Here is a 144,179-nt window from a genome sequence, read left to right on the forward strand (position 1 = left end):
TGTTCACACTGTCAAACAACCACCCCACAAGTCCCTTTTCCTTCATCATCCACAATACAGAAAATGTTGTGTTGTTCCTGGGCTTTCTTCTGGAGCGAAACAGCTCTTTCTGAAACAAACCCCAGCTGCTGCTTTGGTAACTTGCTCAACAGACACTCCCAAAATGCAGCATGGACAAGGCTGAACCAGTTTTGGCTTCCTCCACTGTATACAAACATGCAAAACTATCCCAGCAGGCTCTGGCCCCTCAAATGTCACATATCCTTTTGTTTCATGCTGTTAATTCCAGTGGGCCAAGAAAAGAAAAAGAAAAAAAAAAAAAAGAAGAAAAAAAAAAGGCTTAGATTGCTTTAGACCTTTGAACTGAAAAACAAACAAAACCAAACTGAAAATAATAATTCTGCCTTGTGGCCATGGCAGCACCGTGTGAGGCTGGAGGAGATGCACAGCCAAACGCGGTGAGCATGGACCTGGCCAGGCTGCTCTGGAGGAGGCTGACGTTAAGCAGCGCGATGTCCCTGGGGCGAGGGGACTGCTCTCTGCAGGGGAGGCAGCGCTTGGCACCAAAGCGGTGGCCCTGGTCTGGGCATGTGGGCATGCCGGGCTGCTGAGACACAACCCGCAACCAGCTGCCTTGTGGAGAATAACGAAGGTCTCTAAAGTCTCTTGTTTCATTTTGGAGGCACTAAAAATTATCTGAGGGAGGAACACTGCACGCAGAGAAGTACAAACCCACTGGTTTGGTGGGGCGCCCAAAAGCTCGTGCCTCCCACAAGAGCTTCTCCATTGCTTTGCAAGTGCCCAAGTTGACAAGAAACAGAGCAATTTTTAGGCAAGAAAATCAGCATGTCCTGACCCTCCCTGGCTGCTGACGGCTGTCCAGAAAGTCACTGCAGGTTGAGGTTTAGCGCAAGACAGTGTAAACAGACAGGGTTTCCGCTCTTCAGCCTTTAGGAGGTGAATTTGAATTGCTTGCTGCTTCTGCTCCACAATGCCCTCTAACACTCAGTCCTCTAGCTCTGCCAGGCATCGCAGCGTCTGTTCTCCATCCCACATGCCTGCTCTCAGCGGGCTTCTGGCTCAGTACTTTTGTGATACATCCAAATCGACTGGTTGACCTGGTGGTTTTCCACATCACTTGCGACCTTGGACTCCTCCTTTCAAGCCAGCCCCGTGCTGATGCAATGTATACAACCTTATGACACAAATCCTTCTTGATTCAGCATGCTTCTAAGGGAGCGGGAATTGCTATTTCTTTCAAGCATTTGAAAAATGGATCAGAGGAGATCGTGTCAAGAATCCACGGAGCTGCAAACCAGCGGTTTTTATCCTTCCTCTGTCTCTAAGCTTGCTGTGTGATCTCCTGGGCACGTAACTCCTCTGCTGTGCTGCTCTCCCAGGAGGAACGAGTACCTAACGGGGATGACCTGTCAGTATGAAACCCTCCGAGACGTGGGCACGACAAGAGGACGGGGCATAATGCAGTCCCCCCTGGTGGTTACCCGTCTGTGAGCCGCCCCAGCAGGCAGGTGCAGGCAGAAAGGGCACGAAATGACTGTTTGGGGCTAAATCCATGCCCAAACCTCTGCTCTGAGCGGGGTGCATGCAGTGGGCACGGATGCTGGTACTGCGGTCAGCGGGTTCGCGGCCTGCAGCAGGAGAAGAGCATGGGCTCCCTCATCAAACACCTGCGTGTCGTGAACCAAGGGACCACACTTAGCGAGTGGTTTCTTGAACATGCAATTAAGTAAAAAGATAAAAATGATAACAATAAAAAATTACAAGTTTTTAAAAGACTACCTCTGTTTCTTTTGGCCGTTTTTGTAGCCCCATCTTGTCAGAGTCACGTCACAAGAAAGGAAAGGCCCGACTCGTCTTTCACTTTAAAATGCTTCTTTTTATTTCAGTGGTTGTACATTGGGTGAATGAATTTTAACGTCACAACAGAAATAGAATGGCTATTTAACAGACCACTAGTAGTTATATGCTGGAAAAGAGCAAATGGAGGGGTTTCTCCAACGGTTACCGAAGTATTCATTGTAAGCGTTGTCAATTATACTGTATGAGAGAGGCAAACAAAAAGGTATTTTGGTGAGGTGCTGTATCATTTGAAGAAAATAAACACTGAGGCATCTCAAGTAACTTGAAACTACGCCTCAGCTACAGTATTCACTGTCTCTGTGTTGGCCCATCTCACGGTTCTTTTAGGGGGGTTTATTTGTGTGTTTTTTGTGTGTTTTTTTATTTTTTTTTAATTAAACAAAGCATTTAAAATTTAACCATTTTCATTAGACTTTTTTAAAATATAAACAAAGTTTTGGCAAATAATATTTATACAGAAAAATAGTTTTAGATCTTCCCAAATTTTGAAATAGTCTATAAAATTACTTTATAAATAAATAAAATGCAGAATCTGTTGTACACGTATTTGCACATCTCTGTAATTGCCTCCTTACTGTTAGCATAGGTTTGTACTTGTACAGTTTTTAGGAATATTACAAAGTCATAAAGTCGGAAAGTGGATCTCTTATTAAAAATACATTTTCTCTTTTTGTCTGTCAGTTTATCTGGATGAAAGACCTGATGTATCTGAAGCTTCGTCATCCATGGGCAAAAAATAGTAGTATTGGATTAATTGTAAAAAACATAGAATAACAGTTATTTTGAAACATAAAAAGTTCACACAAAACAATGTCTTGAAGAGTTATCTACATAAAATATTTAAACAACATGGATAATTTACCATTTAGTATTGTACAATAAGCTACCCAAATGCCTAAATTAACTATTATAAAAAAATAAAAACAACTTTGACAGATATAGGCAAGTTGCAGTGTCAACTACCTAGTTATAATGACTGAGAAAGTCTACAAATATTAGTGTTTTAATAGTATATCATGGTGATACCTTAACTGCTAAAGTAACAAGTTAAGATACATTATTTTTCCACAAATTAAAACTAACGCAACGTTACAAGCACTATGTTAATTTTACAATCGAATTGTGATTATTTTTTTTCTGTCGGATGATCAAATCTCCAGCTTTATATATAAATAGATAGTAATTAGACATTGGACAAACAAGATTTAGCCTGGAAAATAATTTCCAAGACAAATAATTATATGGTTAGTGCCTTCAGTCGTTCAGAACAGGCAGTGCTGCCAAAGTTTAAAATAGTTTACAATCAATCTGAAGAGGTTAAGTTAAAATACTGCAATCACTAATAATGTCCACATAGAAAACTTATGCTGCAAACAATTATACATAATATCCACTTATAACAGCTGTCTTGTTTTTTAAACAATAATTTAAAAACTATGTAATTTCTGTGATACATGTGCAACATATAAAATGTGAAATATGAAATATTTGGTACAATAGTGCTTGAAACAAATCTCAAATCAAACAAATGAAATTTTAATTATACATATATAATTACCTTGTAAATCAACAAAGTATTTAAAAAAGTAAACAACATTAAAATCTGCTTCATCCATATATATGTATGTATGTATATATAATATGTATATAATTGTATTAAAGATATCTTCATACTTTTGTGACATAAAATATGTTTTTAAAGAAAAAACAATTAAAAGAACTATTTTTTCTCCATTCTAATCTGGTTACAATCTTATAATCCAATTAAAAAAAATGCAAATACAGTAATGATTTATTAAACTGAATCTCATTCTACATTCTTAGTGTTCAGTTAATAACCTAGATTAAAGTCACTTATGAAGTCTCAGTGACTAAACTGAATTTTAATTAAATTAGAGTATCATACAAATCTCTTCACCTACATCCTTCTTCTTCTCCTTTTCTTTTGTTAGTTTGGTCTTTTCCTTTGATTTTTACATTTATAGAAGTTACTTCTTAAGAGCTCGGATCTTTTTGGTAACGTGACTATGAGTTTGAGAAATTATTCGCTTCCGGTAAGATTGACTGTTGGCATCAGGCTCACTTTCATCAAGTCTGATGTGACAAAATTTAGGCACTTCTGCAAAGTTTCTTTTAAAAACATTATAAATATACTTGTAAAATAATATTTTCAAGACTTTGTTCTTTTGGGGACTGAAAGGGGTATGAAGTTCATACTGTGCAAAATTTTTAACTTTTTTTTTTCTGCTATTCTGCTATGACTCAAATGCAACTTCTCCATACAAGTCAAACACCAACTATGTGCATCTAAAGAATTTGTGCTTTACTTTGGATTTCTGGCTAAAAATTTTAGACTGGCAGGGTGATGTGCAGGATACCGGGCTTTGTTTCACTTCCTTTGTCTTGGAGTTAACTTGCTGCGGGAGCAAAACCAAGATTTTTTAACCAAGAAGAAAAACCCCAATCGTAATCTGGGTTAAAATCAAACCTGCAACTGGCATAAGTTTTTAGCCAATACAAATTAATTATTGCTGAGCTTGAAAGATTCATGAACACTGAATCTCCCAAGACTAACTTAATTGGACCATTTCCATTAGGTATAGTTATGGAGAAAAGACAATATTTGCAAGAATTAAACTATGTTTTTAAAAATCTTCAAAACTAAATGTTACCCTTTATGTCTTGAAACATCACAGCTGGTATCAGGTAGTTAACTATTTTAGGTCGGAGTATAGTAAGCATACCATATTTAATATTCATATATGACATAGCAGCACTAGCTTTTTAGAGTTTGTGATTTGTCCGTAAGAACAAATTCTTTACTTAGCATGCAGTTTGTGGCAATTCTAGAGAGGAGGAGACAGGATAGTATGTACAGTAGCCGTGCTTGGCCATCCGCAGGGAGGCTTCTTGACACTCCGTCCCATTCCTGCTGATTACTTCAGGATTATCTGTGGAGAGAAAGGAAAGTGTGATGGTGCTTCCAGGCGGCACTCCGGAGAGCAGGTCACCGGAACGGGTGGCACCGGCCTGACTAAATCCACCTCGTACGAGACGGCCTCCCGTATCCTTAACGCTGGGCGGGAGGCCTGTGCGTTTCACAAACCTGTTCGTCACATCCTCCAGTGTGTGAGGACACACGAAGGGGACGTTTTAGGTATCAAAATATCAGAAGGGGGGCACCACACCAGCTGGAGGACGGCCCTGTGAGGTGCCCCTGCCTCCCCGGCTCGGTGCCTCGTGAGGAGGCTGGGGAGGGCATCGGGGCCTGCTGCCCTTCGGCAGCCCCCATCCCCAGTCAGGGACAGCAAGGGGCAGAGGTGGAGGCAGGGCCACTCACCGCTATCAAGCCAAAAAAAAAATAAAAATACATATATATTTATGTGTGTACTGGGCTGGATGTTTTCAACAAGCTAAAGTGCCTTTTTAATGCGTTTTTAGCGACTGCTAATTTCCTAACAAATTATCTTCAGGTCAGCGAGCCGAGAGCTTCTTCATGCTTCCTTACAGCAGGAGGTCCAGGGGGATGGTCGTAATGGCACCTCTGGGCGCCCGGCTGGTCACTAACCTTGCTGGTTTGCCTCCGCCGTGTCTGAAACTAAGGGTGAGGCAACCATTTTGCAGCTGCAAGCTCTCTTGCTTCCAATGCTGCGATGGTTAAATGCAGGATGTGCCCAGCACTCTTCCAAAACGTGAAGGCAACTGACTCAACCAGCTGGCAGTTTTGGGAAATGACCTGCATTTCCATCATCTGCCATAAAAATGGCTATCAGTGGAAGGGATGTCAGAGACAAGGGGTGTGATCTTTTACCGTGCCATTGCTAATCTGTACTCCAGACCTAAGCACAAGTCAAGGAATTGGAGTGCATCGCTTGCTCTTCCTGTTTAATTTGGCACTTGACACATTTTTGAGCTGTATTTGCAGGTAGTATGCAAGGCAGGCATGACAGCACTTTGACCTACTTGTGTATTATGCAGACAGACCGCTGCTCAATGCAATATTTATTTTAAAAGGAGAAGAAAAAAAAAAAAAAGAGGTTTTGAAAATAACTTCAGCAACATACTACCTCTGACATACAGAAAAGAAACACGCTCAGCGCTGCGTGGAAGGCACTTGCTGTAGGCACCCCCGCGACCACATCGAACGCACCTCACAACCCCTGCACCAGCGAGGAGGGCTTCGCTTTCGGTACAGCACCTAAAGCCGTAGCCCTCTCCATCACTACGTGCTCTCTGTACTCAGCTCCCTGACCCCATATGACTTGCTGGCATGCCTAAAAGTAATCTTTGATTGCTGCTGATAATCCGGTGACACTCGAAGCCCCATTGTAATGATACTGTACAAACACCTGCCAGCTCCAAGGGGCTGAACGCCTAAATACGCCATTCATACGACAAGGACATAGATTTTTAATGACTTCCACTCATTGTGGGTTTGTTGGCTTATCGTCTATCTTCTGTTTCCTTTTGAAATAACAAAGAAATACCTTTGCTGAAATAATAAAGCCCTGCGTGTGATAATCCTGGTCCATCTACAGCACTGTGATTTGGCAGTGAGTACAAAGAACAGAGCCGTGCTGGAAACAAGAAGTGACCAACGTTATCAGCACTGGTATTTTTAGCATGTTACAGCCCAACCCGTCAATGTAATTAATAAAGCAGCTTTATCTATACTGGGTTAGCCATAATCACACAAATGTGTTCAAGGGATCCTAACATCGGTTTTAATGGAACTTAACCTGAACTCTACTCAGTTTAAAAAAAAATAGGATTTCAGATACTGCAGCTGCCTACCTCTCCTGACAATTTTTGAGGGGATAGGACTTGTATTTTTCTATAACTTTTTTCTCCTTGTTTCAGAAATACTCAGAGAAAAGATAGAGAGAGATCCTTGCGGTTTGTAGAGAGATGTCCTGAAAGGTCAAACAAGCCTGATGCTCCCAGCTCCTCCAAAATACGGGACAGATGAGGCAGAGGGCTGTAACCTGGGAGAAGGGCCGGGCTGTCCCTGGCACTGTGATTGACCTGGGTGCAATTCACGGGGGGCTCTCGGCAGTGCGAAAGAGCAGGGACCCCTTCCCTGCACCACTCGGGGAAGTAGCAGAGACCAGGCGAGGACTTCCACCACCGCCTCCCTACTCCTGCCATTTCTCCCCATCTCTCAACACTCAGGGAACAGCGAAGACAAGATGAACGCTTTCCTTTTGTGTCCTGCTTATGTGGTGGTGGGTGCAGGGGGAGCAGACAGCAGCTGGAGCCCTCCCCACCGCGCTCCTCTGCAGCCCGTTCCTACCACGTCTTCCTCGCCGCCCCACCACGCACGCAGGGGATGTAACTAGGGCATGTTGCACCTTGGCTATTTCTAGTGCACGTAGGAGTCCTCCTAGGAAAAAAACTCAAGTCTCTCCTTCAGAAGAAGCTTCTCCAGCACAGGGACGCAGAACAGAGGAGCTACGTTTCTTTTTTAACCTTAGCCACAAAGTGTAAAATGCATCCCATAGTCTTTAATTATATCTTCACACCCTATTTCTCTAAAGATATCACAACTCCACCACAGCTACATACACGTGTAGCAGCTTCTGCAACTGTTTTTTTATTCTTCCTTCTTTTTTTTTCCACCGTGTCTGACAGAGAAACATAAAATGCTAAGCTACTTTACATGGAAAATACACTGTGAACCTCTCCCGTTTAATCTACAAACGAAGTAATAAACTGTGATGGAACATGTAAGCTATCTAAGTCTGCATCACTGCTAATTGCTCCATGCTAATTGCACGCTGAAAAAGAAGAAATTGTACAGACCACACCAACCAAAGGACATCCCTGCAAACACTTATTACAGACTCTCTACTCATTACTCGCAAGGAGATCCAACAACCTTCATGCTCCCTGTTTGAAGGATTACGTCTCATGTGCACATCCACACGACTCACTACCTTTGCTGTGATACTATTAGATTCATTAAACTTCACAGCAACTTGATAGAGTGCATCTGACCATAGTAAATGTAAACAACAACAAAAAACCTGAAAAATAAGACTACACAATGAGTGCGTTTGTGTGTGTGCACGCCACACTCCATGTACAAAGGTCTACAAGCCAAGCGTGGGAAGCTCTTTGTCATGGATAAGACATATCAATGTCTGCAGGACTGGGTACAGACGTGCCAGAAAACAGACTTTCTGCGACTGCAGTAACAGAGCTAATAGGATCACTATTTCTAGCAAAAGCAGAATGGCCCGGCACTTACAATCTGGAATTGTAATGCACAGAAGATTTAATAACAGCAAAGGGCATTTTTTTTTGAGGCAATTGCAGACACAGAGTACTCTCTGCACTGCCTTCTCACTTGGTACCTGCTTGAAGTGCCAGAAAGATTGCCTCTCTGTAGACTAAAATCACTAACACAGCACCAGTGTTAGTTACTAGACCTCGCTGAAATGAGTATATACAGAGGGTGAACCTAAATTTCTGCTTTCTAACTGCCAGGAAGGGTTTGCTTTTCCAAAATTTCCAGCTGTAAAAAGTGTCTTTTTCACCTCCCAAACGTCAAGACTTTCTTTCTCTCTTTTCTATTATTATTATTCTTAATGTTTATAGACCTTCGGGAGCTCTGAATGGCCACAGCGGTCACTGAGCCCACTGTGCAGTACACAACACCCATAAATTCAGCCAGGGCAACCCTGGTTACTCCCAAGGGTGATACACTCCTGCCGTGTGCTCCATGGGAATGGCAACCAGGAGATAAGTTACTGCCAGTGGCCTCAGCTTCTCGCCAAAGCGCTGGCCCACAGCTCCACGTCAGCTGGCACTTCCCTCAGAACCCGGCAAAGAAGGCTGTGACCGGTTACTGTTTCAAGATTTACAGGGTAAAACTGAGAATTCGTTTTAAATTAAGGTGGCAATTCCACCTTTGTGAACTCTTTTCTGACCCCTAGGTTACTCTGTGCACTGTGCCACTTGGCACGGCTCACATAATTACCTGAATTCCCGAGAACCACGACTGGGTACTACTGATTTCATGCACACAACTCATGGAATTTCTCTCTGTGTTAAATTGTTTCCAGTTCCGGATTTATCATGAAATGATGAACACAGAAAATTTACCTTTCTGCATGATTTCGGAGTACAAGAATCTTGTTCAATTTAGAGACCTGTCACAGCGGATCAGCTGGAAAACAAGACTTTGCATCAGTCTCCGAGATTTTGCTCTTTAAGGAGTTTTGAGGCAACTTCTCCAAATTACACTTTGCTCTGTAAGCGTTAATACATTCTAAGGTGGGATTTAAGATCATACGTGACCTCCACATTGCAAAGTGTTTATCCCTCTAAAAATGAACTCGTAATGTAGTAACATTTTTAGACTACTCAGCCTTTCATTTTTAGAGCAATGTAGTATTAGGAGTTCTTTGTAGGCAAGACTCATCTCAGATGATTTCAGACATGGCAAGCCTCAGCTGGTCACCCTGTTTTACATCTTGCTAGCCTACCTCAGGCAACTTATCTTAGCATGAGACCAATTATAAACTCGTGATGCTTCTTGTCCTCCACCCAATGTTAAGAGTCTGTGGCAAGCAGTTCACACCGAGGTATTTAACTCGTAGACACCTGCGTCAGGGCAGATGACTCCTACCACAGTGACATTTTGTATTTTCATGTTTTTCACACTAGCAGCAGAATGGTCAGATATAAGTAGGGTATACATTAAAAACGACAGATATTTTCAGACAGCCTGCTCATATCAGGCTGTCTTATAACTTCTCTCACTTTCTAAAAATAAAACTAACACCTAGTATTTCTTCCCTTTGACGTGAAACCCAAGACTATTTATATTTCTCCGCGCCTTTGGGAAGTGCGGCCATCTCTTTATTTTTCATTTTCTCTTAGAATGCTCTTTTGTGGTATGTGCCTTGTTCTTTGTCTTCCAAATGAATGTCTCTTTTTTTCTCAACCAAAAGTGGAAACGGAAGAGTTTCAGCCTGACTGGCTGAAAAGATTCAGACATTTACTGAGAGTAATCCCCATCGTATCAGTTATGCTTGGTCATGTATAATTTTTATGTAACCTTGTAGATGGATTTTTTTTTTTTACCTCTTATTTCTCCATGGCTGCAGCAGCAGCACCTCCAGGGAGCACCAAATGGAGCCATTCAATGCCCCGCTCCAGGACTCCCACCAGTGCTCCCCATGGGCTGTAATCCCCCGTGGGAAGTCTCTTCCTGACTTACTGTCTGGATGTCATAGCTCTTGTCACTGTCACGAGAGCATCCGTTCCTTGTCTCGACCAAATACATCTATCTACATGCTGATGCATCCGTCTAACCTCAGGCTTGCCTCGCTGACCTGTCCATTTTCAAGCCTACACATTCTCTCCAATGGGAAATTTACCATCCAGCGCAGAGAAAACTGCACATTGTCACAGCCAGAATGAAAAAACACAGACCACACATCCCTGCAAGCCAGTTCTGTCCAGTTCCTTTGGGTAAGATAACATGGCAATGCTTTTTCAGCGTGAATTCAAAGGGTCAGATACGGCGACAAACATAAGCTTTGTTCTTACGGCTGCAGAAGGAGTAAGGAAAACATGTTATGAGCTTCTCAAATCTGCATACTTATTATATTTAGTTCCTTTTGTAAGGAAAAACAGGAGTCGACTCTTATAAATAGTAAAGATCAATTTCTCATTAAAACAAGATTACAGGTTTTCACTTTTTTATTCCTGATTTATGCATTTTGGGCAAAAAATATGAACTCTCTTATAGTTGCTATTCATGATGCTCTAAAGAAAAGATCAAGGCAACTATGGGATCCCCAAAGGGCTCAAGGGTTCAGCAGCATCATTCCTCTCATTTAATACTCAGTCCAAAAGGAGAGTCCAAACACACTGGTGCTGCCAACTTCTTAGCATGCTTATGAGCTTTGATAGGTATTTACTCAAATAATACTTTATAATATTTAAGTACAACAAAATAGGTATTTACTCACTTCAGTGAAATAGGACTAGTTGCTTTTAAAATGAAAGCAATCTGGTTTTATTTATTCTTCTTTAAAGTAATTAATAATGCAGTACTTGAAATTGATCCTAACACACTCTTAACACATTCTACCAAAATCTATTTTAACTAATCATGCAGGCAACAGACAGACTACCTAGAAAATGAGAAAATTACTGCTGTAATATTTTAGGAGCCCCCATAGAGTGACTGTTTTGAATGGCCACTCAATGCTACCTTTCAGCACACCTGAGCTACTGCAATCATTTGTGTTTTTCACTTCCTATTTTTAGGTCATTGTCCTTATCTTCTTGATCTTTAGAAACTGTCATAATGGGCTTGCACAGAGGAACTGAGAGCACAAAGGAGTGAAAGACCAAACGAAGCTGGGAAAAATGCGCACTATGAGATGTGCACGTTCCTCTTGTAGGGATATGGGCACCCTTCTTCAAACCTGTGTTTTCTTAGTTGTCCTCATCCAGCAATTCTTTTTTTTTTTTACTTTTTTTTTTTTTTTACAGAACCTGCTTTATATTTTCCTCCTACATGCCATGCATGCCCATATCACCCAAGATGAGCCTACCACTACAAGGCGAACACTGCCACAGCAGGCAGAGCTGGGCTAGCCCTTCTCCAGGCTCCTCAGCAGTAAAAGCTGGCGTTCGATTCAGATTCCCTTCAAAGCAAGAGATGCTCCCCTGCTACATCCAGAACTTCTCTTGAACACAGAAAGGCATCAAATTCACATTTTCTTCATCAAGGTTCCTGACGAGACATGACACTTATAATAGGATATATATATTTCAGTTACTGAACTTTTTGTTGGTTTTATAAAACTCGCTATAGTTATCTCTGAGGAGAACTTAATGTTCCTGACTTTTGCCTACTTAGAGCCTCCTTAATTCTTTTTCTTATCTGAATACTCTCATATTTCCCTGTCCACGGCAGGGAGGTTGGAACTAGATGATCTTTAGAGGTTCCTTCCAACACAAACCATTCTATGATTCTACACAAACATACCTACATATTCTTGTGTGGCACTGCACGTAATATTGTGCCAAAAGTGAAGGCTGTCAAAGTAAACCAACCTCTGCCTGTAGCCAAAAGACATGGCAGGTACAATAAATAAATAAGTAACTAAGTAAGTAAGTAAATAAATAAAGTCAAGCAATGTTTCCACTGCAGTTATGTGGGCAGCCTCCTGCACACTCAAAGCCAAAAAGTGGCATTTCTGGTGTGCAAAATGCTCATCCAATAAATCACATGCTAAGATAAAAATATGGTATTAGTTTATTTCAAGGGCAAATAGCTGCAGCAGCTGTAGATGTACAGGCACAATTATTTCAAAGAGCAGAATCCCAAGCAAGTAGTACATCTGGAGCTCTGCACTGCACTGTCTTGTTAAAATTTTATGATGGAAAAAAACAGACTCACAAGAGCTGTGCATACATGCTAAGAACAATGAGACTAACTCATTTTTTCCCCAAATGCCTACAAAATCACTTGACCTCAGAAAAAAAATTTCCTATGTTTAAATAATAAATAGATGCCCCAAAAGACTTTTACTCAACTTGTCAAAGTACCATTTGTTGAATTATTAAAAGAAAGAGCACAAAGGAAAGTTATATCAAATGTAACTCCATTGTATTAATTTCAATACTATGAAAGTTAAAACAGTCTATAACAGGAAAGGGAACTATGTCTAGATTTTTGTTATGTAAAAGAAATGTGTTCGCCTTTGCTTAATGCTCACGTTATGTGATACTGCCATCTAGCAGGCGACCAGGGGAAGCCAGGCTTCAGTCTCTACAGCGGTGGGAGGGAATTACTGAAAAAAACAAATCGATTTTTCATGTCTTCCCACTTGTTTCTTGTGTATGAGCATGTGATATAAAACTCTGCGAGTAAGACTGCCAGAAGTCTTCATTATCTACACAGAACAGCAGTCTATCCAAACTGAGGAGACAAAAAAAATATTAAAAGTAAAATGAAGACTTGGTTAAATTTTGCATGAGATTTAAAAAAGAGTTCCTTTAAATTTTCCAAGGTAAATTTTTGCGTTTGCTTCTTTGCTGACTTATGGTTTAAGAAAACATATTTTGCCACATATTTTGTAATGTCAGTTGTTTCAAGGCAATTCAAAGGGTCTTTTCTTGACGCTGCTTGAGATTTGTTGCGGGTTTTAAGATTGAAAACTCTCACTTCTTGAGTCTGAAAACTGTTCATTCTGGAAGTTACAGCTACTTATATGTAACTTGGTCTTCAGACATTAAAGCTTGATCGAATTGAGGCTTGTGATTCTTGGGTGTCTAGCATGAAATAGGCAGCAGCAGTTTCAATTTGCCTTTCATACTGTGACACAATATTGCTATTCCAATACCTTCCCTGGAGAAATTACTCTTCAATATCTTCATGTTCAATGATAGTTTAGGAAAAAACAAATCTCCCTGCAAACCACTAAATGCACCTGTTGCTGCTACACATCAGAAAGGAAAGAAATGGAAAATTTTAACCATTCCCCCCAAATGTGTTTGGGATCAGGACTTGTTCCTGTGCCACTCCAGACGCAGCCAACCCAGCCGAGTTAATTGGTCAGCCTTCAAGAGCGTGATTTCAGCAGATGCTCAGAGTGCAGCACGCTCGGTGTTGCCCACTTAAATTTCAAAGCTGGAGTGCTTGGAGCAGCATTTTGGAACCATCTTCACACTTTCTGGAGGCTCATTTTGCCAGCCAGGTGTGGGCACTCAGTGCCCTTTCACATGCAGCCTGAGGGCCAGGTGAGATGTCCATCCTGCATCCCAGATGCTAAAGCTCGCTGGTACCTCCACGTAGGCTCACCAGAAGCCCAGCGCTGTTCTGACCAGGGCTCACTCGCTGCAAGCATCTCCTCTGATAATGAGGCTGAGAAAAGAACCTGCTCTTGTGCCTCTGTGGTTTTTTTTTTGGACTTTTTCATGCCCAAATGACCCTTTATGCTGTTAGAGCAGAATTTTTTATGGGAACATTTAACTTGGGACTTTCTGGAATTTTTAGACCAAAACTTTCAGCCAAAAAATTTTTAGATACCACTACTTCATAGTGACTCTCAATTGCAATGTTATATCCTGGCACTAAAGATGTAAATAAAATCTGTTTCCCCTTCCCACCTTCCTTCTTAAAGTTTGCTTTTAACAATCAAAAAAAGGACGTTTCCAGATTTCCAACTCACTTTTCCCACCATATTGTTGCTCTTCTCCTTGTTTACACATTCAGCAGGTCTCCACAAGGAGCGATGGGAACAGGAGACAGAAAAAGACAGAAAAAGCCTTTTCACTCCTCAGCAGCTCTGACGACAGCCATCTGCCCCACCAGGCTGCTTCCTGGGGTGAAATGCGCAGCCTGGAGAAAACACCCTTTTTGGGGACACAGGGCTCTATTTGCAAGAGGAAGCAACTGCCACTCCGTGCTTTGCTCTACGCAGAGGAAGAAATTTGCTTGCATGGGGCTGAGTAGGTGCCACAGGATATTTTGGTCTAATGGCAATCTGCCTTTTCGGGCAGCCCCACACCGATCCTGGCCAAGAGAGGTGTTTTCATGCCGTACTTCCCTGCTCCCCTCGTGCCCAAGAGAGCTGCCGCTCAGGGCTCCTCAAATCCCCACAAAATATTTGGCACATTAGCACAGTGTTAATGACTTTTTGAATCTAGGCAAACATTTTAATTGTTCTCGTTTGCGGTACTTGAATGTAACATAACCATTTTTATTTTCGCTTCTTTGTATTTTTACAGATTTTCACAAAACTGAAGGCCACCAAACGATTTCATAATTAATATTTGCATAATTGCCACCTAATTTAGTGTGAACACTGATGCATAATTTAAAACAGCTGTGCTAGATAATCACAAGCCTTAGCATGAGACAGCCTGTTGATCTTGTAATTCTTTTCAGACATGGCTTATAAGTATTTAGTTTTTCTACTAGATCTACCTTTTAATTTCTCTTCCTTGGCTAAAGCTCACGTAACCAGCAGAATTGTGACTAAGTAATATCTCTAACCAGTATTCTCTGTAATTCTCTTTTTATATGGTCAGTCTTTGGCCCATTTTCATTGCTGTAGAAAATAAAGGCTTGTTCTGTTCTGTACCAAAGTGATGTGAGCAAAACTATCTTATTTAAAGCAATTTGGAAACTGGTGATCGCCTTGTAGTAACCAGCAACTAAATAAGCACTCACAGAGTTTGAGGACACAGATTAAAACATAAATGCTGGTGTCTAAACTCCCATCACAGTCAATGGTGTGCTACAATCTTGTCAGTCAGTCAGTGGAGCCTGGGGATCACTTCATGTGATCGTCTGCTACAGGCTCAGTTCATTTGCTCACCAGGCTTTGACTACTTTGGGCGAAGGTCTCCTCCCTGTGGTCCAGCTGCATATTCAGAAGCGGGCAGATTTGCCTGTAGGTCCTGTATGGTATCTGCCAAGCCCGTCTTGGATAACCTAGACATTCAAGGTTATCTTAGGACAATCTTAAATGTCAGTAGGCACATGTTTAGGCAAGCGAATCAAGGCCCGTGCACCTTCAGGAGTAGGGTGAGCCAGGCTGTTCTCCAGACTGGGCTGATAATCTTTGCTGCCTACTACAGGCGCTTAAACTTCCAGCTTGCATGTAGACACGTATACTCAGATATCAACTCTTAGGTGTCCTTATTTCAGACTCGATCCTAACCTTTAATCCTTGTAGGACTCAGAAATGTGTGTTTGTAATGTAAATGAAGCAGTAGTAAGGCTTTCTACTTGGAAACTAAAGCAAAACAGACAGAAAACAACAAACCAAACTGAAAGAAAACAAAACAACCAAACAACAACAGCAAAACCAGCTGTAAGTATGCTGGCATTATTCAAAACTGGGATTCAGTACCAGAATTTAGTATAGCACTTCTCTCAGGTAATAAATATCAGGACAGATTGTCCTCTTTGGGGTCTGATGGCCACCTGTGAGTGAAGCTGAGTGGGGAACAGTTGATCTGCTTGCTCAGGTACTATCTGGTCCACTGTCTGGTCCCACCATCTACATGAGTAATAATTAAAAGTTTTGTTAAAAATATCTGAAGTGTATATTTACACAGGATTACTGTATTAGTGTTTTAAATAAGGTGTTTACATTTCTCTGCCCACATGCATGCACTAGAGGGAGCTAGTACCAAACCGTCCATTTATGTCCCCTGATGTTATTGAGTTACTCCATAGTTTTTGGAACTTTTTTGGTTCCATCCTGCAAGACAATGCTGTCAACATCCCAAAACACCTAAGTTCATTAAGCCTGAAGTAAGGTGAAGCAGCTTCAGCTTCCAGCACCATTCTGGTGGGAATGGCTGGAGCAGTTGTGTACAGGGGAAGAGGAAAAGGGGAAGGAGTGAGTTACAGAGGGCTCTCCTCTCTAGCTGCTCATACTCCCAGACTCCTCACATAGCTCTCAAAGCCCACCTGCCTTTCTTTGGAAAACCCAAGTGGGGCAGAAGTCCCCGCTCACTCCCCTTTCATCAGTCCTGGCAGCTACAGTAAGTGGGGTGTTCCCTTCATGAGATTCCCACATGCAGTGAGTGGTGACACCAACAGATCTTGTATGAAACGAGTCTGTTTTTTATCAGGACTGAGCCAGAGATTCTCCTCTCCTCTGAAGTACACTAAAGGAAAATTATTTTGGGTTTAAAACATCATTTCTGTAATCAGGAAACATGAGAGACTCCCAATTTTTCTGTGTATTCTTAACTGGGTCTCCCTGCATGTATGCATTATGATATAGCTTTTAATTCTACACTGTCTTCTCTTGTGCCTCATCCACACTCATACTGATCACAAAACACAGAGAGCTGCTGGCTGAGAGTGAATGACTGTGAATGGCCCAACGCAGGCCCGTTTTGCACCCTGTTACTAATGTTATTTTCAGAGAGGAACAATCTATAGAAGACATGAGACACAGCTCATCTTCTTTCAGAGTACAAACTGACAGCATGTACTATATAATTTTCTGGACCCTACAGAGTTGTTAGTTTTTTTCAGCTGTCACCTGAGCAACTCCATGGCATTTGGGATGTTGATGTTTCCTCCCACTGGTGCTTCTAGGACACCTGGATCATCAAACTCAACACAAGGAAGTACAGCAATCTTTCCCCAGGCTCGAATATTAAGCCAAAAGGTATTAAGCGAAATGATTAATCACTGCTGTGACTCTCCTTTCATGCCTGGCGTTGTGAGGAGAAGCCATGGGAGCAGAAAAGGAATGGTGTGAAGGCTGCAGGTTGATTAAAAAAGTGCAGTAGATATACTGGAAGGAGGAAACTGTATCCCACAGAGAAGTAAAGAGGCTGCAGTGTGGCGCAGACCAGAAAAGGAAATTTTATCTAGATGGGAATAAAGATGTCCACTTCTGAAATACACAAGAGAATTTAAACCCACACAAGAGGACACAAACAAAGGACATGATGACCATGAACTAAGTCTTAACAGATGAACTCAAGTAAACTACCTGCTGCTTCTGTGTTTCTTGGGCTAGAGAAACACCAAGGGTTAGGAACACAGTTACTACATGGCCTCTCCCAGTGTAGTGTGTTCTTCAACTCTTAGGAAGGTGTAAATAAACAGCAAAGTTGGAGCCTTGCCTCTTATAAAGAAGTAACTACTCCTCCTTTCCCTGCTTTCACATATTTTAAAAGTAGCTTTTAAAGGTTTACAGCGGCTAAAACAAATACAGGAGTGAGAAGAAGAGAGTGATGGCACACTGCAGAAGCCAATAAGAAAACCTGCTGGGGTGGGACTCATCCCCTCTAACTGTGGTGGTGCAGAGCTTCAGTTGCTCATCTAACCTCCTTCCACAGCCAACAGAAAGAGGCAGGACCCTCCAGGGCAACTTATCTTGCTCCAACAAGGACTTTAGAAAAGCAGATGAACTGGATGCCGAGCTTCCAAATGGCTGAAGTCAAACAAGTGGAAACCCATCCCTGTGTTAAACCATCCTTTAATTTCAGCATGGAATTATATGTATACAGAGAGAGAGAGACATACATGCAACTAAATAAATACAAACAGACACTTTTACAACTACTGTTATATTTAAAATGCTCTAATCCACCAACGCAAACAAAATCTGCATTGGGAAAGGAGGGGCTCTGCCTGCTGTCCTGCTAGGTGAGAAAATGCACCGAGGCACACCTCAGTCTCCAGAGCAGCACAAGTTACTCGTGTGAAAGTAACCCCTGTAAAAAGGCCTCCGACTGCTTACTGCTCTTTCTGTAGGTGCCTATATCTTTGACTTCGGCCACAGCCAGCACCTCTGGTGCTCAGAGGGCGCAGGAGTCCGTGGCTGCCTTCCCACCGCCTTCCTTGGGCACCTCCTCCACAGCAGTGCATGGTGACTCCCTCCCCCAAAACAGCCCAATTTTCTCATTTTCCGTTCTCAAGTGCCGCTCTGGGATCATATCACTGCCCTGGGTACCACCAAGCAGACACAGTTCTGTGCTCCCTACCAAGAACCTGTGATCCAACGCACCCACAGGCTCTTTGGCCTACCCAGCCAGAGCGTCGGCCTGCTACGTTACCACACCGCCTGCTACATTACCATACTGCCTGCTACATTACCACACCCTGAAAAGCAGGAGGGAAGGATGGTTAAATGCATCATGTGCCCGATACGCCTTCCTCCTCGTCCTCATCGTGTGCCTTCTTCATTAAAACACGCCAGCTCTCAGAAAGGAGCGCACAAAATGACAACCCTCTCTTGATGAAAACGCTAGAAGCACAAACATCACAGTCTTGGTAAACAAGCCTTTCAAAAAAATGAAGAGGAGAAAATGGACTAGTTTGTGTTTCTTTCAGAAAGTAGGGTGTATTTCAGAGGTAGTATATTTTTCCTAGATTATTATAAATTCTTACAGCAAAATCTGTTTTTCTGCAAGATATTTAACCCGTTTTGGGACTTCAAAAAAAGAAAAAATAAATAAACCTGCTAGTATAACATTATTAAGCAAAACATTTTCATGAATTTGAGGGAAAACGGGGCATCCCAGCTCTTTCGTGGAAGTGCCCGAGTGTGGTCACAAAGCAAGGAAAAAGCCAGGGCTGAGCCTCTGTGGAGTGAAGGGAAGAATCAACGCTGCTCACGGGGAGCAGCAATAGATACACCTCCCTATGGAGCAGGTCCTGCTGGAGGAGGGGGAGACCCTTGCGGAATGAAAACTGCCATTAACATAACAAACCGCAGAAGAAAAGGAGAAAGTATCATCTTGCCTAGTCTGTCTCCGCCAATAATCCTGGGGAATTGCTGAAATAATGTCCTTCCTTAGGGAAATACTATTTCCAGGTCAAAGATATTCTTTCGAACATAAAGCAGACACAGTCATGAATACCTCGAGGACTATTTTGATCACTAGCATTTACAGAAAACATTCAGATTTTTTTCCTCTCATTTTTTTTTTAGCTGCCTTGTTCCGCTTGTTATTTCAGACAGCTTCCATGCTTACGAATTAGTGACTTCCACACACTGCATGGTGAAGGTTACATTAACACACCTGAATATTTGGAATCTGTGATGGTCTTCATTTGAACTTAAAGAGTTAATAACAGACTATTTTAAGCAGTCCAGTACTACTGTGATTCTAACTTCAGCTGGGTTAATTACACAATAATTAGGTACAAACATCGCAACACAAAACACAGCTACATCATTATTTGCAACAAATGTTAACTCTAAATAAGTGCAACCTGTCCCACAAACACTTGCTATAAACGACTTAAAAATAAAAGTAAAAATTTGATGGGGTAAACACAGAGAAAAAAAAAAATTCTCCGGGAGAATTTTTTTTGTTAAAAAAATAAAAGTAAATAAAAATCTCAGCACTCATTTAGAGTTCGGGATCTTGTGAAAGAAAGCTTTAAAAGGAGCAAACCTGATTTGCTGTGGCTGTTGCGGCGAAGGGAACACTTGTTGCAGGAGTTGTTGCTGCAGAGACAGTGGCGGCCGTAGCGTTGTGCATCATGGGTACTTTCAGGAGGGGAACCATGGAAGCAATGAACAGGAGGGTGCAGCATTATGGTAAGAGAAGTGGTATTTTTGGCATGGTGAATATCAAGAGCAGCAAGCCATCGTCATGGGTTAAACCAGCAGATGGCATGCAATCACAGTGCAAAGCGAGAAAGCGTGGCGGAGAAATAAAAAAAAAGGGAAAATAGCTTATTACAAGTACAATTAAAGGAAGGTTGTCAACACAATCGGCGATTCCCAGAAAAAAAAAAAGAGCAAGGAACATTGAAAATGCAGATGTTATCTCAAAGAATGGGATAACTTATGTAATAAGTAAGGCCTCTGCCAAAATAGCCTGGTACCTGAGAATTGTTACAGGGATGATTTTTTTTCTCCCCAGTGTTGCCATAAAGCACTCCAAAATAAAAGTCTACTAAAAAACGAGAGTGTTTGGAACTGGGAAGGAAAACGGTAACTGTTTATCTTAATTTTTAAACAGAATTAAAACCAAATTATTTTCATGCATCTTCATATTTAAGTAAGCCAGATACTCGCTGTCTTCCTTTATAATCCAATTTATGCATTTTTTTTCTACTAGCACTGCATAACTGCTAGACTTTATCAGAGTTAAATTGCCATCTGCTTTGAGGCAAAAATCAGAAGAAGGATAATAATCATTTTCCTGATTTTAATACTATTTTGATCTAAAAAAGCAAGGTCAATTTTGTGAAAGTTGCTGCTTTTGCTCATTTTAAGAATGAATTTTAATCAGCACCTTCATGAGAGAATACTAACTTCATGTTTTAAAGGCTTAATGCTTTAACTGCTTATCTGAGTAGTCCCACAGAAAAAATCACTGGGATGGGGCTACAGAATAGAAGGAAGATTACTCTTCCATCTTAAAGTCTGTTGCGCTGGACTTCAATTTTGCATGCCCCAAATGTTCATTCCAAATGTATTTCAAGGAAGAGTAAGATTCAGATCATGGGTTTCAACAGACCCTTTGTGGATCAAAGCACGCATTTCTGGGAAACGCTGATAAAACTTTCTAACACACAGCAAAAAGGAGAAATAGGCACACCACTATGAAACTTTAAAACACTGATGAAACTTGCTGGCTTTTCCAGTATTTTATGATTTTATAGTACTAGACAATATAAAATATAAAGAGAAATAAAACTTTGAAAACTGAAAAGCAGACTGGAATTCATGATATTATGCTTTTGCAGTGTAGTTGTTATAGCAGGTGGTATCACATCTAAACTGCAGCTTCTTCTACAAATCTAAATACTGCACAAAGTCAACCAGAAGGACAAGTGAACCTTTAATTCTAATCATTGTCTAAATCTCGCCTAGGATTTTTGAAACAAGTGAATATACATCATATACATTATAAAAGAGATCAATAAAGAAATTTGGAACCTACCAATACTGGTAGCGGGTGTCATGCACAAAACTGACCCTGCGTGTCATGCAATGATAGGTGAAAAAAGTGGATAAAGGGAAGAAACAGGTTAGCTGTTTAGAGTTAACATTCAAAGTGAGATTCAAGCATAACCACAGATAAGTACGTTAGTTAAATGAAAGTTTAAGGTCATTCATAGTTTTGCTTTAACACTAAAAATGTGATTATGTTCATATTAAATTCCTACTTGGGTATACTATATGATTTTTGGCATGTTTCTGTGTGCACACAAGATACTTCATAAGCTCTTTCATTCAGTACTTTTACCCTTTCATTTAGTACTACTGCAGCAACAGGTTTTTTGTTTACAGAAACATCTACGATTAAATATCACATTACTTGGCAATTTTAGAACTCACTGCATAATTCAGCGAGCTTAATGCTGCACAGATTCATCGACTTTTTGTGCAGCAGAGAAAAAAGTTAAAATGGAAGTACCCAACATCACTCTGCAGAAACTTTGTCAAATTTACGTTTAATGTTAACATACATGTTCTTAATGCAAGGCATGAAGCAGAGAGGAGTTTCTGACCAGCGAAAACACTACTGGGACAGTCCCCAAGCTAAACACATTTAAGTGTGTATGTACCCTTGCAGCAAAAGGTGGCATAGGCTTTGGTGCTGAGTCCACCTTTAGCCTTTCTAAAAAGACCAAATGAAAAGAAAAATAAAGAATCGATCAAACAAACAAACAAAAAACAACAATGTGTTTTCAGTACAGTGCATATAGCAAGCTGGTGAAGGTGAGGAGGCAAGGAGACTACCACCACGTACACACATATTTGATATAAAATCAAATATGCTTCCTGTATTCCTGTTTAATTATTACAGCAGCCTCTTCCCCGCCCATCACAGCAGCAGCAGCGTAACTATGAATGACCTTACCAAAGAACAACCCCCAGAGAACACACACAGTTCCTAGTCTAGCGGCCATAAAAACGCTAACGAACAGCGATGGGAGGAGAGAGAAGATCTGTTGTTTTTGAGATCATTCACCAGACAAGAAGGAGAGGCGATGAAGCAATCAAACTGATGTAAAACATGGGAAGTGCAAAAATTTGGAGGTAAGCCATGCTAAGTGAAGCCCCACACGTTTTATTAGGGGAGCAAGTGGTTAAGAAAGCAGAGAGGTTATATAAAACAATTACGTTTTATATATATTCCAGCAGCAAAACTTGTCTTAAAAGTTAACTTTTTTAACACACACGAACACACACACAAGGAACACATTTGAAAATTATACCAGTTCAGAAAATATCACATCATCATTTAAAACCCAACAGATAATGTCATGCATTGCTCCTTAGGGCCAGGTGACATGACAGGCCTCGCACCCACCAAATCCAACCTCCTCTTGGACTTCCCAGGAAACACGGGAATATTGGATAAAGCGTCTTTAACAAAAAGCACATTACCCCCACTCATACAGAGCGGGTTCCCTCTTTCTAGCCTCCTCCCACACCTCTCTCCTCTCTCTAATGCCCTGATGGTGTTCACAAAGAGCAGGAGGTTCAACACCTTGAGAAAGGCTTTCCACCCCGGGCCTGGGCTCCGTCTGCTTTGTTATCCCTCCCTCTCTATCTTTTTGAGCGCTTGTTTTGGGCTTGCCAACAATCCGGCCCTTAAGGTTTGGTTCCAAGATAGACCCTTTCTACCATCAGAAATTTATAAGGTACTACTGTAATTACAGCCATTAGCCAGAAAGAGGGATGGACAATAAATGGCACAAAGAATGAGCTACTTAAGGAAGCACGAGCACTCAAAAAATATGGAAAATATCCAAATGCTATTTCACTGAAAAAAAGTTTAAACTACTTTATTTTGCATAGTTAATTTAAATTCTATGGCAGTTCCTTACAATAGTGATAAGCTCTGAAAGGGAGTGCTTACGAGAAGGAGTAATGCATATCAGTACAAATTGTTAGGGTTATGATATACAATAAATTTCTACATCGTTAAGCACAGGGCAGTCTTCCATTCATGTCCAAATAGGCAGTCTCACAATTTTTTTCAAATACTCCCATAAATGTCTGTATGTTTTCTGCCACAGATATTCTGGTGCACGAGTGTGCTAAAAATACAGCATTCTATAACTTGCTATTATCAACACAGGGGCAGGCTCCAAGGTTGTTACTCAGGCCTTATAGCAAAATCTCATGAAGTCAATGCCATCTGTGTTTGTTTTCATCCTCTGAGACATACGGGGATGCTGATAGATCGGGCAATCCTCGCGTGTTGTGTCTCATTCTGTTATAACCAGCATTATTTCTATAAACTAAAATAACATTGCTGAAATGCTAAGTGCGTTTGCAAACACGTTTTAAAGGATTCTGACCGTTCTCCATGATCACGTTCTGATACCAGAACATGATATTTGTCAACCGCTGACCACATCACATTGTTCCTTAGAGAGGATGTTCAGCTGCAGAAAGTTTGGAGTAGGGGAGACCGACATAATTTAAGAGATTCTGGTGTCACTGTTTATGCAAATACCAAGTGCATTCCTTCTTTCATGGTGTTGAGGAGGAGCCCCAGCACCAGCACCGTGGTGCAGCTCAAGCCTCTGGATGGTCGGATCTCACAGACTTCTGCTCACTGACATGCAAAGCGCGTCCTCTCACCTTTGGCTTGCCCAGACGAAGAACTACAACCTCAGCTATTAGCTGCAAATGCTAGGAAAAGTACTGGTAGCGTGTCAAAAGGAAGGCTATGAAAACAAACCTGATGCCTCCAAGCCCCTTTAGTGCCGAGGCGGGGAGCAATTTGTTTTGAGGCTGCTCCTGTGCAGGTATGAGCAGAAGGCCCGTGCTGGTGCACCTGTTCTCACCCTGCTGCAGAGCAGCAACGGAGGGGCCATGAAGGGACACACGTGGCATCTCCGAAGCCCTACGCTTTTCCCAGCATTTTCCCAGCAGTGTTTTGCCCTCTCATTCCCTGAGAAAGCTCTAGCAGGTGAAGTCAAAATACAGCCAAATCGATGTAAGAAAAAAGGGCGAACTGTGGGCGATGATGAAGGAGGCTATGAAAATGGAAAGCAGCCTAACGGCGTGCCGGGATTTCAGCTTGAACCCTCACACTTTGCAGAAGGAATTAAACCAGCGTGGAAATAACTATGCAGGCCTCATCTCAAGCAGGGCAGGGAGCATAATAAAACCTTTCCTTAAGCGCAACTGGCTGACGTAGAGGCTACCCTACACAACCTGGGGTCAGTGCGGGTGCAACATACCTGTCGGGATAAACGCTGCATGTTGCTGCAACTGAGCATTGGCAAGAGCCTGTTGGTAGTGCAAGACACTGGGATTGAAAACGGCACTGGCACCATTGCTTTTTTCAAGTGCTTGTCTCTTTGGTAAAGGGTGAAGAACACCAGGAGGAAAGGCCTGTGAATAAGAAAGTTAGTTAAAATGGCGTAATTTCTAAGGCATTGTCTGCAACATACACAAAAGTACAAAAACTTATTATTTTTAAAGCGGCTAAAGATGCCTTGCCATGCATATTAACTCAAAGCACAGCAATGTAAAATGAGTGAAATTTTGTTATTGATAGCAAAAGCATGGTACTATTAACCTAAAACTGTAGCAGCACAACTACTGAAAAGAAAGGCCTTTAAAGCAACGAAAATGGCATTTCCTTTAAATAGGCTTTCAAATATTATAGGGAGAAAAAACCACTTGTGTTTCATTGCCAAGTATGTTCTTTTAATTTAAGTATTGTTTCCTATTATTATATAGATTAATGGATTATGTTAAGCGTTTTCAATTACAAAAGCAGTTTTATCTCAATTCGACTTTTTATGAGGAGGTATTTAAAAATGAAACCATGTTAGGAACCAAACTAAATCGTCTGCGTTTATTACGTATGAGAATGAGATGGATAAATACGGTACCGAGTTTCCGGTAAATTAAGAGTATGTGAAATCATTTCCGGTTGATGTTCAAAAGAAAGCGGTACAAATTTCATTAGTTGCTTCTCCGAAAAAAAAAAAAAAAAAAAAAAGAAAAAAAAAAAAGCTACATGCAAAGCAAAAGGTGAAAGGTCAAAGTACCAGGTCTACAGTTGCTTCGAGAGGTCGCTTCATTGCTTTGGCAGTCGACTGAGTCTTTTAATAACAGGCAGCGAGCACATGATGGCAGTGGGCCAATGGGAGTCAAGCGAATTAACATACAGGTAAACAGCAAGCAGAGGTGCGTCATGGGAACGGCATTGCATTGTGGATAGGTGAGAAGGAAAAAAATATTCTGAATGCAATATACAACATACAAAAAACACTAGGCATGCACAACAACAAAAATGTCTTCTAAAGAAATGAATATTACACTTTCGAATTAGTACTGAAGCAAAAACGCATCTACTATACCTTAGTTAAAAGCATATAAGAGAGTAAAATATAGATGTTTGAAATTCAGGAAAGTTGAGTAAAACAGCAGCTTGCAGACACTATTAAGCATTTATAAACACTTCACAGAGATGCAGAGAGTTTTAAGGATACTCCTACAAGAATTTCTGATAAGTTAGTTGAGTCAAATTTGCGAACAAAATCAATTTCGAACACTGAATTTTCAAATCAAAAGCACTAGGGAAAGTTGTAATGCATTACAAACGCTACCGATGCTTGAGCTTGCAAGGTGAGGGTCTTAGGTAATGAAACCACATAATTCAGTAAGTTTGGGATTCAAAACGAGAGGTTCTCCTCTTCCAATACAGAATATATAATACGTCTTACACTAACTTATCATTAATTCCTTATTTTTTCCCTACAAATGGGTCATTTTTGTAGATTTTTTTTTTCCTTGTGACTTACCACATTACATTGAGAGGAAAAAAACAGCCTTTCAGAATTTAAAACATATTTTCTAAATTTCACTACAACCTTCAGTACCAGCTTGGGGAGCAGGGAGTGAAAACACTGCTCCCGGCTTAAAAGTGAACATTAAAGTATGACTTACGATACTAGTTCAACGTTATTAAAAATTTTTAGAGAAAATATGTAGGCATTGTACATAGACATATAAATTTATGTATATTTTCATTGTAAGATTAAACCTATGGCTGATAGGATGACATTCTTTAAATTTTTTTCATATAAAATATTACTTTTGAGTTTTGTAGTGCAAATAATGTTTACAAACCTTCAGAAAGAATGGACAATTTACTTATAAATCAGATTTTTTCATTTTTTTACAAGCATATGCTGATATTTAGCTTTTTTTAGGATACGCCAATTATGTCCATCTTGATATCAGTATGTGGAAATGTGGAACAAAAGTATAAAAAAGAGGACAAGGCACAAAACACCTACAAATAGCTTATGGTCATGGTATTAGCTGGTGCAAAGAGAGTATTTTGCAGGATAGCCCTTGCTTTCCTCATTCACTGCTCTGTTGCAGCTATGTTGCACGAAACTTCCCTTGGTTCCCTCCTCAACTCTTCTGAAGCACATTTCTGGATTTTATATACCTAATCTACAGAATCTGCCCGTCTGTCTGGGTCAAGACCTGGATATAACAAGAAACACCTGATGCCAAGTGAGGATGTGGATAGCCTTCTTGCATCTAAGCATGGTGCTGTGCTGTGCCGCTGACGTGTGGTACCCACCACGGGGGACGTCGCTCCGCTAAACTAACACAGCCTCAGACCCACTCTGCATCCACTACCGATGGAAGTCTACATGGAGGTGAAGTATTACAACTGAATTTAGCTTTATGTGATGATGAAGCCCATAAATTCAAACCAACATCAATAAGAGTAGAGCATTTCAGTTAATTACCTTTATTATCCCAAACCAGGTATTATCCGATCTCACTTGTTTACTTATTATCTCTGTATTTCTGATTGTCTTTCTCTACCTCTTCTCCATGCCCTTTTGCCCTTATCTCCCTACCTTGAGGCTTTTTGCTGGCTTTCTTCTCATCTTCCATATCAAGTTCAACCCAAAAGCTTTAAATTGGTCTGTTTCTAGACCTTCAACCTTGTTTCCATGTAGTCTCCCCCTCTTTTCAAGCTTTTAGACTGCCTATCCACTCCTCTCTCCCACCTTTATGTTTCATCTTGTCCTGATGGTAAAAGCTTCTTTTGATTCTTTCTGTTCCGTCAGCTAAACTCCTCAACATTTAAGCTCCTAGATAACTAACAACCAAAAATAAACAGTTACAGACTGGATAGGAAAATGCTATGGAAAGCAAATAAAGATATTAATAAAAATTATCAAACACTCTGAGGCATAATATTTTTCTGTTGTATGTCACATCTGTATGCTATAATGCATTCTGGAATATGAGCAAGATACACACAACTACACGGATGAGCAAGGAGCTCCTAACTAAACTTAAACGTAAAGAAGAGAAGCACACAAGAAGTGAAGAGATGACCCATAGGGGCACTGCCTCAGCATGCAGGGATGGTTTAGGAGAGTCAAATCTCACCTGGAGTTGAATCTGGCAAGAGACATGAAAGGTGATAAGAAGGGCTTCTACAGGTACATCAGCAGCAAAAGGAAGACTGAGGAAAATGTAGACTGCTGCTGAATGGGGCAGGTGACCTGGTAGCACAAGACACAGAAAAGGCTGAGGTATGAACGTCTGCTTCACCTCAGTCTTTACTGGTAAGACTGGCCTATGGGAAACACGGGTCCTTGAGAACAGTGGGAAAGTCTGGAGTTAGGAGGATTTACCCTTGTTGGAAGAGGATCAGGTTAGGGAACATTTAAACAAACTGGATGTCCACAGGACCTGATAAGATGTACCTATGGGTGCTGAAGGAGCTGGCCAATGTCACTGAGAGGTCACTCTTAATTATCTTTGAAACGTCATTATGACTGGGGGAAGTTCTGAAAAGTGAAAGAAGCTAAAATGACACTCCTATCTGCAAAAAGGGAAAGAAGGGAATGACAGGTCAGTCAGCCTTACCTCAATGTCTGGGAGGGTGATGAAGCAAATCCTCCTGAAAACTATCTCCAAACACATGAAAGCCAAGAAATTGATGGGGACTAGCCAGCACAGATTTATGAAGTGGAAATTGTGCTTAACCAACCTGATAGCCTTCTACGAGACTGGCTTGGTAGATGAGGAGAGAGCAATGCATGTTGTTTATCTTGACTTCGGGAAGGTTTTCTACACTGTCTCCCATTTCAATTTCACAGACAAACTTGTTTAGTACAGGCTAAATAAGTGGAAAGAGTGAGGTGGATTGAAAATTGTCTAACTGCTAGGATCAAAGGGTTGTGATCAGCAACATAAAGTCCAGCTTGAGTCCAGTCAACAGTGGTATAAAACTGGGAGGAGTGATTGATATATTAGACAGTTGTGTTGCCATTCAGAGGGACCTGGACAGGTTGGAGAAATGGGCATGGAAGAAACTCATGTTCAGTAAAGGGAAATAACATATGAAGCACCTGGGGAAGAACAGCCACAGCCAGCAGTATGTGCTGGGGGCCACCCAGCTGGAAAGCAGCTTAGCAGAAAAGGTCCCTGGGGTCCTGGTGGACACCAAGCTGAACGTGAGTCTGCACTGTGTCCTCGCAGAAAAGGCAGCCAACAGTGTTTTGGGCTGCTGTGTCCTGGGCTGCAGCGGGAAGAGCATCACGATCAGGTTGAAGGAGGTTATCCTTCCCTTCTACCCAGCTCTGGTGAGGCCACAAATGCCTTGCTATGTCCAGGTCTGGGCTCCCAGTGCAAGAAAGAAATGGACATACTAGAAGTAGTCCGGTAGAGGGCCCCAAAGGTGATGGAGGGACTGAAGCATCTCTCATATGAGCAAACGTTGAGAGACCTTGGACTGTTCAAAAGAAAAGATGCAGGGGGATTTCAACAGTGTGTATAATAAAATACAGGAGTAAAGATGGAACCAGGCTCTTCAGTAGTGCCCAGTGACACGATAAGAGGCAATGAGAACAAACTGAAATACAGGAGATTTTGTTTTAATATAACTTAAAAAAAAAAATTACTGTAAGCATGATTTAATCATGGAGTGTGTTGCCAAAAGAAGTTATAGAGTCTCCATCCTTGGAGACATTCAAAAGCCAACTAGGCATGATCCTGGGCAGTCTGCTCTAGCTCATCCTATTAGAGCTGGGAAGGTGGACTAGACAGTCTCCACAGGTCCCTTCCAACCTCAGCTATCAATTCACATTTTAATTTAGGCTGTACATTATTCTGTGACTTTCCATGCTCTCTGATGCTCCACATGAATACCTGCAGCTCCCTGAGTACAATGATGGATGACTATCTTTTAATGAGCTTTGGATTTACGCTGTATGTGGTTTATAGCCTCTGTCACAGTGTCTTTCTCCTTTCTTTTTAGTTCATATTATGAGGGTCACCTAAGACATCCGAGCAAAATCTCCTAAACTTTAGTGTACAGAAATACAGGCAGGGTATTTTCTGGTACCAGACTGCAAGCTTCATTGACCTTCAATGGTCTTACAAGTTCTGCCTCCAGTGCTGTAACCCTATCCACAATGCTCACCTACAAGAATACCCTCTGGACCAGAGCAATGCAGACAATTCCCCCAGGAAGGAAAACCTCTTAGACACAGTTCATCCTGGGAGCAACCTCCAAGTGAGTCCTATAGCTAAGCATTCATATCTCTGCCTTATTTTTTCGCTCTAGATCCAATTAAGTATTCTTGTTCATTCTTGGGTAGCCTTGGAGGCATGTGTCTTTTCTACCACTTTTTTGTTGTTGTCATTCTGGTGGTTTTTCATTCACTTTATCTGATTGTTTCAAGTCTACATTAAATAAAAAAAAAATAGTTGGATTGAAAAGAATCTTTTCCATTTCATAGTCTAAATATTCCATGAAATTATTTTGTATATATTTTTCTGCAAAAAGTTACCCTGAATTACAGGTCCCAGCCTTCTTCCTCCATGACATTAGAATGCTAACATTTCAGTTCTGTCTTTCCAAAGATGCTTCATCTTGCTTTGAGGCTAATGCAACTCCAATTATGGCTTATTTAAAATCACAGGATATCTATCCAACCATTACTGAAGCGCAAAAAAAACGAATCCCCTCATCTCTCTCCTTTCTTCTTTAGTATTCTGTCTAGAAATATTACATCCTCTAAATGGTCAATAAATATTGCACAATAGAAGCTAATTAGAATAAAAATACAATCTCCTCTGCTTTAATTTCCAGATGGTACTCAATTTCCGCAAGCACAGGAAAGTTTAACTAAAAATCATCATGTGTGAAACAGTAACTGGGAAACTATACGAGAAAGAATTTACAACTTAAGAAATTTTCTTCTCTTTGGAGGTTTACTTTCTTGCATAACTTATCCTTCGTTCCTCAAAAAGTCTGGTCTTTGCTCATTTGCTAAATACAATAGCTTGGGGTAGTTATATACTGTACTGTATTGTGTTTCTGGTAGGCTCCTTACCCAGAGAATAACTGTATTGTCTGTTACTATTGTATGCACTGCCCACAAGTCCACAAACCACATCTGCTTAATTATTCCTCCAGTGCCAGCAATGAGGACAACGATTCTTTGATTTACTGCCAGCAATTTTGTCTCCCAAGACAAATCCTGCATGCTCGATTTATTTAACTTTATCAATACCACTTTACTTAAATTTAACAACTTTCCTGGTAGCAACCATAAGAGATAACCAATACTGGTAAATGGATGGGCTGACTTGTCTGAACAGCTTTCAGTAAGAGCTTAACATTTCTGAAAATAGAAAAGACCTCAATCTTTTTTTTTTTTCTGGCTATACTCTGCTTTTTCTTAACTATTCCCACTTTAGTTACCTGCTTTTTAACACCATTATTCTAATAGAAAATAAAAAGGTATCATAGAGAGATTCAAGTAACTTGCCTTGTCAATGGGAAGGTGAAAAAGGTCTCTTAGCATGAGACTCATCTCCCCTAACCAAAGTTCAAAAAAATACAGTCAACACTTCATAGGCAGTGGGGAAAGATCTACAGAGGACAATTCTTCCTCATCCTGTAGTGGTGGGTCAGAATGAACAGCACAGATGAATATGCAGGTTTTTCTCCACTGCCTCTGAGGTGGGACCAATGTGTCTGGGTTAGGCTCAGGTATCTAACTGAATGACATCTTAATATAGGTCCCTCTTCTACAACCAACCTCTGAAGCAAAAAGCGTCTCTTTGCTTTTCTTCCTTTTCTTCCAAATTTCCACAACTATATCTGTTTGTATATCTGTTTTCAGAGCTAAACCAGCATATCCGCCCCTGTTTTCCAATGGACACTGAACAATTTTATTTCTGTTTGGAAATACAAGGGGCAAATTTAACATATAATCAAGGCAGAGAACAGAAGTGGTATAGAGTGTCATTTGCTTCACTGTCTTGAATAGAAATACAGCATTCAAATACGGGAATGAAGAAAAAGAGCGCTTCCTCCCATCAAGCAATACTAGCAATTTTATCAATTCTTATATTTTTACCAAAAAAAAAAAAAAGCAAAAGGGAAAAAGAAAGTATAAGCAAACAGCATTATATTGAAGCAAAATAGGCATCAAAGAGCTTCTGTCAAGAAAAGCAGCCATATATGCCAGCACTTACCATCACAGTCGCAGCTGCCGCAGCTGCCTGGGCTGCCACTGCAGCCTGGTTGGCTTGGTGTTGCGCCGCTTTGATTTTGGCCTGCAAATGTGCAGGAGGGTGAAAATACTTGCATTTCTCCCTCATGCAACGACCTTTTATGTAATCCATACACACGGTTACGGTGTTGTCGTTTGTGTCAATCATTGTGCTGTCTGCCGGATGTGCAAAGCGGCAATCAGTCTCTCCACGCGCACAGTTGCCCCGCTGGAACTCCCTGCACACCTACGTGCAAAACAACACTGGTTGCAACCCGAAACGGCAGGGAGAGCCCATGCCCCCCCAGAAAGGACCATCCCCTTCCCCGGTGACATCAGTGAATCTGATTTAATAAACCCGTTATCTTCTTCTGGGAGAGGGAAATGCATCTATCTTACCCTTGCGCATTGGGCTCCTCAGGTAGCTTTGTGTTATGGTGGCTAAATGGACATGGAACAGAAACATTCCCAAATGTCTCTCCTTTTCCTGCTTAGAAAACAGCTGGGAAGGATTCTTACTGAAGAAACTGCCCCTGCTAAACTAGCTGAGGCTCACAAAATGTTCAGTCCCTTTCTAACTGTAGTTTATATTCTTGCAACTCCACTGCTAGGGAAGCAGTTCCTCTTGCTGATACTGGGGAAGAGAGTCTACAAACAAAGTGGAGAGCCTCCTTAAAAAAATAATTAAATGGACAGAATGGACAAGCTGATTTTTCTAAGGAGAAATGTCCTGTAGACTACTTGGGCCACAGATTCCACTGAGCTTGGCCATGCAGGGATCCACCAGCTCCAAGGAGGCTCTGCACATCACTGCGGGCTTGCCTGCTCAGTCTGCTCCAGGGTTTGTAACATTCAACACCTCCATCAGTAGCTCAAGGCTAAAAAATTGCCCTATTACTGATTAATAAAAATCAGGACCAAATTAATACTGCAGGACAGAGTTAATACTGCAATGAAAATGTGCTTGCTAGGTATTTCACCAAAACATACCTTTACGGGCATGCAAACCTGAGGTGTAGTTGAAGAGATGAAGTTTAAGAAAGATGAAACTTCATGTTGATTTCTGTGTATTAAATTTCAGGAAATGCACTACCTTATAAATGTATTTAGTTACCATTGGCTGCAAGTGTAGGAATTCTGTCTAGTTATGATGTCTACACTTTGAGCAACTATATTTAAGCATAGTTTCTAAAATAATGCTTTTTCTCCTCCAGGAGCTTCGCTACAGCCTGACAGAGAATTGCATTTCTAGTCATGGTGGTGCCCACAATACCTCCAGTTTATCAGTCCTGAGGAGTTTCTGAGTAGCAGTTGAACCAGGGACTGAAACCGGTGGACTTCCAGGAACAATGACAGGCGGCGTGGGTAGGATCTCGGTCGGTACTAAGCCAACTCCTGGTGTTACTGGCGTTAGGTAAGGAGCAAAGCTAATAGCCGTGTTCGTTCCTATTGTGGGACCCACTGGAAATGTGGGCTGCAAAATGAAAACACAGACCAAGATGAAAAAACCCTTAATCAAGAGCTTATTAGTTGTCTTTTGCATGTTCTCCCTGGCGCCGATTCATTTTCTTAATCAAAAAATTTCAAGCAGCTGGCAAAACACACAGCATATTCTCTTCTTTTAATCACGTAACACATTCCAGCTGCATACTAGGAACTGCACATTGTAGCTCTGCTGTTGGAAAAGAGGCTGCCATTGCAAAGCAAGTCCCACTGTGAACCTGAATCTCTACGGAGGTCCAGCTTATATTGCAGGCTTATTTACACATCAAAAAGTTGAAACAACATAACTTTATTGCTTTTTCTCAATACCTGCTTTCCTTTGAAAACGGGCTATTTTTTCAAAGTACCAAATTTCACAGGTGAAGCATTATTAACTATATTAAATCAATATTTCTAGTAAGACTATAAATAATGAACTCTTTGGCATGTAACTTCCATCTCTTTGCATACTGTATTCAGCCACCTCCTGCAATTGTAAGAGTTGCTACGGCTCACACATCAAAAAGTTTCACCTTTCCAAATGTTTGTGTGCTCAGCTGTCACCAGTGGCAAGCAGAATAAATATTATAATCTCAGCTGGACACAATATTTAGAAAGGGATTACTCAGCCTTAGCTTGAGTTCATCTTACAAAAAAAAAGGGTTGATTGGAAGGAATGATAAGGGTCTAAAAATCTGTTTCATGCCTCCCTAGAGCAAATCAGTGAAGTCAAAACCAAAAGAAAGAGCACTTGTGTAACGTTAAAACCCAGCCCTACCAAGGCAGAATAGTGGGTTTGTCACCACCAGCTCCAAGGGGGGTGGAAGCAGAACATCACCATGGTCAGACCACGGTCATGACTGGCAAGTGATTTAGTTCTGCAGAGATGATGTTTACTCCAAAGAGTGAAGCTATAATGATAAATAATTATAAATGCAAAACTCTGCAGGAATAGTACAAATCTGACATTAGCTTTGTCACAAATTACGTCCCTGAGTAAGCCAGCAGCTAGAAACGAACCATGGAATAGCTAGAGAAGAACTTATGAAGACTTAAAAACACTTAATGAAAGAGGAAAGTCTTTCTCATCAAGGTGGCCTGCATACCCTTGGCTGGAGAAGGGAAGCCAACAACACAAATTATGCAGAAAATATGCAAGAGAAAGCACACAAGCTAGGAGGTTTACTTCTAGTTTTTGTTTGTTTGTTGTTTTTTTACTAAATTATAACTGAGTTTCAGTTAGTACAAGAAGATGCTTAGAGCAGCACATTAGCCAAGATAGCCAACTGTATGGAAATGGCATCTATTTGCCCTAGAGAGTTAGAAGTGAATAATGCTCTGTTTTTACCAGAGATCAAAACTGCTCGATATCAAATAGCATGGTTTATATGCCAAGTGTGAGCTAAATTATTTCGAGCATAATAATGAAGATTTATATGAAACAATGGTTCAACTATTTTAGGGACAGTATGCGTTATGTAAAATATAAATACCATCTTTGTATCAGATACAATTTTAAGAATAAATCTACATGTCAAATGACTTCTATGGAATTTTCATCTACATTTTATCCATTTGGTCAAGGCTGAGTCATCTTAATCAGGCAATTTATGCATGACAGAGAAATAAAACTCTCCACGTTTATCACAGCCATCAGTACAGAAGGCATTACTTCAATGAGATTGTAAAGTTCAAATGATAAAATGAGTGAGTAGTAAAAAGCATGATTTTGCCATTTCCAATTTTTATTCATAATACCAAGAAGTGGAATTATTTTATTATTCCATGAAAACTTTTTTTGGTGAAAACTTAAGCAGTAGAAAATCAGGAAATATCAAAACACATTATGACGATATATCAAGATACATCTTCCATACATACTGAAAGCTGATAAACATGTACCTGAAACTCAGGGACTCCTGACACCCATTTTTGCTCATGCCTTCTACCTTATGGCAGATGTGTCAAGTGTAAAACCAGGCATCTGGGGTCAGTTAATGTGGCCAAATACAGATGTCCTAACCTGAGATGCTTATACTTATCTCCTTTGACAGTCCATGGAAAGACAAAGGCACTTAAAAGAAACCAGACCATATAATCTGAATGAAGATTTCAAACAATGCAGATTTCTGAAACAAGTAATTAGAAGTGCCTATTTCTTTTGATAAACTATCAAAGGATTTAGGAAGCCCAGCACAAAATTTGATAGCAATGCTCTAGACGCCTCAAGTTAGAGAAAGAAATCTCACTCCAGTGCCTTACAGTGGGCATTCAATTTGAGAAAATATCATTAGCCACCATATGTGAAAAGTCTTGTTCAGATTTCGTGTCTTTGGAACTCTGGTGCAACGAAGAGCTGGACTGCAAAGGCAGCCCACAGCAATTGATCATTTTCATGTATAGCCCAAAGTCGCTGCTTGTTCCTGCAGGACACTATTTTTATGTCACCTGCTGGATTTGAAGTGTTCCAGGTACCATATGAATTACCTTAAAATAAAACACTGAGTTTGTAGGTGGACGTATCATCAGTTCTTATTTTGGAACACTTCAGATTATAAGAGAGAAAGAAATCATTACCCAGAACGACATTACCCTTTTTTCCTGGTACTGGGATTAAATACTGTTTGAAGCCACTCAAATTCACAGGCTCCTGAGAGGGGAACTCTGCAGTCCTACTCAAATAACCTACTAACAAATTATTATTATACAACTTTACACCTCCAGAGATATTATAGGTAAAATCCTTGCAAGTCTAGACAAAACCTAACAAGAACTGAATGAAGGGAAAAAAAAAAAAAAAAAGAGGGAGAAAAAAAAGCAAGTGAGTCTAGGATAAAAAAAGGTATCAAATCTCCAGCAACACTCCTTCATCTCTTCAAATGCAAATATAAATGAAAATATTTCTAGCATCTCAGTAGTTCCCTAAATCAACAGATGGTGATTATTCTTATTGATACTACTTCAGAGAGCTTTTGTGGGTCAATATAGTCTTCTACCTTAACTTACTTACCAATAACACCACCAGAGAAATAAACTTACCACTGGCTGTAGTGGTGTTCCTGGAAACATAAACTGCATTTGCTGGGCAAGCATTGCTGCTGCAGTTTTTTGTTGGATTAAGTTGTTCCTGCCATTGATTTCCAGTTGAGTTTTTAAATGCGTTGGTGGATGAAGGTACTTGCAGTTCTCCCTTGTACAACGACCCTGGAAAAAGAAGTCACACTAATTGGTCTATTGCTTTTGATGATAGCTTAATGCCCTGCAGCACGATATTACACCACAAGCTAAGCGAGCAGTAATGAAATGCAGGGTGTTTCCTGGGAACCGTGTAGCAGGCTGGGAGGAGCTGATGGCCTTGAGCTCTGCCTCAGCCCACTGCCTCTGACTGATTGTTAAGGGTATTAGCCACGGACAAGGAGCAAGGCTTTGAAAGTTGTTGATGGCACTTTCATTGTTAAGTACAGATCACTGCTGGACAATTAATAGTACGAGTATTATCCAGGCTGCCTGAATTGCCTCTCATGGTATCTTGGCTTGGGTACCCAGTGTTAGCATACCATAAATGTTTTTATGAATTACATTACATTATGAATAATAAATTTAAACCTCCTTTAAGAGAAATACTTCTTGTAAGTACATTATATTAAAGAATAACCGTGTGGCAACTCTCTGCTTGTGTTCTCTTGTACGTTCATGCTTATTACAGTCCACTGCCTTCTGGCCTCCTGTTTTTATTACATCAAATATAACTTTGCCTCCTGTTTTTATTGCATCAAGTAAAACTTTGAACTATTTCCATTCAGGTATAAAATAACAGAAGTCGAGTCGGTATTTTTGGAGCCTAGATTTAGTAGCAGTGCATGGGGCTAAATCTGAAGGTGCACAGCAACAGGAGACAGCCTGAAGACAGGGGTTTTAGACAGCTATGGGATAGTACAGACAACAGAAGATGGATTATTTTGGAAAGTTGGTGGTGGTGGGCAGCCATCCTTGAGGTGATTCGTGTTGGAGGAGATGGGTGTGGAGCACACCTCCACAAGGACTGACTGCACGCTGGCCAAAGTGTAGGCTGAGCAGCGTTAAGAAGCAGATGCATTTTCCCCCGAAAGGGAACCGTAGGGTGCACTAGCAGGTTGTGTATCTGCCTCTGCAGCCGCAGGGCCGGACTTAGTGAGATCGGCTCTTTGACAACATGGCTCATAAATTGTCACGAAGTTTTGAGAGCTGTGACCGGAGGACCTAGAGCATTAGTCAAACTCGATGTGACACACTCAACTTGGAGAAACAAGTTTCCAAATTGAGACCTTTTTTAGAAGTGCTTCTTAAACTTTCCAGTCTCTGGTATGAGCACTTTGTAATGCGTTGCCAGACAGGAATACCCTCCTATAGCCTCGAAAACATTAAGATCCCTGTGAGAGAACATCACACAGTACACACGTACTCGGATGCCGCGTATGTGTACGCGCACACACACTTTTTCCTACAAAACCCTCAGTATGCTCTGGATGTCCCAGAACGGCAGTATTAATGTCACACTTTCTACTCACACATTGAAATGCTCCTGGTTCCACCTCTAATCTGCGATAAGGACTTAATAGCTACCCGTGCAGGAGAACATCAAACACATCTAGGAATGCTCTCCAGCACCGAGGCCAAGGGGAATGCAGACAGCTATTTCCACGCCATTAAACCACGGAGAACAGCCCTTACCTGGTGCTAACACCAGAACTACTCCTGGATATTGTCTGTGACTGTGCTGAATGGCAGAGGCCAAAAGGAGTTCGAGAAAGCTAAAAATTTCAGCATATAGACAGCCACGCCTCAGTGCCCAGGAACATTACTCGGTGCTGCTTAGACGTGCTGCTATAGGTGCAGCCATTTTCGGGACAGTGTGCTCTTCCTTCTCACTTCCACGAGTCACTAATTCCGGGGGTTTTAATTATGCACACAAAAGGAAAGTCACTTTGTCAGCTGGCATAAGGAGAACCAAAAGTCGTCACGATTCGCCTTGGACAAAGCAAGAGGCAGGCTCTTCCATTCATGGGGTAATAACGCTGTCGCCTCTACAATGTTAAATGGGAACATGCTTACCCGTGAGCGCGGCAACGAGCTTGTGCTTTTATGTTGCCTGATGAGGATTTCCTGATTAAGACATTTTTAACCGAGACCTATTTAACCTTAATCTAATTTGTATGTAACCTTAATCTAATTTGTATGTAAATGGTTCATAGAGCAAATGTGAAAACGAAAACAACAAAATAAAATCACGTAAATCTATCTGATGGAAATATCTACCGATGCAAATGAAAGTGATCCTCAATTAAGGAGTAAGAGTAACTCTCGTCTGCAGTGGCTTTTGAAGTACCTCAACTTTGAAGTAAGCCTGCAATGAGCACACCACTACCAGCTCCGAAAGCACATGGCTAGCATGTACCATCACTTCAAGCTCTGCAAAGCAACCCACAGAGCACAAAAGACTAGTTATTTCAGAAAACTTTCCAAAGTAATCCAAGCACATAAAAATTTACTCTGTTCCCTGAAGTTATTAATGTGTGTGCCCCATTTACTAGTTTTTTCGAGCTCTTGGTTAGCAATGAACTGGTGTAGCCCTGTCACGCTGCTATAGACGCACTGTAAACAGATCAAGCCTTGTTAGAATGAAATGACCCAAAATAAATGGCAATGGAATGAGCACTGAAAATAGTGAGCGGATGAATCCAGTCCTAGCTACCAAAACAAAATAAATTCTGAGACCCAGGTTGGGGGAAAATGCCTGGAAGTGACTTTTCATTTCTTTGGCGAGAAATGCTCCATGCCCCTATGAACTGCTGATGGGAACAGTTTCAGAGCAGAACTGGGCTGATTCCCAACAACTGATCAATGCAAGACTGAAAATTCAAACTTGTGGTATCACCTCAGTCAAATGTGACCCTGGGTTTTTTGTTTATTGAAATGCCAAAACCAAAGTCCAACCGAGATGATAGCAACACACCAACCCAACGGCAGAACAAAGCACTGTGCACGAAGTGCTGGAGTATTCAACTTGTTGGGTTTACAATAAAGGCCTACTTCAGATCCTTGCAGAAATATTACTGCAGTAGCAGGCCACCTCAAAACAAATAGAGAGGCAAAACTGAGTGCTTTGACTTCAGGGTGCATCAATACCAAGCCTCTGGAGCGAGGCTTGGTTCATCACAGTAGCTCAGGAGCTGCTCCACAGACTGCTTGGTGCACAGCAGCACTAACTGCGTTTGAAGGATGAGGCAGGCAGGCAGCAGGGAAAATCCTTGCTTCACACAACTTTTAACCCACTCCCACATGAGTCAGAGTTCTGAAACAGGGTGTGCAGACAGATTGATTTGAAACTTGGGCCCTAGAAACTGCTTTCACCCATGAAGTGAAGGTTATCAACACGCACATCACAAGCAGTTGCTCAATTCCCATACAATTTCTCTTGAAAAGCTCACTCGCAGTGAGCTGTCTCCCTACCTGTAATTGATAGTAACGATGAATGGATCTCAGATTAGGTTCCCAGTGCTCTGTTACTCCCTCCCCTCATCCGGGATGCATGGCACCTACCTCTGACCTCCCCTTTTTCTTGCTTGGCTCTCTACAGCTAGCCTAGCTGTACATGACACTTCAGGCAGGTAATGGAAAGTTTTAGCAGAAGCACTACTTTTCTACTGCTAATCACGCGGACCGAGGACATGCTGTGGCTCGCGCCTGGGGCGTGCCACAGGTTTGTTCCCGTAAGGAAGTGGGAGGCAGAAGGGATGCACGTGGGGAGCTGGGAACTCAACAGGGCTCAAAGGGCCCAGGTGCAGCAAGGAGAGACTCTGCTCCCATGGGGTCAATGGTCTTGAGAGCAGCTACCTGCCTGGCTTGGTACCAAACACACGTCCCTTAATGAGCTGTGGCACACCACTGACTTCTTCTGAAATCAATAGATTTCCCTAAAAAGACCAATAGGTAGTTTGCCTAAAACCAGTGGCACAAAATGGCCCAGAGACTGGAGTATATTAAAAAGCCAGGAATTATAATTTTAAAATAAGCAAAAAGAAGTAAGTGCAGAAGTAAACCACCTTAACTGTGCATATTAAAATACCAAGAACCCATTTCCTGTCTGCAGATTGTATAGCCACATCTCTTTATTTAATATTTTATAAATCCGCAGCTTTTTTCAGTATTTTACCCTTGCTTTAATAGTAACAAAAATAATAATAATTCATCCAGGCCCAGGCTGGGAATTGCCTATGCATAATAATGAGTTAGTTTTTACCTACTAAAATTACCTTTATCTCTCATAAAAATAAGATGCTTGAATTTTATTATATATATAAAAAAAGGCAAAATAATGTGTCTTTTACCTTTTAAGCTGAGAATCAACTAATACACCCACAAACATTTTGCTTGCCTACTGAAGGCTGCTTTTAAGGCAGGGGTCAGTACATATTCTTAGCATGCTTAGCATAAAAGCCCAGTAGTGAATGGAACAGCCCCAATCTGTACAGTCAATCCAAAACTCCTGTGAGGTACTTTTCTGCAGCATTTTTTTTCTTTTTTTTTTTTTTTTTTTCTAAAGTAGGCCCTAATTCAGGTTGGAACGGACTTTGAGAGGCCCCCAGTCCAAGCTGCTCAGAGCAGACAGGGTCAGCCCTGAGGTCAGACCAGTCAGGTCTTGAAAATCTCCATGGATGGAGACTGCACAACCCCTCTGAGCATCCCGCTCAACTGCTTGGCTGTCCTCAAGATGAGGAAGTTTCTCCCTACGTTCAGTCTGAACCTGCTGTGTTTTGGCTTACGTTGAGTGTCCTGTGTCCTGCCACCATGCACGGCTGTAAGGAGCTGGGCTGCACCTTCGTGGTGGTTTTACTCGGGTGGGTGGCCGAACTCCACCACAACCACTCTCTCACTCCCCCTCCTCAAAGAGGAACGGGGAGAAAATACGATGAAAAGGGCTCAAGGGTTGAGATAAGGATGAGGAGATCGCACAGTAATTATCGTGATGGGCAAAACAGACTCAGCATAGGGAGATAGTAAGATTTATTACCTATTACTAACAAGCTAGAGAAGTGAGAAACAAAGGAAAGAAACCAAAAGCACCTTCCCCCATCCACCCTCTTCCACCTCCTCCCCCCGAGCAGCGTAGGGGAACGGGGGAATGGGGGCTATGGTCAGTCTGTAGCGCTTCTCTGCCACTCCTTCTCAGTCACTCCCGTCCCCTGTGCTGCGGGGTCCCTCCCACAGGATGCAGGCCTTGCTGAACTGATCCGGCGTGGGCTGCCCATAGGCAGCAGCTCTTCAAGAACTGCTCCAGATATGGGTCCGTACCACAGGGTCCGTCCCTCAGGAGTGAACTGCTCCAACCTGGATCCCCCACGGGCAGCAGCTCCTGCCAGGTCACCTGCTCCTGCGTGGTCTCCTCTCCACAGGCTACAGGTCCGGCCCAGAATCTGCTCCGGCAGGGGTCTTCCACAGGCCGCAGCCTCCGTCGGTGCAGGTCCACCTGCTCCACCGTGGTCTCCTCCACGGGCTGCAGCGTGGAACCCTGCTCCACCGTGGTACTCCATGGGCTGCAGGGGGACAGCCTGTTTCGCCACGGTCCTCACCACAGGCTGCAGGGGGCTTCTGCTCCGGCACCTGGAGCACCTCTTCCCCTCCTTCTTCACTGACCTTGGCACCTGCAAGGCTGTTCCTCACCCCTCTCACTCTCCCAGCTGCTGTGTGGCACAGCGTTTTTTTTCCCTGTCTTAAATATGCTCTCATAGAGACGCAAAACAACATCACTTACTGGCTCAGCTCTGGTCAGCAGTGGGGCCCTTACCAAACATGGGGCAGCTTCTAGATCCTTCTCACAGAAGCCACCCCTATGGCCCCCGGTACCAAAACCTTGCCACGTAAACCCACTACAACCTTCCAGACACCCCCTTGTCAGTACTGAAGGCGCTCTACCAGGAGGAGCATCGTTACACATTCATTATGTTTAGAAGACAGGCTACCCGACGAGGAGCAGAAACGGGGAGGCCTGCTTTCTTGCAGATCCCTTTTTCCCATCCCTCTCCCCAAGATACGTCCAGTTGCCCCCATATATACCATATCTCCCTAAGCTCCCAGATCCCTTCTGTACCCCACGGCCGTCCCTCCCTTTTTCCCCCTTTCCCCCAGCACCCTCCCACCTCTCCTGACTATAGACTGGCACACAGGTCGCGCAATAAATATAACTTGCTCAAGCTGTGCATGTCCTAAACAGCCAGCCAAAATGTGCATGTGGCTGGCAGGCCACACTCGTGAGCGGCTCAATTTATACTGTAGCCTTTTCCTTAACGGGGCAGTAATTTGGATCCCTGTCTTCCACCCAGACACAGATTTTTGCCTAAGCAGCGAGAACTCTTTCATATCAAGTGATACGTGTTTGAGATGTCTGCTTCTAGCAAAGCGGCCTGAAATTGGCCAGGGTGTTCGAAAGTTATTAGGGTGCAAAGCTGACGCTGACAAAAATACAGAGAGTGCAATTATGCCAGATCTGCTTCCTTAAGAAAATGAGTTCAAACTAACAAATGCAGATGAAATTGTGTGATCTCTAAGGATTAAATATGCAATTTCAAGAAAAAAAATGTTTATGACATTCAAGATGAATGGGTTTAGAAGATATCTGAGCAACTTGTTCTACAAAGGTCAAAAAATTTTCTGGTTTCCAGCTGGACACTCATCGATCCCAACATTTCCTGGAGTTAGAAAAACCACACCAAAAAAAATCAACAAAATCAACCAAGCAAAAAAAAATCTCCTCATGCTACAATCACCTCTCCAACAGAAATAAATAAATAAATAAATATGTAATTCCGTATCGTAAAGCTTCAGCAAACTTTCCACACACTTGTGAAGATCAGATCAAACTCCAACTATATGCATTTGCAACTGTGGGCATGCCAGTCAACAAGACATCACCTGCTCTTGATATTGATATTAGATACCTGAAGATATTACATGCTGTTCAGAGCTTGGCTGAGTAAGAGCTATCACTGGCCCCTGTCTGGGATGGTGGCAGCACATGGCAAGAATAGCCACAGAGACAGCAATGTCAGCAGCTGTGGAGGTACCTAAGCCATAAATACTTCTCTGGAAGAGTTTCTGGTGACAGTAACTTCTTTTCCTTTGGGATTCTTCTTCAGCAGCCCCTTGGCAAATTCTGGTTGGGAATGAGTGTGTCCTCACCCAATCAATTTAACAATTTCACCATTGCATAAATAAGGAAGTTCTCATTTCCAATGATCTTGGGCTCTGTAGGGCCAAACAACAGACCCAGTAAATATGAAGACAGGGTATTTTTAGATGACCAAAATACAGGGGCTTATGCTCCTGTCCACAGACAGTGATATATTCAGTTCAAATGTTATTTTTCAAGTGCAGAAATACCATAAAGGAATAAAAATTAAAACAAAACAAAACAAAACAACAACAAACAAACAAACAAACAAGGTTTGTATATTCACTGAGGTATGCAGAGAAGGATGATTCCTCTTGTTCTCTAGGACTTGCATTTCCTTATTTCCCCCTATATACTTTACTACATGAGAGCTCAAATACCAACAGCCCATTCAACACTCAAGATCAAGGAAAAATACTAAACTTCAGTTTGGACTGAGTTAAAAAGTATTTTCCATCCAGCATCACAATGTTGGGATTCAATTCTCCTGTGCAGGTTTAGCTGCTTCCCAAGTTCTCAAAGAAAGTAAAAAAACAGACGCCTCATTAAAGTATTCCCTTTTTATCTGCTGTGAATACATACCACCTCACACAATCTATAGGACTTTACATGCCTGCAGAGTTAAGCCTATGTGCAAGGACTTAGGGGATTTAGTTAAGTCTTGGGAGTGAGTAGTCATTGATTTTTAAAGATATAACTTAGCATTTAATTTATTCTTTAATGTATATAAAAAAGCTTCAAATGATTTTTGAATTTTGCATTTCATATTGAAAGTATGTTGACTTGCAAATATGCATGCGTATGAAAACATGACTCCTATAGCCTAAGTAGAATTGTATCTAATTTTCTACAAAAAATGGAGATCAGCATAGAATCTTATATTTTGAAAATGAGACATAAGTGAACTATCTGAAAGAAAAAAATTAAAAAGACCAAACTGTGCTAGTAACAGAAATATGAAGCTTTTGATTGAGAGTTCAAACACCTGAAATTTCACTTGTTGCCAATACACCTTAGGACATGGACAAAATTTATTTCAAAAAAACTGAACTAAACAACAACAACAACAAAAAAGCATCTCATATATCACACCTAAAATATCAGAGCTGTTAGATCTGCCCCTCCCAAAAAAACTCAAAATTTTGTAGAGAAATTAATTCCTTATTTCTAAAGCTACCTTGCAAGTCCACCCACCAAAGTTAGTGAGTGTGCATACATATTTATACGCACCTACACATATCCACTTTAAGAAAAAGTAAAAGGCAAATTCAGCTTCTCACTTTAAAGTAGAAAAGGAAATGAATGTAAAAAAATCTCAGGTGACTTTAGCTTGATTCATTTTCCGAAAACTAAAGAAAACCCATTAGCTACTCTTCTAATTATTTCAATTATTTGTAAGAAACTAAAAGCTGGTAGAATAAAAACGATCATTTTATTCATAAAGAGCTAGAACTGCCTGTAACTGACATTAAAAAAAAAATTGAAGAAAAATTGAGGTCTTATAAAAAGATGGAATGTCTAAATGATGTAAGAGTCCTAACACTGAAGACTTAATAGGAGATATTTATTTAAATGGAAAAAGACAAAATGTTCTACTGGAGAGCACATTTGCAATGCACAAAGAGCTCTGAGTCTCTCAAGATGCTCTTTCAAACACATGTTGAGAAGGATGGCTACAGAGAATGGTTTAATAATTTGCCTTGCAATATCAAGGGAATTGTACTCAATATTAAATTGCTCAGACGCATATGAAATTTTAAGTCGTTTGACAAACATCCTTGAGATTAACAAATAAGACAAAGAAAATTCAGACAAAGAAACAACAGTTTACATTAATAACATTTTATTTCTGTGTTTACTGACTCAAACATGAATTGAGAATAATCAGGAAATAAAGATTATTTCTTCCCCAATTACATAGACTCTTCTTTTTTTTTTTTTTTTTCCTCCTTGATTTCCCCCGTTCATTGGCACTCAAAATCTAAATGAGTTATTTTTACCTCAGCTTCATGCTTGGCTACCAGCACTGATGAATATATCACAGGCAACTATGGACAAGCCTTGAAATTCATCTTTGCTCTAATGCACGTAGGCAATGTCCATGGAATACAGACAAGCCAATGTGCAGTACAGGGGAAAACTCCTATGGAACTAGCATCAAGGAAGCAGATGGAAGTGTAACCTTGTTTAGCTAAAATTTCCCAAATGTACTGCTTTTATTACATCAGTGGCAAGGCTCTTCACAGGATACGAAGCCACCTTGTGTGGGGCTCTTTTCAAAGGCCCTAAACCTTTACGGAGTCTTGGTATCTGCTGAGCAGAGAGCATTACACACACATAACTGATGACTGGGCAGTTCCAGTGCACCCACTCATTACAAAGATAGACTGTTTTTCAGACAGAAAAGAACTGTATAAATCCTGGGTGGGACCGCATGGCAATTTAGGGTGACGTGGATTTTTTTTGCTGGCAAACGACATGCTCCACTGTTAAGTTCAACTTGACTGAACTCAACCGAAAATCTCAGGAAGAGGCGATTTTCTTCAACTTTTCTCACTATCTCCAGAGCAGAAACAAATAGCTGTTGCAGAAGTAATGCCAGTAAAGAAAGACAAGTTGTTTGACTGCAGATCATCTGGCAAGAGAAAAGGCAATAGAGGCGTAGAAAGACTAGCATATATCATGTTCTGACCAAACAAGAAAATGAGCACGGCATGGCGCCGCTCCCTGACAGACCTCCTTCCTCACCTCCTTTACAATCCGCATAAAAGCTTTCAAATAGACGTATGCTTACTTTAACACAAGCCTGCTCATATGAACAGGAGTGAGTTTAAACTCCAAGCTGTGCTTTACCTTGGTGTGGAAACACCATTTGGCAGTGAAAATGTAGGCAAAGGTAACTGCAGTACTGACAGCCATCACCCTGAGACACCTTATTTTTCTCTCAGTGGCCTGTGGAGGAAAGACAAAATGTCTTCAACATTCATACAACGTGCCTTCTGCAATAACCAGGTTAGAAAAGAAAGAGCGAGCAGTCAGTAGCGAGAACAGGGCTTTGCCATCAGGATGGCTGCAACACGGAAAGCTTCTCTCCCCTTGGGGGTTTCATGCTTTCTTGGCTGATCACTCTACAAACAAAAGGAAAAACCTACAGCCTAGTTAAATATACTGATAGCCTAGCACACATTACATAATTGCAGAGGTGAAAAGTACACTATCTTGTCCCTGTGCAGAAGGAAGAGTGTTTACTAGCCCTTAATGACAGTGCAGGAGCCACAGCTGTGTTATTAATAAATCATAGGCTTCGCTCCTGGGACGCACCAGCGAGGCTGGAACCTGACACAAGTTCCCAGTGCATTGGAAAGCTGCTGAAAACACACTGAAATTTCTTGGTGTTTTAGAAACACCATGTATTTGTATTAAAAAGCACAGATTAAGGAGAAAAAAAAAAAAAGAAAAAAACTCCTAAAATTGAAATGGAAATATGCTTGCATTTCCAAAAAAGAATCACACACAAAATCCCTCATACTACCCATCACCACATGAAAAGCCACAAACAAATAATCAAGGTGAGATTAAAAGCCACTGTACTGCCGTAGGACCGCTTACAGAGAACAACTTCCACCAAGTGTGCCTGACCTGAAAAGCAGAAGGTAAGCAGGCACCTCTCCTAGCCTTTGCCGTACCTAGTCTGTGTTCCTTCTCTTCTTGGAACTGGCTTTCTTAACATCAGTGATAAATTTCCAGCTTTTCTTGAAGTTTGGCACACCTCAGATTTCCGTGTTTAGGGAATGGAGAAACCAGCACTACTAGCAGGAAGGGTAATAAGATCCCTTCCCCTGAAGCAGCAGGGTGCGAGCGTTATTAATGTGAATTACCCAGAGAATCAACGCTCCAGACCAGCTTAAAAATCAGGGGGAGGAGGGTGGCAGGAGGTCCAGAAACTCAAGCAAGAGGCAAGAATGAACCCCCGACATCCCAGTAAATGAAACAACAACAACAAATCTTTCATTTTTGTCGAAGGGATCCTTGTCCCCTCCACTCTGTATTAGGAAACTTCCAGAAGATCTAACAAAGCCTAGCAAGAAGTAGAAAGCCGTTGCATTTATCTCAAATGGTAGCTTACAGAATTAGGAGCTAAATCATGGTTATGAGAAAAGATAAGACATATTAGGATGTCTTATTACCTTATTTGAATGCTATATTCATCTAAGTACCAGAATATGTGATTGTGGTCTTGAAAGTGCTTATAACTTCTCAATGCTCTGTTGAAGGAGCAGATAATTACTCTTTTCCTTAAGACAGATTCAGTGACAACTAAATAAAATTTTAGGTTAATCTCAAATTAAAATATTGCCTCTAGGTTTTCCAAAGCATATAACCGTGGCTCTCAGAGGAACGTACACTCTACGTACCCATCATTATATTGCAACTACATTGTCAGTGTACACTGATGTCGATGGCATGTTACTTCATCAGTGTCATGAGCAGATGTGGTGATACCAACCTCAATTACATGATCACATCTACTTTTTCACACAGCCTTCTTTCCCATACACTGAATAGCCAGTCTAATAGTACATATATATATACACATATATATATGTACACTGTAAGTCACATTCGTCTCTCCCTTGTCCTGAATGCAATATATCCATTTCTATAGGGCTGGCCCTAGAGGATCACTTTATGAATGGCTCCGTTAAAATTATTAATGGGTTTCTCGGTCTCCTTGTGAGATTAGACAGCATTACTCCGAGATTAGACAGCATTACTCCCACTCTACACAGAACAAACTGAGACCAAATATGGCTAAAATGCTGAGAAATGTCTGCGGTTTTTGGCTGCGGATCTCTGTCCTCCTTTTGCTTTGCAGTTGTGCCCACTTGGCACGTACAGGTGGCTTCAGCAGACTCCTATGGCGCTTGATTTTCTGGAGTCCAACCCCAATTTTTGGAGTCCAAGCCCAGTTTTGGGCTGTCACTCTCCATCCTCCAGAGGAGCGGTGAACATCTGACCAGGAGGCCACGTCCTCCCACTCTGCCCCTGCCTGCCTCACTCGCTGAGCCGGTGTCCTCTGGATGGACACCTCAGGTTCTCCACACGCCGGCCCCTCTCCAGAAAGCCGTCTGTGATGTGCACGCACCAAGGCAGAGGACAACACACACTGTTGTTAGGTGAACAACACGTCTCCAACACGTTTTCCTCAATTCTTGGCTCCCACCCACCTCATGTGGGCAAACAGCCGCTGTGCCCCAGCTCTCCCCTTCCTCTGCCTTTCCTCACCGCCAGCCTCCTCTGGCCTCGCTTCTTCCCGGCTTCGTACGCTTGTGTTTTTAATGTCCATGCTTTTCCTTTGCTCTACACAAGGAGGGCAATCACGGGGAGCACCGAGAACAGAGGGGAACAGACGGAGCAAACACAGAGACAGTTGTGCTCAAAGCCCTGCTCTGAAGCAAGCTCAGAGTCTGTCTGATCTGGATGCCAACCCGTACAAAGCCTCTGCTAGGCATACATAAAAAGAGAGTTTTCACACTTGCAAAATGACCAAATTTGGGTGAAATTTCACTAAAATAGCATAAGGCAAATTACTGGTATCAGAACAACCCTTCTGCTGCGAGATCTCATGTTTCAGCTGTAAACAATGGGAAAATAATTTTATTATTGAACTAGTTTTAAGAAACACTTAAGAAGGAAAAACAAGGTATTTACCTCTCAGCTGTTTCTCAAAAATGGTTGAAGTGTTTCACCAAAACTGTAAATAAACACTGAGTCAGCTAATGTTTCAGCCCAGGTGAGTACATTCTGACTTACAAACCTCAGAAAAGGAGGATATTATATGGAAAGTGGTGGGCAAGATTAAATCCAGGTGATGACAACGGCACAGCGTTGGTAATAAAACACTCATACGTGCTTTATTAACACACCCAACCAAAGGCTAATGATTGCACGCGCTCCAAGCACTTCTGAGAAACAAAATTATTTAAACATGACTGTAAACAAAACATTTGGTAACATTTTAAAAGTTTAAAAGGACCATTTGTCCAGAAATGCTTTAATGCAAGTAGCCATTACACATCTCAGCTAATGCATTCCGTTGACAGAATAATGAGTTGCCAACCAGTGTTCTGAAGAATATAATGCCTTTAAGCATGTAAGCACCATTCCAGTGCAAACTCTCTGATATATTTTAAGTTCCATCTAAAGTTATCACGTACTGGTGTACAAAGTCTTTCCAATGTGAAAGCAAACGATCTATGCAGCAAGAAAGTCATGACCATTTGACTTAAGCAAGGACTTCTCTGAGTTTTCTTCAACATTTTGTAGATGGTATCTTCACACCCTACCTCTTAACACGTAAAAGCAGTTCAACAAGTATTGACAGGCTGTATTAGATCTGCCAGGAAATGTGCAAACCCACTTGGATAAATGAATCACCTTGGTGACTTGTCCTTCCTTCCCCTTAACGTTTCTACAGGAGACAAGCAGGTTCTCCGTGTGAAGCTGGCAAACTGACAGCTTTCAGTGTCTTCCTCCTGGAAGCCCTCGCAGTTTTGCACCACTCTCATCTGTTTCTTGGGAGAAACTACCACAAGGTCTCAAATACTGTTCTCCAAACAGGAAATCAGAGGACCACATAATTTATGACTTTTCTTTGTGAGTAAATTGTTTCCACTGTCTGCACTGTATCTGAGCAGCAGTCACAAGGCGAAGACTCCCATCAAACATCTTTTTGTCAAAATGTTCCCCTTTGGGTGCCAAGGAGGAAGAGACAGATGCAGTCAGAAATGGGGGGGCAGCCAAGGCTCCTGTCAGTGCTTTTTATGTCAAAGTGGCAATAACGACCGAATGAGAAACTCCAGGTGAAGATTACACCACCTGTGGTTGACCGGCCTTCTCCCCCTTCTGCTCTTGAGCAGGACTGAAGAGGTCAGAAGTACCAAGAACTTTCCCCTCTAGATCAGGCAGGAGAAGACAACAACCGAGGACCTGAAACTGCACACAGAATTTAACAAGTTCTTCTTCTCAGCACCTGGCCTCATGGCATGGCCAAACCATGTTTTTTGCATTTGCTGGAGAATCATTCATCACAGCTACATTGTGGTCAGAAAGGACTGCAGCTGAAATACTCTTTATAAATGTCGAAAGGCTGAAGAACACATTAAACTAAAACTCCACAAACCAAAACAAAGTTTTATGGTGGAAAAAATACATAGTGATCTCATGCTTTTCACAAGAGTCGTTCTTTCAAAGCCAGGAACCATGAAGTACTTGTTTCTGTTTTCTATTTTTATTTGTCTGATACTCACATCATAAAGTGATTAAAATTGCTATAGCACTTCAAATTAGATCTGAAGGGCACCCAAGTTAAAATGTAGTATGGTATGAAATGTTAATCATAATTGAAACAATCACGATTCAGATTTTTCCCGAAGCCTTTGTAATTGCAAACAGTCTGGAAAAGAAGTATTTAGATGGCTAAATCAGTGTTTTTTCCCACCCTGCTGCTTTCCGGTGAAGAAAAATTGTGATGGATGAGTACCATTCATCAGGAGAAATAGCCAAAATATGAGATCACTAACCAGCAGCTAGACAGGGTTTAACCAACTCCTTTGTTTAATCACTGGGGATTCAACGTCTGGATGGAGAGAAGGAGCGAGGGAGTTTGGACAACTCAATGAATTTAACACTAGCATATTAAAAAAATAAAAGGTTTTAAACAGCCTGTAGCACCCAGCAACATCTATTGTAGTTTCCCAGCACAGCATAGAGACAACTCTCTCAAAAAATAGTGACTCTGTGATGGTTGGCATAAGTAGCACTGAGAACTTTTTTGCCATGTTAGGAAGGCAAAGACTATAGTCAGGCTTTCTTTGGCAAATGTAAAACAAAACTATGCCCAAAAGATACAGCTCCTGATACAAGCAGTCATTTACCTCCTACCAGTGATTCACAAGGCAGACTACAAAATATCACTCTTCAGACTATTAAATCCCTACATTATACTGCTTAGGAAATAAATAAAACAATGAAAGCAAAAAGAAAAGTTGACTTTCACATGTATTTTTGCATCTTCAAGCCAGTTGTAATGGGACATATGGTGATTTATAGGGCTAAGTGCCAAGATATCCATAAATACAGTATGGAAACTTAAAACTCATTAGGAATTCTCTGGAAGACCTAAGACCCAGAAGGCAATCAAAGGCAAAGCTCCGTCTCCAACCAAAAGTCAGATAGATAACAAGCACACAGGGAAAAGGTGTGGGTGGTTGGAAGGACTGCACTCATCTTCCCTCATCTGTAGGCAGGCCATATACTACAGGATATGTGGATTATGTATAGGCAGAGCAACTACATACAGAAAGTGAGATTTTTATAAGGGGGCCTCCATACCTTTAAAGACATGGGCTTTGATGCAGAGATTGCTTTGGGGATGAGTTGAACATGAATGTCATCATTAGCTTTACAATCATTTAGTTCTATCTGTTTTTGTAGATTTTTAGACCCCTTATTGCAGATTGATTAGAAATATCTTGCTTTCCTACAGCAGGTCAAGTGGCATATAGTAAATAATCTCCATCTTCCTTGGCAAATAACGTCATTAGAAAGGAACAAACTGCCAATGCGGAAAATGTCTTTTAATGAATTTTAAATAGACACTAAGAATATGTTAATGCTGTTAGCATTTTTAAAGAAAATTGTCTCCTCCAGTAGACGTCACTAGGCTTTTTATGTATTTCACTTTACCATCCCACACTGAAACTCCAGTGTTCCATCAGTAAGTATTTATCTGAGTTCTCGGCAACGTTAGTCCCAGACTCAAAGTTTCAGTGAATAGAGAATTCCAAATGAGCTTTAAATGTCAGCTCTGGTTTGAGAAGAAGAAATGTAGTGAATTTTAAAGGTACTGAGACCTCAGTAGAAGGTTCATCATATGCACAGCCACTCACCATACTGTAGACCACACTTTATTAGTTTTCCCATGCTGTAATCCTGAGAACAATGAAGCAGAAACAGCAAAAAATAGGGATGCATGCCTCAAGGATTTCCTTGGCTGGTTGTATTTAACAAATAAGTGTTCAGTTTTAACTAGTTAAGGGACATTTGATTAGCATATCATAGCAAAACCAAAGAAAAGGTAAGAACTATGAAAAACCTTTTCAAGCATCAAACAGAAATAAAACAAACTTATAAATAGTGTTGCCTGCAAGCAAACAATTTCTGGAATGTACTGGGGAAAGCAAAGGAAAATCCCACAACAAAAGAGATTGCAAAAGCCAACCCAGTTTAACAAGTGGAATGACCAGTTTGGAGACTACAGGGGAACAATGCAAAAACGAAGGCCTGTTATACAAAGGATTTTTCTCAGCATTTACCAAACAAAACCCCAATATAAAGACCACTCACGAGGTAATTAAATATGGCGCTTTAGAAACACAAAGCCTTAGAGAGTTGTTAACTACTCATGAAATACTGGAATTAATGAGAAACTGAAGGTGTCTCAGAGTAAAGCTGAACGATTTCAGATAGATTTTAATATATTCAACTTGCTGTGAGCGAGTGAGTGAAATTAGACCAGAATCCTAAACAAACTACGCTGGATTGCAGTCGGGAAATGTTAAGCTACTTGAGTACCAGACAACATGTTATATATCATCAAACAGCTGTCTGCCAATTTATCATGTACCACTTGTAGACACACAAAAAGCTGATAACACTATGAAGGCCTCTAAAAACATGGCTCTAATGCTTTAAATCTACCTTTTATGACTGCTATTAAAAACAAACTCACACAAACACTACGAGACCCTAGATTTCTAATGAAGTGTTCTTCTGATCTCTGACTGCAGCTAAGAGGACAACTACAGCCTCGCTACGATGGAAACGTGACGGTTGTCACTGCTCTCCAACAGTCTAAAAATCCTTAACATTGCTAGGGAAGTAAGAGTAAATGAGCATTTGCCTGTCTGGGAATGGCCCAAACCAACACCATGGCTTGTTGATCCAAGCAGGGAGTTACCTACAGAGGCTGTGTGAGTGCCTGAGCTGATGGCTACCACACCACACTCGACAGCAATATTCAGTGCCCCCAGTTCCATTCCCTTTTCCCAATCGGACTGGGTTGGCTGTGAGTAGCTGTACCATGAGACGTGGGATTGCTGGTGCTGCCTACAAGCCAGTGCCCAGCACTGAGGTCCCAACAGAAAAGACAGCAAAGAACCCAATCCAACCCAATTTAAGGGTCTTCAGATAAATATCGTCTTCCTTTTGGAAAAGTAACGTATACAAAATAAACTGCATCTGATTTTTTTTTTTTTAATTTTTGTTCATGTTCACTAATAGATTAGGGGCTAACACAAGTATTCGTACGTTTCTTTAGCTGCCCTAAATAAATGCATATTCCAGAAGTTTAAATTTTCCTTTGTTTAAAGCTAAAACAAACATGCTGGCATTCCTTAAGATCAAAGTCCTTCAAGGAGAGTGGAGTCAGATAAAAATATATTGCTTGTTGGCTAGTTCACCATTGCTGGAGGAGGGAAAACTGGTGTTCCAAGTATTCCTAAATACTGCTAGGACATATTTAGGCCAGATATTCAGCCAACTTTAACTAACTCCTGAGCAACAAGTCAACAAAGCCCAGTAGCTGTAAATGCTCTGCCAATTTAAAATTTAAAAATATGGGTCAAGGTTCTCAAACTTTCTAGATCCCTTTAAAAACATAAAAAGAGTGTACAGTTAGAGGGTGAATGCATCAAATGGCAAAATTAAAAAAAAAAAAGTATGTGAAACAGTAACCTCAGGGAAAATAATTATATCAGATTATAGTGCATTTAATTATAAAACCAGTTCTGATGATCAATTTAGTAAGTGGGCAAAAGCACAGTAAAAGTAAATTAAAAGTCCACCTTTGATGTCCAAATGTAGAATTTGGTTGAAAATACTGTGAATTCAAATCCTAATACTAAGAAAACAGGAAAGCTTTCACCTTTACGTATGGCCACGTAAGCAGGTAGGATTAATTAATGCCCAGGAACCTTTGAAGACCTCAGTATGAGGTGAACCTTGTAAGCCTATCTTCATTAGTCCACTGTCATTAATAACAGTATTTCTATGATTCCCAGCCAAGCCTGGGCTCCCTGCAGCACGCCACAACACTGTTACTGACTTCGGTGGCATATGAAGTACTAAAGAAACAAGCACTGTGAGGCAATTGATTTAAAAACAAAAAACAAAAAACTAACTTTTTATTATGCTATGTATTCAAAGGAATAAAATATTCATGGATCAAAATGAATTACTGATAAAATATAGAGAAATTTATTTCTAAAATCTCTACAGTTTTGATACGATATTATGGAATTTGGAAAACCTTCCAGTTCTTCCCTATTTCCTTTCCAGAGCAGTGGCAACAACAGCTACCAAGTCTTGGGCAGACTTTGTTCCCATCTGGCACCCTTTTTTTCCCTCCACAGTGCAAGCTGGGACAGTTTCCCTCTTTGCCTGCTGTTGGAGTCCTCTGGCTATTCTCCTCCTCAAATACGCAGACTTTCTGCAAGTTGCAAACTTCACTGCAACACATGACAACTGACTCTGCGCTCTGCAGAAGGTTACAGTTAGGAACACTTCTGCAATTACTTAGATGAGCTGTTGTACACCTCTGAATTTGGCTTTATATTCTCAAGAGTAAACCACAGACTCCACTTCTTGAGAGCCACTGCAGCTGCATAGAAGTAAATAAATAAAAATCACTTTTTCTGACAAATGATTCAGCATTTAAGAAAATAAAAACAGCTGTACTGTGTTAAACCAAGGGCCATCCAGCCCAGTATCCTGTTTCCAAAAGCAGTCAGCAGCAGATGCCTAGGGAGTAGTATAAGAACAAGGAAACCATTTAATGATATATATTGAAAATATTTTTCACATATCCTTGATGGAAAACAGAGACGGAATTTTGACAGAAAGGGGGAAAAAAAGCAAAAGAAAACAAAGAGTCCAACACACATACCCTTTGCGAAAGCATGGAACATTCCTTTCAAAATAAAAAGAGAATTGAGGGGAAGATAAATCTTATGATTTCTCTTTTTTTTTTCTTTTATTCTTTTTTTTAGAAAAAAAGCCCACAGGAGCAAGGCAAAGCCAAAATCTCACTTGCTGTGCACCGAAACAGTGTAAGCACATACTGATGCACGTTGCTGACCAGATAATTTTTAAGAACCCTTGACTGTGAGTGTTAAAGTCTTTTCTCTTGCAAAATGGTCATCATGGAAACATACAGCCAGGTATTTATGTCACAATATCACAGCTGAGAGTTCCCAGAATATTTAAATCAATGGATTAAAAAAAAATAATGCTTCAAAAAGTACATGCATCAGATGGAGGGAAAGCCTGTTCCACTTAATTCCCCAGACAGTGGAACTGTCAGCATTAAATCAGCATACTGGAAACAGGCAAAATTTAGAAAGGTGCAGAAAATCTGGGGACAGTGAAATGCCCCATGAAATCAATTAGAGGTTTATTATAGGCTTAGTAGGACACAGTATCAGTTCCAGGAGAAGTCATCTGTGAGGGCATAGGCTGGAGGGGCTATGAAGTCACAGATGCAGAAACCAACCACTTTGATTACACTGTTAAGCTTCATATCTCCGGGACACCAGATCTGTGTTTTTCAGAAGCTCCAGATAAGCTAGCGAAATGTGCTGATGACTCAAACTCTGCTGGCAACGGGAAGATAGAAGAATCAGGGTATGGCAGAAGACGATGACCTTGAAATCTGGATAATAAGAACCAGTATGAAGGAACAAATTATTTCCAACCAGCAGCATGAACTCTGCACATCAGTTCAGACACAAATAGGTAGTTGTCCAGCTGTCACCTGGGGATGGAGCTGGCCGTGCCTGAGGAGAACATCATGGATGCTTTGATCAACCACTGACTGATGGTGGAGACATCAGTGTGACAAAACTGTGAAAAAGGCAAACACTGCCCCAAGGAAGTATCAAACAAGGACAGTCTAGGAGAGGCAGCAAGCTTCTGTGGTAAAAGCTTTTTCTCTCATGGTGAATGCCTACTTGCAATGCTGTGCATGCTTCTGGTCACCAGAGTTCAAGAAAGATGGATCTGGTCTGGAGCAGGCATGGGTAAGGGCTGCCAGTGTGATTCAAGGAAATAAAAGCCTGTCTTACAAGCAAAGAAATAGAGCATGGTGTTTTTTTGGCTTACTAAAACAAGGGCTGAGGAGGGATATGACTGTCTTCAGTGAATGTCCCCAGAGAGGTTGGGATGGCATGGGAGGGATAATGGGAAAAGGCAATGCAGTTGCTTAAGCTACAAATTAACAGTGGCATTCAACTAAACAGAGGTAAACTAGCAGTGAATAAATCCACACTGAAGATGAGAAGAATGCATATGAGGAGTGAGACTCTAGGAAAGTCTTGTGATGGAAGCAGAAAAAATTCCTCCCAAAAAACTCAACCCATTTTTAGGATGGAGATTAGTGATTTACCCACTGAAGAGGTGACATGGCTGCCTGTGATAAAAAATGGCACAGGAATGTCTGACTTACACAGCCCCCTCAGAACTATATTTCTAACCTGTCGCTAATACAGTAAGTATTAGCTAATGTACAGGAATGGTGTCAGGGATTCAGAAGCAGAAGCCCTTGTTCAATAGGGAACTCAAAGCACTGGTCATAAAACTGCAGCCTCACCTCGAGTTCTGTGTGCAGTTTTGGGTGCTACAATATACAGATGTAAAGCAGACAGTGTCCAAAGGAGGGCTACAAAGATGGTGAAGGGTCTGGAGGGCAAGATGTACGAGGAGTGGCTGAGGTCCCTTGGTTTGTCCAGCCCAGAGCAGAGCAGGCCGAGGGGAGGCCTCATGGCGGCCTGCAGCTCCCTCACGAGGGGAGCGGAGGGGCAGGCGCTGAGCTCTGCTCTCTGGGGACAGCGACAGGACCCGAGGGAACGGCATGGAGCTGGGACAGGGGAGGGTCAGGCTGGGGGTTAGGGAAAGGTTCTGCACCCAGAGGGTGGTCGGGCACTGGGACAGGCTCCCCAGGGCAGTGGTCATGGCACCGAGCCTGTCGGAGTTCAAGAAGCATTTGGAAAATGCTTTCAGACATACGGTTTGATTTTGGGGTGGTCCTGTGTGGAGCCAGGAGTGGGACTTGATGATCCTTGTAGATCACTTCCAACTCAGGATATTCTACTACTCTATGATACTTCATGCCTTTCAAATGACAGTTTTTATAGCTAGAGAAAGCCTCATCAAAGGAGTATACTTCTCCACTCAGAAGTTAAGAGAAGATCACATCAAGCTTCAGCAGATGACCTAATGTGAAAACAAAAATACTGTGTGCTTTACAGGTTTTGAGAATCTCTGGAGTGCTGTTCTTTTCAAAAAAAGCTGGAAACAAAGTCTCATTCCTTATGGGAGCAGGCATTAGTCTCTTCCAGTCTCTTGCCCACTCCTTGCAAAGCCCTTGGGCACAGCGCGTGGCTATCGGTGTGGCTGGAGGCTGCCGGGCAATGTCTCTTGCACAACCTGCCTCCATTTTGGGGAGCCCGAATTTAAACACCAGGACCAACAGGCCAAAAGGGAGAGATTTATCCTTAGGTACTAGGTCTAGAGAACCTAAATAAATGACGCATCTTCCCCCGAGAGTCTGTATCCTCATGTACACTTCAATCGCCAAGCTCCTGGAGGTAGACAAAGATCCCTCTGTAATTTTGAGTATAAATTTCTTCTCTGAGCTGCAGAAGAAATCAACAGAGCTCTTAATTCCTCTTAATTCTACCACTTCAAACTAATCTAACAGTTTTTTGGGTGTCAGGAACCCACAGGTAAATTGCTATTTGATTTGATAAATTGCCACTGCATTCTGGATCCACCAACACTAGTGCTAAATATTCTGCATGTGTGTGTGTGTGTGTATGTATATATATACCTATGTATATAGGTGATGTATGTATTCACAGATTCCTATGTGAACAGTAAGTTGTACTACAGACACAACCTCTCCCAGTTATTTTTAAATGTTATTTTTTTTGACCAGTGAGAATGACAGGTATGATCTGTATTTCCAAGACACTTTATAGTTTTTTATAAATATGACCCAATGTTTATAACACCTCTTGTGTGAACAGAAGTTTGTGTTTTTTTTTTCCAGCTACGTTAGTTATTATTATCTCTCTCTTCTAACCTTGAACAGCTTATTCATTTCTCCTACTTCTAAAAGACAAAAATATAAGTTTAAAAAAAAAACACAAACAAACAAACAAACAAAAAAAAAACGAAAAAGAAAACAGTTGCATTCCTTTCACAAAGGGGAAAACAAAGGCAAAAATGTGTTAAACAATTTGTGTTAAATAGCACATCAAGTCAGACGCCACCATTTAAATAAACATCTTCTAATATCCAAGGTTATCTATTTGTTATCCAGTAGAGATCTGCTATGAAGCAAGTGGTTACTGTGACTTGTAGCCCCAAGACTGTCATTATTTCAGCTCAGGACAGGCAGACACAAATATTTGGTACATGGTAGCGTGTCTAAATATACATATAAAGATTGCTATCTTGAAAAGATTCTGATTCACCACTCACTAATGTTAAGGTCATAGTAGATCTGTAACTATGAAAAGGTTTTCAAATATTGTAAATTGTACACAGATATTAACAGAGGTCTGCAATGCATTATCAGACAAATGCTGCCTTGTAAAGGTCATAGAAAAAAAAACAAATTGCTTTAGGAAATTATAACTAAATAAAATAATTAAGTTACTGCATTTATACTGGTAAGTTATGGATATCTATTTAAACCAGGGCCTTAACTGCATCCAGTATGCGCATAAAAAATGCAAAGTCAAAACCATATCAAACTAATCCATTCTTATAGTGATCCTACAGGTGCCATATCAGAAAGCTTCAGCCCTGCCTTCAAATCATTTAAGGTCTTTTATTATTTTTCTTTGTCTACAGCTGTACAGCAAATTTTTATGCTGCATGATAATGCTGTTCTCCCAGTCACTCTGAATTAAGCACCCGAGCCAGAGAACACATGATAGTGTCTGAACATCCTCTTAACAATTTTGGCATTCCTGTACTCTCTGTGCCTACTAGTTTTTACCCTCGTTCCAGAAAACAATCAGTTTGGGGGAAGATTCTTCCATGCTTTGCGCAACAACAGCACGCAGTTCTACCCACGTCTTTCCCCTTTCTACATGTTTACGTTATTCTTACAAACGCCACTGAAAAATCAGTAGTGTTTTCCACAAGGTGCTGTCCTCTCTGTGGTCTTGTGGTGTCCGCAGCAACGCAGCACACCAGGGTCAGGTGCTCAGCATATGTGCCACCTCGGACGTGCCATTCTCCTCCTTTGGGCTGCTCTGCTCAAATCTCATCTCAAGTCATAAAGCTGTCTACGACCACAAGCATGCTGGGATCAACAAAATCTGCCAGGTATATCAGTTAATTAACTTCTGTTGAACTGAGCTAAAAATCAATTTGCCATCATTTCTCTATGGCCTCTAAAGAAGCAACATATTTATTAACTTCTTGCACCACCTTTCCATTTGATATTTCCAAGTCTATATCAGTAAGTAAACACACTAAATAGAAGTTGGCCATGTATAGGAATATTTTATGAATTTACTGACCTTCACTTGCTGCCTAATTAGCCAGCAATACCGTTTCTCGTTTCACATAAGAAACTGGCTGGCTGTTTTTACACCTCCAATTTTTGTGTGCACCGCCGAGGTAAACAGATGCTTTATAGCAAATCAATGCACACCATGATACAATTGACAGAGATCACAGGAGATCTTTCCGCAACATCCAGGATTTAAAGGCAAATAACAAACTAGAAAGAACAGCCATATTCAAATACCTAATAATAAATTCCTGTGCTCATTAAACACATTACATACATCGTAACAGCTGGCATGCTGAAATATCCAATAAAGGAAAACCTGCCTACAGTATTGTTGATGCTTTAGGGAAAGCTGGCTACATGTATTTTTTATAATAGTGCTTGTTTAAAAGACCATCTATGCATGGAAGGACTTTTGCTGCACTGCAGAAATGTCAAGTTTGGGGGAAGAAAGTTGTTACACAAACATCTCTTAGGACAGTCCTGAGTAATGTCAAAGACCAGCTTACACATGCGCTGGGACGCAGAAAAAGCCTTTGGGACTGCAGCTCTTAAAACAAAGTAGGATGCTAAGAGCTCAGGACAAAATGGCATATGGTTCTTATATAAAAGTACTGCCACCCCTTCTCCCAGTGCTCCCAGGACACTTTCTTTCTTTCCCTCTCTCTTTTTTTTTTTTAATCAATTGTCTGCCTAAAGTAAAACTGCACAAAGAAACCTAGCAGTAGAGATAGTCACCACAAACTCCCTCCTTCCAAAGGAGCTTTAACCACTAAATCTATAGAGTTACACCTTCTCTTGCTTTCTCTTGCTGTCTTTTATAAATTCGTGCTTCCTACACAATAGCCAGCTTCAGAGAGGTGCGTTAATGCTGACCTTCCCCACCTACCATATGGGATCCTTTCGTTGCCTTGTACAACCATCTAAAATAAGACCTACGCCTGCCTTCCTAATGGAAATTTCCTTCTTGCAGAAGAAAAAGAAGTAACGGTAAGTACCAATGACTCAATAAGATATATCTGGTATTTGAAAAGGTCAAAAAAGGAAAATACCATGAAAACCACACTTTAAAAGTATGCGGAGGCTAAAGTTTAGAGGGAACAACTGCAAACAGTCCTCTACAACAGCTGCTTCTCAGTAAAAAGGCTACTAGCATCATTAAAAAGGTAGTTCTATGAGTGCCGGGACAAATGATGGCAGGAGTTTTACACCTTTGATTGCAAATCCCCAAACCTGACTCAGTTGTAGTTAACTGAGTTTCAAGGATCTCCTGTACTCTGGAACTTTAAGGAAGCTTCCACCAACCCCCTTTCTTTTGTTTGGGATGGTTTACTGGTCTCTCCTTCTTTGTCCCACCTTCTATTTGACTCCCTATTTTCACAGAACTTGTAGGAACTTAATTATTCTTGAGACTATGATCTCTTTGTCAAACTTGGCTGAATTTGGCCACTGGGTTCAAAAGTGAGTGGGGGAGGAGGGAAAGAGAGGCAGTCTGATTGCATAAGCCTCATTTCCTCAAAAATCCAGGCTACAAACAATTATAGCCAGAAGGTTCAATTAAAGAAAGAGAACCGTAGACTTTCCCCGCACTTCTAACACAGACTGGTTCATGCATACTAATCAGCCAACACTGCTCTCACTGAAGCAATGAGAGTTTTGCAGCAAATTAATATTCATACTGATTTATACTGAGGACTGTCAAAGGGAGGAACTTCAACAGCATAAACATGTTTAGCACACTGCACAAAATCACCTTTACACAAGCTCTGTAATTTACAGATGCACAAAGATGCCGTAACTCCGCATCCATATCCACGTACCTCCATCTGTGCACATGCAAATCCCATGTCTTCACTTTTAGTACCACTGACGTACATTGTATGACTAGCACTATGAAGCACATAGGTAGGGCAAGATGCCTGTAGGGAAGAATCTGCATTTTTCGTGACATTATGTAAAACCCCTACCTTAGGAAAATCATCATTAAGATGGTCTTTGAAAAGTAAATAGTTCTTCTTGTTTTGGATTAGAAGCCGGCTATGTGTTGCTACATCTGATGGTACTTGACACATGGCCACATCGATGACAAACATGAAGTGATGGAAAATTAAGCTTCCAGGGAGCAGGGCTTGTTTTTTTAAACTTTCTTGGTTTTTCAAATGCATAGACCATGTCCTGGTTAATTTCTAGTTTTAAGATCTTCATTAAGAAGAAGTCAATTTAAATTTGCAAAAGATTGCCCATCTTTTTATTTTTAAATAGACTCGAGTTCACTGTCATAAAATCCCTTTGCCTAGAAGGATTTTCCTTCTTGTCATAGATAGCAAACGAGCCTAGTTACATGGGTTACATTTATTTCAAGTTAATGACTTTACATTAGCTGATAGCATTACTAATAGCGAACTATAAAGTACATGCTGAAAACGTTCCTCCCCTGCTTGCTCTCCACGCCAGCATTCTTCTGCTAGAAAAGACGTTTTCTTCTGGGTTTAGCCTATACACTGATTTTCCTCTCAGCCAGGTCATCGCTGTGAAAAATACATTGTCCACCTTTTTACTCAAGGCAGTTGGCAACACAGTCCCCAGTTAGTACAGCAGCTCATGCTGCCTCCTGAGAAGGGCTTCAGTCAGTTGCCATAGAGAAGTCAGCAGGACCATTTGGAGCACCCTGGGACATCCTGGACTTATGCGCAGTGCCAGCAGATATGACACACTCCTCTGACATGTCACTGGAAAGCCACCAAGAACACTCTAGGGCATTGTAAATGGCACGAGATACCCCTGTTTGGGCAACTGAATCAAGCCCAAAGACTCGGGTCCTACCCACTGCAAACAAATATGCGTTAATTTTAAAGTAATGACCTAATCTAGAAAGTGTTCTTAGAAAAAAAACGGCATTAATATCTCTTGACTTTCACATCTAGCTAGGAAAGTCAGCTTTTGTGAAGTTGTTTACTTGGCTGGGGGTGGGTGCCAGGAGAACTGTTTGACAACAGGCACTGGGGCTTATTCTAGTGCCTGACGTGCTGGATTTTCTTTCTTGGCTTGCTGTGAACCAGCAGAGCACATCCCAGCAGCTCAGTTAGCTTCTCAGTCACAGCTGAACTGTTCTTCTCTCCATTAGGTATCGTCACAGATGCCACCAGACTGACACTCGGTAAGACAACACATAAAATGTGGTACATGAACCCATTCAGAGATGGATCTTCACTGGAGAGAGTTCAACTCAAGGTCCCAGTTGAATTTCAAACAAAATAAATAAATCTGTTTTTTACAAAATAAATCTGTAAATAAATCTGGTTTTTTACGAAGTTCAAAAGCTGTCTGACCTATGGCACACGGAGGTGAAGTAGAAGCAGCACACCTGATGGGCTGCTAGCCCAAGCCATCCAACCAGCTGCAATGACAGCGTACACATAGACTCCCTCTCATTTAAGCCACAGGAATCTGGGAGGAAGCAAGGGCTGAGAACTTGTAATGCCTCGTGAGAAAGGGTATGTTTACACTGTGGTGACTGCACTCAGCCATCTTTCAGTTAGCAGCATGGCACCACGCAGGGCAGCAGTGTGCTGCAATGTGTGAGCTTGCAGGTTCACAGCTGCCTACAGGAAGCAGGATGGCCCTGTTGGCACGTTGAGCCATCAGTGTTTCACGGATGCAGCTACCTCTGTCATGTGTGATGCTGTTTTCCACTGATCATCTGCTTTTTTTTTTTTCTATTCACAGCTCAATGATTTGTCTTTCCAAGCATTGGGGCCACCTGACTTTTGGGACATTGTTCACAACACCTTGCCCTGTGGCTCCTGGTCAAAGCAGATGAGAAGACTGCTTCTTTTCTCCATTATTATTTTTTTCCTTGTCTTGACCGGTCAAGACCTTGCAGGAATCTAATCCTGCATGGCACAGTATGCTGCCACCCACCAGAAACAACATATCAGTGTGGAAGAAAACAGACACTAACAGCTTCCTCTTGAATTTTAGTTTTGGGACTGGTACCTCACACCAGGCTTTCAGTACTGTGTTCCAACATCTCCAAAACCATAACAGCTTTCCTTTTCTTGCAGTGGGTTTCCAGTGCAATCCACCTCCTCAGAAACAAGGTGCCAGTCTTTGTGTGAGATGTGAGTTGGGAGAGCAGGATGGCTGTCAAATGGACTTGCAGATAAACTAATCAAGTCCTTTCTGAGCGTTTGCTATTAAAAATGTCTTTCCAGCCCTGTGGATGACTTTGACTAATAGGAACACGGGTCTTGACTCTGCTAGGTTTTTACATCATGAAGGTCCCTGCATCTGAACACAACCCTGCCTTTTGTATTCATGATGCAGTCTAAGTATAACAGCTTGGGAAGAACAGCTGATGCCTGAGCTGAGAGAAAGCTGCATACACAGGGCCAAGAGAATTAAAAAAGAGCCTGGAAAGAAAGCAGGACCACCTGCCAGAAAAATAAAGGAGTAGGTGGGAAGACCTGGAGAGAGCAAGCCTGTAGGAACAGTGACCTGAGTTAATAGGGAGCGTGGGGGAGGAGTGGGCAGCAAGCAATTGCTCTTGTGTTCAAAATCCTAGTGATGGGATGAGTCAGAGACTCTGATTGAATTTTGCCTTCACTACACCCACAGACTGGTTATTATAAAGCTTAGGGGAGCATGGGTTGGTGCAGCAACAAAAACTACAGAGAATCGGTGGGCATATGAAGGACCCTCGAGAGCACGAGAATCTGAAGAACATCTGCCAAATACTGTGCCCTTCCACACAATGTTTCCTGCAGCTCTAACCAGCCTGCCTAGCTGCTCTTCTTCATGCAGACTGAGACTGATAACTGAGTGGCAGCTGCATCTGAGGTAAAGGGATGCAGCACAACTACCTGGGAATGGTCTTTGTGGGTCTCTGCTGGGGCTTCTGGAAGCAGCAAGCTTCAGGAGTTAACTCCACCCAGCGTGGTCAGTGCCCAGGAACTACTAGAAGAGTAACACAGGTCCCTCAGGACAACACGATTCAAGAAGATATATTTGTATTACATCTTTCAGCTACTGAGCTACTCTTTAACTGTTTTCGCCTTCAACCATTACTGCTCTTATTGCTCATTCTCCTCCGCAGGCCAGGGGCCAGAGGACCTGCTCAGCAAGTTCTACCACACCGACCGCAGCAAAAAGCTGCTGGTAAACACCCACTCGCTCACTTTGGGCAGCCGTAACGGGCCAAAGGAGGCACGAACTGTTGTGACAGGTCTCCCAAATGCAAAAGGCTTCTGCTCTGATCACAACAGGGCCCTGCACTGAGCAGCTTGATGGGAAAGATGGGGCCCCACACCTTCAGAAGGAAGGAGGGTCTGGGTAGCTCAGTTACCAAACACCCAGCTTGGCTCTCCTTTGAGAACAGAATGGATTTCAAGTTGAAGCAAAGTGCCTGAACTTAAAAGTTTGACAGGTTTAGTGGCTACAGAGGGTAATAGTGATGGTCATGATAGCTTCATGCTCACAGCATTGCCACTAGGAGAGCAAACAAGCAAACAAAAGGCCTGAGGGAGACACCCCGTTTTTCTACAGGACAGAAATACTGTCTACACAGTGCACAGGTTCAACATCTCTCTGTTTCCCATAGCTCCAGTCTGGGGCAGCCATTTCATGGCAGAAGCAGTGGTGACAGGCTAGGACTTGCTGCTCCGAGTTGTCGTGCTACTGCTGCCCCTCTGCCCAGGCCTACACAACAGGCCGGGGCTTCTGCAGGCCGTGGGGCCAAGCTACACCTCTGGACTTTGCTCTGAAGCCAACGAGAAACGTTCCCCTTTCTCTCTCTCCAGGGAGAGAGAGGCAAAGTCTAGCAAAGGAGAGGGCCCCTTCCACAGAGAATGATTGTCCAAGGTGTTTTTTTTTTTGTTGTTAAAAAAAAAGAAATGCTAAACACTGTATCACTTCAGGTGAAGGCTTGTTTGAGTCTCTTCTCACCAATTCATGGTCAGCCAAGTTCATGGATCTTTAAGTGTGTCTGCAGAGTGCTTCAGCTCGCTGGGTTTTAACCGTGCCTTTAGTTAAGCCAGCACAGCTAGCACAAACACAGCTAGGTGAACACAGGGGAAGGAGGCAAAGAGAAAAAAAAAAGGAAGTGTTTAAGGAGCTTGTGTATGCTGGGAGGACTGCAGGAGAAAATAGGAATACAGAGGGTTTTGCAGAAAACAAACAAGAACAGATGATTGACAAGGCAGGAAATAACTGCAAGCCCCTGAACTCAGAGATAAAGGGCACCTCCAGAAAGAGATTTTCCTTTCTTAAACTCCATTGTACTTCAATGACACTAGATTTTGCTGCCTACATTCATAGTTTCACATTACATTTAATGCAGTTCTTCTCATTTCCTATGGACCAGCTCAAACAAGTTGCATGGCTGCATGACTACTTGAACAAAGATTAAGAAAATGGAGTTAGGTGTGATAGGATACAGGACTGGATGTAGCCATCTCTTTCTGTAGCAGCTCACAGTTGCATGGGTTGGGTATAACATGAAGCCATGCCCACAGCATCAGGAAAAAGGGCAACATAATTTCACACAACATTTCATCCCCTGCACTTTATTCCAAGCCATTAAATTCCCATGCCCCCAAAAAGCAGGGCCTTCATGAAGCATACCTGTCTCAGGAAGCAGATTTAAAATAATGTGTCTTCTCTCATTCTTTTGAGCTCACTGGGGAGAAACATGACCCTTCCAGAGGGAAGTCAGTGGGAAAAACTAAATTAGATTAATCCTAAGGATAATTCTCAGCAGGTTCTCTTCTGCTGTTCCAGTACAAGAACTGTGGGTTATCAAGTGAAACCAGGAGGTTTGAGATGAATGGCAGAAGACAGTTTCCACACTGTGTGTAAGGAAGTTATGGAAACCCTTGCTGCAGCATGTTGTGGGTGCTGAAGGTGTGCATGGTTCAAAAAAGAGAGGGAAAACCCAGGGGAAAGATGTTCCCTGAGAGCTATCAGGTACAGCCACATCGTGTCTGGCTGCCAAAGTCTCTGAGCAGCAGCCCACTGGCAGCTAGGACAGCACCCCAGGAAGCCTTGCATGCTTGCACACCTCCTCCTATATATGCACTACTGGCCCTTACTGGACACAGGGTGGTCACAGCTATTCCGACCACAGAGGGAGCCCACAGAATTAATTCTCAGGATGCTAAAACTGGCCATGATCAACACTTTCTCTTCATGCCCACACTTCTCTGCAATTCAGAGACAGGAAAGCTTCTGCCAGGTGTTCCCAGCTACCTGTAGCTTTTTGGGCTTTTAGGAGTGAAAACATTTGTGAACAAGAAGTGATATGACTGAACTCATTGCTCCGCCTTCTATATGGATAATGCATCCATCAGCAGGAATAAGAGACCTGGATTCTGAATCCTCCACCTGAATGGTTTTGGGCTGCAATTTCCACTTCCTCAGATCCTAAATCTACTCCATCCAACCAGAATTAGGTCACTATGCAGCAAAGCAGGCAAAATTCATGGGCCCGTAAGGAACAAGTGATGCTGTTGCCCAGGAGAAATGAGTTTGCCCATTTCAGTCACTCTTCCCCTGTTCCCACCAGCTATAGGCACAGCCCTTGAACTCACCTTGTCTTCAAAGAGAGTCACACCACATAACTGTGTGATAGGCAGAAATTCAGCCAGCTAAAACACTACGAACACTCATTTAAAAGTCTTCTGGTACAGACAAAATTAGACAGTCCCCTCTGCCTACGGTGCACACTTAGAATCTGTCCAGACTGCCTCAACTGCAAAGTGAGAGCAGGTATCATCGACCCCACAGTGTGATATGATCCTTATTCCTTGACATTTGTAAAACATTTAGAGATCCCCAAAAGAACCACAGAAATGCAAATGACTAGCTAGTGTATCCTAACCCTAAGATCACTCAGCCTGCTCAGTTTACAAGGGCTTTTTTCCCCCCCTTTTTCTAAATAAAACTGGAGTCCATCTTAAACAGATTCTTTTCAGTTCCAGATATTTCAACAAAGTGGATGTTCCTAAAATTTCTTTTTTTTCCTGGAACCCTTTTAACTTGGTAAACAGGTCTCTCTGTACAGCTTTCAATTACCTTTTATTCTGTACTGCCAAATGAGACCAGATAGGCATGTTCTTAAAAGGCTTTCATGAAAATGCAAATGAACAGTTCACACTAGTCTGCTGGCTCAATAAATAGAACAGTTCAATGTATTTATACACTAGTAAATAGATTAGAAAAATACAGAAAAATCCATCTTTAGCCATAGAGATGCTTTCATTCTCTTGTCATCACCATGAAATTTGCAATGACAGTATCTTTAAGATACCCCCTCTGTTGTCTATACTAGCTTAGACAATGCATCCTTCTAGTAGCTAACTAGCAGAAAGGATATAAATCTGAGTCAAGAGAAATCAGACCATAATTTAAAAGCTAGACTAGCCTGAGAATGTGAGAATCAGCTCTTGCTGAAATGCACATGAACATATTTTTTTATCTGCCAAGCTTCTCCCCTCTCCCCCTCACAGACATCACTATTCATTTTAATATATATGTTTTTTAAATACAGCAAAGTTCTGCATGTTCTTGGCCCTGAGATTAGATTATATATTAATATTCCTTTGAAAGGATTTTGTTCTTTACCACTAGCAGAACTAGAAAGTCCTGAAAACAGGTTTGCTTACAGTGTTGAACTTGGAGGACTCTGCATGTGATATATGAAGTGTTACACATCCAGGTTCTTCACTTTTAAAGAATTATGCTACTTGAACTGAGAGAGAAGTATGAAAACATAAACAGAGGAGTTCCTGAAATTGAAAATTCCCCTTAAACAGGCCTCTTCACAGACCTAAAACCACTGCAGCATCCAAATGGGAACTTGTAAGGGGAAGCAAACAGCCCCAGAAAGGCTTCAGGAAGGTTTAAGGCAGCAGATGAGGCTCTGGTTCTAGCAGTGCTTCCTCACCAGCTCCCTGCTTTCCATCCACCGGCAATGCTCTGGGCTTCGTCATGTAAGTATGCTTTAATCCGTGTCAGGCACAGGCAAATGGATTAGCTGGGAGCCACTTTCATCCTGACATTAAGTTAGCAGGAGCCACTCGCCTGGTTCATTTTCGGGTGTCGCATCGGCTGGCAGAGCTGTGGAGGGCTCCTGTCGGTGGGAGTCCAGGTGCTGGAGGCAACGCTGTGAGGGGTTAATGGGTGCTTATCTGCCAGCTGCTGTATCAGCACCAACAGGATTACCAGGAATGATCCCCTACACACTCCTAACCCCCCAAAGTGCCCTCTTTAAGCCAGGGCAGGCTCTGTCTCTCACCAAGCAGAGGAACAAACACCGAGCCCTATCTCAGAGGTCCATGTGGCAGGACCTGGCATCGGCAAGTTTCTGGCCTGAATTTGAACCAGACTCATTAGTTGTTAGCTATTTCTGTCTAGCCTGGAGCATTGTACAGATGAAGGATAGTCAGAGCCTAGACAGTCTTCAACAGTGAGCATTTTGGATCCTCGAAACTGTAATCGGTTTGAGGGGCTGTTGCAACTTCTGCTGGGTTTAAAGTCAAGTATTACAAGGACAGGTATTCAGAGCCAAAAATCCCTTTTGAGTTAAAAGCAAACACTCTTCATTAAATTTTGTTGACCTTTTACTTGGAACCAGTAGACCTACAAATATACTCCTTTAATACAGGAAAGCTTTGATTCTGATGCAATCACATTACTCTTGAAGCCAGGGACTAAGGCCACAGCACTATCAGTGACAGAAGTAATCCAGTGCTCTGCTGGTCCCCTGTAGCTGCTGCTGCCACACAGCCCTTCTCCCCTCTGTCAGCAGCAACTACAACACCAACAACTTAGTTTTAACCACAATCAATTTCCCAGCCTGGTGTACTGCACAGCCACAAGACGGTGGTGGTAGCACAAAGGAGGATGTGGTGTGGCACTGAGGCGAGTGGCCCCGACTGGGATTATTTCCTTTCTTAACACTAGCTTTTACTACCTTTGACCGACCATGAGGCTAAGGGCAAAGTCAGAGTAAAGGTGCTTCTGGCAGATAAGGACACCACAATTCCTCTTCTGTCCCAGGAACCTGGAAGGAAGAACACGGCAGAAGGGTGCACGTCCCTCCCCCAAACAGGGACCCTTACGGTATGTGGTTAAAGGAGAGCCAGTCTGAGTGCTCTGTCTTGTGTTTGACTGATTTCTTATGCAGCTGCAGTAACTACTAGGCACCACATAAATGTAATACATACCTCAACATTAGACTAAAAAAAATCTGCTCCTTCCCTAGGTAGGAAGATGTTTATTCAAGGACCCTTAACTTACTAATTTATTTTTACAGCAGGTACACTGAGCCAAGACAGTAAAAGTGCTAAATCTCCAAAGCTCTAAATATTATGTAAATAAACTCTAAATAATTGTCCACATTAAAGTGTGGTTCAGTGTTCAGCAAGGAAAACAGTTCTTGTTTTCTTTTAATTAAATTCTGATTTTATCTATAACTCCAGACTGTTTATTTTCATAACTGCTATCCCGCCTGTTGAATTCCAAAGCGTTATTCTGAAACTGTATGATTAACACCAGCACTGCAGAAAGCCACACATCAGACAGATTTATGTGACTAATGACACAAGTCTCTCAACCGGCAGCATAAACGAATTGCGCTACCCGGCCCCGTTCTTGCTGTATATGCACCAATTTCCAAACAGCCTTCGGAATAACGCAGATAATGGCTGCAAGGATGTGAGCTGACAGAGCCCTGCACTTGGAACGATTTCTGAAAGCTTTCCATGTACAGGAGGTCAGGCACCACACGCTGGTGCACAGCTCTGCCTGATGCTCTGGAGACCTTGTCAGCCTGCCCGCAGCAGTCGGTGGAAGGAAACCCGAGCCTCCAACTCTGTGCCTTCAGGCCACAGTTTGGCTTCTTGGTCTGATCTCATCTTTACCTGCAATTTCATCAAATGGACTTGAGAAGCACGGCACAGGAGGCATGGGTAGCTGCTCCCTTCTGCCAGCTGCTTGGGGGTGATGCCACGGAGCAGGGGGCAGGACAGGGCTGCTCGGCTTCGGCCACCAGCACCAGGTTTGAGAGCGCCAAGCCATCAGAGCTGGTGACCTACTGCACGAGAACAAAGCACACTCGCTTACTTTGACTGCATTTTTTAAATGGTTTTGGACTTCCTCCCGCTGAGCGATGAGGCTGGTTGTCAGTGAGTTACCCACAGAGATCCCTCAGGATCTCTCTTCGCTGCGTTATTAGCTTTGGCTACAACACAAGTTTCGATTCTTGGGTGGTGATCATCCCGGCACAAAAGCCTCCAGCCCGAATAACTGGCACCTCAGCCACAAACATCCTGTGCTGTCAGGGGAGGCAATGGGGACTGGGAGCGGCACTGGCACTGGGGTGAGTCAGGCAGCACTGGCATGCTTCGCCACCTCCACTTCGGCCAGGAAGATGCAGCAGCAGCTTCTTGCCCTACAAACCAGCCGCTTGGCCAACCCTACCACCCCAGGGTGGACTGAGCCCTTCACCCCGTGTCCAGCCTCCTGCCCAGCAGAGAAAGCAGCACAGCACAACGGGGCTTCTTGTTGCAGCAAAACCTGAAGTGAGCAGGGCAGCTTCATAAAACGGGCTCCCTTTCCCCCCCCCCCAATAGGAGGGGACATAGACTCAAAGGTTTTATGTTGGCTGGGTTTTTCTCCAGTTCTGTTTGTCTGCATGGCTACTAGGGTGGTTGTACTTCTAGACTTTGAAATTAAGAATTGCTTTGGCAGTGATTTGCCTCGCTGCCAAGTTCTATATTGTTTAAAAACTCTTTTGGTAGGGGAATCGGAAGTGCCTAAGACTGATTCTCCTCTCACATTAATCCCTTGCTTCCAGGGCTATAGGGACGAACCACAAATTCTTGTGCTGTGATTGAGGTTTGATGTCAGAAATGAAGGATTAAGCCACAGTCTGACCAATTCAAAATCTAACAGTTCTATCAACAAACAAACAAAGCCTTAGTTTAAATTAAATCTCTTTGGCAGCCCATAAAGTATTTCTCGAGTCTCTACAAAGGGTAAAAAATTGCATCTGAAAAAATTCTACTGACTTGCTTATTTTCTGTAAAAGCTACTTATTGCCCATTTGCTGCAGATGCTAGCCTGCCTGCTTAAGAAAAAAAAAAATATCCCATTGGCAAGCGACCAATATACTAGAACATCTACAAAGAAGCTGTTACAGTTTATCGTGCAGTAATCCATGGATTAAGGTCATTAATAGCACTCGATGACATACTGTGATGACTCCAAAGGTGCTGTTCTGGCTTGTAGGATATACAGAATGCAAACCCCTCACAAATATTTCCACTAAGTCACCTTCTTCTAAATCTTTAGAAGAAGAGAAAAAATGAGAAAACCCAGAAAAAAGGAGATGCCTAGTACAGTGTTTTGCACTGCACACACAAAAAAAGAATGTAAAATGAAACTAATGTTTTTAAGTAGCACAGTTTTCTTCTCATTCACACCGATGTTTGCATAATAGGAGTTCTTGGTGAGTAACTTAAATTTTGAATTACAGAGCCAAATTTGAAAAACAGGTCAAGACATTCTCCCGTGACCAAAACACAAAGCAATTAGTAAAACTTTTAAAATAAAAATCTCAAATGGTTAACTTTCCCTGTGCATTATTTACATGTAAAAAAAAGTATTTTCCTTCTGTTTACATGAGAATACAAACATTTCTTCACAGAAAACACTGTGTACTCCCCAAATCCCATGGGGTTATTAAAAGTCCTTTCTACAGCACAAAGTATTTTTGCAAAACTTTTTAAATAGTTCTCTAAAGCTTGCTTGATGTCATTAGCAAGTCAGAAGAAGTTGATTGCCTATGAATATAATTGCTAATTTTTCTCCAAGGGAGAGAAACCCCTCACTTTGTTCTGAACTTATGTGGCTACATGCATTATCAATATATATAATAAGAAATGCTATTCATTTATCTTAGAGTCCACAACACCATGGGTAAACCATCTGTTGTGTCTAAACTGATGGACAGGCTTTTCTTACTTCTGTTGATTTAAATGAAAATGTCCTTTTTTAATATCATTTGCCTCATTAGCACACTGATAATGGCCCAGTACTCTGCCACCATGTATCTTCGTTTGCAGTGAAACAATGGCAATTCATAAAATGTACTCGGGTGACTACAGTTGTCATACCAGCTGTAAGCAATCCTGTATCCCCCAGTTATAGGACATTTCTGTAAACAACATACTGACACTGGAAAAGAAAAATCCTTAGAAAGAAATCTTTTCAAAGCTTCAATAAATAAAAGTTAAGACAAATAACATTTGTATTAATACACATCTTACCAAGAACAAATTACTTTCTGATTAGCTGTAACTCAATTTCATTTTTTTGCTTTCAACACAATATATTAGTATTTTCACTACACATGCAATTTTCTTCCTTACCTTTAAGGAATCAAAGCAGGCAATAACTCTTCCATTTTCAACCTGGCAACTTTTAGGGGGATGTGCAAATTTGCATTCTTCATCAGAGCGTGAACAAGTTCCCCTCTGAAACTGCCTGCACACTTCTAACGTTAGCCATTTTGTATCTCTTACAGGAGCAACATTCAAAGCCATGATGAAAAGCTGAATTAGAACTTGTAAACTGCTGTCAAGTGAATTATGCCAAAGAAATTTCCAAAACTACTGACGAAAGGAGGGGGAGAAAAAAAAAAAACACCAAAAAATAATTCCGATTGAAAAGAAAGTTAAAAAAATAAAGTGGGGGACAATTAATGATGTCCAACTCACACAACACAGAATAAACAGAGAAAGTTTATCAGCAAGCAGTCACTCATCAATCATTAAGTCCCACTTGTAGACTTTTGGCTGCAAATGACCATGCTCAGTAGCATTTCTGTCCGTAAAACGTGTGGGTCTGCTGATTGTATCACTGATGCACCGGTTTCAAGCACAGGTCCTTCAATGCGATGGCACTCCTTGATGGAATACTAGCTTGCTGCAGGTCGCTTGCTGGTATTGATTACACAAGAAAAGCAATGCAGTCATTTGTTTGTGTCCCACTAATAATAATTCTTCTTCCTGTTTTTACGGTGAGTTCAGTTTCCCATCAATTAATTGGCAAATCAAGACAGTTGAGGTATCTTCTGCCACGGGTAAGGTCAAGGCAACGTCTAGCTGGCAAAGACAGTATTTTGAAAACACAGGCGTAGCAGTCCTCTCTCATAAAAGTGACTTCACAAAGGCACTTTTTAAATCACTGACCTGACAAAACAAATACAATATCAGTTCACATTCAGCTCATTCACATCAACATTATGAGATCTATCATCACTTCTTATCAGGTATTATAAATATACTGCCAATACTCGCTTCTATTTCTTTTTCCAGAGAAAATCAGCATCCTTCATGAAGTAGTGCATGACAAGGGAATAGCCAGTTGAAACACGTACTGCAGTAATATTCTAGGCAGCAATCCAAAAGTTGGGAATGATTTAAATAGATGAATGTGGCAGACACAATAATTAGGCATGCTGGTTGTGAAACAATTCAATCTAATGTGCTTAGTCTCCAAAACAATATACAAGAACCAGTTTCCATTAATTTATCATTTGGCCCTTCAGATTGTATTATTATATTAGAAACTGCTACTTTTTATTTGTTCTTCCTTAGAAATGAAGATGGTAATATTCTGTTCAGATTTCTCATCTCTCTCCCTCTGTTTCTCTACAACAAAGAAATCCCAAAGAACTGTCATCCCAAAATTACAGGAAAAAAAACACAAAAACTTACATCTCCAGAAAATAGCATGAGTTTCCCTGTTATGCTAAAAGTTGTTTCAGAAGGGCTTCATGAAAGGGCTCAGTACTCTAAGTCATCATCCTCTAATGAGTTATTTCTAGTATGAAGCAGCCTCTATCTGAAATTTTCTTTGATTAAATTGGCTTTCATTTACCTTTACAAATACATGGTTCAGCATCAAAATAAAAGGCTTTTAAATATGGAACTTAAGCTATTTTACGACTATAAAATACCCAGGATATTTTACAGCTAAACAGGTTTGAAAATCAAAGGGTTAGATGTTATAAACAATTTTTAATAAATGACTATATTATACGCAGACGGTGAAACCATGGCCATGATGTTTCCTCCTGTTCAGCTTCAAAGGAACACACAAACTTCCCTTTGCAGATACCAGCCAGAAACAGTTGATGGATTATTTTTATGCAAGAAGAATAAAGAAAGAAGGAAGACTGGAATAAGTGATGTTTTAAAATGCAGCAATAAAAATAGCTCTAAAAACACTGACAGCTTTCACATGCCAGAATAATTACCATCCTGTGCTTGGATTCATCCTATTTAATTGGAGTTGGGATTGCTAGTAATGCGAGTAAGAATTACTCACACACGGTTTCAGGATCAGATCCCAGTTCTGACTTCCAAGTCTTCATATCAAAAGGCTCTTCTATTGCTTAGTAATGCTACCAAAAAGGATTTCACTATGTGACTGATTCCTGCAACAGAATTTGCTACTACTATCATTAATACAGGTAAAGCAATGCTAATTGCCTGAAAATTCAGTTTCAAATCAAACATGTAATAAGATGTGTCTGGATGATACTTAGGTAGCCTTAGAATTAGTACATTTTAAATTAGTACGTTTAGAGTTAGTATATTTTAAAAGTTACCCAACTGTAGCACTGTATAGGATATGAATTAAATATTCATTTAATCAAATATTCTATTGATGTTGTCCCACAGCATCGATGAAGAGTGAGGTTAAGCTGAAAATGTACAAAATGGTGAGAAAATACTCCTAAATGATTAAAAGGAAAGAGGGGAGGAAAGAAAAGGAGAGCCTTTCCAAAAAACCCTGTTGAGCAGACGGCTTGCTGGGCCGATGATGTAGCTGGCTAAATGCAAAAGAGAAAATATTCCTTCTAGAGCCACCCATTCAAATTCAGAAATGCCAGCAATGGTTTTCAGTAACATATGTAGGAGACAGACTGAAATTTTAGGAAAAGGGTAAATGTTAAACTGCACACTGCTCACAATCACAAGTAGTAATACTCTGCTGCACTGCATACTACTAAAAATGACAAAGTCATTTCTCACGTAGTAGGTGTGAAGACTGAAGAAAAACAGACTTTACGCACGGTAGCAATGCAAACAGCCTACATTATATAAATGGCCGTAGCCATGGTTTTAAAAAAAATGTGCACAACAGAATCCCATACAAGATTCATGAGACTGCAGCAAGAACTAACACCACAAAGCGTATGGGGTGGGGGAGTAGAGAGGAGAAGAGGAGTGAAGCACAACCTCATCATACTTCCTATCTCCTTAATATATCAACATCCTAATGGAGAATTTCTAAAGAAAGGGGAGCTTGAAAAGTTTTTCTCAAAAATTCGTATCTTGTCAAAAATAACGATACTATCTGACATCTAAAGAAGCACTGAGGACGAACAAAGAAGTGCTGCTTGGAAAGCTGGAGTTTGAGAGGGAAGTAATACAAGAAGAAGGGAGAGAATATACAAACTGAAATAAAAACCACTATAGGAGGAAACAAGGAATGTAGGAGTTCCAGACGTGAGGCAAGAGCTCAAGAGGAGGAAAATATGGGAATAGAAAGAATGAAAATAAAATGGTTGGTTATGGAAAAGGGATAGAGAGGGAGGGAGAGGAAGAAAGGGAGGGGCTTTACGGGAAGTGACCAAAAAATGAGATGGGTGTGAATGAAAGATTGAGGGAGAAAAGAGGAGAAGGAATTTTAGAAGGAAGGCAAAAGAGAATATGGTTATGGGGGCAAATCCAGTGGTTTTGGTAAACAGATGGACGTAAATGAGGGTAAGAAACAGAGGATTTATGAAAGAAATTGCAATAAAATAATAATAGTAAAAAAGCCCCCATAAAATACCTCTCAGGCCACAAGCCATTACTAACCTCACAGCCCACTCTGACCATGTGTGTTGCAGAGCCCACCCATATGGAGAACACTGGGGCCCCCAGCAAGTGTGAACTCTGCTGTTCTTTCCACCCCTTCTAACTTTGATTTGCATCCCACAATACCAGCAAAGTCAGCTGTCCTGCTAAAGCAATGGGACCTCACCAGACTACAGACTCAGCAGTAACTGGGTCCCTTACCCAGGCAGAAAGGTTTGCTTTTTTGGTTTGCTCAGGGGTTTCATCTAGTTTTTGTTCGTTTGTTTGTCTGTTAATAAATAATTAAATAATAATAAATTATTAAATAGTTATTTAAGTAATTAAATAAATTCATGGACATTTATTTGGAAAAGCTACATGGCTTTAGATACCTCCTTTCAGATGCCTTTTGCAGAAAGCTATCAAGGTGTAGAGGAGTAGGAGGCTTCTGCCAATCTCATGTTCTGAGACAGCAGGAAAGAGTCTTTTAGACTTCTGTTTTAAATCTCAAAATCCTTTCTCCTTTTCCAAGTAGGCAAAGAAGGCTTCCCAGTAAAATAATAAAATAATACTAATAAAATCTCTTTAAGTATCAGCATGGCAAAGCACTCAGGAGCTAGGAGCCCCCAAAGAAGGTTTTAATTCTGAGCTTGCACACCAAGCAGCCAGCAGCTTTTGGAGTTTCAAGCAAGCACAAAACCCTGCCCTGTTATAAACCAGTGGATCGCTCAGCTGGAAAATAGGAGCTCTTGCTCGACACAAAATATGGGCTGCTCTGGTTTTACTTATCTGACAGATTATGTAGTGATGGATTATGTAGTATCTGTGTAATGGAGAAGCTGAGGCTTCCTGGACATGATATTTTCATGCTTCAGCTGATACTGTGTAGCAACGAGCTAAGACTTCATCTTCAAAGAGTTACCTCTGCAGGTAATTGTCATTTGTAGGCAGCTGCGAACAGGCTGTCGCGTAAAATTAGATGTTAACCATAACCATCACTAACTTCACGCTCCACAATGCAAGTTCGCAAACTAGCAACAATGTCTAAGCCGCGTATTGCTCTCAGATTCCCATGATGTTCAGTCAGTTCCAGATATTTGTCCGGGACGTAAACTAATCCATAAGAAATAATACCCTCAGCTTAGCCTCCACCTTCAGTTTGGACTTACTAGTTTCAAGCCAGCTATTTTACTTGGGACAGGCGTCCCAGGACATTCCATTAAATCCAAACACAAGCCAAGAGGTTTCTGCCTCCATGAAGCCATTGGCACTGCTGGCCAGCAGCACCTTGCTGCTATGGTCAGCTGCTCCTGCCAACATCAAAGTGCTGTTCTACCAGAAAAGCTTCAAATTCCATTTGAAGAGAGACAAAAAAATGAAATCTGGATGCACACGCACACCCATTCTTTCCCCCTCAAAAAGCCTATGAGTCAAAAAGACTCAAAACCTATGGAAAGATTCCATGTGTAAATCTAATATGTAAGGCAGTCTTCTATATAAAGCAGAACCAGATTGACTTGAATATCTTATATGTTCATAATGGAAATACAGATATTCAAAGTCTGGCAGCTACTGAACATGACCTCTCACCCTTAAAACCGAGAAAAGGTATCCAAACCCCATGAAGCCATACATCATACTTGCAGCTGCACTGTGGACTCCATTTTCAAAGCACTCAGGACACTGCCACACAGCCAGGGGACACTGGCAGGCACTTCAGTCCAAAGGATGGTGGGACTGCACTTCAGCTTTTCACCTACTCCTCACTGTTACATTCTTTTAAATGTCATTTTTTCCATTATTTGTGCTTTAAATAGCATTCAAGGCCTCCAAACCGAGTAGGAGCTGCATATCAAGTGACCGCCACAAACCCACGAGCACACGCCAGCATCATTTAAATGCCACCTACCTGCTGTTTCCTTGACCCACCCCGAACTGCCTTCTCTTGTTCTCCCTCAGGCTCTCTACCAAGAGGCTCAAGAAAGCAAGGCTGTGCTAAAACTGGACATAAAGCTCCACACAGCAGTGTGCTGGTCTGGTATACTCTCTCAATGAGTTCAAGTTTGTTAACAGCCTTTCAAAAGTTGACTTTGTTCCAGCAGATTTTCTGATAAGTCACCAACTGCCCATTCATACCACTTCACATTACGTGCTGGATCAGCTACGATCTGCCTCCCTAGACAAAGAACAGAGCTGAAAGAGCAGCAAAAAGCAGCCACAAGCCTTGCCTCACCCATGCTGACTAACTCCATAGAAACATGCCCATGCCTCATACCTGCTGGACAACTGGGACAGGGCCCGTGCTGATGGGCCTGGCACCATGGGCTGCATCCCTGCTCCCTTCCCCACACTCCAGCTGCCCTATCTGCTGCAGCAGGTCTGGCTCTTAGTTGCAAGGTCGTGTATTTATTTATAAAGCCCTATCAGAAAGAACAGGCTCTCCATCCCTGGAAAGCAAGGCCGATCGAGTCAGCCCACTGGTTTAAGCCTCACTGTGCAAAATCACCCGTTAACCAACAGAGGATCTTATTTCAAAAGATGCTACCGTGAATGGAAGATAGTTATCCTACAGACGAGCAATATGTCAGTCAGCATGCTTGTTAATCACATTTCAATAAATCACATTCTCAACGACAGAACATGTAAGAAATTTTTGTTTGGTAGATAAACTTTTCTCACTCCATCGGCCCACCAGATTAGGAAAGAGGACTAGAAAGTGATACTCAACACAGAGGTATCATTCATCAGTGAGCACAATGCCAGTTTTGTGTCCTTGCGAACCAATCTCTAACGCCTCATTCATATTTTTGATATGTAACCCAATATTAGAGTATCTAGTAAGACAGGACAATGTATCATAGAGTAATGTCTTAGCATAGGTCAGTAAAATTAAAGTATTAGAAACAGAAGCAGGCTACTGGCTCTTTTCTGAACTGTTGTGAAGTCACAGAAATAATATTCGCTACATTCAAGAAACAAGAGAAAAAAAAAGAAAAACTTTCATGACACATCATCTGTTCTTTGATGGAAAACATGAATGGAAAACCTTTCTGCCACCATAGCATTTTAAGAAAAAAACATTCAATTATAGCAGAAAGTGATTAAGACGTTTTCTTCAACAAATTTCATATGTTATTTTGAACATTTCTTTAATCATTTACAGTGTTCCCCCACACACTTTTTTTTTTTTTTTTTTAAGATATTGAGCAGCTTCCATTTTTCATTGAACAAGCCATTATTGCTCAAACGAGGAAGAAAACACAACTGTCCTATCAGGGAGGTAGCCCAGTGCCTTGAGCAGATAGGTGGCTGGGAGCCAAAACCACTAAAACTCTAATGCCAGTTCCTGTATTAATTTGACCTGAACTTTACTGAATCAAATGTGCCCTGACTTACAAAAGACCCATTATTTATGTTATTTGCTTGACTTGGAGATAACTGTTGCAACACCTCTCCTTGTCTGTTATACAACCAGAGATGAACACTCACCAACTGTAATTCAAATGGTAAACCTGCCAAGAGCCGATCCTAACTCTTTTACTTAAGCTGACAGAAGTCCAGGGACAGGTTAGAAAATGTCAGTCTGGTTTATTTGAACTGAGCATGACCTCTAAATATCAGTTTTGCTAAATGAGCCACAATCTCCTCGCCAAGATCACTAATGTGCCGTGTTGATCCTTCTGCTGCGCTGCGGTTCAGGTTTTCAGTGTGCTCCACGCTATTTACAGTATAGCTCTGAGCTTCTTATAAAAACCTGTCGGTGTGCTTTGAAGCTGGCTTTACGATATAACAACACTAATGTCCTTTGTCCTCTGGGAAACAGGTGAGGAAAGTGTGCTGCCAGCTGTGAAACAACAGCCACAGCTCAGGACCTTTTCAGCGGTCCCCTGCACTACTTTGGTAATGGACCATGAAATATTTCTGCTGAAGTTCAAGCCTGTAGGTGACTGGAACCCACGAGAGTATTTTCTAACATCAAAGTGCTTAGAAGTCATGCTGATAAAACTAAAGCTCATTATGCTTCAGTTAAAACGCAATTGCAGAAAACAGTTTTCCCTTCTTCCAGCAAACATTTTTTTGGTTTTTACAATTACTTTCATCCTGCTCCACTGAACCTTCACCTCCCTTCTTGGTCTGCATCTTCTCTCACAGTCCATAACTTAAACACTTCTTGTTTTCAAGTCCAATGAAAAGTTTTCATCCTCTAGCTGTATGAATTTCATACATAAAATCCTGCTCCCACCTTGACAAGAGGGTTAAAGCAATTTCTGTTTCTGTGCTTCTGTGAGCAGAATTAATCATCCCTGGCAGCAATGACGTTATCACTTGGCCTCTTGTGAACACCAATGTTTTGCTTTTGGCAGAGTGCACCATGTAACAGCTATTAATCAAACCTGATTCCCCAGGGAAGGGTACCCCAGTACATTAGGAGGTCCTGCACACACGGCCACAGACATGCATTACAGTTTTTCAGGACTGTAAAAATATTTATAGAAGAGTGTTTGCATATACTCCGAATTTTTTTTTTATAGTCCTGGACTGGCATGGAGGGAATCCATGATCAAGTGACTGTTCTCACCTGCCAAAGGACTAAACAACATGCTGTTACAAAGGAGCACAACTTAAAAGAGCTCAGGCTTCTGTGAGTTTTCTATTTTCTGTACTCCAGTTTCACACTAAGTCCAGAAAACAGAACTTAGGAAGGTATTTATTTATGTGACAAACAGTATCCCTTTCCAGTGAAAGACAGGGACAGTTCTGAATGAACCAATAACTCCATGTAAATTTAGAACCTGCAAGCTGAAAATACATATAAGACTGCCAATAGCATTATTAATAATATATTCCAACAAATTACCCAGCTCTGGAAAGCTGTACGGCACATCCAAACAAAGCTCTGGAGGAGAATGTAGCAAGAGCACTACCTAATGCTATTAACTACGACTGCCTCTTAAGCAGTAAATCCATTGTGATGTACAGATTCCTTCACAACCTCCAGGAAGCACCACTGTCCTGAGATACCTTCATCTCTGGGCCATTTTCTCCATTTCCATTTTAACTGGGAACAGGACACTGAAGTACATGAGGCTGACTTTTACAGGTCAGTTGAAATATCCATCTAGCGCAATATCTTGTCTCCTACCATGGCCAAATACCAGACATCTACTGAAGATTATGAAAACAGGGCAGGCAAGAGTGTGGTAATTGCCAGGAATATACTCCCACCTCCAGCATCCTAAGACTGATGCCTTTGTATTTCATAGGTCTTGCTTGATTTTTCTTCCATGGATTTGCCCACTCCCTTTTTGAATGCTGCTCTGTTAGCGGTGTCTTTCATCACGTGCATGAGAAGTGGGAGGGAATCTGACTGATTTGCAATTGTTGACAAAAGATTGGCATCTCTGGAGAGGAGAGTGGATATGGAAGGAAACACATCATCATGTTTGAAAGCAGCAAATGTAGCTGGGGAGTAAGGTGGCTAACGAAAAAAAAACACAACCAACCAACCAACCAACCAAACCCCCCCCACCACCACCAAAAAACCCTTTACTGTGTTATTACTGTCTTTTTACTACCCCTGAATGTATTAAACCAGAAGAGAAGACGTCCACTTTCCTTCCACCCAAAGTGGAGCTTTGAGAGAAGTGCTTTTAAAACCCATCAGCACAGGAAGAAACACCAAGATCCCTTCCTCTGCATCCCAAGCTCCATAACCTAAAAATAGGCCTAAAAGCAATGCTATGTTAACAATCCAACAGGGAATTGGAGAGAATAAGGAAAACCCAAGACCATGCCCAAAAGATCCAAAGTTTGGCTCGCTGATTGTGCCCTGCCCTAACCTAAACATTTCACAACAATCTCAAACACGTTTTCAAGGCAACTCATCACAACAGGGAAGTACTTACAGCAGGAAAAATAAATATCATCTAGAGTGTCTTTGCTTCTCGAAGGGTTGCCCAGGCAATCCTTTGTCAGCGCCCATTTTAACACAAGTATTCAATTCCCCTTTCTCTCTTCGTTACTGGCATGCATGTAACAAACAAAGCCAATTTTATTTACTTCCAAAAAATAAAAATTAAAAAATCACAAGGCTGAACAGATGCAAGATTTTTACTTCTTACATATTTCATGGGACAAACTGCATAGATGGATTAAATGTGTATGTCAAAATACTTTACATCTTATGGCAGTTAGAAACATGGAACAGTGACCTAACCTTGATGTCTATGGAGTATCAGACTGTTATCAAGTACCTTCAAAGGCAATTCTATTATATCTTCTTAAAACAATGAATGTTATGACAACATTCAGACAGTGAAGGTTTTGAACAATCTAAGCTGAAACCTTTCACTTAAAAGCCATTTTTCAAAGACCCCTCCTGGTCAAAAAGAAAAGATTTTTTTTCACATGGGCCCAAAGTATAGGGGGGGGAAAAAGTATTAAAATAAGTTCATTAGTCTCTTCTGAACGTAGCCTGCCTTTTTTTTTTTTTTTTTTTTTAGCATAAAGATTATCTTTGGTCCTCCAGGATGAATAAAGGAAATATCTAATCATGATCAATGTGAAAATGACAGTAAAAGACCTTTTCTTTTCAAAATTCGTGTCATTTATTTGTCCACATTAAAAAATAATCAGAGGCTACCTGTGTTGTATTTGACAATACATAATAGAAATTTACATTTAAATAAATTTGCATTTATGAATTACTACTCTGTTGTCAGTGTATAATGAGTTCAAAGAGAGAATGCTCTTCCTCAAAAATTGGTTTTGCAACTGATAGCAAAGAAACAAAGAAGAGCTTTTCTCAGGGTACTTGCAAGTTCTGGTGAATTTCTGTTTTCCAGGAAATCCTGAAAATCTCTATTTAATCCTGAAGCAAAAGGAAGGAGTTATAACCGGAACAACTGTGCATCAACTGTCTGCAGGTACCACCTCTGATAGTAAACATTTGTCTTTTTTTTTTCTCTGATCTCCAGGATGATGAATTTGGGGGTTGATATGCAGTACTGACCTTCGTTTTTGCCTGAGCTCTGATTAGGAAGTGCTGACCCAATAAAAATGGGTCATTTTGATCTTGGTCCAAAAATCTCATCACCTGTTGGCATTTGAAGACAGTTACTTTTTAACCCAGTTTCATTGTAGGAAAAAAAAAAAAGAAAGAAAAACAAACAAACAAACATATATATTTACATAAGTAATGGGAGATAAAGTACTTAAAACAATGGACAAGAAGGATACACAGGAGGAAGCTGAGGAAGTTCACTGGCCAGGAACAAAGCCATCAGGTAAATTTGTACTGTTTTCTGCCATGTGCATAGTTTAACTGTCTAAAACAGGAAAGGGGAACACTGTATGAGAAGATCGTGTTTGAGACTGCCTAAGGAACCTGAAGGTGCTGAAGTCCATAGGACTTGATGAGAAGATCCTGAGGGAACTGGCAGATTCAGTTGCTATGCCACTATCCATCATACTCGAGAAGCTGTGGCAGTCTGGTGAAATTGGCAGGGATGCCACCCACTAGATGAGGTTGCCCAGGGCCTCATCCAACCTGGTCTTGAACACCTCCAGGGATGGGGCATCCACAAACTCTCTGGGCAACCACAACCTCTCTGATCTATGTCAGTGACATGGATAGCGGGATCGAGTGCACCCTCAGCAAGTTTGCCAACAACAACCTGGACAGGCTTGAGAGGTGGTTCAGTGTGAACCTCATGAATTTCAACAAGGCCAAGTGCAAGGTCTTGCACCTGGGTTGGGGCAATCCCAGGCACAGATACAAGCTGGACAGAGAATGGACTGAAAGCAGCCCTGAGAACGACTCGGGGGTGTTGGTTGATCGGAAACTCAACACAAGCCAGCAACATGCACTTGCAGCCCAGGATATGGTTAGCTTTCTGGGGCGCATCAGAGGTGTGGCCAGCAGCTTTGTGGGAGGTGATTCTCCCCCTCTACTCTGCTCTTGTGAGACCCTACCTGGAGCCCTGTGTTCAGTTCTGGAGCCTCCAACACAAGAAGGACATGGACGTTTCTAGAAGGACATGGATTAGAACGAGTCCAGAGGAGGGCCACAAGGATGATCAAAGGGCTGTGGAGCACCTCTCCTACAAAGACAGGCTGAAGGAGCTGAGATTGTTTAGCCTGGAGAAGAAAAGGCTCTGGGATGACCTTATATTGGCCTTCCAGTACCTAAAGGGGTTCTACAGAAAAGACATGGAGGGACTCTTTGTCATGGAGTGTGGTGATGGGACAAGGGAGAATGGCTTTAAACTGAAAGAGGGTAGACTTAGATTAGATTTCAGAAGAAATTCTTCACTGTGAGGGTGGTGAGGCACTGAACAGGCTGCCCAGAGAAGCTGTGGATGCCCCATCCCTGGAGGTGCTCAAGGCCAGGCTGGATGGGGCTTTGGGCAGCCTGGTCTGGTGGGAGGTGTCCCTGCCCATGGCAGGGCGTTGGAACTGGGTGGTCTTTAAGGTGCCTCCCAAAACACACCGTTCTGTGATAAACAACATTAAGATTTCCAAAAGGAAACAAAGCTTGTTGTAAAAACGACTTTAAATGTATAGTCTTCCTTTTCATTTCTGCTGGCTTCCAAGTTGAAACGGGCATGGATACAGGTGGGAGCACTGACTGGATAGGCAGTGCCAATCCTAGGCTATTTAGTTTCTAAACCCTGCTTCAAAACAGACTGCAAATTTTTATCAATATTGAAATGAAAATCCATCTCTATTTTAACTCAGCTATTTTATATGGAAATAGAGCAATAGGAAAAAGTCCTTCCTACTCTTACTAGGATTTGTTGAAAACTTTCCTGAAGGAAGTCTCAGTATCTCAATGCTTCCTTAGACTGAAAGGGGAAAATATCAGGGGAAAAAGTAAAAGTATTTTTAGCAATATTGAAACAATTCCATCTGAACACTTTATTTTCATATGGCTGAACCATTTTATCGTAACTTAAATGTTATCATGGACAAGCACACAGTTACTCAGGAACACATCATAAATTTTGTTTTGATATGAAAGTTGAATAAGAGCTCTTTCATCCTATCAAAACAAGGAGCTGCAGTATGTTTTCAGTGAAAATTTCCACTGAACACATTTCCCAGAAATGTTTTGATGGAGCACTTTTCCAGACCTTTGCCTACTATCTCTGCTTACCTGTAACTGCAGAGATTTCTCTCTCCTGCTGGGAACTGCTAAGCGCAGCCTGGTGTTCCTGAGTATTTCCGAACAATGGATATGCTAGTGACACTAAGTACAAGCAACTGGCTTTTGGCAAGAGCGCGCTTTCTCCTCAAATTGCAGAAGAAGATTTGGACTGTTTAAAATAACTCTAAACAGTTTTGGCCTTTTCAAAGGTTTAATTCGTTTGTTGTACTTCAAACTTAGTCACAAACGGCTATTAAAATCAATATTTTGTTTTACACTCTGTTTTGTACTGCCTTGCATAACTTCTGTGTAAAACTGTCATGCAAAAAAAAAAAAATCCTTTAAACTTGTGTAACTCTCACCTTGATAGACAGCACTGTTTTTAAAAGGTACCATTTTTTCCTAGCATTTCTTTCCCTGAAGAATATTTTCTGTGTGACAAGGTCAACAAATAGCACAAAAAATATTCTGGATTTGGTCAATTAAACAACACCAAAAACATCACTCAGAGATAAAATCCTGTCCATTTATAAACATAAAAAATGGACTGCTGTGATTATGCTTACACATTTCTATCTCAGAAAACAACTTTGCAAAAATGACTTAACAGATTTCTCTCTTGAATGCGCTTTATTTTTATGCAATGTTTTCTTAGCTTGTAAGTAAGAGATTTTATCTCTTCTAACCTCCAGCCTGTATATACACAGGCCTGTGACACTTGATAGGAGTTCTTCTCATTTCATACATCATTTCCAGGACATAGCAAGTAGGACATAAAATCAAACCAGACCAGGAAAAAAAAAAAAAAAAAAGAACAAGTCAACCAGCTCCCTCTCAGTCAAAATTATGCCCTCAAGTAATCCTGTGCAACTTTGTGTGCTGCAAAGTATACATTACCAATATTTGGATTTTACAGAGATAGCTACTCTATTACAACACGTAGACTTTAGAAATCCTGAAAAACTATTTGAAGTGTCCTTCTCCAGGTTTATCCCTCTGTCCATCATCTGAAATAGCAGTAACCATGGAACCACTTTACAGGAACTGAACAGAATTGCCCGTCCACTACCAAAAAATAAGCACTATTGTACTTTGAAAAGTCAGAAAAGGGAGAGACTAAAGGTATAATGGTATTATAGTTTCATGTAGCTGGATTTTTTTTTTAGAAACAAAGCTCACTTAATTTATATCTTCAGTTATGTTTTTTTTTTTTAAATTTATTATAATTTTGTAATGTTAGGTGAAATCCACAATTTAAGGCCTCTCTTTTTTTTTTTTTTTCCTTCTCTGACTTTATTATTGCCACATGCTCATTTGATGAGCAAGGTCTCTATGAAAACTCTGAAGAATCTAAATTTCATAAGTGAAGCACTGAAGTCAATAAAGGCACACAAATACAAACGTTTAGTATTTTTAAATGAGAAGAGCAGAAACTTGTCTGCTGTTTCTGAAGTTCTACTTTCAGGCAATCGTTTTTACCTCCAGATGAAGTACTCTAAAGATGAAAACCATCACATTTACCTTCCCCTCCAGCGACAAGTATGTTAACTTTTTGGTGTCTGAAGGCCAAGAGGGCTGAGATACAGCTACGTATCTTTACGAAAGCAGACCACTGCTACTAAGGCAGATTTAATTTCATTTATCTTTAAGAAAATAACTTATATTGATTCCTCTCACAGGAATCCTCAAGTTCAAGGATCTACTATGCTATTCTACTGCAGCATAGCTAACTCTCACCCATTTCACTGGAAGCCTTAAAGCATCGAGTGCATTTCATAAAGCCTTATCACCTACAAACATGTTTACAAGAGCTGTTTTTAATAAAAAGTACAAATCTGACAGCTGTGGGTAAGAGTTAAAAAAACCACAATTCCTAAAAAGCTCAGAATTAAGCAAAATGAAAGCAAATGAGTCTGTCATCTTTGTAACCTGATGATTTTTGTGGGACCTAACTCTCATGATGATATGAATGTTATGGATGTCAAACAAAATTTAATTAAAAGAGGTAGCTAAAAATGCAAAGTACTTGCAGATGGCATGAAGACTGAAGTCAGCAGAAGTTCTGGGTCAATAAACTCTCTGAAAGGCCCCCAAACTCAGCAAGTTCACATGGTTAAATAGCACCCTTTTACTTATCTGCTACAAGTTTTGTAATGCAGGAGTTTACTAACAGTTGTCCTCCTCTGCTGTGCAATCTATCCATAAACATTGAAAGAGAGTTTGCTGTTAACATTATATACTGTGAAATCGTTCCTGGAGCTAACTGTGAGGAGTTATGAAAGTACCTCATGATAATGAGTACACTGGATGACAAAATGACATAAGAATTTAACATAAGAACAGACAAAATAATGTAGTGGAGGGAAAAAAAAAAAACACAACAAAAGTAATAAATAACACACATATAACACCAAGTTCAAACAAGACACTACTACAGAGGAAAGATATTGTGGGCTCCCTCATCTCAGAGGGGTGACAACTGAGATGGGAAAGAGAGGGACAAGATCAACAGCACCGTCAGCATTACGAAAAGGCTACTAAACACAATGGCTCAGATGGAAACTTCTCCTCAGAACGTCCCTAACCCCTGGTGACTAAAAGGTGAAGTCACATGCCTGTCAAGGTGTGCATTCCTGTCCTCAACTTACCCCTTTGCCTTCTCCGCTTTGGGACCGCAACTCCTTACACGCAGCCTAGTTCTGCAACTAGGGCTGGCAACAGATCCGTGGGGACACGCTGATCCTCAAGCCCTCCCATGAGAAAGTCAACACTCTCATCTCTTATTTCAAACACAGATTTCAGAGACCGTGGACTCGTGCCACCTATCTTCAGGCACATAAATGCGTCACCGGTGACTGAAAAACACAATATCCTTAGTCGCCCTCGGTGCCAAAGGAGAGGTGGGTACCTCCAAAGAATGATTCAGAGCGTAAAGGCATGGCTTTACCTCCTGGAGGTACCACAAAGCTACAGACCGTCCTTTGCAGAAAAATCCCCACAGGGAATGGCAGCGCGGGCCACATGCTCTGCTCTGCATGGGAAGCACGCAGCAGCTTGGGAAGGCAAAAAACTGGCAGAAGTGGGCATTTGTTCTCAGGCCATGCTCCTTCACCCTTCATCTGTTGGGCCCTGCTCCTCAAGAGACAGGGGAGAGAAGGGAGGACAGACAGAGAGTGGAAAAACAACGGGAGAGAGAGAAGGGGGGCTGGATCCCTCATGGTCTACTAGAGTGCAACCACTTCCAGCTCCATGGGTGAAGCCCAGGTCTGTGAGATGGATTTAATTCCAGGTATCGCTCTCCACCTTCCCCCCACGAGATGGATGCTGTGGCTTCTTACCACTTCGGACGTTTTATACCGAGGATTAAGCTGCTGGCGTGTCCCCTGCCGGTGTTTCCACTTCAAAGAGCTGCGGCTGTGGATTGCAAAGCCTTTGAAAGTGGCCTCACCGCACAAAGTCCTGAGCATTAAATGAGGTCTTAAAAAAAATAAAAGCACAACAAGGTAAAAAGAAAAAAATGCTGGCTTTCTAAATACTTCAGTGTAGCTATTTTCAAAGGCTTTCATGCCTTGCTCGCTGTGGCAAAGAAAATCTCCTTTTTTTTTTTTTTTGGCATTTCCCTATCCTTCAAAATGATGGAAATAAAGCAACCCAGACTGGAAGCATGCCCCAGGATTAGCAGAGGGGAACTGAAATACACAAGGGACCTGAAAAAATACCCGTGAAGCAAAAAAGTTTTTAAATGCATGTTCTACCGCTCCAGGACAGCGGCGCACCGTGCTGCCGGCGCATGTTTAGCATCTCAATAAGGACTGCAGCACTGCAAGCGGTAGCGCAAGCGGCCCACACACAAGTGTCCTCTGGCACGGAAACCTCACGACGGAGAAAGGTCTGCTCAAAACCACCGTCACCGCCAAGCTCCTGTTCGCCTCGCAGCTCCCCGCCTCGCTCCTCGGGCCGCAGAGAGCAATTCTTCGTCCCCGCTTTGCGATGGCGTTCGGCCAGCAGCCCACCTTCACCGGCTTGGGGACCTCCTGCCTTGGAGCCCCTTTTGGGCTGTGGGTGGAGGGAGGCAAGGTAGGAAAATCAATATTGCTCTTCGCAGAGCAGTAAGAGGCAGGCAAAATGCGCTACCAGTGAACGCAGCTGCCAGGGAAATCCCATAATTGTAATGGCAACCTTTTAAATAAATAAAATGCAAGGCTCTGCTGAAGTCCTGAATCATTAACTGGGCACCCTCGTACACATGTGCCAGCTACCGATGTGGGATGGGAAGGATAGCCATAGGTGTCTGTTTACAAACCAGCGCAGTTGTAGGAGTGAAATATTGATGTAGCTGCTGATAACAGCACCAAAAAAAAACACACCTAAAAAGGGAGAATGAGTAAGGAAACAAAAAATGGACTAAAACTCGGCTTTGGTATTCTACAGGGCAGTCACTTCCCCCACCTCAACGTCAAGCAGAGTCTCCTACTGATTGCTGCCAGCTGAATGCGTTAAAAGCAGAAAACCAACACACTTCAATTCATTTACTGAAAATCATATTCCAAGCTCCTGAAAGTAAGTGGAAATCTTATCTTGCCACTTTCCAATTTAAGGTTAGTTTTAGACTAAGTTCCAGACACTGCCCAAAATAAATGCCGTGTAAAATACTTGCTGTAAAATAAAAAATCACAACAGATTCAGAAAATGGGGGGAAGGGAGGTGCGATTTCAAGACTTTTGGTATACACACCTGAAGCTTGAAAACAGCATTTGAAAAAGGATAAAAATCCTCAGTTTCTGAAGAAAAAAAAAATCAGCCTGGATAGGAGAGAACCTTAGATGGAGGTGAAAAAAATATTTGCTAGACCTATCTCGTAAAAATGATCACACCCAATAAACATTGAAAATTTGCCTTCGGAATCCTCAAAAAGTGGGAAAAAAAAGCACTTGAGAGTCTGAGCTTCCTTACATAAAACTCTAGAGGGAAAACATGTCTGTATTTTTCCTTACCTGTATTCTCTAATTCTTCCTATTGTTCAAAGCGCTGTACTCTCTGCAGGAGGAAAGATTTCACCACCATATGAACCTTCCTACCACTCATGTCTCTGCTTACAAGTTCAAAAATGTGCACTACCCAGACATTCTTCAAATGGCATGCATCATCCACTCAGAAACGTCTAAAAATTATTGATCTAACGCAGATAAAAGAGTAATAGACTCTGATAAAAGCCATCTGTTCCTACTTGATTGATTTCTTCATCCAAGAACCGCAGCAGTAAAACCCTCCTGTCTCATTACGTATTTCTTTGTATTTCAAAAATCACAACAATGTAAGATGATAATTTTATGTGTATTACATGTTTGTTTGCATACATCTACATATGAAAATAGGAGGGAAGGAAAAAAACATGTGTGTCTTTTTCATTTACCAGAAGTACAGCTGAGCTCTGAATTGTCAGGTTCACGGTGTCACAAGCCCACCAGACCCTTTGCCAGACTTACACCTCCAGGAATCCTACAGGTGTTCCGTAACAGCAGCCAGCTGAACACTGGCATCTCTCAACAGCCTTAGTAACAAGCGCTAGCACAAAAAGCCCTCTGCGTACTTTGTATTTCTTTGCATTAGTGACAAGGATTTTTACATTTAATCTCCTGGCGGGTACGCTCTTGAATTTTCAGTCCCAAACTTTCCTTTTTTAGCGTGCCCAAAATACTGAACTAAAAATTTTATCTACCTTATTATAGATATAGATACACACACATACATGGGGAGATTAAGACATCGGCAAGTTCTAGGAAGATGATGCGTCATTTCTTTCTCCTCAAGCATCTTCTACCCCAAACAGAGCTGAAAAGTTTGTTTTTAAAAGGAGACTTTGGGCTCCATACATCAATAACCAACAACTGTCACTGCGTAATCTGTAAGATTAGTTTAATTAGTCAGGCAGATAATACTACTATTATTTGAACTAGTTTTCACCACTGACACCCTCTTAAAATGAGTTTTATTTTCCTCAGGCTATCGTTTCAGCCTTCACAGACAAGTTACATAGCACTAGTTCACACTAGTTAACCATAACACATTATGCTAAACACAACACATCAAATTAGCTTCGCAACCAAAGGCTGGAAACTGGTTTTAAAAAGCAAACATACTAATAAATTCTAAAGTAAGAGATTATATTCTCTTTTGCTAGGATTGTGTGAAGAGCTATGTGTTTTTACTCACGAAGAAAGTAGAAAGTCATTGAGCTTTAAAAAAAAGCATTTCTTCTCTGAAAGATAAAGAGTCCTTAAAGTCAAAGAAATTTCCAGTAACTCTGAGAGCAAGATATCATTAATAGCTGTTATTTGAAATTTAAACCTTAGCAATGTGTCTCACTAACAATTTAAGAAATAAAACCATATGTGGAATTACTAATGAGGAATTTAATTTGAACACTAAGTCTTTTTCTCATCTCTCAGTACTATAAAAAGTGAACATTTTACAGAGCTTTTTACAAATAAACACAGTGCAGCTTATTCCTGACATACTTGCGAGCAACAGAGAATAACATTCATCCACAGCTGAGATGACTTACCAGACCTGAGTGCCTGAAATCCTATATAATATTAGTAGCTATTTTTCTTGCTCAGAAAAAAATATTTTTAGCTTATGGTTATTTTAGAGTTTTGTAAAATACATGCTTACAAGTGAAGAACTTGATCTCCCTTTATAAACAATCTGTAATCACACCCTATACTCCAGGACTAGTAAGTCACTAATAAATACTATCTCAGGAAAATGAAAAAACTAATTTAATACTGAGTAATTTATACCCTGAAAAAAAGACAGACTGAACACAGTAAGATATTACTGCACAAATAGCTCTGATGAAATCCGCAGAGAAATTAAGCAGAAAAGATATTAAATGAAAAGAGGTACCAGAATCTGGCCCAAAATAATTTTATTACCAACTATTTACATAAGAACATAAATTCAGAGTATTTATTACCATCTCTGCCCTCCAAGATGAAAACCCACCATAAAAAAAGCGTACCTTGAACAGGCAAGATTTTTCTTTAAATCCCTTTGTTGACTGATTGTGTATTGCACCTGGTCTGTTGTTACAAGCTGTTTGACTGAGTGATAAATGCAAGTTTTCACTTTGGCAGTTAGACATAAGAATGATAATTCTATACAGTGCCATCTCAAAGACAAAAAAAAAAAAAACAGCCACTTAAATCATCTGAAAAATGCAGTCTAGAAAAATGAGGCTGAAATTTTTTCTGTGTAAAAGCTGTGCATGAAAATAGTTTTATTTGCAAAAGTAAAAAAAACCTCATACTTCATAACATGAATAAGATTATTTGACTTCTAATTATCAATCTTTGCTTCACATGCGTAGCATACTGTGTACACAAACACTACATTTGAACATTCACAGCAACAGCGAAATGTACATATTCATACTCCATTAATAATAATGTTCTACATCCTGACATATGTTTCTCTTGTTAGCAGCTTGAAATCCTCAGAAGACACACGAGGTTGCTATAACTTAGAAGAGCACGGTGTTTGTAAATTACTGATTCATAAACTGAAGATGTGCCAGCATCCCAGCTCCAGGTCTTCAGCAAGCATTTAGCCAGGTAACAAGGAACTCGAATCAACCTCCTCAGAACAAAGTCATTTGTGAGGAGCTGGGTGACGACATCAGAAGTTTTGAGCCCATGTCCTGTACCTCTCCTTGAAAAGGTGAGGGATGAATGGGGTGGGACAAGGTGGAAACTTGGTCTAGCTATTTAATGCAAGCCATTAAAAATTAGCTTAAATTGAAAGGTTTCTTTTTTTTTTTTTTTTTAAACACCATTTAAAGTTTTCTGCTCAGTAAAAGGTTCATTTACCTTATTTCTTCTTGGAGACATTGATCTTCAGTCCTCCTTAGCTCACACACTTGATTTTTTTTTACCCACATCTTATCTGAATACAAATATTTATATATAGTGTTCAAGGGTATTATTGTTTCACCAACTGTTAATCTTCATAAAGAAGCTTTTCTTTTATTTTTTTAAACTTTGTTATGTATTATGATGATACTGCTATCAACACAGCTGAAGACAGCATGGTAATTTGGGTAGCTAATTGGGTGGGATCCTGACTGGTACTGAGCGCCATCAGTGCATATGGCAGTCTAAGAAAGTTGAGGAGGTTTTAGCACGTCACAGGATGAGGCAATGTCCTCAGACCCTTCCAGCAATACAATGGTAAAGTTTGCTTCCAACACCTAACAAGTAATAACAATGAATAATAATTCTATCCTTCCAAAATTTTATGGACTTCTGTCTAAATAATCCTTTTCCTACTCTCCAGAGCACTTAACATAAATCTTCTCCGTTGCTCCCGAGGCTCCTCCTCAGCAAGAAAGTTGATGCGTCTCAGCAGTGAAATCATTGCTGCGAAAGCCAGCCTGCTCATTAAATTATTCTGCTAGCTGTGTGTTCTCTCATTAAAAATGCATAAAGATCAGATAATTGCAGTACGTACTATTAACCTTGTTTTCCTTGTTTTCACGTAAAGGTCCTGTTTTGTTGCCGAGACAAAGACCTGGAAATGGCAGGGGAAATGCTCGACTGAACTACAATACGAAAAACTCTAACAGCTTGCCTTCGGGAACACAAGGAATCACTGCGCAGTCTAAAATGCCTAGACTTTTGTAACAGAGTAAAATACTGTAATCTCACTGTGCAGCTCCTGCAAGCCCCAGGCAGACCGTCCTGGCTTTAGTTAAAGCCTCCGATAGGGAATTGTTTATAAGAGCCATTCTAATTCACATAAATCTTCAAACATATCTGCTATAAACTTCGCAGATTTCCAAGGTTGACTCATTCTCTTTATTAGAGCTGGCAAGCACTGCCAGGCGGCAGCCCAGCTAAAAATCCAATTAGGGTGCCGTACTTCTGAAACACACTGACCTATTTCTTTATTTTTGCTCGCGTTATTTTTAATATGCATATACTCACAGTCTATTTCTGAAAAGAGCTGCTTATGTTGTGACTGAACTCCCCTGGAAAACAAGTTAGCATAAAATCCGCATACTGCGCCCCGACAGCAGGTATTCGCCAGAGAAATCTTGTTTCCCCGACTCCCCCAGGCAACACATACGGTATGCAGCACACTGCAGCAAACTCTTTAAACATTCAATAAAAGACAATGATCCTCCTACCTTGTTCAGCTCTGTCTATTCGGCACATTTCCAACGGGAACAGAAACCTCTGCTACCAACAAACAGCCGCACCTTTCCCGTTCCATCATTGCGATGAATAATTTTCCCACAAAACGCTTAGCAGTGTCGCCCCCCCCCCCCCCCCCCGTTGTTTTTTTTTTTTTTTTGGCTCTCGGGAAGCCCTGTGCCTTATCGGGGGATTTTTCCCTCAGATGATGAAGCAAAGACACAGCCTAAACTCTGTTGCTGAAGGACTGCAGCCCTTCCTTCTCCCAGAGCCCTCCCAGCATATGGCAGCCAATCACACCCCGCATCGTCAGCCCTGCCGCTCTCGCACCGACTGTATCGGGGTGATTGACACAGCAACACAGCGCTTCCAACGTGTAAAAACAATGCGTCCATACTGATGAACCGGGAATCTCCCTCGCCCAGGAAAGGAGTTGTGCTGGCGAGGAGGTAAAGCGATCCCCTCCATGAAATACCACATGCGGCAAACGCAAGCGACTCCCTTCCCCTCCATCGCCGCGACAGCTCGGCGATGTTTTTGCACGAGGGTTTTAGGAGCTTTTGCTGGGCATAAACGCGTGCACAAACAGCACTGGTGAAATCGCAGAACTGCAGCGATGCTGTTTTGTTTGTAAAGGTTTGCCGTGCATCTCAAGGCAAATAATCCGCCCCTTATTTTAGCGTGCAGCCAACACGCACTCCGATTCAGGCTGTGATGTTCTCCTTTTAATTCTGCACAACCCTACTGTGCAGTGTCTGCATTTAACGGTGACATATACACAATCGCTTTCATAATATTTGAGACCAATTGTCATGGACCACAGGTATGGGATGCTCCTCGACAAAGACACGATCTATCTGATGACGTTTTAATAGCCTTGGCAGAAAAAACACATAAGCAGCCCCCAAACTGTGGTACATGCTCACAACTGATGTTCGTTAGCATCGAGGTTCAGGCGTAAGGACTATGAAACCAGTTGCCATTTTCAAGCCAAACTGTGGGCAGATCGATACACTCGTTACACAAGGTCTGGTGTCAGTCAATTTGCTCACAGTTTTTGCTGGAGTTTTAAATAAGAGAGCAAGGCAGCAAAGGATTATCGAACAAGAGTTGCAATTAAGAAAAAATACAAAAATGAGCTTAACCAGAAAGTCAATCTTTATCCAGAAGGGGATAAAGATTGCAGCGCAATACTACTTTAGACAGCAGTTTATGCAATTCAATCCATTATATAAAAATGCGTAAAATCTATTTAAATTCCACTAAAACTTTAAAAATATGAATAGACAAGAGGAAAACAAAGCCCTCATTCAACCGGCAGTTCCGTCCCAAGGTCCCATTGTTTCCTATCGCCTGTTTTGCATATTAGAAATGACGCTTTCCAAAATCCATTACCCTGCCATCCTGCAAGCAAATACTCTCCTTCGGGCTTCACCACCTCCCAACCAATTTATTAGGGTCTCCCCCTCCCTGGCACCACCACCACCCCCGGCTCAGCCCCCTGGCCCACTGCCACCGGTGTCCCCACCATCTGACCGTGACGCACTCCTCTCCTCTGTCCCTTCGCAGCTCCCCCTCCTTCAAGTTCAAGTTTCTGCTGGCTCCAGCCTAGGAGACTCCTACAAGGCAGCCCTCCCTCTCTGCTGAATCACCCCTTCCATTCTGTGCTTTTAACAACAACAAAAAACCCTAAATAATTGGTACCGAAGAGTCTCAGAAGAACCCCGGAGACGGGTCACACGGCTGGCCTGCTCCATCTATTATCGAGGTGGCCCGGTGCATCTCGTTGGTATTTTCCACATTCCCCTGATTCTGTCAAACTCAAACTGCCTGTGTTAAAATTTTCCATGCTGGACATCTGCTGCAGGATTTATTTATTTGTCTGCCAAAACGCAGTTTGCCCATTTCTGAGACAGGCTAGACAAAAACACGTTGCTCTGCCGTTCTCACAACCGACTGAACTGGGGAACTCTGCTCCCCCCACTCGCCCTTGACAGGGCTGTCTTGAAATTTGGCACAGTGCTGATCCCTCACTTTATTATTTACTTTGTTATTTATTTAATTTTTAAAGGCTATTCTTATGAAAATAAGAATAGCTATTTTGCTATTCTTATGAAAACATCTTTGTGTCAGACAAAGCTCTAGGACCTACCAGCTGATACACCTTCCTATTTTTCTTTTTGAGCTCTGCAACGTAAATCACAGAAAATGTTCTGCAGCAAGCATCCACCACCTCCTCCGTACGTGGCTGGAAAGGCACCAACCCCACAGCGCGACTGAGCATGTAATGGGCTCAAGTTACAGGAGATTAGCAGGATTTCCCCTGTAACTGCTGCTCCCATCTGCCAAAGACCAGACATTGGAAGTGACAGCAGGAAGACAACCTCGCCTGTTGCTTTCGTGACCCTTCGGCTGATGCCCCACGGATGTGCAGGAGACAGACTCTTCATACAGCACCACAGTAGGGTGTGAGAAAGGTCAAGGGGACCAAAACATGGCACAAAGCTGGGCAGGAGAGGAGAGGTCTCAATTAGAGGAAGGGGAGGAAGAGAAAAGCAAGAGCCAGAGCCTGGGAATCCTGGGTCTGGTTGAGCAAAAGGTTAAAACAAGGAAGCAAAGTGTCTCAGCAGGATGAGGAGCTGGAGAGAGCGGCCAGCACAGGGAACCAGCGGGTCCAGCATGGCCAGGAGCCGAGAGATGTTACCAAGGGAAGGACAAAAGACTGATGAAGCCCAATGGCCCCACAGCACCACACAGGGTCCAAGGATGAGGATGTGCAGCGCAGACACCACCATTCTGCCCACACAGGGGCTAGCCCTGCGCTGTGGAAAGGCAGGCCAGCCATGTTGCTCAGCTTGGTGCCAGCACCCTGTCCCCTGCCCTCTCCTGTCCAGCAGGACACACAGCCACGGTCCCCCTTTCTCAATGAACCAACGTGGCAACACACATCAAGAACTTTGGTGAGGGGTTAGTTTGCTTCTGAGAAGGAAACTTCCAAATTACTTCAAAAAAAATAAAAAATAAAAAATAAATAACTAAATCCAGACAAGTTACCAGCACAAAGCCCAGAAGCACTGGGCTTCACCACTGCCTGCACAGCTTTATTTCAGCGGCACTGCTCCACAGCACAGACACGTTGACCACGCCACCGTTTCCAGGTGTGGGACAGGCTGTGCTGTAGGAACAAACCAGGCCCACGCTGAGCAACAGCTCTGAGCAAGAGACAGGCTGAGGGAGCTGAGGTTGTTCAGCCGGGAGAAGAGGTCCGGGAAGACCTTACAGCGGCCTTCCAGTACCTAAAGGAAGCCTACAGGAAAGCTGGAGAGGGACTCTTTGTCAGGGAATCTGGCAATGGGTCAAGGGGGAATAGCTTTAAACTAAAAGAGGGTAGATTTAGATTAGATTTCAGAAGAAATTCTTCACTCAGAGGGTGTTGAAGCACTGACACAGGCTGTCCAGAGAAGCTGTGGATGCTCCATCCCTGGAGGTGTTCAAGGCCAGGCTGGATGGGGCTTTGGGCAACCTGGTCTGGTGGGAGGTGTCCCTGCCCATGGCAGGGGGTTGGGACTGGGTGGTCTTTAAGGTCCCTTCCAACCCAAACCATTCTATGGTGATCCTCTTAAATTATGTAAGCAAAACTAGCAGCTACATGCTCACCTGGTTCCTCGTATAGATGATTATATTTTAGTTCCTCCCTTGTCAAATTATCAGAATCCTCTCAAATCACTAAGGTGTGCTGAAAATAAATGGTCGTAGGTGTCAGCCCCTCAGCTAAGCCCCATCAAAAAGCTCAAGAGAAAATACATAATCTTTCTAAAAAAATGGTGTTTGAGTAGCATGCAGCACGTAAGGCATGAGTTCACAGACTGAAGGAAAAAAAATATACTTAAAAATACCTGCTCTGTACATTGAGCAAGGAGTTCCAGAGTGACTGATCTGAAGTGGAGATGTGCCCATCCAATCATGCATTTTCCACATTAGTTACAAAGAAAAAGGACAGGATTTCATTTTTCAGGCCTCCTTATACATTCTATTATATATTTAATTGCAATATGACAAAATCTTACAGAAGCAGAGAAACTCAGATGTCAAACTGAGAGAAGAAAAACAAATAAAGGTACATTCTGAACACAGAAATGCCATCTGCTCTGTTTGAGAGCTTCCTGTAATTAATGGTTCAAGGTAAAAACACTGCTGAAGGTGAGTCTTACACGCAATTTTCTGAAGGTTGTAGATATAACTTTTGCAGAAAATTGGACAACTTTGGAAGTAATAAAGTAGCAGTAAACTGGAATGAGCAAAATGTACATTTTTCTTTTTGCCTTCTTTACTCTTGAATGATAGCTATTAGATCTAATCCTTGAAACAACAAAAAATCTTGATTTAAACAGAGTTATGCAAGTATGGACTATAGATATCACTAGCATTTAAAGCACCAAGCAACTTACATGATATTGAGTACACCAGAAAGATGATTTTCAGCCCTGCATAAATGACCTATGGCAACAGTGACATTTCGGTAAGTTCAGCAATGGGGAAAAGAACTTCAAAACTATTTCTTGTGTCAGTAATAGACTCTTCCCCTAGTAACTTCCCACAACTGCTACTACCAGCAAAATTCAAGCTATGGTCTGAATGAACGCAGAAAGAAAATTCAAGGCAGCTGCCAAGAGTTTAAATCTAGACACCTAGACCGATTCATGCACAATGCTACTGATGCCAGCCTTTGCAAAATCCCTCACTATTTCTGAGATAGTGGGGCTGAAGCGATGGTAGAAATCCTTCTAAGTTACAAAAATAAGATCTCCAGCACTGCCAAAATTCAAGTTACTGACCACAATTAGGCATGATGTTCTGAAAGGATGCTGCTAAATTGAATTTGTTTTTTAAAAATATGCTTATAAGAACTCTAAGTCCAGGATTTCAAATGCTTTAACTTTCTAGTACCTAGACATCCCAACTTCCTCCTAACCTAGAAAATCTTGAAATTGATCATACACAGACAAGAAAACAGACTGTTCTAGTTTCACCATCTATGCCGAGAGAAATATGAAACAAAAAGACAGAAGCAAGCACTTTAATTCAAAGTCAGAAGTTAGGATTCACCTTACCAAACCTGAGGTGGCTCCTGAAGGCCTTCTAAATCTCCTCTCTCCACCCGCTGGTTGCACAGGGAATTTAAGCCATGTCTATATTATGAGATCCAACTGCATGGGTTCAGGCTCGCACCCTGCCTGCATCCTGACTTTATTTCGGGATGACACCACATCCCCATCAGGAAGAAAACTGAGTATGCATGCACCCTTCCTTCTCACGGTGGTTGCATTTGGGACGGGTAATGAACATGCCAGCCAGAAGAAGCTGCAGCACACTCCAACCAGGTTTTATAGCTGAACATTTGAGACATGTATCCTGGGTGCACCGCAGAGCCAAGCTGCCTCTGGATGTAGCCTTATGTGCTTAGCTTGAAATATATGTGGCCAAATATAAACAACCACATCTCAATGAGTCACCCTACTCCCCCTCTCTCTTTATAGTCACTTGAGAGAAATAGGCATTTGTAGGCTGTGATTCATCTTAACCCGAAGTAGATATTCTAAGAGATTCGTCCATATCCTAAAAATGGCTTTCTATTGATTACCTGAGATGGCCACCCTTCTATTAACTCCTTTGTTAAACATATAAAAGGTGAGATCTTACTATAGAAGAATCTTTATTAGGAACTTAAGAATTTAGACTCTTAAGATACATTGCTGGATAGTACTTTTCATTTTCAAATTAACTTAAAGTAACTAAAGACATAAGCATATAGTTTAAGAACACATATTTTCACAATGCACAGTTACAGCTTTGGTGTAAATCCTCAGCTTGCTATAAGCATGTTCCAGTTATGTTGCTATATAAGCTACATAAGCTTGTTCTCTAAGCTATGCCGAATATGTTCCAGTTTTTTTTTTTTCCCCTGACTGAACATCATCAGTCCTTGAACACCCTCACGCTTTCTTCCTCTGAACAACTGACTGACACCAAATTAACCTAAGAGGAGTCAGACTAGGTTCTTCTTTCTGATTTTCTCTTTGGTTTTCAGGGGAGGATTTTAGGAGAGGGAAGACTGGTAAAACAACTGACTTCTTGCTGGCTTTATCTGTATAAGCTAGGAAATACACACTGGCAAAATAATAAGGCAGGTAAAATAAACTGTCAAATGACCTTCATTAACTAGCTCTTAGAATGTAGTCTTACACAAAAGTTTCATCAGAAACATTCATGACAGCTATAAAAGCTGTTTGCAGTTATCTGAAACACCAAATCACAGAAGCATTAAAACAGTAACATCAAAACTGTAGTCACCCGAACTCTGATATCTAGTGCCTTCTTAGACTTCCTAGGGAGTTCCCGTCGGGCTACAGTGGCAACTGCTGAAAGACTGAGCCATTGGTATGGCCTGGGTTGTATCTGCCAGCCCTATGCAGATATCTCAGATGTAAAATGGTCCTGTGTCATTTCTGATGCCATACATTTAGGTATCTAAACCCATCCAAAAACGTACACAATATCCTCAATACACATCAGAACAGAACCTTCCAACTTTTTTTAGCAACATGTCCAGTTAAGAAGAAATAAAGTCTTCCATCTGGATACCGAAGACTTACAGAAACAATGCAAAGGTGTAAACCGCCGCTGTTCAGTACTACCTAAATTATCTTTAGTGAGACCACTGGGTATTGGGAAGTTCTTCCATTGCTGATAAAAACATGCTCCTTCCTCCTCAGATCCTTCCATGACTAATTTCCTCCATAGCTATTGTTCTGGCCTCAGATTTGGAGTAGCTCCCGTTCAAACCTACAACAGGAGGAAACCACTTGATAAATCACCTTGTCAGAGAACCTACTAACCTCATCCCAAAGTCACATGGACATAGGAAAAACCCCTTGTGCTTCAGGGAGCATAGGTGGAGGACGCATATACTAAACTTCTGCCTCTTATCCTGAGAAGCTAGGATTTGCTGGCTTCCTGTAACAGCCAACCTACCAGGCTGTTAAAACAGGAACAAGATTTGTCCTCTAAAAAGTTCCTAATTAACACAAATAATATTTCATATAATTACCTGAAAAAATTATTCTGATTACATTTTCTGCAGGTAAAACAAGTATTTTTTAATCTTCTATGAAGCTTCAGTTATCAGCCTCTAACATAACCCAGATCCTGCTTATAATTCAAGTAATGGCTGCAAATGATAAATTTTCTGACCAGTGATGTAATGAGAACTCTTTAATTATCCTTTAAATCCAAGAGCTCTACTTTATTACTCCATTATAAACCCAAGGGGAAAAAGATGCCACCGAAACTAAGCTGCATTTTGGTTATCCCCATCTTCAATTAGTACAAAAATAATTCAACTCACTCTAATTGGTTAAAATTATTCTATTGTTTTTGCACCCTACTGCGACGTAGGTGCAAAATATCCCATTGCTATTTAGCAGGTGACGCTAGCTGCCGTTTCCCTACAAGCTGCCACTTAACACCATGAGCCCGTAGGGTAGACGCTCAGGGGCATGCAGCAAAATCAGCAAGCAATCTCCACTGTAAGCAGAGAAAATAAGCTCCAGGAGACTTCAGAGAGAATGAGAAGCAATTGAATAATTTTTGTTTTATAAAATCGGTAAGAGCAGGATTGAGTCCCTCACCCTTTTACAGCAATTAATGACCCGCACACGTACAAGTAGAGGACTCCATGTAATTAACAAAGCATTACTTTGGCAAGGAGGATACGCCTGGAGTATGTAAGTACAGGGTTTTATTTCTTTCTGTGAAGTATGGATGACAGGTAGGAGAAAGCTATGCCAAGTGAACTGCTGGCAAGCAACTAGTCTTTTGGTTAGCAGGCAGCTCTGTTTTGTGAAGTCTATGAGTTTTTGTTCACATAGGCAAGCTTTTCTTTAAACATCAGAATTACATGCATTCAAACAGTAATGAGTTTTACACCAAATTTCAATTTTCACCTCAAAAAAGGTTGATTTGTTTCAGCTTGCTGTATGGTTACTGTGAAGCACCAAGAATGCTTTCATTTGTATAATGTTTTAAAACATTACATGTGGTTCTTTGCCTGGTTATTCTGCCACATAACACTATATAAATATACATGATCTTGGACCTTCATTTTTTCTGATGTCACATTAAGCTAACAGAAACCAAGAAAATAAATAGCTGTATACAGAGGAAGAAACAAGAATTGCTTTCACTCAGGAAAAATAAGCAAACAAGGAGTAATGAAGGGCAAGAAACAAGGTCCTCTAGCAGAAGCACTAGGTGTGGGATAAAATGGCATCCAAAAGCCTAATCTCTGATGACAGTATGGCTCCAGCAGCATACTTCCAGATTTAATCCCACCACCTCAAAAATGAAGTAAATTGCAGAAAGAATGCCTCAAAATCAAAATGCACACAGAGGTCAGACAAAAGGAGAGTTTATTTGTAGGGAAAACTCTGTAAGTGGATAGCATCCAGCTTTCTAACGCTGTGCACTTTACTGCTTCAGTATCTTACTCTGACTCTCTTCTCTTCCTCTCTCAGAAAAAATAAAATAAAAAATTGACAGAGCCATTCATTTGGCTATTCCCCCTAGTACCAACTCGAATAACGATTAAATATTAGCACTAATACATATTAGTAGAGGCAAAATGAGATTAGAAGGTATCCTGCCTGCTACTTTCGGCTTATAAGGAGTACTAGGTAAAGGGGACTGCAGAGGAAAAGTGCAGGATGAAGATTATGTAGATCCTTTGCTGCAGTCGGTATACAGTCTTATGAACTTAAGATCTTGAGGCCAGTTCCACCACAGTCCACCTGCCCTCTCTGTGATCGCTGTGGCACCTCATCCTGTGAAGCCAGCTTTGGCAGGCCCATAACTTGGGGTTTGTCTGTTCGGGCAGCATTAAGCACATAAGGATTTCTGCCCTCCTATCTGGGCTGGGTGAGAAAAAAGAAGCCTATTGAGAGGGGTTACCTACTCTAGCCTCCAACTGAAAACAAAACCAGCACCACCAGCAGACCAGTTCAGCTGTTACACTGTCTCGATGAGTCCTGAGAAGCTCTGGGGACAGGTATTGGCCTCTCTGGAGGACCTGCCACAGTGCTGCACTATCCTCCCAATGTCCAACCTGAAGCTACAAAGCAAAAACATGTTGCCATTGCCCTTCACTGTCATCAGGCTCTACTTAGGAGAGTTTGGCTTTAATATCTTCATAATCATATCCTTGAGTAGCTGTAAGCAGCTACTGAGTTGTCCTTTAGCCTTGTTATCCGACTCAAACCCCCCAGCTCCCTCAGCCCAGGCCGCTGTTCATAATGGTAGCTCCATACTGGATCTAGACACGGCAACAGCTCTTCGTCTGAGCTGGACGTAGCACCTTGGACAAAAGCGGTGAAGGTATGCTCAGTTCCCAGTGGGTGAACTACAGAAACGTTAGCTTTATCTCTTTCATAGGATCATTAAGGTTGGAAAAGACCTTCAAGATCATCTGGTCCTTTACTTTTGGCAGCATGTACAAGGGAATACCACTCAAGTGTTTTTTGCATTTGCTTCTTTTGATTCTTCTTTGAACTGCTGGCAGAAGGATAGGTTGAAAGCCCTGGCTCCTGCACAGAAAGGTCCACAGAATTTTGGGCCCTGCTATTTCTGTCCTCTCAGATATTGTATGTATTGAGCGCACTTCCATTTTACAAAGATATCTACCACCAAGCCACACTATCTCATCAAAACCCTTCCAGCTACTGAAAGACAACTGAACAACAAAGAAGTGAAGCTATTAGTGCTTGCTTTCTAGATGAATCCTTTATACATCCTTCAGAAACCAAGATTTGATGCAGACATTGCTAGTTATGGCCACGTCCAAACATTTCTTTCTGAGACAACATAACCTGAAGTGTATTGACAGCTCTAAAAAAATCCTTTAAGAATATCCCATTTTTTCAGTCTACTCCTTTTTTCAGTCTTTTATGCGGAAAGCAACAAATAATTACAACCCCTTGACAAATTTCTGCTGATGTAAACAAAGCAGAACTACAGCAGTTTTAATCATTCCTCCAGTTCAGAAAACTCATTGTCTCAACCCCCAAAGCCTTGTGCACAGCATCCCACAAACTGACATCATCCCCGTTCCCAGTTTGTTTCCAGACTTCCTCCACTAGGGACTTGGCAGCAGCAGGGACCAGCCCTAGCAGGATTGGCACCGCTGGTAGGGCTGCAAGAAAAAGGGCTTCAATCATCTCTGAAATTTTTAAAGAAGCATGAGGTAAACTCTCTAGAAAGCGAGGACAATGCCGTGCTAATCCTTCTGTCAGCCCTCAGGCCATCACCACAATTCAGACTACCAACCCACCCTGCTGCCTCACCAGGGAGGAGTACTGAGCTCCACCCAGCTCTGGCCTCCAGTTATTGCCACGCCATTAGTCAAGAGGCTGCTTTACAGCTCAGAAAGAGTATTGATTTTTCTTCCCCCTTCCTCTAATTCATGGCAGTAAGGACAGGTTACGTCAAGAAAATGTCGGACTGAAGCCACTCACAATACCTCGCTCTGCTGGATTGCGCCCTAATTATACCATCACAGATATTAAGCCCTCACCTTTCATGTCCACGCTCACCACTGCTCGCACAGGATGCATTGCCAGGTCTAACCATTCCCAAAATTCGTCAGTTTGTAGCTCCAGAAAGAATACCAGGGTAAGCACACTTCTCCTGTGGCATCTAGCAATCCATATGACAGAGTCCACTACCATGGACTAAAAAAGTATAAACTGGAATAGACGGTTCAAGAAATTTGGAAAAGAGCCAGAGAAATCAGATATCTTCTACAAGCTGTAAGTAGCATGAGAAATACAGTCCACCACAAACAGGAAGCAAAGAGCATAAAGCATTATGAAATTAAGTGAATGAATTGAGTAACATAAGACCTATCTCTAACTGCCAACAGGCAATACAGATTCTCAAGAGTGAAATACCTGATTGGAATTGCATCACCCAGAGCTGTCTACAGGAGATCTAAATCCTACGTCTTTTTTTCCCCCTCATGATGCTAAGTCAAAGACTCAAGGCACAAACAGATGGCAGGAAGCACTTTATTCACCTGTTCTGCAAATATGAAACCTAAGGTCTTTCTAGTAAGGCATTTTTATTATATTTCACTAATCTGGAAAGCTAAAGTTAACATTTATTCACTTAAAGGCTACAATAGATGAACAGATTTAGGAAGGCTAACGCTAATACCTTGTAATGGAAGGTAGCAAAACGTACCAGAATGGTAAATCTAGGGAATTTCAGCAAGTATATTGACAAGGCTAAACATGCTAAGTCTCCAGAATTCATCTTTTCATGTTTTGTATGAAAAGCCAATTTCCTCATGGTTCCCTTGACACCTTCACAGGTCACCTCTGGTCCAACCTGCAGAGCTGGCTGTATTGTGGACCTGACAGAGAAGTTAAAGATTAAGAATATCACAACATTTTGGAAAACGCACCTCCTCATTCAAGCAAGTGGAATAACTCCCAGTTAATTGGGAACTACAGAAAGCCATAGTAGAGCAAAGGCTGAAAAACTCCAAAATCTTGTACAGTTCACAAAATGCCAGCATGACAAGGGCTTGAGTGCTCAGGGAACTGTTAACTGGTGCCACTAGCACTGATCATAAAACACAGTCAAAACTCAATAACCACTGCTCCAGTAGCATAACCCAAAATCACCTTGATATTTTTTGACTATTTCTCATATACACACATAGGACAGAAGTTCCAGATTTTAGGAGAGCAAATAATGGCCAAGTAACCAATTCATCAAAGCTTATGCTAAGGCCATTGATGCTCAGAGCCTATAATGTCCATATAAACTTAGAGCACTGCAGGGAAATGTCCTACTTCATAAAAACCTTGTGCACGCTTTGAAACCCCTTTCAGCTAACAAGAACACACTTCACCCATACCCACTAACACCTCACTCACAAACCAAGCTGAGTACATTTTGACATCCCTGTTCTTCAAAACATGTTTTCTTCTAAGACCTGTGAATTCAACCCACACTCTTTCCAGACTTAAACCATTAACAAAATACTCACAAGTTCCCTTCCTCCTTGAAAATGTAAAAATCTTGCCACACTCCTGAGCTAGCGCCACATCTCCCTTTCCTGAGAAAGGTCAGTAACAAAGCCAGCTATCAGCTCGCCTAATTGAGCCTAAAGATATGTACCAGGGACACCAAACTAAAGAGAGGGCCCGGACCTTCCTGCACATCTAATGAGTTCCTATTGGAGGATATGCAGGTTCATACATACTCAGCCTCCCAGACCTCCTTCGGATTCCATCAGGCATGAAATATTTGTCACCAGAGGGTGGGGACACCTCACAAGAGTCCACAAAATATGATAAAGTCTGTGTCCTTTCTGAATAAGCTAGGAGCAATTGAAAAGAAGCAGCAATATAATTTGGTAGCAGTGGGAAACTGCTCCACCGGCCCTCGGCCTTCCCCGGTGGAGACCTACAAAGCTCAATGCTCTCCGTGCTGCTTTCCAACATCAGCATCAAACCAGCAAGTGAACACGTCAGAAACAGTCTCTAGTTCTTCCAATATGGTGACAACAAGACCTATTTATCTTTCAGCACAAACAGCTGCGGCACTGTCAAAACGACCTGCTGCTGAGGAGCGGCTGAAGTTAAATTGAATTGAAGTTAAATCTAAACCTGGAATTCACCAGCGAGCAAAGGAAAACACTTGAGAGTCTGCAGCCACCTACAGACTCTGGTTTTGTTGCTTTAAGATACATGATCCCAACTGGTCATAGGTCAGAAGTATTTCTGGACTTTACACTGACATTATACTTTCATACTGAAACATTACTCAATGACAGCATTGCTGTCTCAGCTCTATCTAGGCAAAGAGTGACCTGTGCCTGCAATACACTGTAGCAGGCCATGAAGCCTTCCACTCTAGGAAATTTTATTACTCCATAACATTCTGTGTCTTTCCCCAGTAATACAGCTGCAGACCACCACCACAACTCTCATCCTCCTGTCTCCCAGACTGCATCCTCCCAGTGCTCAAAAACTGCCCTGCAGTCTTAAAGCCCTCTGTGGCCTAGGCCCCGGACAGCAAAAGGGCTACCTCGGGCTCCACAGAAAAACAATCCCTGACAATAATTTCCTTCAGTCACCGAGCATGAGCCAAAAATGTTGGTCTGCAACTGCAAGACAGGGATAAACTACTGCATTATCCACCACTTCCAGCTCTTTGAGGATGCCTGCTCTTCCCTCATACCTGTATTTGTTTGAGCCATACCCGACTGCGTTTTTATTCCAAATTTAGTTGAGTGTTTCAGTATCACGTTTCTCTGAAGCTTTGAAGGTGTCAAACCCAGTTATCACAAATAATCCATCCATAATGATCAAGACTGTGCAAAAAGCACAGGGGAAATATCAGTAGTCTAAAAGGGAGATTATTTTTGTTTTTAAAGGTTTATTCACAAGAAATGAGTGACTAGAAAATGAGAAGTATTTTGATCAACACTTTTCCTGACTTTCACTTCAGTGACATTTTAATGAACACTTTCTAGCTACCTCTACTTACATAAAGTTGCAAATGAATGTGGGAGAGTACTGACGAAAGGTAATAGAGGGAAAAAAAAAAAGAAAAAAAAGAAAATTTCATCAGGCATTTCAATTTATTGGATGCCTATAAAAAATGAACAATAATTCATGTGGGGAAAAGTTATCCAGCAAAGATTTGATTAGTAAAAGACATCTGGAAAGGAGTAATGACTAGACAGAAAGAGTTTGAAATATGATAGAGGGGCATGAGGAAAAATATACTGAGATTTGGAATCCAGTTAGGTTACTTTATAACTCTTCAAAGATGAAGGTAGTGTGTTCACATGTGTCCTGAGTACTCACTCCAGCACCACAGAGCTACGAATAAATGGCCAGAACAAAAAAATGTAAAAGAGCAGTAACTGTGATTGTAGCACTGGATGGAGTCATCTGAAGTGAAGTTTCTACCCTGATAACAGACAGTATTAAGATACCTTATTCAATAACAAGTTTAATATGGTTCGTGGATCTTTGTTTCTGTTTTTATTGGCAGGTTAAACCAAATTCTGAAACCTTCTAGTAATACCACACTAAGACCTATGGGGCCTATTAAAAATGGAAAAAAAATAGAAGGTAGTATAAACAAGCAGACTGTTCATTCACCTAGCATAGCATCAGTTTCAGTAAGAACATGCCAAACCTAAATAAATTAGGCTCTATAATTTTACTCATCAGTGTAAGGAGTAAAAATAATCATAAAGCATTGCTGAGATTCCAAGAGCTACCCAGAGGATGCAAAAACATCCAACACCATCACGCAGCAAAAGGAATACCAATTTTGTATGCTTTTCCTTCTTCCTGCCATAAATTGTTAACAGAATTTTTTCCACTGCCTTGTAATTGAGCTTTCAAGCTAAGAAAAAAGCAAGACTAGGAAGGTTCCCAAAGCCGGAGCAGTCACACATCACTGGTCCACCTCACATACCACTTTTGCTATGGTACATGTACTATGGTTTGAGAATCCCTAGGCTAGAAGAAAAGGCAGTCTATTTGGTACTGCATGCTACAATTCTAGAGACTATGCAACTAACAGAGAAGCTACAGACCAGATGTAGTAGACAAGATGAAAATTTCACCCACCAAGTGTTAACAGCAAGTAGACTTTATTTTTAATCTTCTTATGACAACTGTTATTCTGCAAAAGCCAAATTTAAGAAAATGATGCTCAAATGAAGATTTCAGCATCACAATCCCAAACAGACCAATGCCAAAGATTTGGGATTTTGGCAGGTCTACCGAGGTCTAAAAATAGGCCGTTTCTTCAGAGAGGGCCATAAATGATAACGGAGATATGTTTCAGAGGGAAAGCAGGTTGGGGTGACACAAGCCATGTGGCCCACCCACGTATCTGCCCAGCACAGAGGGACGACTCCTCTGGTGACATAGGGAAACGTATTCCGAATTTCACCTGCACATAGATGAGCTATAGCACGAGCCAGCAACACGGGCAAGACCCAAAGACTGGCTTGCCCCACGTTGGAGCTCCAGCCAGCATCTGATGAGCAGCACCGGCTGGCGTCCCCAAAACCTCCACAGGATGGAAGGGAGAGGCTGCAGGGCTCTTCCTCAGCTTCACGTACCCTATAAGAGCCTACAAAGCTGACGTTACACAAAAGGGCCTTGTCCACAGCGGGAAGAACGGCATGCTTTCCAGCAGCAGTACCAGCTGTAGTGTGTGTATGCGAACAGCCTTAACACCCAGTGCATTGCAAGTTACAAACTGGCATCGCTGAAGCAATGTTAAAATGAAAACAAACACATAGTCAAAAGACTGTATCAAAGAAGCTTCCCAGCAGTCCTCCACAGTAACTTTAGGGTATTTCCCAGAAGAGTTTAAGCACGTATTTGGCCGTAAAGCCTACTACAGGCACATTTTTCACTTACGTGCACACACACTGGTATGTGCACGCAAGAAGGGAAAAGGCAGGACAGATGGCTAAATCTATGCATATTTACCAAGGTATGAACGCCACGTTAAAATGATAAGCACCGGGCCAAGTCACGTGCTTGAAATTAATCGCACTTCCGCTCCTGCCTGCAAATCCACACTGCTTAAAAAACCTACAAGCCCCAACAAGGTACACCGGCGCGACACGCTCGCTTCAGCGCGCAAATCCCACGTGGCCGTCCTCCGTGGGGGAATCAAAGGCGAGCGAGTTGCTCCTTGCTCCTGTTTCAAGCACGCATTCCTGCTGCCGGGCTCACCTCTGAGCAGAAATGCAAATAAGCCTGAGGGAAACAGAAAGGAAAGCGTCTCGAAACAGAAGCCCGTAGGCAACGCTGTCACGGCTCGAAAAATATACGTGTGCGCGTATAGGTGCCGTGTGCGCCCATACGTGCCCATTCCTTGCGTGTGCGGGCTTTCTGCACGCCGCCGGCTGCGGGGAGGACACCCAGCGTGCGTGGCAAGCCCCTGGGGGGGCGCGTCGGCCTCTCGCCCCATCGCCTTCACCGACACGGGTGGGTGCGTGGGTGGGCGGGCGGCCCGGGGCGCGTACCCCAGCACCCTGGAGGGGTTGTGTGTGTGCGGTGGGTGCCGCTCGGGGAAGGTGGCTCCGAGCACCCCCCTTTGCAAAGTCACCCAAACTTGCTGCCGCGCGCCGAGCCCACGGACCCGGGTCCCACGAGGAACACGCGGGGGGGGGGGAACTGCGGGCGTGGGAGGGAAGGGAGAGGAGAAGGAGAAGGAGAAGGAGGAGGAGGAGGAGGAGGAGGAGGAGAGGCCGGGCAGCGGCCGAGCCGAGCGCTCCCGGGGACATTGGCGACGTCCCCGGCAGAGGGGCTGCGGGGGGGGGGGGGGGGGGGAAGCCCGCGGGGTGCGGGGCCGCCTTACCTCGGAGCGGGGCCGGGGAGCGGCCGCTTCTCCCAGCCGGGCGGCGGCGCCTCCGCGCAGCGGCTCCTCGCCTCTCCCGCCGCGGCGGCGGCGGCGGCTGCTGCCGGAGGGGCGGCCCCGGCCCGCCCCGGCCCGCCCCCCGGCCCCAGCGCTTCCCCCACGGCCCGAGCGGGGCGGTGCGGGGCGGTGCGGGCTGGGAAGGGGCTCCCCGGCCGCCTGGTCAACCCCTTGCTCCGGCAGGGCTTCCAGGGCAGGCTGACCGGGGCTCTGTGTGGGCTCCGCGGCCGCCTGGTCAACCCTTGCTGCAGCAAGGCTGCCTAGGCCCGCGTCCAGGTGGTTTCTGCAGATCCCCAAGGAGGAGACCCCACAGCCTCCCGTGGCAGCCTGTGCCTGTGCTCCGTCACAGCACAGAAGTGCTGCCTGGTGTTCAGGTAGCCACACGCTACCACGCTATCTCAGCTGCCCCCTGCTCCAGATGGGAGCCTCATATGAGGAGACCCATGATCTGTTCCCACACGGCCCCTAAGGAGGCTCTCTGCAAAGTCAGACAAGAAGGGGATAGTCATACACCTCCAGGAGCACCTCTCTAGATGAATTTAAACTGTTGTAGCATCACAATGCAAGGGGAAAAAAAGTAAATCAGAAAGCATCTGCACTCCATTTCAACTAAATTCCTTTAATCTACCCCCGGGGTCTTTTGCAAGGATCGGTTATTGAATTTGCAGGCTTCTGTTCATACACAATGTGTTACATTTTGAGAAAGTCAGTAAACCTAAATCCACTTCCTTTTTCCAGAGGCTGAAAAAGGGAGAAAAAGATTTTATTTTATTTTTAAAGTAATGAGCAGTGCAATGAATTAATATTTTAAGGCTAATTGGAGATCGGCTCTAACCAGTTTGCTCAAGGTGACCCCGTGAATAAAGGTGTTTGAGTAAAACCAATTAGGAAAAGCATGTTAATATCACTCTGCTTTGAAAGGGAAATACAATAAAATAAATACAAAGATCAGCCAGAGCTGGGGATGCCACCGGGAAGAACCCAGTACAACATGCACCCTCCCCTAGTTGATAGGAGGGAGAATGGCTTTGAAAAGGAGAAAAAATAAAATTTTTTAAAAAAAAAAAAAGCAAAATAATAAAATAAAATAAAATAAAAAAATAAAATAAAATAAAATAAAATAAAATAAAATAAAATAAAATAAAATAAAAATAAAATCATCTGCTGCTGCTGCTCCAGCTCATCCCAGTGCTGAGGACTGTCGTCCCCAGGTGCCCAGGAGCAGCACCAGCAAAATCTCTACCAATTCTTTACCTCCATTTGTACAATTTTGGCCTTGGTGAATGGCACTTCTGCAGAAGAAAATAACTAAGGTTGTAAAACATTTTCATGGCACTTTTTTTTTTTTTTCCTTAATCTTCATTACATGAGAGAAGAGAGAACCAAGAAAGACATTGTTAAATATGCAAAAAGCCTCAACAGGATGTTCCATCAATAAGATTTTAGTACACAGCTGACATCATAAAATGCAGGATCTCAGGAGGCCTTCTATTAGGCGTCTACTCAGAGTGAAACAGTATTAAACATATTTCAGGTCAAGTCTAACATGTTTTTTTTGCCATGCTTTTAAAAACCTCAAGTGAAGAGCATATTATCTCCAGGCAAGCTGTTGTGCCCATTAACTGTTTTTGCCTAAGCCTCTCTTTCTGCGAATTAACCCAATTAAATTTTGTCTTCCTCTTGTGGAGGACAACTGATATTATCCTGTTTACAACACTGTTTTGCATATACATCTAAAGGTATGATGAAGTAAATGCTCATGTTTTGCAGATATTTATCATTCTTGTTGGTGTCCACAAGACACTTGGATGTGATGTCCACAACAGACATTGCAGACCATCCGAGCTTCATTAGTAACGAAAAAAGTAGAACAATTACCTGTGTGTTACGTACAGTGTATTTGCTAATAATCCCTCAATGACATTTCTTTGTGGTGATGACAACTTCACGTTGACTCTTTCTGTACAGGGTGAGCATCAATAGCAGCCTTTCTCAACCGGCTACTCCCTGTATAAATTTCATGCCATTCTAAGCACTTGCCTAGCGCTTGCCCTTATCTTGCTACTTTTGAATCATCCCTCCACCAATTGAGAGTATCTTTTAGTAGCAATAGTTTAACAATGTACGTTCTAAAGTGGCTTATTGATATTAGAACATGGTTCATTAATTTTGCATGTTTCTTAAAAAAAACTCTGAATCAGTTTAATGAGGCTTAGTCAATATTATCTTACTTTGAGAGACGCAGTCTAGAAAATTTATGAGAAAATAAGGCAAATTTAAATACCATTAACTCTTTACTATTTTCAGCTTTTTTATCTCATTTGCCTTATTGCTTTTTATTAATGGCATACCACAAATACTCTCATACCAAACAAGGCATGCGAGTAGGGCCATTAATATTTCACAAAATGCTAAAATCATAACAAGACATTTTGAGTACACTTAAAACAGATCTCTCAATTCTTTTAACAGAGCATGAGATCTGTTCTTTTGGTCTCCTACGTATGCTGCCCTGCTGCACCACTGGCACCTCTGGTGCTTACAGTGACAACGATGCCACACACCCAGAGCCCAGGAGGGCAAAGCAGCCAGCCCCCAGAAGGTGCCAGAAGACATTAATTTTCCACCAGCAGCCAGTAGTGCCCCCATGTGTCTTCACGCATGAATTTCAAACATTGGGGTTCCAGTAATTTGCTTGAATGTTACGTGACACTAGAAATCTCGCGTGCACAGGCTGTACGCTGTGCAACCCCTTTCTTTGGAGCCCCAAAACAGTTAAAGAATTTCATGCAAGGGAGGATGTATGAAATGAAATAACTTGAGCCTATATTAACATAAGCCATGCTTTTAGTTGAAATACAGTAGGTAACCATAAATATCCAATAGCCTATTCTGGCAAACTTGTAAGTTCAGGCATGAACTCTTGTTCATTGATTTCCAAGACCACCAGTTTAAATAAACATTACAACTTCTTAGTATCTATATGTTCACATGCTGCAGCTAGGGAAAGTTGGCATGCTTTCACTGAAATTATTCCTCTCTGTACAAATTGAAATTAAATGGATGTTTTAAAAGCAGTCAAGTGAGTTCAACTCTGTCTCACTTTTTTTGTAAAGAACACAAAAATCACCCGAGTATGAAGTATTCCTATATGTGGACACCTATATATACATACAGAAGCATACTTACAGAAGCATAGCCAGTGCTATACTTTTCTTTCTTTCTTTCTCTTTCTTTCCTTCCTTCCTTCCTTCGTTCCTTCCTTCTTTTCCTTCTTTTTTTTTCTCATTTTTTTTTTTTCCTTTTTTCTTTTTTTTTTCTTTTTCTTTTTTTCTTTTTTCCTTTTTCTTTTTTCTTTTTTTATTTTTATTTTTATTTTTTTTTCTTTCTTTCTTTTTCTTTTCTCTCTCCTTTTCTCCTTTTCTCTTTTTCTTTCATGAGAAAACACATGAAAATTACTTATGAACTTATACAAGTTAATAGATTAATTTGCTTATTATTTAATGTTGGAGCATCAGATTTCCATAAACAATTCACCCAAAGTTTGTGTAAAGCAATCACCCAAGGAAAGAAAGTCTGCAAATTTCTTCTTTACAAGTTTTGCAATGCCTTTTTTTCATGCATGTGACGTTAAATTTGTTCGTATGACAATTGGACCATCTGCCCCATCTGTTTGGATTGCTTTTGGAAATAATACTTCAAATACTATGGCAATATATTTATTAGGAAGTTTCACAGACCTTCAATATTTCAACACTTAAGCCCATAGAGCACAAATAGATTATGGACACCATATGCCATGTGCTGTTAAATTTTATCTAGACACAACCACAGAGAGCCAGCCCAATGACTTTGTTACTCATTTTCAGCAGTCTCAGCAGAAGCTGTCTTATCCTGCAGCAGACTGAGCTTTGCATGCTACGCTCAAAGAAAAGGAGAAATCAGGGTTGACCAAGGGCCCGGTAGAGGCTGGCTTCTTCTTTAATTTGCAGTGGTGCCATATCTCCAGATGACCCCAACAGAAAATGCAAAGGAGATAACTCCCAAAATACAACGGGGCTATTGTGCAACAGAGAGGAGCCTTCCCTTACTATAGCAGCCAACCAGCTGAAGTCCAGACATACAAGATTTTAATACATTCATTGTCTTAATGAAGAGCTACAAATGTAATGAACATGTTCAGGACAACACAGTGCTGGTATTCTTCTGTAAAGGGACATCTTTACACTGCTAGATAGGACAGGCCTTTACTCTCATCCTATGGACAAGTGACACAGTGTGCATTGCATGCACATTGCTGAACCTTCTTCTGTGCCCAGTAAAGCTGGCCGCATCTGTACTGCCTGGTGCGTGTCATTATTCCCTGAGCTTAGGGGACGGTGTTGCCCGTTCACTTGCTCAGTGTTGTCTGAAAGAGCATTAGTTGCTGTGTAAACTATACCATGTACTAGGTAATCATTGAACAGTAGAGTCCAACACCAACAGTCAACGCTCAGCCCAAACCACTGCCCTGTGCAGTTTACTTGTATACACGTAACTTCATGAACTCCTCAACCAAAAGGAACAGGCAATGCTATGACCATCCACTCTGAAACAAAGCTAAGCTGAGTGTGTTGAGAAGAATTCCAATGAGGTTTTCACATACCTAATAAGCATGGGTCCTCTGCCTTCCCCAGTAACCTATTCCAACAGTCACGTTTGTTGACAACAGGATGTCTCTCATTTCAGGCTTGCTTTTATTCTTCAAACTTCCAGCCACCAAACAATGCGGTACCTTTGATATCCATGTTGCAAAGCCAGCCAGGACTGAGATCTCCCACTTCCTTTTTGCTATACCTAGCAGTCAGTTTAATTCTCTTCAACCTGTGATAAGTTGCATGCACTGCATTTCTCAAGCCTCGCATTGTAAAATTCCAAGTCTCCTACCCTATAGATATGGCTAGTATCATCAGAGCGTATGTGTAATAAATTGTATTTGTCCCCTTTAATTTGCCTTTTGTTGGACTGTAACTCTCAATCAGATGATTCAGCCCCATTGGCAAAAAAATATACACTCTTCAATATCTGCCATTATCTGCAAACTTTATCACAATATTTTATGTTGTCTAGACCGTTGATAAAAGTATTGGGAAAAAATCAGTCTCTGGGTAAAAAAAACCTCAGCACAATAACTGTCTTTGTTTATGTCTTTTCATTAGCAGTGACATCTGGAGATCTACCAGTGAGTCAGTTTTTAATCCATGCAATGTTAATTGCATATAATGGATGTTCTCTTAAATTAAAGTGTTACTGTGGTATTGACTAAAATGCTTTGAAGAAATCAATGCTATTATGTGAACACAGTTGTCCTCGGTACACAGAATTATAAACTTCTCAAAGCAAGCTAAGGAGCACAGACAGCCCCCCAGCAACACAACTTCAGTAAGACCTACCTTCTGTGATGCCATGGTGACTTATCTTAATTATATTTTAGCCTCTAATTTTTTTGGATAAGATCACAAATTAGCAATCTCTTTGCTATGGTTATGAATGACATCTGTTATTTATTCAATAGGTCCTTTCAAGCTTGCAAAAACTGAGAAAGTTTTGATAATACTCCTCTGGAATTTCCCATGACCTGAAGAAATATATTGGTAGCAGCTGAAGACAGGTACTCATCTAGCTCTATTAAAGGCTGAAGCTTAGTTTGAACAGATCCTGCCCTGCTTGCTTTCCTGCAGGTGATTTTTATTCTATTTGCCACTTTCTCATGTGGATACATAATTTCTTTGTTCCAAATACCAAACAGAAATCTATGGAACTATATTTTTTTTTCATACTCTTTACTCACCATACTTCATGAATACTTAATGTAGGATTCTTCTTTCCTTTTCCACCTAATACTAATTAAAAGAGCCCTTTTACTGCATTTAATCCAGTTGCCCACTAGTATTCCAGCAAGTAACTTCTTTTTTTCTGTCTTGTTACTTTTAATCCCTGTCATTAATGTCTTTTTTTTTTCCCACCTGAGTCTTTACAAACTGATTTTATATTTTCTCATTTCCTCATTTCATTTTTTAACCAGGATGGCTTTCTGCCCAGTAAAAGCTTTACATGCTAATTAAATCATGGCCTTTTACATATCCAACTGGATATCTTTGAACAACTGGCAGCTTCTGTTAACACTTCCTACTTCAAAGCCATGTTTCTGTCCATTATGATGACAATTACTCTAAGCTTTGGGTAATTAGCTCTTTTTGAGTTTCATAGATGGATATTGGTGGCAACATTACATGTTTACGCAAATGGAGTGTAATCAGATTCTAATCAGAAATACATAAACAACAGAGCAACGTTCAGAGTGAAAATTAACTATTCTTTGTCTGTCAAGAGGTCTGATAATGAGTCTTTTCCTTTGGGAGCAGGGCATATTGCATTAAGAAAGTTTAAAAACAATAACCCTTCTCTGTGAAGCTTGTCACTTATTTTTTTTTCCATATGTCATGTCCAGAAAATATTTCCTACATGGGATTAACTAATGCTATGTATTTTCTGTGTGATGTTTTATATGTAGTTCATTAGATTAACCATGAAAAAACATGTCATAGGGTAATATCAAAATGTTTTGATAATTTACATACAGAAAAACCTATTTTCTCACCTTTTACTCCGTAGCTTTTTGAGGCTAGTAGAGACCATAGAAATAATCCAATCAGACCTGCATTAAAATAGAATCTACATCAAGGCCATATCCTCCTAAACTCATAGTATCAAGAGGTCAAACTGTACTATTTGCTTCAACATTGGCTAAATCTGTGCAAAATTTAATGCTGCAGATACTCCTCTAATAGGTAAGATGTAGTTTTAAAATCATATCCTCACTGTTTTTATACAAATCTCCGTTGTGCTTCTGTTTTAGGCATTGGAATGGGTTGCCCAGGGAAGTGGTGGAGTCGCCATCCCTGGGGGTGTTCAAGGGAAGGTTGGACGTGGTGCTTAGGGACATGGTTTAGTGGGTGACATTGGTGGTAGGGGAATAGTTGGACCAGATGATCTTGGAGGGCTTTTCTTACCTTAATGATTCTATGATTCTATGTTTCTACACATGCTTTTTAATATATCATTTGTGTATGTAAATGTAATCAAACTGTGTAACTGTAGAAAGATAGCATACATGGTTTTAACTGTTGTTAGTTCATCAGCAGAGAAGTTTTCTCAGATTCATTATTAAGGTTTCTAAAGCTCATACTTTACAGCTTCACCTACGTCTATTTAATGATTTACAGGGTGAGAACTACATTGCTGAATGCAGTTTCAACAAAGCACTTAACAGTAAGCATTTGTTTAAGTCTATCACTATTTGTCAGACCACTTCAGTATGTCTTGACGTTCCAGTGGAGCCTTGGTATGTTTAAGTGGCCTGCTGAAGAGAGATGATTTTAAGTATACACTTACACGTTTGGATTTTTTTTCTGAAATAGAGACTTGTTCTCCCATATAATATATACTGGTGGTGTTTCTCCTACTAAATGTCTGAGAATGATAGCTGTTTAAGAGCTTTGATTTTAAAATTACCTAGGAATAAAATGCAAATATTTTTTAGAATTTGTCCTTTGAAATACAGAACAAAGCACTGAAATATCCAATGGCTCATAGACAGTAGTAAAATTTTAAAATGTGCAAATGACTCTTATAGGGATACACTCAATGAATACTTAACAGATACCTAAAGCTACTGGCACAACTTCACACAAGTCATGTCAGAGTTTTATACTTATGCAGCACTGCTGCAAATGGATAATGTTTAAATAATTCATTTCCTTATACATGCAATGCATTGATAAGCACAGGTGCCCTACTATGTAGCTGAACCTCAGTAATGGTGTAAAAAAAAAAAGAGTTGAAAATTTCTGGAAACACAGAGGTGCAAAAGTAACATAACCAAGAATGCAATTGTGCAGATTCTGACATGAGCCGAAAACGAGAGGCAGCTAATCCATTTAAATGAAAAAAAATCCTGGGAAAAGGGCATGATATAATTGTCCCAACTGCAATGAAGCAGGTTCGCAGCCAGTCAGTACCGAGTGAGTGTCCCAGTTCTGACTGCACCATCTGGATTGTGAATTAGCACAGGCAGGGCAATCGGGGAGCAAGTGCTCGGAGAGACCAGCTAGTAGCTGCAGATGACATGATAAAGTTGTGTGACCCTGGCAGAACATGGGACTGGAACTGAGCAACTGATTAGGGAAAAAACAGAAGGGTTTTTTATTTCAAAATCAATAGAGATAGCAATATGAAGCAAAGTTGCAGATGGGAAAATGATACATGCTTTCACATCTACACTATTCTCCACTAATGTATGATTCATATAAACGTTTTGTTGTGGATAAACCCAAGAGTGCACTACGAAGAAGCAATGTATCTATAGGTTAACTAATAGGGTATCTGGCACTGAATGGGGAAATCCTGTACTTGATATGTTACAAATGGAATAAAATTTATTTGGTATCATGCTATTTTTAATTGTGATCCTGCTACTCTGGACCAAATTTAGAGCATGTGGGGTACAAATAGTATCTTAAGTATGCTAAACATATGCTTTTTACACTTAAATGGATGTCTACATTTAAACAAACGTCTACACTGTGTTTTACAAATCTGAATAGTTATGTATACGTTAGGTATGATCCCCAGTATTTTATCTTTGCTTTTTTTTTCTCTCCTACAACTTACTGAGTGCCCCGGCTTTTAAAACAACATAACTCAAAAGAAGTTAACGGTGGAAGTCCTCTGCCTACCCAGTTTAAAGTCTTCTTTACTTTAAAAACTTAAATAAAGCTTTATATAGGGGAAAAACTTAAAAATGAAGCTGTGAAACATGTTTTACCTGGAAGCACTATGGAAACATGGTACTTCATCAATGAAAGTTCAGTTGCGGTTTGTGATGCTAGGAGAAGGTATGATAGATAGTATATAAATAGGTAATATATATTTATCTCAATTTACCTTATGGATAAAACATTTACCTTAATATGTCTACAATGTGGGTGTGGGACTGAACACCAGATTATAAATAAGTAAATGTGGGTGTCCATAAATAAGACAGGTATCTATAGAAAGTGAGTAAATACTGCCAGTGAAGCCCGGGCAGCTGCACAGTTCACCCTAATGTGAGCTACTTACTGAGCTCAAAGCTCTGCTGACTGTGTCAGCCAAAGATTCATTGACTATAATGCAAGCTCACCCAACAAGCTCACATAGACACACCTAGGCTGTGATCTTTGAGAGCTGAGTCCCCCTCGATATCTACACTGTAAAAATCTGTTTGAGGTAATTTACCGATTTTAGACTCCTACTTTAGGAAGAGACAAATGGCATCTTAGAATAATGTCCCTCTGTTGTCTGAAAAAGAAGTCAAGGCAGTTGATGCATAGACAGCTGCATCATGGATATATGAAATTAGGTGAGCTGAAAACAGCTCTTTTTGTCCTTCTGAGTTGTGTTATCTGACTGTGGTCTCCCTTCTCCAGGACTAGCATAGTGTTTGCTTTGCAATAACACTGTGGCAAAATAATTAGCTAAATTTAACATCGCAGTGCATTTCTAAGTAATTAACCTTAGAAACATAGTTAGAATGAGACCGATACATTTCGTGGGTAGGAAAATCTATACATCTCATGGGGAGGGCACAGGAGCATTCAAAGCCCCTGTGACAAGTTGTTAGACTGGGAGATAAACAGCTCTCTGTATCCGTAATTGTACCCAGGCTATCTGGATGGGCTGGTCTCTGCTATTCTAAACCCTCATGTCTCCAGGCACGACTCCAGAGCGTTTGCAGCATATAAGGTTCTTTGTATGTTTGCGGATTTTACATGTTGGCATTTCAGAACTTGAAAGCACGGTTACTTTATGGCAGCACATCTCAATGGAGCTGGGTAGGGTTCAGATTATATGAGCGTTTCTTTTCCTTTTGGATGGATTTCAAGCTGCATTGGGAAAACCAGCTGCAGCTACAAATTGCAACCATGTGAATTCCTAGGTAATAACAAAGGTCAGTAGGACTTAGCCCTTCTTATTCTGTTATTTTGCCTACCATTATCTACCTTTAAAAGTATCATTTCTGGGGCAGTTGAGTCCTGAATAAAGCAAATTCAGCTCAGTGGAACAATAATACAAAGGAAGAATGGCACCATAGAGAAAATGAGTCAGGCAAAGTGCCTATGAAATCACTGGATAATAAAAAAGTGCTCTGTGTAAAAATTGAGGGGGTTGTTGCAGAACTATTTCTGTTACTGATCTTTCTAATAAATTTGGAAAAACAGAGAATTACATAGAATAATTAACTCAGTGGAAATCTCACCTTTGGGCTTCTATTCCTCATTGCCAAAACCAAGAGCTGGGAAATGGATAAAGTCTTTCCTACCCCCGAGTAAAACAACATGCTACCACAGTCTTTTTAAATACTTTAATAGCACTTTATAGCACTTTATAGCACTTTGCCTCTTCAAAGTCCAACATAAGTGCTAGGGATTCAATATAATGTTAGACTGAAGTTTAATAGGCTAAGGATTATATTCATTTAAGGGAATGCTATCAAGTCAGACATTACATTAAAGTCCTCTTACTTGTGTTATTGATTAGAACTATCTAAGTTTTCTTCTAAGGCTTAGTGCTATGCCCATTTGCATTGCTCCTATCTACTTTAACACAAGACTAACACCAGTCCTAAAACACCTTATTCCTCTTGCTCTCTCCCTGCCTGAGTCATCTTTGCTTTGCATACTTTGTACCAATACCACAATACAATGTCCCCATACCTTTGGAGAGGCAAAGGCTCTTGTCTTCATAATTTGCACTGAACTTAATGATTTGTATGGAATATATATTAACTGATTGTCTGTCACAACATTCTTTTTATTTTTTTCCTGTCTTTTTATTGTGGATATACCCTTTCTATACTAGAAGATTTTCCTATTCGCTCCTATTGCACCTGCAACAAATACAGTAAAGGTTAGTGGTGAATATTACTGCTTTCCAAATACAACTTGTATATAGGTTTCTTGAGATGGTGCCTCATATGTCAGGGAGAAAAGGCTGCAGGAGCACAGTTCCCCTTGGGACAAGACATAAAGGCTGTCTGGATGAGGGCCAAACAGCCTTGGCGCAGACATCCCAGGCATATATACTTAGACCAGCCTGCCTGGACTTAAGAGCAGTCTGAAGCAAAAGGAAGATTTTGTTTCTAGGCCCTGCAACAATGCTAATGAGAAATATGCTAATTCAGAGCCAGAGATGCAGAAAACGATGTTTTTGAGAAAACGCAGCTTCTCCAGAGGGAATATGAAAGTGGGTGACAGAGGCTCTGGAAGGAAAGCAGACTTACCCAGATTCCTGTCTAAAGGATGTGAACTGGATCTGTTCTTTTCCTGTATCCAGAGAAGGACGCCACACAAAGATTAGATGAGATGAAAATGCGTTTTGGTTGTTTGCTAAAGAAAATCATTTCAAAGTAACATATTATTCAATTTGCTAATAGTTTTCAAATTGTTTTCAGAAGGCTCTTGTCTCATCCCCAATAGAGTTAGTCCCAGTCTCCATGGCATCGATAAAAACTTAAAGACTGTCATGACAGTGAGAGATCGACCTAGAAGATGCAGTACCATCTGATTCCAGTAAAAGGAGAGGAATGCTATGAAATTCCACACCTATCCGAAAAAGGGACAAAGGCCTAGTGCTTAAAAGGCTACACTCATTTGCTCTTCCAAATCACTCTCTGCTGTTTTACTATATTTTATAAAATCATTGCACACCATATGGAATTAAAATAGCATATGGGAACTGGCTCAGAATTCCAGGTTTACACACAATCCTCAGCTGTGTCTTTCAAATTCATGCATATATTTTGGATATCTTCCAAATTACTTTTAAGATCTATTTTCTAAATGACCAAACAAACAATCAATCAAAAAAAAAACAAAAAAAAAAAAAAAATCCCCTTCTATATGGTTCTTCAGGATTTTTTTTTTGTCTGATGTATTTATTTTTTATTCCAAGACACAAGATTAGAATCTTATGTCCCTTTTTGGCTTATAACAGTCTCTAGAAAATCATCAGTACCATTTTGTCTTTGTATTTAAATCTCCACCCAAAAGATTTTCTCTGATAATCTCATTAACAGTATTGAAAGCAGCTCCCATAAATCCATATGTTTGCACTCTTGCAGATAATGTTGAAGACCCTGACATGAGTTTTGCAGCTGTGTATCTACACTGTAATGCTCCCAGCATATCCTTCAACAAACACATACAGAGATCCTTAATAATATTACTGATCCTTTATAATGATGTTTTTTGGACAAACAGAAGTGGATGCCTGTGAGCATTTCAGCATCCCAAAGAGACACATAAATGAAGCCTTCTGTGCAAGTTCTTATTTTTTAGCAGATAGATCCAGACAGAAACAACAGAGAAAGGGATAGATTGGGACACATCATTTTTTGATGCTGGGATTCCTTACAAGAAGAGCTGTGGTTTCTCAGTCTTCTTCGAATTGTCTCCTGGAGAATGTGAATTGGCAATGAGCTGTGATTGATATTACATTTGCATTATTTACAACTCTTTAAAAGGCAGATTTAAATTATTCTTTTAGTTACTATGGCAATCTAGGAGACCTCTTCAGCCTCCAGCTTTTCTGAGTAAGGAATGAACTGTTGCTTCAAAACTCTTTAAATATTGCTAAAGAAGATTATTTATGATTTATATATTTATTTGTTTTAATATTTTCTTTTTATGCTCATTTGGCTGGTAACACATCAGATTGCTGTCATCTGGAGTGGTAACTTCAACATATTAGTTCTGGCATCAGTTCTGCAGACAGCATGGGTCAAAGATTCTCATACCACTTATCTTCATATGTAATGATGTAAACTTAGGTTTGTCCAATATCAGGTCATAAATGCACTCCATTAATAATAAAATATGAGGTAAAAGTTGGAATTTATTTTATTATAAGGTTACACAGACTTTTTTATTATTTTCTTGTCTTCATTGAAGGTTTTACATTGAAGGTAACATCTGAAGTACCCTTACAGATGCCCTTTTTCTGATGAGACTTATGAGAAGTGCTTATTACTACTACCTCCAAACTTCACTGAATAGTACTAAACCTTGGTAAAAGGTTTTAAAATAATGCTTTATTAGTCAATTTTCATGCAACCTGAATGCAGAGAGGTGAGAGACTGGGAGAGCCCTGGGGCCTGAGATCTTAACTCACAGGGAAAGTACAATACTGAAGAAGTGCAGTACTGCAGTTTTGCTTAATTTGTCCCACTATTCAGTCCAAACTCCAAACAAAAGCCATAGCAAGCTTAAGAAGGCACTTCTATCACTACACCTTTCTACTTGCCTACTGTCCAAATATTTCAGTTCTTTGTGGTGTTCTTTCTGGTGGAAGTGTGATGGGAGAGTTTTATGATACACACACAAGTCTTCAGGGAAACCAGACTGATATCGCCTCAACTGTTTTAGGAAATAGTGATCCTGATGATAAGAGATCTCAGTCAATGTTGACCTGGATTTAATTTGAATCACAGATCAAAGGATTAGCTTTAAACTTGATTTATACTAGTCCTTTTTATATCTGAATATCAGTGGATTTAAGTAATATTCTTTTCATCCTTGGCATGACTCTGTGTTGATTGGAAGCCACAATTTTAATTAAAACACATATTTTGTAATTTTCTACTGCTGCATTTTCCCTACGTTTGTAAAGGTAGAGGCACTTAAGTATCCAGGGGATTTAAACAGGCTTTGCATTCAAATCACTTTCTTTGTCCAACCTCCTGTACACACTGCAGTGAAAATGTCACAAAAATATAACGTTGAGTTTGTGTAAACAATCATGTTGCGGTGGTAACCGCCATCTCAGGGCTTCTGTTAGATTAACTTGGTTCTCTGGCTTTTAAATCCATTACGTGTGCAGCAACACAATGCAAGTAAAATTCATATTGACAGAATTCATGCTTCTTTCCAGAAGAAGGCATTGAAACAAAACTTTTGGATTTTTCCACCTCATGATAGTTCATTCGTCAATTTCAAGCTACTTTTAAGTACTCTTTAAAGAGAATGCTGACTAATAACACTGGTTTTAAGTTACATGAATTGTATACATCTTGTTGATGTAAAGGAAACACTGAGCAAGTCAACGAATATAACTAGAAAATGAATTCGACTGTGTCTACATCGACATTTTGGCTTGGGCTATTAAAGCAGTTTTGAATCAAATTCCCCAGTTGTTCGCACTTACTGCATGTTGTTGCATAAAAGGAATGGGTTTTGTATACACAAACTAGATTTCTTTCAGAGAAACTGAATCTCAAACACCATACCAGGTGCTCCCCAAATGTGCTCCATCCCCAAGAGGGGTCCAAACCACAGTGCCCAAAACAAACTTCAGACAGTTTCTAACCACATGTGTGCCAGAGGCATTTGGTCCATAACACTAGATTAGACCTAGCCTGAGTCAAAACTCCTGACCACATTTATTGAAGATGTAGAAGGCCAGACATCTAACAGAAGATCTATTGATCCACTCCTAATGCATCAAACGACTGGCTGACGTGCCGGTTTTCTCTGCCTCAGTTTTGCCTGTGTGTGTGTAGGCCTGGTGCAGCCGGGAGGGATGTGTCTGCAGGTTTTTTGCAAACCGTTGTGCAAACCTGTGAGCTGAGGCAGCTATTGCTGTGGCTGAGTGAACCACAGCTACTAAACCTCGCTGCGAGACGTGCTGATCATCGCACTAACGTCGCTGCATGGCTTCTGTGCAGCTCAGCGTGCAGGCCAGCTCCTGTCTGCCCACCAAAGGCCGCACGCCCATCCTCGGGGCACTGCTCCACATGTGCTGAGCGTGATTCTGCACAGAGCTTCCTTGCGAGCAGGAAGACGCTCTGGGGAGATAACCCAAACACGCTGCTCCCAGGCGCAGGGCCTGTTCCGGTGCCCCTCGGAGGAATGTTCTAATGATGGCATGCAAAATTATACAACGCTATCAGATTTCAGCCAAATCAGGACCATAGGTCACGTACTACACAGAGATGTCTGGAAAACAGATGCTCCTCATAGCTCTGGTTATCTAAATGTAGGCGGCTGATTGCTTTTTTCACGTTCGTAAACAGAAATCATGGGAAATCTTCAGAGAAGAGATTAAAATAATCGTGACTGCAGTGGGTCCAGGAGGTCCAAGGATGTTTTGCAAGCACATTTAAAAATCTAGCAGCTCTGAAACTACAATGAATACTTGACACAGAGTCACTTCTGTCAATATACATAATGTTTCCCTTACTGTTCCTGACGAGATACTCAGAATACATTTCTGAAGCTTATTTTTAAGCCTGTTTGTGGACTACTTTCAGCAACTCAGTTTTACAAAACAGTCCTAACAAGAAGCACACAGTATAGATTTTCATAACAATATACTTCCTATTCCACTTTTTTATAGGTACTTTATAGTCCACCCATCTTATCACATAAAAGGAAAAACACCTTTATTACTGAGAACCAGCTTTCATATGAAATAGTATAACACAATACTTTTCTGCTAGGTAGAAAAATGAATCGTTCCCTGTTAAAAACTCTGTTTTCATCTCAATCTTTTCACTTTATCAACCAAACTGAAGATGAGCAAATTTCAAACATATGTTCAGTATTTCAGCTAAATATCCACCAGTGTGTTTGAAAAAGCCAAGCTTCAAACAGGCAGAAAGATAGTTTTTTTTCTCTCTTGACACAACTTTGAAGAACACTTATGAGAAGATCCACTCACTTGGTCAGAGAACATTTTAGTAAACAGAAATGGCAGTTCAAGCATACTTTTAAGCCCTAAATTGTAATGCCCAGCATTAAACGTTCCGCCACCTCTAAAGCATGCAAAAGAGCTCCACTTTTTTTTTCTTCCAGTTAGTTCAGCTGCTTGCCTGTGCTCATCTTTCCCTCTCTTATCAGGCTTAGAAACTACACGAGACTAATTTCTGTAACAGCATGTTCAAAAAGTAGCATTATCCCTCAGGGTAGGGAGGACTGGATGGCCAAGCAGCAAAAGTTGCTTCTGCAAGAAGATTTATAAAAATAAAGTAAATGAAAGAAAAGTCAAGAAATGAATAAACTCTCTTTAAATATAGTTTCTGAATGTAACCTTGAATGTATTCGTGCTACATAGAATTGATCTTACTGCTATAACAAGTGAACACAAGAAAAGAAAGGAAAAGCTTAAGTTCATAAATCCTGACTGTCCTAGACTGAGAAAAGTCATCTTCATTGTTCTAGAGAGGTTCACTGAAGCATTGTCACCAGCCAAAGATTCAAATCCATCATATGGCTCAAGGCATTTTAAGATGTACAGAAGCAGAAATGCCACTGTCAATGTAGTTTGCTCCAGTACAACTCAATGGGTGAAAAATAAGAGAGTTAGTTGTGGATATAAAAGGGACATCTGCCCTCAACAATTCTTCAGACACACTTGATGTGCAGATGTAAGCACTCTCTGCTTTGGAGAACTAGTCTTAAATCAGCCAAAATACTCCTTCCTGGAGTCAAGGAAAAATTAATACCACCTAGTCCTAATGTGACCAACTGGACTCCTTTGTGTAGTTCTGCCCACCCATGGTTACGAGAGAGGAGTTTAGGTTTCAATAGTTGCAAATGATATTCAGATAATCCGGGGAATGTAGAACTTGTTTCACAACAGGAAGCTAAAAGGCTTTGGATTGCTTAGTCTAGCAAAAAGGTGACTATGAGGGAATATGATTCATGTCATATGCCTGGGTTTGTTCCAAACTGTGTAAATTCTGACCAGCTGGTCAGTACACATGTGCTAGCAGGCTAGCGGGCAAGCCAAACAGATCAAAGTCATGCTGGAGCCTTTCCAACAGTGGCCTGCTGGTGTGGGCCTGTCTTGTCTACCTAGCAAAACTTTTAGTTTCGTAAAACTCATAAAAACTTAATAACTCAACTTTCAATCCCTCTGTCAAAGCCAGCTGAAACTGAGCAATGTCTTCAAAAGATACCGAGGTGAGAGCAGACTGAAATGCACTAACCAACAGGCAGATAGACAGAACCAATAGTTTCTTAGTAAACCAGGCAAAAAATGACAGCTGTGGAAACCTTATTGAAACTGTATAATGACAGTAAACATTACTTAAACAAGAAAACAATGGTGAGACAGAGAGGCAAGAGATATTTGCATTGAATAAGCCAAGAGAGAAAACAGCTCTTTTGCTACTTTGATCAGCACTAGCACTGTATTATGTTCTGGTCATCTCTTTTTAACACATATAGACTGCAAGTAGGAACAACTACATTAACAACTACAATAAACAGCATACTGTAACATTATCTTCAATTACAACAATCATAGTTTAAGGAATTGCAATGAGAAAAAAAAACCAGCAATCTGGTTGTGAATCTGGTTGCAACACAGTCTGCAATTATAGGCACCATGTTTTAACGTCAAAACACTTGTTTTAAGAGCTCTGGTTCACTAAGGTATCTGTACAGAGAGATGGGTGTCTGTGAAAACCTCCACCCCTTTACTTCTTAAACCCTTTTACTTCTTAAACCTCCACCCCTTTACTTCTTAAGCCTTTGCTTTGGGAGAGGTGATTCAACAGACATCTAAAATTGATGTACAAGTCAAATATTCAGGAGGCGTGGATTGAAAATCATCCTTACAGTGACGTATGTTCTCAAGCACCATTTTGTTGTTGTTGCTGTTGTTTTGTTTTGGTTTGTTTGGAATCAGTACCTTACTGATTGCAAGAAAACACATTCCTTATTTTTTATATGTACACTGTAAACAACATTGTTTCCTGGTCCCCTGTATTGTAAAGTGTAAATCCCTCCCACATACATTCAACCCTTCAACATCCCACTGCTACCTTTTGATTTAGTTAGGAAGTTGGCCTGGAAAGTTTATAGAATGATCAAATAGATTTAACTTTCAGCTGCTGTCATTCATGAGTTTGCACAAGAAATTGTTGTCTTTTCCTCCCTTGAATGTCAGGAGGGAATTCAATTCTTTTTCTGTGACATTTATATCCAGGAAGAAAGTCAGGAGACTCCACAGACCACCAGAGTGGAGGACTTGTAGTCCAGAATTAAATTATATTTGAAATACTCAAACATTGTTGTCTTTTACTTATGGTTTATAATCAAAAAAACCCCATTGGTGCAACTTTCTGTTAGTAGCCAGGGCTTAATTAGCACTAGGCATTGATTACAATGGGTTGTGAAGCATACAGACAGATTTTCTGGGTGGGCTGAAAGCAATGAGAAATGGGAAAAGAACTTTCTGTGAGGAGGACGGGAGATGGTCCTGTGCCACCTGCAAAAGCAGGACTGCCAGGTGGGGTGGCTGCTATAACATTTGTGTAGAGCAGCATGGCTTCTGAGACACATGCACACCATGGGAGAGAAGAGCTGATGAAAGTAAGAATGCAGGGGATCTCATGCCACTTGTGTTCAGCTGCAAGGAGGAGAGCTGCATCACGTCAATCGGCTGGGTGATGCGTGCAGCACTCCAGGTGGCTAGGAGACCCCTTCTCCCAAATCCCAGTGGCAGCATCTCTGCCTTGATGCTGTCAGGAGCAGTGCAAAGTCCAGATGTCGGGAGCTGTCTAGTGACCCTTGTCATCTGAGTTTCCACCAGAAAACATGAGAATAGTGAAAAAACAGTGAATAGTGAAATTATGTTTGTTTGGCGAACATGTCCCCATGAAGAAACCATCAGGAGATACAGAACTGCAGCTCGACAGAATTTTTACAGAGGTGGGGACTTCTTTTCCACATCTTAACTCCTCAAATAAGGAGAGAGAAAAGAGGAAACAACAACAGCAACAACAACAACAACACGCACACAGGAAGGAAATGAACAAACAAACAAAACTCACAGCCCATACCCTAGCCTTTTCTCTCCTCTTTTTGTTCAGCCCACTGGTACAGAGAGGAGTGTGGCTTTTTATTCTGTGCTGTTTTGCATCTAGTTCTCCACAGGAAGCCTGCCTAATCTAACAACTCCCTCTGACTGACTCCAGGCCAGTAACTGGGTCTTTGTAGGAAGATCAGTGAGCTGCTGAAAAGCCCTGCTGAACTGGACCATGTTTCAAGATCAGAGCAACATAACTAAGGAACAGTTTTCCAAGAGAACACAATATATTTCAAGGAATATAAGGTATTTAATACTTACGGTGGCCTAGCTCTTGTGTAAGGTGTTAGAGTGTATGCGTCTTTGGGATGGACTGGATAATCCAACATAATGGAAAGCTTTCACTACTAGCATCTGTAGCAACATTTCCATATCAGGCATATTTGACAATGATCTTTACTTGCTGTATTTTGGATTAGTTGTCCAAGTGATAGCTTTTCCAGGTATTAGCAGACAGAATAATAACAGCTTATTACTGTAGTCAGCAGCAGGCATAAACAGCAGGAGACATTAATTATAACCTTTTTGGTTTACAACTGCAGAGACCACCATTAAACAAAAAAACAAAACAACAAAAAAAAACAACTAACAAACAAAAATCACACACACACACACACACACATACAAAAGATAACTCTTCACTATCAAAGCTTCATTTCCTACCAAAAAGTGATGTAACAAAGGAAATAATGTTGAGATCATGCTGCACTTGTTTTTTATGAAGTACAGAGGCAATCTGAAAAAAAAAAAAAAAAGATAGTTATATTTGAAATTCTGGTGTACGATATGTGGAGAACAAAAGGGATGGTCAAGTAAGATGTACCCGTAAAAACTGAGCACAGGAAGAAGGAAAGGACTTACTCAGGTTAAGTGTTTTACTGTCTATTAATAGTGACAAGTCCCAGGTAAACTTGACAAATGCATAGATGGCACAAAGGAAAAAGTATTGCTTCCCATCTCTCCTAAAACACCAGAAGAAAGTAGCCATATTATCTTTTTCTCGGTGTAGACTGACATCAACTATTCTTTGCCTTAATTGCATTTTCTAATTTTCATTATTGCATTTATACATCTGATGTTTATGTTACAAATATTTCACACCTTATTGCAGGGAAGGCTTCCATATGGGTAGAGATTTTTGGTATCAAATAAATTCATAGTAGTTGAAGTAGTGCTACAGTCATTAAAAGCATAAGGTTCTCTATCTGTATCCTGCTTTCCAACATTATTACTATGTCTGTGATTAGGCAATTTTAGTCAAGCTTTAGGAAGAGGCAATAAGAAAGTATTAGCTGTGAAGTCTCCCTCAGAAAGATATGGATTAGGGAATCCTCTCTCAAAAGGAGATGTGATTGAAGCTGAGGTTATAAGAATACACTAGAAACTTTTAAAAGCAATTGGGAAAGAACTGAACTTGAATTGTGTAATGCAACATTACTCTGGAGATCTTTCAATGCCAAATCTGCATCTTGAAATAATCCTGCAATAATTCTGTTTTAGCAGTTTCATCTATTTCAGATACTCTATTTGTAATCCCAAAGTGGACCAAAGGTGTTTGGTATAAAAAAGCTGCATAGAAGCCATTCAAGAAGGAGCATGCATTAAAAGCAAAATCTTTTATCCTGCAAAAAATCTGACACTGATACAATTGACCCATCGCAGTATAAACAAATTGTTGCTATACCACATCAGCTTTTCCAAAAACAGACCATGTGATTTATTGGATTGTGTGCTTGTGATCTCACCCTCTTAGGTTTTCAAGGCTAATGATTCTTCATATGCCTATTGTTGGAAGCTTCTAATAGCCTCAGCTATGTATCTGACATTTGATATATACCAAACCAATTCAATTTAACTTTTAATGCAGTGTCCCTGACTCTGCTTTTCAACAATATGTAATGTCAACTTGGATCCAAATCAATTTGGATGACAGTTCTTGAAATTCCTCTTCTGGCTGGATTGCAGAATGAAGAGTCCAATGGCACGGAGAGGCACGTACAGAAAGGCACTGGCGTGGTGCAGTCCATGAGGTGTTCAGCTCAGGTGTTGTCAACCTCTTCATTGTAACAGAGACAGAAACTTCTGCCCAAAGCTTGTTCTACCCAAACCTGTCATTCTTAAAATTTCTTAAATGGTTCTTAGCAGCATGAGATAGTACTGCCACTGAAAGAAGGGCTCCCCAGTCTCCCACATGCTCTACAGCTCATTCCTACCTCTGTACTACTGCCACCCTTTTGTGGACACAGCTGTTGTCACAGCTACATGCTCAGCCAGACAGGAGATCAGGTCAGGCTGTGTATTAGCCTACAGCTCAGTCTGCTCTCGGCGTAGCCACACAAACATGCATGACTCTATAAAGCAGAGAATGAGCAGCTGGGGACTAGTGGAAGCTTATTCTGGCTTAAAGAGTTTCTCAAATTACAGACTTGGCTATGAGCCACACGTGGTGATGGCGACTCAGGCTGGTGAAGTCCTGAAAAATACCCTTAGGAACATTAAAAGGACTTAACCTAGCCAGGTAAATAAGTAGCATAATGGCAGGCTAAGCTCGACATTGTTAGATAATGCATGTGTGAAGGGAAATTTTGAATTATTTGGGATTCTTGTTCAGGAAGGACACCCGCTCACCAGCAGGGACAACTCAAATGAAAGGCTTTCTTCAGTATACAACTATATTCAGAAGCAAAACCAGACACTGGAATGCCTGAGAATGGGGCAGACAAGAGCACCAAAAAATACTATCGCATCATTATCTGAACGGAAGCTTAGCCTCCTCATTGCGAAAGTGATTGTGCCATGGCAAACAGATTACGGTGTTGAGAGGAAGACAAGAATGATTAAGAGTAAAGAAAAAATAAGCATGAATAGATTGAAATGATTGGTATTGTTCATTTTACAAAGCAGACATTTAAAAGAGAGAATGATAATTGTATTTAAAGTACGGAATGGTACAGGCAAAGGTAGATAAAAAGCTGTGTTGAGACAGCTTTGTTCCTTGGCTCAACACAAGACTAGCGAGACATTCAGTGAAATTGTAAGGTAGCAAATTAAACACTGATAAAAAGTACCACTTTTTAGCACAATATGTAATTAGAGGACGTGGTACTGAGGCAGGGGAGTTGAGATGTAGGGTGCATGGGGTAATTTGAGGTTGTTAACTCCTCAGTGAAAGAATAAGCTCCTAAGCATGCAGGGTAAGGTAAGAAAGCATGAACTCAGGCAGCTACTACAGTTCGACTGGTTGCCACTGGCTGCTAACCTGCACTAGCTTGCTATCTGTCTGAACTTGTAACCATCCATCTCTTGTCGTGCTGAGGGGTTCTTAATTAGAAAAACAGCAAGATTGCCACCTTTTGAATAGTGTGAGAGGTGTCTATTCAAAGGAAGTCAAATGCATTCTCTTTAAGGGATTAAGTGTATACAAACACACAATCATGTAGAAGGGGATTTCCTTAAAAATAATGGTCTACAAAGGGACTTTCACTGCATGAAGAAGACATGCATTACCATAGGAAATGTCTATGGTGTTTCAGAAGAGAGAAACCATCGCATCTGAAGACATAGGCCAACTTGATGCATCTGACCCTGCACATGGAGACAAGTGACCCTTCCTGTTTTCCTACCATTGGACAAGCAGTGAAGACCAATACACTAAGTCATCAAAATAAATTAATTTGGAAACAAGATCTAAGGTTGCGTTTGTCAGAGTTAAATATATATATATATATAATAAAAACATAAAACAGTTCACTGGGGCTGGGAGAAAAGCAACATTCCTGCATTGGGTGCCTTCACCCACTCCTCGCCAAAGGCCACGCTGTCTCGGGCCTGCCATGTGGTGTGGGTGGTTGGCACCTGAGGTGGCATGGCACCCTCGGCACAGTGTGTTGGGCTGGCTGGTGGGCCAGGATTTTTGTCCCTTCCCTGAGAACAGTGTTGGGAGGTTTCATGTGAGAGGACATTGGTGGCATGCAGTGGGCTGGTGTCACCGAGCTCCTGGCGGGGTGGCGACCGTAGTCAGAGCCATGGATGTTCCTCAGCACTGTGGTCTTTGAGGCTGTGGCTCGGTGTTACAAAATCCTGCAGATGGTGTTAGGAAAATAATGATGTGGTGTGTGGTTTTCTAGTGTGAAATGTGTAGCGCTCAACAGCTCTGAATAAAATTGTCATGCTGTATTTACAGTACAAGATGAGAAGAGGCAGCCATATGATAGTTGGGGTACAACATAAAAACAAGGGATGGGTTTATTTCAGTTTCTTGGAGCTAGCATCTCCTTTGAAAGAAAGAAAAAAGTGAGCAGTTGATGTAATTTTAGTCATGAATTTACTTCCTTAAGTGAAAGCGGGGACCCCAGAGAAGCACTAACAACTACATTGGTTTCTCCCATTGAAGATCCTTCTCTGTCAGCTCTGCCCACTACTTTCCTAAAGCTATTTTCCTCTTTGGTCAGCACGTTCTGTCAGACCAGCCCTTCTACTCCTTCAGTCCCCTCTTTAAGTCCATCCAACAAATTTTTCCCCCCGTTGTCTTGTACAAAATCAAATGATGGCAGCAGCTCCTTTGCTTCATTTTGGACTTGCCTGTTGCTAAATCTTTATTCAGCTTAAACATACATATACTGATATCTCGTCTGTTCCTTAACCCAGGTTTTCCACCTTTTTAATCATCTTTTTTATTTCTATTATGTTATTCTTTTGCTTAGTGAAAGAGCAGATTTATTCAGTCTAGTTATGGTCAGATTTTTGCTTCCCTGTGATACAATTCTGAATATTTTTTTCCAGCTTCTCCTTTTCATCCCATTCTTGCCAGGGATACAGCGGGTCTATGGTGATTTATGTGTATGGCATGCAGTGTGGACCCTGACTTTTTTAATTGCCTAAGTATCTTTATTTTTGATAGGTCTTCAGTAAGGCTGAAAACATTTGAGGATCTGGGCTTGGTTATTAGCATAGCCACAGCAGATTATATTACTTGAGTTTAGTTGCAGTTTGTTGACACGATGTCAGAAAACAAGCAGAAGACAAGGCAATCATTTAGTAAAGTCTTTGCAATTTGGTACAGAGCACAACAACTCTCCATAGAAGGTTAGGACCTATTCATCGAAGAGCTAACCAAATCATTTTTGACTAGCAAGGTCAAAAACTCTAGGAAATGAACCAGATAACAATCTAAATTGACAAGGACATTTTTGCTACAGAGATCTGGGGAGCTGTTTGCACAGAACAAGCATCTGCCTGGAAGGCTGCAGAAGATGGGAAGAATATGTTCTGGGGGCTTTATGATGGCAAATCCTTGCCAAAACAGTTATCTGTGCAGTCTTTATAGTATTTGGGGAATAGCAAATCCTTTTAATTTAATCTTTGCCTTGAGTGCTGAATTTTACTGTAATCTCTGAACAATATTTTGGTAAAAAGATCACATGTTTACAGACTACTAAGGGGAAGAGTTATACCCAGACTGCGAGTATGTTAGTTACACAGTGTGAGAGGAGAATTGCAGACTTTGCTCTTCAAAGTTAATCAGACCTCACACTTGAGGAGACAGAGAGAGGAGAAGAGACAGCTCGCTTGGTACTAATGGCACCTGTGCCAAGAACTGTTAAGTTGCCTCGAGTTCACAGAAATGTTGGCAGTAACACTGAACAGTGCCTCTATATTTACTGAGTGAAGAGACGAGAGAAAACAAGGGGGTAGTAAATCCAAGTGACCTATTTTTAAATGTAGAGGTCATCTCATTCATTTAGTAACAGCTTTTGTTAAGTAATATTAGCTATATAGAAGTGCTCAAAATTGATGTTTTTCTGGACACATTTGTCTCTGAGGAAAGTTGAAGACCTTTTTGGCTCCTAACCTCAATATATGTCCTGTCACTGTTTTGAAGGAGAGCTACAATAAGCTAGTGAAGTCAAGCAGAAAATACTGGGCATAAGTGAGAAAGATATAAAGAAATCCAGTGTTTCTCCACATAGCTAAAATAGACCGACACTGTTCTCTAGTTGGGAAAAAAAAAAAAAAAAAAAGGAAAAAAAAAAGCTGCTTGTTATGTCAGCAGAAGGACAAGGTTTGGAATTTACCAGGAGAACCAAAGCAGAGACAAATGTTACATTGCCTAGCTTTTTAATGTCAAAACCAGCTTGCATTCAATAACCGAGTATGAGACTGACCTAATGAGGTAGGTGATAGCCATATTTCAGGTTTAGTGGTTCTCAAGTTAGTAACAGCACTGGAAGAACACAGTTAAGACTGGAGACAACAAGGCTGTTTTTAGAAGCACTAATACTAGGGCATTGATTAGAAATAAAGATGCTGTTCTCAGGTAACGAGTATCTTAGCCAACAAACGTAATTCCCAATGTTTTGAGACAAGAATGGGCACCAGAAGTTAGGTCCAAAAGCTTATTTAGGAGCATGTCTATACTAAGCAAGGAAAAAAAAAAAAAAGTAGGAACTAACTGCCTGCTCCTTTGGACAGGGAAAAAAGGAAGAGGGAGCCCACAAGAAGTCTAGAAAACTGCAAGCAGGGCTAAAAAAGTAAAAGACCAGCACTGGCAGTTAATGGGGGAAGGAGAAAACATCCGCTAGGGCTGGGGCCAGCCAGTGTCTAGAGGATCTAGAAACCTCTCAACCTGTTGCTTTAGTCCCAAGCAGGGCTGCAAGAATACGGAAAAAATCCATGCTATCAGCAATCCAACAGCTCATTATACAAACCTCGGCTTACATCTAAGCCAAGGGATACGACCGTGGCTGGTGGCATAACATGCACAAGTTCCACGCATGTGATTGAGACTCCAATCTTGACACCACTTTTTGTGAAAAGAAAATGCTGGCTTTTGATTTTATTTGGAGGAAAGAGAATCCAGTACAGTACTGTCACCCTGACCCTCAGAAAGAAATATTATGGAATGAAAGATTACTTTTATGTGGCATTTTCTTCAGCATAAAACTTGCAATCAAGATTTAAACTATCAGTGAATATATAGATATTTTGTTCTCACTTAAGGCTTTGTAAAAAATCAGCAATGCAGTGATCAATATTTTTGAAGAGACATTAAAGCTGTCTTGATATGTTTGGCATCCTTGGTTTATTGAATTTGAGATTTAAACTAATCCATCAATATTTAGTAATCTGCCATTTACAGCTATTAAACCCTCACATGCATTCATCAGTGGAAACTAATGCTGACTAGTACTGCTAAAAATTGGGTATTGCAATGGAAGCACATGTAACAGATTCTCTTGACCTCAATGAATGTAAAATATTGCTGGAGTTTTAGTAATACCCACTGGGATGCAGAAAAGCATTTCTGCTGGTATGCTAAACTGTTCTGTGATCAATAAAAAGTGTATGAGAACATGAGACTAAATAAATAAAACTGTCCATATAATTAATGTATTCTCTTTGCTGGGAGTACTGCATTGCCCTTCTGTAGCTCTGAACTTCCCTGCTTTCACTGCACTGCTGTAGCCATTTTAGGTTTTTTGTTCTGCCTTCTCCCTTGTAGCTGTTTTGTAGGGTGTCAGGGACAGAGGGGGGGAGAGAAACAATATTACATTTTTGTCAAAATTCACTAACCAAACAGATAGATGTAGGCAGAAGTACAAATTCACTAACCAAAACAGATAGATTAGCTCTTACCCATGACCTGCAGTGATAGCAATGTGATGGGATGGAGACCTTGTGCTACCGACAGCCTGGTATTCTCTGCACCTGCTGATTCCAGCTGTCCAGCTCACTGAAACCCAAAGCACTTCTGATGCAGAATCCTAAATGTGCCAAAACCCCATACTATGCAAAATGATGTTTGCCAACCAAAATATTCATGTCCTTTCCCTTCCCCCTTACTTTTCCACTGACACTCCTCAGCCAGTCATGTTTCTAAACCTACGGGCAAAGAGCGAGTGAGTGAACGTGCCCTCACTACTCAGCACATCTACTCCAGAATGATGCTCTTTAATGATATTTTACCCTTGGGCTTTTGGACAGCAGAATGCAGTAAAAATTTGCAGAGTATCAGACCGATGTCGTCACCAAAACAGCTGATTTCCAGTGTGAGTTTAACCAGGTGGAAATGGCTGTGCTTTAATGGAGGCAAAATGGCCAAGTCCAATTATAACATTGGTGCTCATGGATGTAGCAGCCCCACGCTGGTTCAGTGTGGCCCAAGCAGCATCTGGCTGGGGAGAAATCCCAGCAGCAGGGTGTATGACCAGGAGCAGAGTACGCAGACTTGCAGCACTAAAGGCAGCGCTGGGTTTTCCAAACTTCACTGCTGAAAATCCTTAGGTTTTAGAAACATCCTAGAATAAATACAGTACTTATTCTTCATTCACAGCAGCTACTTTGAAAACTCTTTTACATATCTCTAAACGAATGTATATCCTGCATTAAACATGAAATTATCTACTAACATCTGAAACAAAGGCCACTGAAGAGCTGAAAATACTGTTAATTCACTGTTGAAAATAGTTTGTCAAATCCTAGTATGAGGTCTTCAAAGGTTAAACAGCTATATTTAAAGTAATTTGAAGAGATTCATGATTGCTGTGAGTATTCTGGAAGCCCTGGGCATGATGAAAGCTAAAATTTTGCCTTCTTAGTTTTACAGCGTGAAAAAAATATGAATTCTGTCTGTTGCTATCTGTGTGTTTATTTTTGTAGTTATTGTATCACATAAATAGATTCTCTGGGGAGGAAGAGCTGCTATTTTGAAAAGATTTATATCTCTGGCAAACTGAGAGCAAGGGTGGGGAAACAGGGAAGTTTCTGTTACAGGGATTTCAAACTGACTAACTGGGTAACAAAAAATATAACTTGAGAAGATGGAAAATATGTAAGTATTGTACATTAGACTGGACATTACACAATTTCTTTATTCAATGTCCCATAAAACCAAACCAACCAACCAACCAAAACCAACAAAACACACCACAAACACTGTTTGGGTTTTGCTTTTGAACCACTATGTTCACAGAGCACGAATGGTGTGGCACTTTTCCCGCAGGAATATCAGGCAGTCAGGGTACACCTACCTGTGCATACAGTGTGTACACAGGTATGTAAACAATCCCTACTTTCTCAACAGGCCTGTTCTTTCCAGGTGTTTCTGTTCTGCTGAATGTGCTATGTAGTGTGGTAGTTGTACAAGACCTGAAGTGCAAAAGGCCTTGAACTACACAGTGTCAGACCACATATACATTTACTGCAGTCTGTGTCCTCTGATGGATTATTGCATTTCTCCCTCACTAACCATAGGGAATGGGTGAACGAAGCTTCATTCTTCTCTCTGTTTTAGGACCCAACTTTGGTTTACTGAAAGAGAGCAGAAGTTTATCGTGTATCTCCTGGAAACTCTAGTTCAACATCTAAGTCAATTCCTGCACGTACAAAACTTAGAAAAGTTCATGCCATCTAGTTGAAGGCACATACATGAGGTGCCTCCATTGAAAGCTTAGTCACCCATGGTCCCTGTGGGGAAGGTGGAGAGAGACAGCCCTCTAGAGGTGTCTCTTTTGCCCTATAGAGTTACTAATTCATTTCTGCAGATGCCACAGAAGGAAACATTATGAATCTGTGTTCTCATTCAAGTATTTCAGTTAAGAACTGAAAACGAAAGAGCGTGAAATTTTCCCAAAGCTCTCAAACAGAAATTCCCTCACCAGGATTTCTGTTTTCCAAGTACTTGAACTATCGCTGCAAGATGTCTTTAGCCACTTTGCAGGTTCCTTTTAGAATCTATTGCAAATACAGGATTTACAGGTGCCTTTACCAGCATTCTCAGTCCTAGTCCCCAACTTCAGGACTTTCAAATACATGAGGAGACCTTAGTGACCAGGTCAGGGTAATGTGTGAAGAAATATGTTTTTAGGGAACCAGCCAGCCTCATTATAAAGTTTTCCAATGCCAGGGGTGGGGAATGGTGAAATGAAGAAGTATATTATTCTGGATCGCTTTTATCTATTCTGTGTTGTCTATGGCCAGATACTAAAAGACTCTCAATTTAAATTTATGTGTGAATTTCTACCAAAACCTACCTTAGAGACTGAAGCTTAGTTGCCTCTGTATATCATGGCCTGTGGACACTAAGTTTAGGGATATGAAAAGTTTCTGATCTATTTATGAAAGACCATATTTACAGGCATGTAAAAAATGCAGATAAGTTTTGTTTAGTAATAATGATAAATTTTAGTTCTATTTCCTATCTTAATGGTCAATAGTTACTCTTTGTTATTCCTTGTGTGAACAGTGGATCTCACAGAGCAAGACAGATCATAAAAGGCCAGGTGAAAATAATTCGACGTTCATCTTGCACTGATGGAATGGAGCAAGATGTCAAGAATGTGACGCTGAAAAGAAAAAGAATGATAAAAATTGTAAATCTTACCTCAAAGGCTCAGGAAGTTTTTTCCTTCTTTACCAACCTGACTTGAAAGTCCAATTGACTTAGGCTGAAAGTTAGGCTTCGAGATGCCCATGGTGTCTTGAAAAATACAAGCTCCATTCTTAAAGTTTTGATAAAGTATTAAAAGCCTTAAAGAAATGTACAAGCATGAAACATTGTCAGATAATTGCTTATTCTGGGAAGGAAATATTGATTTGGGGTATTGCCATGGCCTGGCTACACATAAGTGCTTACTTTAACGTGTTGTACAGTAGAAGAGTGCAGGGGACCGATGCAGTTCTCACTCAAGTCCAGAAAAAACATTACAATGTCTCCAGTGAAAACTGGACAGAGGCCTTGTTTCTGAGATAAGAGGATGGACTTTCTCACCAAAGGTAAAAAGGCAGTCTGAGTTGTAGACAACTTGACTTTAGTTTTTTCTTTTTGTGGTTTTTCACTTTGTAGCTGCCCTTGTAGGCTTTTATCTATTCTAGGAATCCCATGAGACAAGAACATTCATGCTGGTTTTCATGGAATGGACTGAGAAGTTTCAAGAGACTCCGTGAGAAGCACTTTGTGCCTCTGGCTAAAATCTGAAATACAAATCTACAGGAGAATAGGGAATTAGGCTAAGGAAAAAGAAAAGAGAAAAAAAAGAAAGAATGATACAACAGAAAAAAAAAACATGGCAAGAGCAACAAAAAACACAATCTCTGAAGCCATGGGCTATTACATTTTATCCTCTGTAAAGAGTAGAAAGAATTCTACTTAGACATCTCCAGTTGAAAGGCGTGGAGGGACTGGATTGGAAACAGATATTGATGGATCTAAATAATCACTTTTCTAGAAAAGGGATAGAAAGTTCATCCTGTTCACACTCAGAAAACGACTTACCTAAGGTCGTCATTGGTTTAAGAAGAACCTCATTAGATGTTTATTACTTGAGAAAGAAATCTCACATATACAAAGCTTAAACAAACAAACAAAGTGAAAGATAAATACCGTTTTTATCTATCCACTCATTTCTGAAGGCCTCCATCACAGCAACATCTGAGCATCTATGGATCCCATCCAGTCCTCCAAAACCTCCACAGAACATTCTGGAGTTTCTCTTATTTACTCTTAATGGATACTATTATTTCCTAGCACACATTGTTTCAGACTGAAGCTTATAACCTCTTCTATGTTGTTACACTCACACACACACAGCTGTACATGCACTATATTAGTATTTTGAGAGAACAGTGGAAAGAAAAGTGGTACCACAAAAATGAATGGTGTTACTTTTTCTTTGATCAGATCAAACAGCAAACAGTGTGAATCTGGGTAGACAAAGAAGCTTGTTATTCCATTTTGGGGTGAGATTAACTGCTAAGTAACACTAAAGCTTGCACAATGGTCTAGAAAACTGCTATCAAACTAAAAGGATAATAAAATGTTTTGGACAGAAATCCAAACAATGGTGAATAATGAATATCTAGAGATCTATAATTCTGACAAAGGATTTTCTTTGGGGCTATGTGCTAGTATTACATGCACATACACATGCTGAAAATACTGCAGTACTTGGCATGATTTATGTACTTTATAAAATGCCTCATAGTAGTACAAAAATAGAATTACACCAGGTGCATGACAAACAGACGCTACTTTTAAAAACTCAAGTAAGCCAACTGGAGTAGGAGCCAATGAGAGCAGATGATCAACATATTTATTTTGAAAGCAGCCAGAGTGCCTCAACCTTCTTCAGTCACAACTATCTAAATGAAGTCTCGGTAGCCCCAGATTCAGCTAATCCTGGTTGTGACTCTGGTAGCAGGTGAAAGTTAGAGTCAGTATCTCATTTCTCAGGACGCTCATCTTTGTTTGCCTTCTCTGTCTGTGGCCAGGTAAACATGGGCCTTCCCAAAACCACGGCCTAAGTTCAAGTAACTCGATGTCCAAATTAATACTCAGAGAAATCCACAGATCCTGTACCAGTAGCACCAAGCTCCAGGAACACAAGAAAGTAAGCCAGCGGCACAAAGAAGTGAGTCGATACAAAGCCCAAGGTTTGGGGATGTAATCCTTTTGGTGGAGTTGAAAGATGAATATGACTCCTCCTGTCAGTAGAGTGGGGTCTTTGAAAGAGGTAGATTGCTGCTCTGAATTAAAACTGGACATTCCTTCACAGTAGTCTTCTCTAAGCAAAGGAATATATATTTGAATCTTGGGATTCAAATTTTAGGTTTTATCATAAATGCTCAAGAAATAGATGCTAAGATCAAGGAATTTTACCTTGTCAGAGGGAAGTAATTTTACAGAACAGTTCTTTTAAAAAATAGTCTGTGTGGCAAGGAAAATCATCATTATAATATCAGAGTATAGTCAATGGTAGAAAATACGGGAAGAAGGTAGGCATATAATTGGTGAGAAACAACAATTTCCTATAATTTAATTCTAGTACCAGAGTAACTAAGACTCAGCAAAATGGAAATTGTGCTGATGTAAAGCTATCATTATGTAAAGGTTTTAAGGGACAAAGTAAATGTCCTGTCTGGCACCAGCCATAAGGACAATGTACTGTTGGGTCAGTTTGATATCTTGTCTTTCAGAATTTATGGATGGTGAAAGCATTTGCTGATAAACATTTTAGGTGACTAGAAGTGCCTTGTAAAGAATCAAATAACTGCATCGGACAGGATTAGAGGAGAGATTCAGATAGGAAGAGAGAATACTACAAGAAACAAGTAGACATGGAAGTGACACAGGAAAAGCAGCAATCCATGTTTTATGTGAGCAGAGAAAAAAATTTGGACTGTGATAGTCAGATGAAGTATAGGAATCAGACAGCTCTCATGGAAGTATCTAAG

At 41.1% G+C, this 144,179-nt stretch overlaps 1 protein-coding gene and 1 long non-coding RNA gene across 12 annotated transcripts; both read right to left on the reverse strand.

Annotated features, from left to right (window-relative positions):
• Nucleotides 1–1,876: 1,876 nt before the first annotated feature.
• Nucleotides 1,877–112,074, reverse strand: MBNL2 (muscleblind like splicing regulator 2). 11 transcript variants are annotated; one of them, XM_066986669.1, is made up of 10 exons: nt 111,939–112,063; nt 111,062–111,334; nt 73,647–74,468; nt 36,401–36,565; nt 33,153–33,353; nt 31,863–32,126; nt 25,379–25,432; nt 24,560–24,713; nt 21,295–21,330; nt 1,877–4,832 (listed from the first exon to the last, which is right to left on the reverse strand). In XM_066986669.1, the coding sequence occupies exons 3-10, from the start codon at nt 73,818–73,820 to the stop codon at nt 4,705–4,707; spliced, it is 1,176 nt and encodes a 391-aa protein (XP_066842770.1). In that variant the 5' UTR covers nt 73,821–74,468; nt 111,062–111,334; nt 111,939–112,063; the 3' UTR covers nt 1,877–4,704. The 11 variants fall into 11 exon arrangements, with proteins under 11 accessions (XP_066842770.1, XP_047928606.1, XP_066842762.1 ...); XM_048072649.2 differs by lacking the exons at nt 111,062–111,334; nt 111,939–112,063 and adding exons at nt 19,795–19,889; nt 95,468–95,628; XM_066986661.1 differs by lacking the exon at nt 111,062–111,334 and having other exon boundaries at nt 111,939–112,074.
• Nucleotides 45,694–73,640, reverse strand: LOC136788353 (uncharacterized). Its single transcript, XR_010827177.1, has 2 exons — nt 46,422–73,640; nt 45,694–46,203 (listed from the first exon to the last, which is right to left on the reverse strand). It is a non-coding gene; the product is annotated as an uncharacterized lncRNA (long non-coding RNA).
• Nucleotides 112,075–144,179: the final 32,105 nt, after the last annotated feature.

Source organism: Anser cygnoides, chromosome 1 (assembly GCF_040182565.1).
Source record: "Anser cygnoides isolate HZ-2024a breed goose chromosome 1, Taihu_goose_T2T_genome, whole genome shotgun sequence".
Classification (NCBI taxonomy): domain Eukaryota; kingdom Metazoa; phylum Chordata; class Aves; order Anseriformes; family Anatidae; genus Anser; species Anser cygnoides.

Excerpts from the sequence above, each read along its gene's own strand:
- MBNL2 (XM_066986661.1), bottom strand. The coding sequence starts at position 73,820 with ATGGCTTTGAATGTTGCTCCTGTAAGAGATACAAAATGGCTAACGTTA. Across the intron at positions 25,433-31,862 it reads CGGCAGCTGCGACTGTGATG|ACTCAGTCGACTGCCAAAGC; the intron begins GTAAGTGCTGGC and ends TGTTATTAAAAG. Across the intron at positions 21,331-24,559 it reads TGCAGCGTTTATCCCGACAG|GGTCAGTTTTGTGCATGACA; the intron begins GTATGTTGCACC and ends CATGACACGCAG.